Below are 144,179 nucleotides of genomic sequence, written 5' to 3'. Positions count from 1 at the left end.
TTGCCTCCACGAGATGGTCCCTGGAGCGGTGGGACGGCAGCGCTGCAGGGGCCAAGCACCAGGCTCAAGGCCACTTTTATCATCAGTCCCCCCTGGGCAAAACACAGCAACGCAGCAAAGGCTGAAAGCAGCCATTACTCTGCCAAGTAATTGCCACACAGCTATAAATTCAGTCTAACACACTCCGATCAAATCCATTGTTATCTCAACCCCCTCCTCAAGCCCCATGTTTGGGGGACGGTGGTGCAGTGACCCCAGCTACCAGCAAAGCACCCACTCGGCTGCTTGCTCACTCCCAACCCCTGCAGCAGGGCTGGGGAGAAGATAGGAAGAGCAAAAGCAAGAAAACTTGTGAGTCGAGGTGTAGACAGTTTAAAAAGTAAAGAAAAGAGAGAAAACCCCCCAAGCAATTCAAAGGCAATCCCTCACCAGCTCCCACAAGCAGATGGATGCCAAGTCTCTGAGCAGTGGCCACCTTGGAAGACAAAACCGCCGAAGCTGAAGCCAAAGCCCTGCCTCTTCTTCCTCTACCTTAGCGTTTGCAGCTGAGTATGATGTTATATGGCATAGAATATCTTTGTCCAGTTCGGGCCAGCTGTCCTGGCTCTGTCCCCTCCCAGCTTCTTGCCTGCCCCCGGTGTAGTTGCTGTGGGCAGAGGGAAAAAGAAAACCTTGAGGCTGTGCAAGCAGAAAGGCAAAACACCTGTGTGTTATCAACACCGCTTTAGACACAAATCCAAAGCACAGCACCACAGGGGCTCCTGTGAAGAAAGCTAACTCCATCCCAGCCAGACCCAGTACAGATAAATATATATACACCTATAAATGCATACAATACGTAGATATATGCACATATATATGTATACACAAAACATGCATGTGGTACACAGCGAGCGCTGGAGGCAGAGGTGGCACAGAAGAGGCAGCTTCCCTCTGCAACATGAGCAAAAGAGCCAAGCTTGCTGTCAGGCCTCATGCTTGCTGCTGGAGGTGGCAGTTCCCCCAGGTATAGCAGGGTTGCAGCCTGCAAGCAGCAGCCTGGTGGGCCCCAAGTTCATCCTCAGCTCTTGCACACACCAGTGAGCACGCTGGTGGCTGATAGCAATGCCTGGCTGTAACTAGTTCAGTTAGTCAATACTCAATTAATTCAAGCTTTCCCGTGTCAGATAGAGGAAAGAGTAATAGCATGTTAATTAAATTTAAAAGCCATGTCCCTAAAAGGCAATCAAGTAAGCTCAAAAGGCACAGGGAGTGCAGGGATAAGAGCTGAAAATCTACACCAGTTTTCAACTGATTTAATTTTTTTCCCTTTGGTTTAAGGTGTCAGACAGACAGTACTCTGCTGAGAATCATGATGAGATCAAGATCATAATTTTTTTCTTCTGTGATCTCAGACAAGTCACTCTTACCAGTAAAATTAATATGATACTATGCTACCTGGCAAGTAGCTGCAGGATTACATCCACATTCTCAGTGTGCGTACCAAGGTGCAGTGCAATGAGTCCCAGCATCACCTGTGGGAAACGCTTTGGGAAGGTCTGTGGAGCAGGCATCAAAATAATCCTGCAAAGGACATTGAGAAGTCTTAGGTTTCACTCTAGGGGCACAGCTAATGGGGCTTCTTAATACATCTTCTGCATTCCCATCTTAAAAAAATCAATACCCTTAAGCTCAGTAATTATAGCAAGACATTTATCAAGAGAACCAAAATCCACAGGACTGCTTTTTCCACAAATTGCAGGAGGAGAAGATTTCATGGCCCTTCCCAGAGCAGAAGTGTGTGGCTGTTAGTGAGCTTAGGGTCACAGAGATTCCCCTCTGAGCTTCCCAATAAATTGCACAAAACCCAGCTCTTCTGCAGCTGCAGGTGGGGAGGATCAAGGGGGCAAGATTACTATAGTTCTGGGGATTAAAAAAAAAAAGAGAGAAGGTGCCACTACCAGGTGTCTCTCTACAATAACAAATTTCAAAAGGCAGTGATAAAACTTGGTGCTCAAAGCAGTGACAGTAACACTTTCTTCTGAAAAGATTATTAGCTAACGGTGGACAGTTTTACAGAGTTTAACCAAACATTATCTTCAGTAGAGATGGTGGTAGAATTTGCAACTGCACAGCCACAGGAAGCCAATTCCCATCCCTTAACAGTCAGAGGCTATGGCTTACACAAATACTTCCAGAGAGAGCAGGAAGCCGTAGGTAGGATTTGTCCAGGTTTTTAGTATGTATGCAAGAGCCTGTATAATTGTACAGTTTTGACTTGACAATTTAAACACTTTTAAAAGACAATTTAAAGACTATTTCAATAAATTCACTTTTTTTCTGGTATCTGGGGCCACGTCTACATCTGCAAGTAGCGTAACCTCTGCAGAGCAAAGCAGTTAGTGCTGAGGACCGGGCGGCCACACCATACATCCTTCAGCTGGTTGTTACTTCAGACGAGCTTTAGTCTGGTCCCGGTGACTGGTGGTATGTTTGTAGCTAGAGTGCATTAGGGGCACTCCTGGAGCACACCTTCAAGTTTAATTTCACCCAAAAGGAATCTGGTTCACATGCTCATAGCCTGCCCTACTACGCAAACCGAAGCACAGCAGGTGAGGATTATCAAGAGATTCTCTCCATAAACACAATCTTGATCCTAAATAAAAAACCCACACACCCTCCTCCCCCCCCCCATCTGAGTTACCAATATTTACAGTTGTGTTAGTTTGCTTGACTATTTCCTGGAGGAAAAATAAGATACAAGAATGTATTACTTCAGTTGAAATAACTGACATTCTTTGATAAACACAGACTTTGCTGTTGTCAGTAGGACACATGCAAGCCAAAGAGCACTTGATTCAGCAGACAAAACATTGGGAATAAATATTATGAGTGACTATATCACAAAGTTACTGCATTCCTTTTGCAGAAGCTAACATTATATGGAACCATATATAGCACCAGTGCTAGCTCACACCCATAAACCCCAGTAGGATACATCCAACTGCCTATACACTTTTAGGCTGCAGGCTGGAAGGAAAGTACAATACATTTTCAGCTTAGCTCATTGAGAATTTAAATTATTCTATTGTTTTAGGCCTTTCAGTAGTATTAACCTGTATTTCAGATAGTAGTGGAATCGGAAAGTTACAAACTACCAGCAGCATTCTTACTAGAGAAAGCAAGAAAGAAAGGAAGAAGGAAAGAAAGAGAAGGACAGCCAATCATATATTTTCCAAAGCAAACCGTGGTTTCAGGGGAGGTTTGCAGTCTTTATTAGACCAGAAAAGTTCATTTAACTTGATAAGTTACTGAAGTTTTTAGGTTGCAGAACACTATCTTATGATCAATGCCGTCAAATTTTTCCCCTAGAATTAGTATTAACTAAGTTTTAAACATAGTTCCTGGAAATGAAGGCCTGATTTATCCAGTGTTCTTGTAACTAGAATTAAAGACTTAGTCCCTCCTCACAAATTCTCAGTGTACAGCTTCTAAGACGCTGCTTCATCCTCACTTGAAAGACAGGTAAACTGTTCCCCCTAGTGGTGTGCCTGAGCCATTGACTTCTGACAAAACACGCTAAAAAGATTCTTGGGCTTGTGATACCAGGATTTTAAATGTTAGTTTGAAGAGCTGTTAAAACGACACAGTAGTTTTTAAATTACTGTAAAGGTTGACACCACAGTCCTTTCTTCAAGGGCAAGCATATCACCTGTTTGATGAATCTGCCATCACATTAGACTGTGGCTTTCGCATTTAGAAAGTCACCTCTTTCTCCAGCTACATCCAGAAGCAGGATTTACTTGGTAGGCTGTTCAAGCCGGACCACATCCCCTCATTTTGCTGGTGCATGGACAAAGTTGCAGCTGGGTTCTCTTGCACCGCAGAGCTGAAAGGGAAACAACCTAGCACCAGCGACGTGACTCTGCAGGCAAATTTAGGGCACAGCCTGAGCACTTGGCAGTCACATTAGAAGAATGGTGAGCTTGCACCCCAGAAGACACGACTTCCAGGACGGCAAAAAGCGTTGCCTTATGAAGCTTCACCCATTGCCCTGTGCCCCATGGAGAGGCTAGGCTGAGAAAGAGTCTGTCGGAGCTCCACTAACACAGTCACATTCACCAAGGGATTCTGCAGTGACTAATCCTCCAGTCATCCTCGGTAATGACAGAGACACTAATCAAGCTGACCTTCGGGCTCAGTTAGCCCCGCTCTCTACTCAGGCCTCCTCTGCCTGGGAGGACTGCTAGTGAGGGAGCACCAGCCCTCTGGCCTGAAGGTCTCCTGCCGTCACAAACAATGCAAGGCACCAGTTAAAGCTCTTTGAAGATGATACACCTAAGTGCAGGGATTTAGAGCTGGCAACGCGGGATCCAAGCAGAAGTTGAGTTACTGTCCCTTTCTTCGTCTCTGAAGTTAAAATGTAAGCTGTGCGATGCAGGTTTTTGTTTGCTACATTTCAAAGTCCTGAAACTACCTCGCACCTTGATGCAGAAACTAACGTACACTTGATTACGCTCGGTTCTTCCAAAGGAGCAGTGCAAGGAAAGCCTGCATTCACACAAGAATGAAAAGCTTGTCTCTTTCAAGAGGGAAATACACTCAGTCTATCTGGCTTTTAGTATTTCCAAAGAATCACACAGAAGTCTCACAGTCAGAAATCTACATTGTGAGGGCAGATGTGTCATGCCACCTTCTTCAGTTTGCTAGTTCACAATAAAACTGAGTTTCAAAACTGAGAATGTTTTGGTGCAAGAATTCTTATACGTTCCTCCTCCTCAAGCCTGCACATCAGCAATTGTGCTTCTGCTGCCTTGCTTGGAGCACCACGTGGTGCCAGCTGACAGTGCTGACCAGCTCAGCTTTAAGGACACATTCACGTGAGAGTGTGCAGCATTATTTTAATTTTCCAGCACTCTCCGGGAAAGCTATATAAGTGGTAGGTATATATCCATTTCAGGCTCACTAAGGCACAGTGCAGATTAATGGTTTACATGTGAGGGAATCCCAGATGACATCTGTAGCAATTACTTAAGGTATCATTAGGGGTTTGGAGCCTCACTTTTAAAATATAGTAAAGGAATGCTAGACTGCTCTTCTGTTATCTTCTCCCAGCTCCATCATTTTGCTGCAGTAAAGAAGGGATGTCCAGGTATGCTAGTGCTGTGTCTCTCCTAATTCCCACTATATCAGACTTTCACTACAATATGAGGGTACCTAGCAGGGAGCTTAGACTTACTGTACAGGGAACTCGGATCAGGGAAGCTGACAGTTTTCCCCGGGATGAAAGTGTCACCAAGGCAGCAAGATTTTGCTGGACAAAGAAGTCCAATTTGGCTTTTAACTTAGAAATCAAAAAATTCATTCACAGATAACATGGCACAAAAGGTTTACCTTCCATTTGAGCATTTCTGGGAAAAAACCCAGAAGCATAGAAACCCAGCTAATAAATGCAGTATTGTTAGTCTGCATCCCTTAGCAAGCACAATGGATGCACTGTATTTGCCAGGTTACAGAAAAGGGTGCGGAGCAATATTATTTGTCCTTCAAACCTTGAGAGCTCTGGCATTCACTGTGCAGAGGGAGCGGAGAGATTCCAGACATACCATCATCGAGTGCCTCAACTGGAAACTCCTGCAAAAGATGCATTATTCAGCTGTATTCAGATGAATCACTACCTAAGGCTCCAAAACAATGTTAAGATTAAATTAACATTTCAGTCAAAGGGATTAATAAAAATAACACAGATCAAGAGATTTTTCCATTAAACATCCCTTTAAAAAAAAATGGGCTGAAAATCAGACCCAGGACTTACCATATGCTACTTGATACAGATCAAGTAGTTGCCATATATTCCTGTTGAGTTATGTTTCAAAAGAGCTGCAGTTGGGCCAGAAGCACACACTGCTATTTCATGGGTTAGCTAGATATTAACTAGTCCTTATGTCTGTACAGCTGATAATAACTCAGAAATGTTAATATTCTTTTTACAGGAGAACACCTTCTTGTGCAATGCTAAGATGAGTCATTGCAACAGCTCCAAATCCCACCAGTAACAAAAGAAAAAAAAAAAAAAAGATGCAGTAATTTTCCCACAAGCTGAACAAGTGTAAGAAACAACTGCTGGGCAGCATCTCACACTGATGGGATCCATCAGGAGATCCAGGACTGAGGACTTCCTTCTCCGTTCAGGCTATGGGAACTTCTTCCAAAGTTATGGAAGAACAACTATCCAGTAAACAGATGAAGGAGAGAATCTTATAGGAAATAGGCTGCTATGGCTCTGACTCCCTTACCAGAGAAAAAAAAATGCACTAATAATGGGAATGTGATTATTCCACAGTTTGTCAATTAACTTCTCACTCAGCTCACTTTTACACAGCTACAGGCTTCTCACTAATGTACAAAGATGCTCTTCATTCATCTGTCAGAAAGGAAGGGAATGATCAGTGAATCAGGGAGGGCAAGGGTTTATTATGCTCACTACTCCAGAGCCCTCCCTGCAGCGTTTTCCCCATGTCAAGAAATGAGCTGGGAACCAAATGGATACCCTTGCAGTTATGTACAAATTCACAAATCCTTCTCCAGAATTCTGAATTTTGTTGCCCAAAAGCAATTCTATTCCCAGTGCAGCTTCTCTCCCCTAGAGCAGCTATTAAGGCTTAAGATCCTGTCAATTTGTGCTGAATACTTGGCAGAATAACTCTTTAGAGGGCTGTGCCTGTTTGTAGCGATCTTCAAAAGCAGCACTAAGGACTGGAAAAAAAGTGGTATTTTAACATCATGGGATGCCTGGTAACTCTTAGAAAACCAGAAGGATTGCTGAATTAGCATTTCTTACCTTTTAGTTTAGAAATTAATTCTATGACTTTTCTACAGATAAGCATTGGCCAGCTGTGACTGTTTTTTCAATCTGGCATGTCAGCTAATCTTGATAATAGAAATGAAAGCAATATTTAGACAGAAAATATCCTGAGGAGACAGAAAACCAATTTGTAAAATTACAAGTACAGAAAACATGTGATGTAGAAGTAACCATTTAACCATAGACATAAAATGTGACCAAAAAGGACTTAGAGATGGTCATTAAGTCCCTCTTGCTGAAACAAGGACAGGGGTACTGTTCCTTGGCGTGCACAAACATTTGAGAAAGACAGAGTTTTGCTTTGAATCAAAGGCATGTCTTGTAAGAAATTTTGAAAGTTCTTTGCTAGGACAGTTTACCATGCTGACTCCCTCTGGCCTTCCATTCAGCTCCTTCCCATGACAAGGAGAAAACTGAAGTGAAACTAGAGATTTCTTTGTCTTTATCAAGGTGTAAGCTGGAGGCCATACAGACGTACGTACAGACTGACTCCAGTGTAAGACCACGGCACAGAGCTCAGGAGGGTTTTGAGAACAGAGTACCTACAATTTACAGTTTGGGGGCAGTTAGAAACAGATCAGCTGGTAGGTCATTTTGAGCACAGGAAGTCTTAATGGCAGATTAGAAGAGTTTTAAGTTGTTCTGGTTTCAGCTGGGATAGAGTTAATTATCTTCCTAGTAGCTGGTAGAGTGCTATGTTTTTGAGTTAGGTATGAGAAGAATGTTGATAACACACTGATGTTTTCAGTTGTTGCTCAGTAGTGTTTAGACTATAGTCAAGGATTTTTCAGCTTCCCATGCTCAGCCAGCAAGAAAGCTGGAGGGGCACAAGAAGCTGGCACAGGACACAGCCAGGGCAGCTGACCCAAACTGGCCAACAGGGTGTTCCATACCATGTGATGCCACATCCCGTATATAAACTGGGGGGGGAGTGGGGATCGCCGCTTGGGGAGTAACTGGGCGTCGATTGGTGGGTGGTGAGCAATTGCATTGTGCATCACTTGTACATTCTAATCCTTTTATTATTACTATTGTCATGTTATTAGTATTATCATTATTAGTTTCCTCTTTTCTGTTCTATTAAACTGTTCTTATCTCAACCCATGCATTTTACTTCTTTTCCCGATTTTCTCCCCTATCCCACTGGGTGTGTGGAGGGGACTGAGTGAACGGCTGTGTGGTGCTTAGTTGCTGACTGGGGTTAAACCACGACATAAGTATTTATAGATAGATAAGACAAATGCTCTCCTGTGCTGCAGGAAGACATTGCTTTACTGAGAAATATAATGTGAAGCAACAGCTTCCAAAAAGCCCTCATCCTGGGCAGCATTTTCCAGTTGGTCATTTGGAACATCTAGGACTACTTGGAAAAAGCAAAAAGAAAATCCCTACGTTCTCAATTGAGTTCTTGCTGCCAAAGCTGTCACAGTTGCTTCCTCTGGCATTTCCTTAGTAACAGCTCCATGTGGAGATACTAGGATGCAAAAGACATAACCATCAGCAATGAGTATGACCTGCTCCCTTGTAGCATCAGAGGCAGACATCATTTCAAGAGAGTCACCAAGCAATGCCACAACCCCCTCGTCCTGAAGCAGACCACACTTCTACACAACCACCCTGTTTCTTTGTCAACATTAAGTCTCATTTTAATCAGAATTTCTTCTAGAGATATCTGTAGTGGTGCCTAGGAGGAAGATTATTAATAAGTTACACACATCTTGATATGCACATATGGATACCTGCACATGAGGGAGGTAGCATGCTAATAGCTGTCTTGGTCTGAAGCATCAACCAAGAAGAGCTGAGAGCTCTAAGAAATATATTTAAGCCCAGAGCATCCTAACTGACACCTCCCAGAGTGCCTAGTAGGTATTTTAATAAGATAACTGGTTATAGTTGGCTGCATTAGAAACAAAGACTTCATATGCCTGACTTGGACCTCTACTGACGGCAGCCTTCCTTATAGCTTTGCAGAACTCACCCACTGGTGGGGAAATCACCTGTCCTGATTTCCATTCCTGTTTTTGCCTTTCAGACCCTAGGTCTTACCTTGTAGCTCAAATCTTCAATCCAAGCCCAAGCAACAAGGAACTCCTCTGCCCACCCAGACGTGGACCAAGAGAAGGTGTGGTCAGTATTTGGCCTCTCAGGAGAAGTGCCCTTGCTGTGTTCTAACCTAGGGAGACATCAAGAGGGAAGCGAATCTCATTTTCACTCCTGTTGGAGCCAAGCAATCCTTTCAAGGTTGAACTGCATATAGTTTATTCACTTTTCAGAATTCTTAGCTTTTGCAAGTCTTGTGAGTCCTGAAACAGCTACTTACATCCCGCTCTGAGGGTGGCATAAGGACTTTCACCTACCTAGATGAGTATCCCACACCAGTGTTGCAAATTGTGGGCTTTCTGCACATGAGAGAAGAGGTATTATAGATAATCCACTAAAATCTCTGAAGATCTGAGTTTGATTTTTTCCTCTGCTATGGAATATTAGGCTCTGGTTTAGAAGACAATTTAGATTCGTTGTCAGGTGGTCTTTTAAGCCTAAACCAAACACCCTTAAACACAATATTTATGTACAAAAAAAAAAGCCTCACAATAGTTTCTGTCACAGCCTGATTTTCTTTGACTAGCTGAACTCTTATGTTGTTCCATTTGAAAACTGAACAGGATTATCTCACTGAAACAAATTTTGAACCAGCTAACCATAAAGCATAATGCTCTCTGTTCAACCAAGTTTCTTTATACTATTCTTCGTGGTTAGTTCGAACTTAACACATGTGCAACTTCATGCTATTTCACTCTTAGGCCCCCCAATAATGGACAAAGGATACTTGTTCTTAGAAATAGTTAAACTGGGTCATCTGGGTGATCATCTGGGTGTGATCAGCTTTGTAGGATGGACAAGGAAGTTCTTGTTTGGCTTTTCTTCTGTGGCTTTAGTTAGTTTTCTGTGGGCTTTATCTCTGGTCTGGCTTTGTTCATCTTTTTGAACTTCATTTAATTCTCTCCACTTGTGTGTCACCATATTGCTGGTGTTTAAGCAGTTGTAATCTTGAAATGCTGCTCCTACCTCAATGCTGAAATGCTGCTCCTGTAGTTTCTCTATTCTTAAGCAATTATAGTTCCTTTAGTCTCTCAATTATCAACTTAATCTGATTGTAAAATTCTTGTTTTATAGTGTTTGAAGGACTGAGTCACTTGTGTTAATGAAAGACACATCACATTAGCTGTCTTTATGCTTGCACACACCAGGCTGAGAACTTACAGAGATTTTACCTGCAGCTTTACTGAAAGCTATAAACTAAGGACAACTTATGACTTAAACATATCCATGAAACTTCAGGTTTCACAACCTCTTTTCAATGATCAATTAGGGATAGAATTAATTTAAAATGTAAGTGGCCTCTAGCCTGAGGTTTAAAAGACATGTGAGGTATAGACACGAGTGTATTTCACAAAGACAGAACTCAGGATTAAGCTTTGATCTACACTATCAAAGCAGTAACTTACAGATTTGTAAAACTGGACACTTTGAGAAAAGCAAGGATTTTCATGCCAATTCTAAGCCTGGTGGCTGCACTTCACACAATTCTTTACTTCAGAAGACCTTTAACTCCTTCAGCCAGCTCTACTGCTCTGCAAAAGGACATCCCCTTTTACTTCTCACTGAAGAATATCCTCTTTCCCCTTGTTTTTGAAGGAAGCCCACACTGGCATTAAAGCTTATTTCTAAGCTTTGTGGACAGCCCTGAATGCACAAACTGTTCTCAAAAGTAGCTGTGAAAATCTGGAAGGATGTTTTGCTGAAAGACCACTGGTCATTTATTTGACCTCTTGCTTATGCTGGAGGCTTCACAGCATTCTAGATAATGGACATCTAAATGGGTAAATAAATATAGAATATCAAAATAAGTACATAAGTTTACAGCCTGCTAAGATCTGTATCCTCTCTATATCAGACTTCTTCTAGAAAAGTGCCTGAAAAACACCCACAGTGTAATACTTCCCCAAAAGCTTGAGTTAATAACTACATATCAACAGGCATATCTGGCAGTAAACCTGATTATGTCCCAGTCAAGCAGAACATACCCAAGCCACACCTTAAAATAAGAGCAGCAGATCAAACATTTACACAATACAAGACTGGAATGTTATTGTGTTCAGGGCAGACATGAAATAGCCTCTTGCTTTGTTCCTGCATTGCATCCCCTACTTCTAATGAAGACAGATATTCCTAGCACACACATTTGTGGTCATCTGTGGGGTGAGGCTGTCATCGGACTACTTTGCTTGTAAAAAATTCCCTACCCTGATAACTCAGTGCAGCCTTGCAATGAGCTGCAGAAGGGGCTTCTGACCAGCATGTGAAGGAAAAAGCTGTTTCCATGTCCCATGGAAGACTTGGGGCTAACTAGAGGCCCGCAGCTAAAGAAAGAGGTTTCCCTCTTATCTGTACTGGCAGTAGCAGAGTGAACATTTCCACCATTTGGAGCCAAGAAGAGAAGAAAATAAAACAGGTAAGAAAAATGGGCTATGCGTACAGCATGGGGGGGAGGGGGTGTGAGGGTGAAATAAAGCAAAGAGAAGACTGTATATGCGTATCATAATTCCTCAGAATTTCACACATATCTGTGCTGGTTCTGGTTCCTTGGCTCTTACTCCAGTAGATTAGTCAAAACCATTGAAATACTTTAAAGAAAATGTTGTGGTGCCTCCCTTCTGCATACATACTGTGTGTGCACAAACAGTGACACCGTATGACGGTCACTTCCAGGGGGAGGGAGAAAGAAACTGCTGCAAAATATTCTTCAAGAGGTTCCTGCCTCCAGCATACATTCAAGAAAGTGGCTCTTAAACTCTTGTCAATTCTTTTGACAGTCATAGAATCATAGAATCAGTCTCAGCAGACTCACCTTTTCTGTGGTCCACACATATCAGATTCATTAAGATAGCTTGCAAAGAAAGGGGAAAGGAGAAGAGTTTTGCCAGTCTCAGTAAAAAGTCACACTGATACCAGCTGACATCCAGCTTTTCCAGCACATTATGGTTAGTATCATGCCAACAAGACTTAGGACAATTCCAGCTTTTAAAAGATAATTCACTAGAAGGTGCTGCAAGAGCATTAGTGCCCAGAGTTGTGGAAGGAGATCTGCAGCAGCACTGGGAGCCTTGCTCACAGTGACAAATCCACACAGCATGTTTGAACTCAGACACTCCTTAATGCCATAAATTGGATTTACCAAAACACTTCCTGTCCAAGAGGGAAGAGGCTTGACAGGAACACATTGAGAACCAAGAAAAAGCCACCACCTAACACCAGCTGCCATTCTCCCTGTGGGGTCGTAATGGTTCTTGCTCTTCCCCTGGGCTTTAGACAGTAATGTACCTCCCAGGTTTTCCAGTCTGCTTCCTGTGCCAGCATTTGGGTGAGAACAGATCAGTAAATTGCAGAAGCAGAGCTCTTTTTGTCCTATGTAAGGCTGCAAGGCAATTAAAATAAGATGTATACTGCTTCTATGTTCAGGATTACAGTATCCAAAAGCCTTTTTTTTTTTTTGCTAGAGGAAAAGAAAGATACACAGTTTTAGTATTCTCAAAGGAAAAATAATTTTAGTAAAGGAAAAAAAAGAAGCAAGCAGCAGGGACTTTAGAAACTTATAGGGCTTATAGAGTTGAACCCATATTATTCACTTCCAAATGAGCTGAGTTCTTTCAAGCAGTCTTCCAACACCATGAATGTCCTCTTCCACTGCCAGACTTTCAAGACCCACTCCAAGTCACTCGACATATTGCTGCTTAGATAGAACCAAGCACAGGAACAGATGAAACTAAGGATTTCAGGCTTTTACAGTATTAGAAGCTTTTTGTTCAGGAGGATCTTTGAACAATGTACATTCCAACATCTTAACCTTGGATTTAAAGCTAAAAAGATTGGGGGCACGTACTGAAAGAGCTCTGCTGGTACGGTGCGCGTAGAGAATCCCAGGTTATTTTCCTTGTGAATGGAATAAAAGAAAGTTTTGCTGTCTTTTTGGCAGCTTTCCAGGAATCCTCTGGCAAGATCATAGTGGTCCCACATCATACTATGAAAGGAATCCAAATCCTCATTGTCCTCGGTGAAAGCCCTGCAGAGGATGGTCTCTAAGGAGCTCAGTTCAGAATTGGCAAGCCTGCAAGAGCATGTGTCAGCTTGCACAGCATAGACACAGATCAAGGTCTCAGTCACACGGGTGCATCTCTAATTGACCAGTAATAATGTCAGCGAATTACAGTTCATGTCCCATATGCAGCAGACTGAGTGGCTGGTGGTTTCTGTAACATTGCAAGTTTTCCAACAAAGTCAGCCAGGAACTCTCCAGTACCCTGCCAATGCAGCCCCTTCTGGCAGCAGAATTAAAGGCATAAGAACTTTTCCTTGGCAGTAAAGTTAGTAATTCCAAGCTTTCACTTAAAAGGCTCAACTTACTGAACTGAGTATTATTGCCTTATCCGAGTCATGCTTTGAAACACAGTTCCTTTCACATGGTTTGTGAGATGGCATGGGAAGTTTCTGCTCTTGACTACAGCAATCAGTTTCATCTAACGTGGTTTGCAACAGAAGAAAGGATAAGTCCAGTTTGTGATGGAGATCAGATTTCTCTCATTAACAAATAGAGTATTCCAGACCATTTAGGAGTCTTTATTCAGGAGAGGTCAGCAAGTCTTATATAGAGCACTATCTGTTTAATAACCAAGAGATGGATATTATTGAATGTATATATATTCATGAATGTAACCCAGTTTCCATTCTCAATTATCCATAGACAAATTACTGTTTATATTTAATCAGTCCCTAAATAGAATGGGTAACTAATATAAGCTGGTCACAAGAATAATGGTTGAACAGCTATTTTCTGATATTGATTAAAGACATTAAGAAATGGGAGGCACAGCTATTTTTTATTTCCTTGAACTGCCTCCTCTTCCTCATCCCAGTGATGGCGCCTGTTGTCTTTGCTTTCTGGTTCTTCTTCATTAGCACAAGGATGCAATGTTTGGGTTAAATATATTTATTGATGAAAGTCAAAAGTAAAAAACATTTACAGTTAGTTTTATTTTGTGTTGTGGAATTCAGGAGTTGCCCAGTAAAGAAACACACCTCAGGCAGTTAACTTTAAGCCTAAACCCGTCCAAGTTATTATTCACAAGTGATCATTAATGTGACTTCTAGTTTCTAGTGGAGAAACAAGTTTTGTAAAAAAAGCCCAAAACAACACAAACCAAACCAGAATCAATCTCAGAGGTGAAAGAGTTTAGGAAAAGCTTAACACAAACATTACAGCAATAGCCAGTTCCTCCTCTGCATTCCCCACATGACTGATGATAATGCATTAAACATGCCAGCAAGCATTTACCTTGTTCTCTATTGAATCAAGAGCAAAGGTCCTGTTTTATAATAGAAGATCTATGTATACCTGTGCTGCCTAGACTCTCAACTCTCCCCTTTTAAAGAGGAATCAGGTCCCTGATCCAGTTCACAGCACCACAGCAAACAGTTGGGCCAATATACAGGAGGGTGGGGAGGACAATACTTTAATCCAGTTTTACTATGGGACACTTCATTCTGTGAAAATGTGGCCTTACTTGTAGGTAATGCTAATGTCTGTTTAGCAAGGTGAAGGTGCTTTTATTACCTGATTCAGAAAGTGAAGGTGCACAATCTATTTTCAACATGTAGCTCCAAGTTCAGAGTAACTTCAGAGTTTTAATGAGGAAAGCCTCCTTTTGTACAAATGGGGAGAGCCTGTATGAAGATTTACCCACAAAGGATCCTATCTTTAATGCTGCCTTGTAGCCCTGCAGTACCTTGACCAACATTGACCCTGGAGATTCAGTGCTGACCCAGGTGGTGTTGAGACATTAGCCTTGTCAATGCTGGAAATGTTTCAAGCCTAGTTAGTGCTTTGACATACCTGAGACACGTGCACCCTGGCTCTTTCGGATCAGCGAGTTTGCAGACCTCAGATATTTTCTGACACTTTCCTGTAGTGTTTGCCAGCAACTCTTCATAAAGATCCTCTTCATAAGTGCCATAAGCTACACTTTCCTTTTTCTAGGACTGTCCATCTTCAGACAACTTGCACACACATTCAGCCATGGCATGTCCTACTATAACTTGGCAAGAGCTTCCACAAGTTTCTGCTATGGATTTTTCATATTTTTTCTCCTGAAGTACCAGATGAGCTGTATAAATTATTCACTTCTAAGTCATTACCTTGCACCCATGTTTGTTACTATAAGATTGTAAAGCAACCTTAGCCATAAAGTGCCTTAAATACTGTGAGCCGGTGCCCAAAAGAAAATGCTCCTTTTTTTATCTAGTGAAACAAGAATTGAGAGAGCATTGGCTTTGAGAGTGCAGGTTGGTTCTACTTAACAACAAACTAATGAAAAGACTTGAAGGAGCATTATGACTTCCCTTTGCAGTACCTTTTCAGTGTTATACCCTCCTCTTCCTCAAACACAAAGGGCTCTTTTCTTGTGTATTACATTTCATGGGCAAATTTAAAACAAAATTGGTTTCATTCACATTCTCATAACCATGCACTCATAATCAAGAATATGCTTGTATCCAGGTGGTCTGACCAGGATTCACTGCGGTGACACAGAGAACAAAGGAACATACCTGTCATGCCCTCACCATATTTCCTGGGTTAGAAGTCAGATTAAAGGGAATGGGGCATGAGAACAGCAGTAATGCATTTACTTGCACACCCGTTACTTGCACCATCTAAGAGCACTTCGGTTTGAATTCATGTTTTATGAAAGCCTGTTGAACATGCCTCAATTAAGCTTTGAATCTAGGAAATATGGTTAGGGAGACCTTCTAGCTAGCTTACTTTAGTTAACAACTGTTGGCATCTTGATTCCTCCATCCTTGCGGCCAGTGAAAGTCACAAGCCAGAAAGAGCAAGTATTTGGCCGTCAAAAGTAAGATGTTAGACCTTAGAGGAAGATGTTTGGGACCTTCAAGAGACACTTTCCAAGGCTATTTAAAGCTATGTCTGCAAACATCAGCTTATTTAGATCATTTATCAAGTCAGGCTGGGAACATGAGAGAATGTGTATCCCGCCTAAGAGTATTTTGAGAGTCGACTCCTCAGTCATTTTCTCATGACAGTTAGCTCTAAAGGTTTAATGCAATCAAATGTTCTAGTCCAGGTAACCCTTCTAAGAATTAATCTCCTCTTATTACAATGACCTTTATTTCAGAAGAATCCAAATTTCATTCCTATATACAGAGGAGGTGTTTATAATACAACAGTATACAGAAAACCAGTTTCCTCAAAATATAGGAAAGGATACATTCAAGTAGAGAGTATTATTGCTATTAGAAATGTCCTTCATAACTGAGAAATGAGATGCAACACCCGAAAAGTCACCAAATGTGAGTGGTGAGGTGGTTCAGCTTGTCATGGTTTAACCCCAGCCAGCAGCTAAGCACCACACAGCTGCTCACTCACTTTGCCCCCAACCAGTGAGATGGTGGAGGGAATTGGGAAAAAAAAGTAAAACTTGTGGGTTGAGATAAGAACAATTTAATAGAAGAGAAAGGAAGAAACTAATGATGATAATGATAATAATAACAATAATAAAAATAATAAAAGGATTGGAATATACAAAACAAGTGATGCACAATGCACTTGCTCACCACTCGCTGACCGATGCCCAGTTAGTTCCTGAGCAGCGATCCCCCCCGGCCAACTCCCCCAGTTTTATACTGGGCATGACATCACATGGTATGGAATACCCCGTTGGCCAGTTTGGGTCAGCTGCCCTGGCTGTGTCCCCTCCCAAATTCTTGTGCCCCTCCAGCCTTCTTGCTGGCTGGGCATGGGAAGCTGAAAAATCCTTGATTTTAGAATAAACATTACTTAGCAACAACTGAAAACATCAGTGTGTTATCAACATTCTTCTCATACTGAACCCAAAACATAACACTAAACCAGCTACTAGAAAGAAAATTAACTCTATCCTGGGCAAAAACCAGGACACAGCCAGAAGCAGAATAGCAGAAAACAGGTTTTATGGATGAGATGAAAACATCTAGTCAGCTGACCCAGAAATAAGGACAGACAGATTTAGTATTTTAAAGGGAATGTCACAGAAGGGCTTCAGGTGCTCACTTGAATAGCTAAATGTGTCAGCATCAGATTCCTACTGATACAAGGAAATTATAAGACTCTTCAAGGTGAAGTTTAAGGCTGAAGGTCCAGGTCACTAACTTTTAAATCCATATTGAAAATCAGAACTGGGTATAAATCAGGATTATAAACCTCATACTAAAGAGGGACTATCAGAAAGATATCAAAGATGGTTAACACCTTAAGTATAGAATCAAAGTAGCTCAGATGCTAGCCTCAGTGTTAAACTACTCTTTTCCAAAACCTACTACTTGCAGTACTTGGCAGGTGAGGAAAAAAACCCCAAACCGTAACAATCAGGAATCATTGTGGGATGCCATAGGCAGCACAGGGAAGGGACTACAGGTTTTGTGGCTAACAGCAGTTAATACCCAGAGCCCTGCAACTAATCTGGCATCAGCAGTATAAGTTCCTGAGAAGCTGTGAGAGAAGACAGAATGAAGTGGAGCTCAAGTTTGTCCAGCAGTATTCCATTTATAGTGTGGCTTAAGTTTTCAAATAAACAAACTGAAAGTGCCTGTGCCTTTTGGAAAGTTTACTAGAGCAAGGAAGAATGTAATCTTATGAGAAAAATAATGGAAAAATATGGTGCTCGGACACCTTGATGGGTAAGATTTTTTTCTAGTCACTCAAGTTTTAGGGCAAGCATAAAAGAGGACTGCAGCTGTATGTTGGAAAAGTCCAAGTACACAAAAGAAAGGCAAGATCCAGTAATAAGAACAAGACAGCCGTACTCCTAGAAGAAGCCAAAACAAAGTGCTAGAGACTGTTTTAATAAGAACAAGAGAAACTGTTGATGATCAGCTAGAAGTGCGAAGACTTGGGCAGGCCATGTCACAGTTTGGGTACAGCAATTTTATTTATCCTTCTACTTGGAGTTAGTTTACTAGCTGTTGTTATTCAAGCTGTTTACCTAACTCTTGGTTTGCTCACTGGCCCAAAGAAAGCTAAGTTGATGTGTTAACTGCTGGTCTCAGTAAACTTCAATGGAGGATGCACAGGTTTCCTCACTCCCTAGGATGTTCCTATCATTGTTGGCCCAGTCTTCCTTCTAGGATTCGTCTTGCCCTCTGGTGACTGCCAACACGTCCCCAGGCAGAACCCTGCCTAGATATCCCCAAAACACCCATATACTGTATTAATAGCCAATATCAATGCCAGTTATTCCAGCATCTGCATCTCCCACCAGTCACTTGATACATTTTGTGATTAGTCACTCATATTCCTTTACTCAATCTGTATTTTAACTAGCAGCAAACGTAACACTGAGCTGTGGTTAATTAAGCCCAGCAAAGGAAATCACATCAGTAACTGAAATCACAATCACTGGGTTTATATCTGTGTGGGTACACTACATCCATGCATAGACAGAGTGTATTCATTCTGCGGTCAGTTGTCCATGAGGCGCTGTGGTTCCTTAATTGCCTCACACACACAGACAGCGTGCGCTCACACTCCAAATGTTACCAGCATCATTAGTTCCTTTCACACTTCATTTCTCCATGCCAGGCATTCAGAGATTTTGCAATCTGCATATCCTCCTTTTAAGACATCACAGACCTCTTCGGCAGAGCTTTGAGGGACTAACGAGCAAGATGTCTCTAGTTTATTAATTAGCCGCTTATCAGCTGTACTCCACAGTTCCCTAGTAGTTCAGCTGCTGGGCTACAGTAATTAGACAACCCACTTTTCAGTCTTTTATAGCATTGCCTTAGACAGAAAGTTTCACTGTTCCTGAAACTATGGTACTTTCTGGCAATTTTAGACATCTCCTGAATGACTAATAAGGAAATCCTGCTTTCTGTATTATTCATTGCAGCATTACAGCTCCCCATTCTAGGTTTTGTCTCATGCACTCCGCCATCAGTATGTGCCATCACCAGCACCCTAACGTCCAGATGTTATCTGAAAGCTTCTTTATTTGCATCATTCAGACAAACAGTCAAAAAGCATGAATTCACACTCTCTCTGATTCAGAGTGCAAGTAAAGTGGGTAGTGTTACTTTTCATGCTGCAATCCTTCTCAAACAGGAACAAAATCAAGCCAACAAACATATGCTGTCTCTGCTTCATGCAATGAAAGGCTTGCTTGTATGTCTGAACTCCTGATTTTTATTAGCTACCAATAGCTCGTGTACTCACAGATTTCATTAGTTAAGTATCTGACATGCAGAAACTTATAGAATATGAAAACCGGCCTTTTTTTCACCTTGCCAGACAACCATAATTAATATTGTGCAGTGCGTACAACTAGAAGAAGAAAAAAAATCTCTTAAATCAGGCTTAATTAGATACAATACTTTCTAAAATACTTCCTTGAAATACCAGTGTCCGTGAGCAATTGCTCTCCAGATCCCATAGTGATTCTACTGCTTGCTATCTTGTCTATACATTTATACTGTGGAGCTAATCACTCAGGCCAAGCTGTGGCTCCTTTTATCTCTACACAACCAAGCACACAGACTTAAGAGAAAATGCTGTTTCTACGCAGAGCCAACACAACTTCACCTTGACATTTGAAAGCAGTAAACCAGTGCTCTTCCTTTTCCAAAAAGCAATGAGAAGCAATGCCAGTATCTGACAGACTGTTACATGCTGTATGTGTTGTGCATACACTGGTGAGTAAGTCCACCCCAGAATGTGCCTGCAGTATATAGATGTATAGACACAGCTGACCACATCTCCGGCCCCTGCTGCGTGTCTCCAAACATGCCCCCAAAGCTGTAGGTCAGGAGGGGCCTGGGATGTGCACTCACAGGGGCCCATGGTATTGTCTGGATGACTGAGGTACCCATGACTAAGGTCCATCACAGAGAACACTTAACCCTGTAGACAGCCACGGTCTGTACCAGCCACTGTATCCCAGATAAAATGTGGGCTAAGCCTGTAAAGACAGGGTGACTTCTTTTTTTCTGAAACAAATGCTAACAGTAAGGCACTGCAGAACTATATGATGTTTGTATTATATCCCTCCCAGTAGAGAAGAACAAAAAAATCTACTTATCTATCACTATAAGAGAAGTTGAACTGTTTGTTCAAAGGGAGTTGAAACGCTTCATCATCATCTTGGTTTTCTGACATGCAAGATGCAGAACTGCCCAGACAAACAAAGGCAAACAGCATGTCTGGTAGCTGGTCCAGACTTACGACCTCACCAGCAGCCAACCCTCAGACCTCACAGCCTCTCCAGTCACTGGCTTTGACCAGCTGGTTCCCTCAAGTAGCCAAATCTCAGATGCTCTGGTCTCTCCAGTATCTTAGATTTATGGCCACTCCATCACTTGGCTCCCACCCCTCTTAGCCTATTTGTCAGCTAGCCTGTCCTGATATTTGCTAGTAATTACACACTGACATGCGTACCCACATAAGATGCACTCCAGTCTCTCCAATTGCTGGCACCCTGAGCCCACAGCCCCTGTCATCTGTGGTCCAACTCCAGCTGCTGGCAGGTAGACCTCCACGCATATATATGCACACAGAGAAAGCCCTGCACCCAGGAAAAGTTAGAAATTTAGTTCAATGGGAAGACTGGACAGACTGCACTAATCATGCTCAGGGCATGGTCAGCTGTGACCAGCTCGTTCACATGTAACCAGCCTCTTTTATCCCCTTATTCCTCTCTTTTCCCACTCTTTTTCTTCCCCAAACCACCTTGATCCCCCTTTCCCCACCTTTGGTTCTTTCCCTAAACATCCCATAAAAAGCCTTTGTACAATGCCCGTACAATCCCAAGATGCTCTTTCCTTCATCCCATATGAAGTCCCATACCTCCAAGCTGTATCCACCCTCAGTCTGCAAGGTGCTCTAGAAAGCCTCTCCTGTTTGGAGAGCTGGACTGGTGGCTCGTTCCTCTGACTGGGTTGTTGGGGTTCCCCCCAGCTGCCGCTGTGCCTCTGGGCTCCATGGTGTGTGCTGAGGTGAGCCTTTAATCAGCTAACCCAACAGAGATCATTCATCAGCTTTATGTATCTCATGATGCAGCTGCTAGTACCTGAGTTCCAGTACTTCACTCCTGTACTTTCAAAGATGTTTATGCTTAATGCATGTGTAAATGTTTTCTTTAAAAAATGGTTTATAGAGCTTATGAGTATTTCAGACTGCTGAAGAACTTTAAAAATGTAAACACGAGTTTTATGTTGGGATCTGTGCAGTTTATGCATTTGATTAGACAACTGTGAGCATGAAGTTTGGATTCTTTTCATTGGGAGCATAAGAGGGGAAATGAAGAGGGAGCATCAGCTCCCCACAGGAAGAGCTTCCACAATTCAGTGAGGTAAGGTTTTACAGGCATTTAGGTCAGAAATAACACCAGAGAGTGCCAAATATCTGTTCAGAGTATATGAATTAAACGGCTCCACAAGAAATCAGTGACTTCACTTGTCTTCTTAATTTGGTAGAGTGATGGCTATCTGTGAGATTATTCTGCTTTTTTGTTTTCTGGTGGTGTTTTTGAGCATGAGGAAAAGAAGGCTGCACAGACTTCTCTTAAAAATTCCCTTAAACAAGATGCCTACGGAGAGTTTCCTTCACCATATTATACTTCCTATCACCTACAGTAAAGACTAGCTCCTTTAAGTTCTTCAGCTCACACTCAAGATGCTAGACAGTGTTTTCAGGTTGACAGGTAACAAATGAGATAGACACAAAGCTTTAGGGAATATTAAGCAAATGCTGTGAGAAGTCTTATTACACAGTGAAGACAAACCAGATAGTGAGGCAGGCTGAACCTCAGATCCGATCAATGTATTGAAGCTGGCCTAAAGCCACGCAGGCTTCAAGAACGTGTGCATAGATAAACTTGAGTCCTCCCACAGGAAAATTATTTTGCATGCCTGCTGGCACACACTTTTTGCCCAACAGCTGTCTGTCTCGCAAGCCAGGTGAGTTTTCAGATCATGTAAACATTCACTTGCAAGTACTCTACATAGACATACACACTGTTACATAGAATAACCGCCCTGTAAATCTCAGAACCCAAGCTGCAGGTGTTCAAAGCTTGTGTGTCTTACTCCACACCCCACTATTCAGGGGCAGAACCAACAGTCCTCACAGTCCAAGTGCTGATGCTTAAGTGACAAATTTTCTGACCAGATTTTCAGATTTTTTCCTTCTCAAGGAGGACTCACTGGGAAGCTCCTCAAGTGCTACATGTTCCAAACTCTACCCTAGCATTTGCAAAACAAAAATTGATGCATAATTTCTAAGCATGGCTCATCACTTCATTATTTAATATAGTGGTGGTCATTTTTCTCTGTATCATTCTAACCACACTGATATAATTCAGTGAACAGAAATCAATTTATTTTTCAGCATCACCTATTTGTAGTTCTGTTTAGCCATGGCTGTGAATCTTGCACTTCTAATACTAGATCTCTTATATTCCTTGTCACTGTCCTCTGCTTCTTCTGGGGTCTCCTTTTGCTCAAATGCTTTTCTGAATGGCAGAATAAAATCTGCTTGTCCAGGGGACAGATTAGGAAATGTGGCATCAATATACTCTTGAAAAGCTTGTCTTGTTGCTTGTATTTCAGTTTCCAGGCTGTCCTTCCAATCTGTCATCTTTTCCAGTTTTTGTGTGAGAGTCTTTACCTGTTCTTCTGCTGCTTTCAGTGTAGCCAGCACTTTTTCCAGCTCATCAAGATGGATGGTCTCTGCTTCTTTGAGCTGTTTTTCAGTCTCAATCTGATTCTCTTTTTGTGTGATACTCAGGGCAATATTAAACTCATGACATTTTTCTGTGTTTAATTGCTCTATACTCTTACGATATAGTTCCTCAGCTAACATATTTTCTTCTTTGAGTTGCTCTAAGTGCTTTCTATTTAAAAAAGAAAAAGAAGAAAAGATTTGTAGGGAACACCTGCTATTAAAGATTATTTATAAAACAATTTAAGTTTATTCAGGTTGTTGTAAAACCTCTCTTATTCAACTACAAATATACAAGAAATCAGCACTTGATGATTTCACCTCTGAAACAAAATAGGGTAAAAGAAGGCCACTGATGACGCAGAGAAAGGCAGCTGCAGAAGATTCTATTTCTGCATGTGTCACATCCAGTGATAATTTAATGATGCTTTCTTCCAAATGAAAAATATAAAGGATTACTACTTCACTCTTCATTCAGGTCTCTTTTTGAGCTAGCACTTAAGTACACACTGATTTTCAAATAGACTTTTGAACAATTCTGCCCCAAAGTAAAAATGCTGTCTTGAAGTGAAATCTAAGAATGATTTCTGGACTACAGATTCATCTTTAATTTTGTTTAAGTGGTACGGAGAACATCTTCGTGCTAGCAAGTCAGTATTAAAACATATAATTTATACTAGGTAGTCAAAACATTATGGGTGCTATTCACCAGAGTTGGCTCAGGGACAAGTAAAGAATGGTGCATCAGGCATCCATTAAGGTTATTGAACAGAGTACTTCAATGCAGAGAAAACGATTTCTGGCCTTTGTTATTGTTCCCTCTACTTTGCTGGAGATATTTTCGCAGAACTCTGCTAACATGAGAAGTCAAAGAGACCAGATAAGTTTATGCGGAATGTGGTTTATCTTTGTCAGAAAGGGCATTTTTCAATAGTAAAAATGAAGGTATTAAATAATGGATCACAAACTTAAGTGTGAGACTGTTCAGGGAAAAAAAAAGCATCTTACAAAGGAACACACCTGAACTGATCTTTTCATTGCCAGTGTATAGTGTTATTTTGTTGTTTGTGCTTTCAAAAAATGAAATGTATTCTACTCTTAAGAGAGAGGGGGGTGTTATTATTTTGACATCAAAGCCATTTTATTCACAACACTTAATCTCTAAGGGTAAAATCTCCTGCGCCCTGCAGATCTCCATATGAACACATATTTTTCAGTTTTGCATAGATGAAAGGCACAATAGGCCCCTGAAATGTTTATTTCTGATGACTCTAAATCAGCCATAAAAAGCAAAACTTTTTGACCCTTGGCTGGCTTTGTGATACTTGCTTTTAGGAACAAAGTATGTTTTATTTCTACATGGGGCATCAGGGAGAGAGAATAAGCCTGCAACTCTTGCTGGTCATTTGACATTTCCACATACGTTTTTTTCTAAAGGGTCTATTGGTCTTTTCCTAGAAGACCTGCTGCATCTGAGCAACACTGATGCAATCACAGTCATTTTCTTTAGCAGAGCATGTTTGCTAGCCAAGTCAGGGGAAACACTAAGAGCACCTGTGCTGCCTGGCTGCTTCCTTCAGGGCCGCCTCCCTCTCCTGCTTCCTGGCTTTGGCCACCGCCTCCATCTTCTCCCGGGCACACTCCATGAGGGTGCACTGAATTCTGTGAGCCATGCGCTGCTCTGCAGCTTCAGCCTCTCTCTTCTGCTCATCTTCCATGTACTGCTGCATCTCTGCCTTCACCTTCCTCACCTCTTCCTTAAGCAAAGTTAAAAGTAGATGTAAGTAGTGACAACAACTTACTGTTCATTTGTCTTTAAACAATCCCTGGCAAAGCCCAGCAGAACAGATTTCAGGAAAATATTATGGGACAATTACAGTGACTTCCTGTAGCATCATTCCACATCATCCATGTTTTCTACATAAGGTGCAAAAAGTTTCCTCATGTATTTTGTTTACAAGCTCACATGGCCACTGACATGGTTTTAGAGTGAGATGGAGAAGAAGCCTGGTCCTTGGTATGCTTGTCAGCAAGATATTGCTCAGGCTGATAAATAAAGGTATGACAACACTAATCTTAGGTGGTCTGGATGGACATAGATACATCTGGAATCTCAGACAAATAAATATATACCAATCTACATCTGTTGCCATCATAGGCCATGCCAAACTCATGCCAACCCTGACCATCCAGGAAAGGAATCCAACCCACTTAACTCATTGCTCAGTGATCTACACCACTTTGCCACCATTCACAGTTCTTTCCAAGATCCCCTGAGAAGCACATCCTCTGTGGAAGTGGCAAGGCATTCTTGGGAAAGCTCTGGCTGCTTAGATGTTGGTGGGGTTTCTCATACAGGATGAGCAGAGTTACATGAGGTTTGCCATAAATCTTTTGCACACCCAACTATAAGCTCTGTATTCTGTGTATTGTTGTGGATACCGGTGGTTTGTCTATTGCTGTCATGAGGAGTGACAAATAATGGACCTGCCTACAAACAGCCTAACTAAAGCCATTTGACCATTAGTGGTAGTGGAACAGCCACATCAGCACCACTGCAAAAAGCTATTCCTGAGGCTACCAGCTGAAAGCAGTTGTCTTTGGCCTATCCTACACGTAAAAACACTTCAGTCACTCATTCACGTCTTATTGGCTGCCACTATCTGTTTGCTTAGACAGATGCTGAGTAAATTTTCTGCTACCACCTCTCCAAGTGGGCTGCTAGTGAGCAATTAGCTCACTGTTAAGACACCTCTTAAAATTAACTGCAAGAAACACAAACCACCAAATCTAAAGCATCTTGCAATTACTTTAGTAATATCTGCCTCTTTTTTTGTTTGAACTGTAGAATTCTGTATCTACTCCCTAGTCCTTAGTCACTGGAGCCAATGTTATCAGGACAAATGGTACATGTTCAAATCCTGAGCACTCAGGTCTACGAAGATACATAATAGGCTTACGGCAAGTAATTGAACAGTTAAACACGAGGAACTGAGCTTCTACCAGCTATTGTCAGCAGATGCTATCACAGCAAAAGACAGAGCTCCCTTGGAAAACAGCTCCATAAAATGGAATGAACTCAGTCAGAACTGTAAACCTCCCTGCTTTTCCTCTTGAGATGCCAAGGCCATTGCTTTGACTGCCTGCAGTATAAACAGATAGCTATTTAGAAACTTGTATAAAATAAAATTCCAAAGCAAAACACTCTGTGCACCCTTCATCCGCCAGTGGTAGGCTGCAAGACTAAGGATGACAGGTGTTAGACGGACTGCAGAGTGCCTGACTGAAGAGTGCTCAGATGCTATAGGGGTAAAAAGCCCTGTGAAGCGGTGCAGAAAGCCTCAGATCCAGAAGGCAGTTGCCTTCCTTTCCCTCTGTATATCTCTGATTCTTTTCTCAGCTATCCAAACAGCCATATAAAGCATGTGCTAAGCACATATAGAAATTCAAAGCTACAGTTGGTGTGCTTCATTTAGGAATATACATATGCTGGCTGTTTTCCTTCTCCTCCACACCACTTAGGGTCCAGATTCAGTAAATCAGTTAAATACCTTTCTAGCTTCAATGGACATGAAACGTCAGGACAGATTTAAAGTTACGCCTGTATTTAACTGCCCTTAAGAAATTAACCTAATCTGTTTCAGTGGCTGGCTGAATCAAGGCCTGACAAGGAATTTTCAACGAAGTCCACAAACTTCATTTGATCAAAAAAAAAAAAAAAAAAGTGAAACGTGCTGAAAGTGAATTTAAAATCCAGCTAGCTCAAGCTCACATCTCATTTAGCACAATAACAAAGCCAGTCATCATTCAGCCAAGTGCTTCTCCTGGCACTAGAGTTCAAATCTCAGAAGAATGAAGGTCCTGGTTATGGCAAGCATTAACCCCCCCGCCACCCCCCCCCCCCTTTTTTTTTTTTTTTTTTTTTTCTAGTAGAATGACATTCTTGGTTGTCAAACACATGGTTCAGTCATGCTGACTATTTCCACAGGAATGAAACCAAACTGGTTCATACCCTTAATTCCTTTCCGAGTTTTTGCTTAAGGTCTTGTACAAACGCACTGTGGTTAGCGGCTGCCTCTTTGAGAGCTTTATCCACTGCATCTTCCTTACGCATTTCAGCCTTTAAAACAAGTTATTATTTAAGTACAGCTGCTCACCTTCTATTAACATCCTATTAACATGAAGCAGAGGTTACATAAGCAATTGTACTGTATTTTCTATTTAAGAAATCAGAGCAAGTTAAATTTAAAACCAGATGGCAAAATACATTTTGGACCATTTGGCAATTTTATTGCAGTGATTCCTGTTAAAACATGGCCACACAATAGCATTGAGCCACCATGGTCGTAACCACTATACATATACGTAACATAAAGGGCAGTTTCAGAATCTTATATAGCACTATGGGGAACAGCTTTAACAACCGATAATTTCTGTGTGTTTTAGAGGCCATTTTCAGACCAGATGTAAAATTTGTTATTAATTCAAAGTATGTTTTGTTGTGATCAGAAACTGGAGAAATAGGTGCACACAGAAGTCTGTGAACAAAGAAGGAGATGAAATTAATGACAGCTCTACAGCAGTGACCTCAAAGTTATTTATTGACTGTCTTTATGCTATAGCAATTATTCCAAAGAATAATCATAATTTAAGTGACAGGAGTGTAATTTAATTTACCTGAGCCCAAAGTTCAGCTTTCATTTTTTCAATGCGCTCTTGTATCTCTGCCTCCTTCTTTTCATGTTGTTCTTGTTGAATGTCTGCCCCAATCTCTGCACAGTCAACACAAGCAGATCATGCACAGCAAACATCCAAAGTGCAGGAACCTGTGCCTCTCTCCCAACCCCTTTGCTTGGCTCCACAGCTGAATTAAAAATCAAAAACATGCACCCTCATTGCATATAAGAAAACACACTTACTATTGCTTGTGCAGTTCCATAAATGTAATAGGAAGGTACTGAACCCAACTCTCACCTCCTAGGCAAGGCTGCACAACAGGAGAGCATAACGGGTGTCCCTCCTGACTCCTTGTCCTGACGGCCGTCCACCGAGCCCAAGTAATAGGTCAGTCCTCAGCTTTCTTGGGAATGATTCACCCGTTTCTGTCTGCGACCAAACCTCGCGGCAGCCCAGGGGATGGCTTTGCTCCTTTTAGATGCTACGGGTGAGATGGTGCCCTCTTTGGCTCTCTGTGCCCTCAGAGTTCTCCAAGGTTTTCAGTGAGGTCTCTTGCCCTGAGATGCCCTCAGATTCCTTCATGCCACTCTTGAGGCACAAATTGAATATTCTCAGGGGGATATGGCGGAGTATTTCAGGTGTTTGGAACAGAGCATGCACATACAAAGCAATCCCTCTGTCTCTAGGGCTGCTGTGCCCGTCCAGGGCCCAAGCAGCCCCCGTGCTGCTGGAGGACAGCTAATCCCTTCTAGAAAGGGGAAGCGAAGCAGCATGGAGGTGAGCCACGCTGCTTCATAGGGACTAGGCCAGCAACGCTCCCTTTAGCGTCGTAGATAGGGTCCAAGTAAGATGTTAGGATCACCATCCCCTCCTGTGGACGTGCTGTGAAAGCAAACAGGTAGCCTTGCTACCTCATTTGAAAGGCTGGTCTTCAGCACCAAGGATTGCCCAGAAGAGAAGCCACTGCAGAGGGAGGTGGATAAAGATGCCTTTCTGAAACCAAAACTGCCCCCCCCCAGCCATGGGATTTCAGCTCCTCCCCCTCTGCCTTTCCTACTCAATGCCAAGCCTGCGCATTGCTTTGGATCCCATTCTCTGTGCTTGACAGGGCCAGAGTCACATTTTCCTGGGTTATTATAAAGGAAAATGAAAAAGGAATAGAGCCACAGGAGATCTGGCTTTCACACAGCCACAGGAGGATTAAGTCTCCCTCTCTCACTCCAGTCTTCTGCCCCACTCCACATGGGTGGGCAGAGTCCTCTCATGGAGCTACCACAGAGTACATGGAAAACAGTAGCAGGAAAGGACAAAGGGGACAACTGATTTAAATCAGCAAAATAGAAGTCCAACAGTGGACAGAAGTCCAACAATCTTAGCAACAAGCACGTTGTGTTCTGACCACACAGCTTTTCCCCAGTCCATTATATTAAGCAGTAAAGAAAAATAATTTTAAAAGAGGCTGTCTCTGGCCTTCTGGACATGTTTTACACTGTGTGTGTTTACACAGGGCTGAAGCCTCATGTTCCAAGACATGCACTGCACTCACCCTGCTGCTGGGACTCTCAGTACACTGATCATCTCTCGATACTGTTTAAAATAGAAGCCAAGCACACTCCTCTTCACAACCCACATCACTTAAAATGCAAAACACGATTTCTACAAAACTTTACACTGTTGATCAGAAACCTCTATGACAATTAGGCGTAACATATAAAGATACTTCAGATTCTTGTTGGATCCTCAAACATATGAATACTACCATACGCTTTCCTTCATCATTGAGGTTATGATTGTGGCAAGCCAGAAAAAAAACAATCCTCATGAGGCTCTGCAGAGCCTCAATCTAAGGTCAGCAGCCAGAATCAGGTAGAAGGTAGGATTCAGGATAAAACATCCCAGCTGTGTCCTGTTGAAGGATGAGGGGATGATCTTTGCAAATGTTAAGTCAAGCACAGTTCTTCCCAAACTACTTGAGCCTTAGAAAACATTTGCTAACAGTCTTACAGCCAGTTCTCTTTTGCACTTCATTATGCCCGAATCTGAATGCCTTCATGCACCCACAGGACAGCTGACCCTGTCCCCCCTCTGAATATACTGGATTTATTAATATTCAGAAGGTAAGCACAGTTCTTTCTTACCAAAATGTGAATGCCTTCATGACTGTCAAGAACAGATGGATACAACAGCTCTTGGAGCTTTCCTAAATCTCAGATTGCAAGGAAAGGATTTCAGAAACAAACTTACCCAGTATATCACGATGAGTGTAATACCGCGTTCTGAAAGGCTTATACTCCCGAATCCGATCATAAGTAGCGTTGGAAGGTGGTGGTGGTATTATTTTTGAACACACAGCACAACAAACAAAGGAGTCCAGATCGGGACTTCTAATCATTGTGGTATTCTAATATTTTTCTGTAATACAGTTACTAAAATGTCAGAACTCTATTCCTGATAGATCTCCCACTTGCAGGCAAAACACTGTTGCTACAGAAAACATGCAAGCCAGTGAAGAGAGAAAAATCATCGACCATTACTTTTTACCAAGTTAGCTGAAACGTTTGCCTTCAGATTAGGATTCCCACATGCTGACAACTCAGTAACATGCTGTAGGCAGATGATGAGGGAGGGCTGTATGAGGTGACCCCTTCCTGCCTTAATACAGCTCCCTGCATAGCAACTGTTACTGGGCAGGGCTGGCTTTGCTCACAAAGAACTAACTTTCCCTCCGTAATAGTTAAGCAGAGTCACAGCAGGCTTTGGCTTTTTAAATGCATTTTTGTTGTTGTTGAATGTCAACAATTCCTATTCAAACCATGTAGTCTAAGGAGATTTTAGGAGCAGTACAATAGGTACTGTTTCAGATATCTGAATCATAGCCTTTTGCTGCTGTTCTTGGTAAAGATGAGAAAGCCAGCACAGACAGTAAGGAATTGGCAAAAACCTGAAAGACTGTCTGCCTGGGAAATCATTTTGACTCACAGTTCCTGTCAAGCCAGCTACCACCCATTGTAGATAAATATTACTGTATTGAAGATGAAATTGAGAAAAGTGGAACAAAAGAAATTGTATTGGTGCTGGTTGCTTATCCTCCAGATGCGTAAGGGGAGCCGTGCTTTCAGAGTTAAGCAAACAAATTTTGTTACCAATGTAGTTTTGCTTGGGTGGGGTTTTTTCCCTTTAATCCCTATACACACATAGTTTTTATAATATAAATCGGGTACCTAAAACAGCAAATGCCAGTATTGATACTACAACACCCATAATTTACTACATTCTTCTCTGTACTTGCACTGCTTTATCTCCTTTTATATATAATTTTAGTAGCATTAAAAGAGTTATCTGTACAGCAGCTGCCACAAATAAATATGGAGAACCTCCTTAATAACAAGGACGAGTCTCAATAATCACTCTTCCTTCACCCTGGGCAGTTCTAAATTAACCTGGTTAACAGGACTTGACTCCAGCCAACAGGTAAGAGGCCCCATCCCAGACAGCTTTTCTATGAAGGGCCACTGGCACGCGGATTGCCTAGGCCCTGCCCCAGTCAGTCCCACACCTTTCTCTTTCACCCCCACCCCCTGCTTCCTTTCCCCCAGTAACTTCCAGATTCATATTCACTTCACAAAATGTAATTCAGAATTCTGAGAACCCAAATCCTGCATTATTCCAAAATACATGAAAATGAGAGACTGGGCTTTCCCACTTTGAATCACCTGCAGGTATAAGGATCAAAGTGTGTATTTTAAAAGCCTGCAGAAAAACAGGTTAAAATCCTTACTGTAGCACTGATTTTGGAATAATTTAGTTAAATTCACGCAAACATAAGAGACTTGTACATTTTCATAAACGGGAGAGAGCTAAAATCCTGTGTGACCCTTTTTAAAAGAACAGGTTAATTCTAAAGATCCATCACATCAGATCAAAGAAAACATATTCTACAGGATATGCACAGCATGTGATAGTTCTGAATATTTGATCAGTTTACCTGGAAATGCCTTCACCAATCAAAAGGCAAGTGGTTTCCTCAGCTGCCAGCTTTTGGATTTGCCCAGGACCTTGCCACTGTGAGGCAACTAGGCTCACAGAGGGGAATGCCCTTTTAAAGGCTGTAAAAATGCTGTTTTTTAAATGGCTTTATCAAAGGTAGAGCTCACTTCCCTTCTCAGGAAGCAGGTAGCCAAACCAAGGTCCAGCTGAATTTAGGATACAGGTAACTATAAAACACAAACAGGAAGAAAATCACAGGTTCAAAGTGAAGGATTTAGAGAGAGATACAGAGAAATCCCACAGAGCAGCTGCTGTCGCTCAAGGCAGTCAGTCACCTTTTTCATAACAAAATCCTTTGATAACAAAACCTAAAGCAATTCCCAGAGTGGCAAAGCAGATGTCCCTGCATGTTCTTTCTTCTTTGGCCTGACAGAAGCCACCTTGGCCAGCAGAGGCTAACAGAGAGGTCTCTCAACTTCTTTGGAGCCCTTGATGGGGCTGTAAATATGAGGAGCTGAATGCAAAAATGCAACCAGAATGTTAATAAGGGTCTGTGGTGGAAAAAGGGCCCGGCCTGGTATGTGCCCTCCCACCATGTGTTCTGGAGTTTGGTTAATGAGATACCGTCTAGGAAATGTCAGGCACACCAAAGTAGCTAGAGAAGCTTACAGGAAAAGACACCAGTGCTGGAACAGGAAAGCACCCACCTGTACAGTTTGCTCAAGGTAAAGGCTCACAGATGACCAACCACCACATGTGCTAAAGGAACGCCACAATGCCCGCCTGCCCTCCAGCCACACTCACAGCAGCACCAACCAGCATACTGCCGAGGGGCCACCTCCAACTCACATACGGGGTTGTTCGGCAATACTGGGCTTGTTCAGGTGGATACGTTCTTTTCTCTGTGCCTGTAAGAGCCTGTTGATTAGAGACTTTCCATTCCTTATTTTGAGTTCAGTAACCTATAATAAATTAATGCTATATAAGGTACTTTGCAATATAGAGAAATTTAATTTTTGAATGCAGCTTAAATAAACTAGTCCTGCTGACCAGTCAAGAACACCTCACAAGCTCTGGCTAACCTGGAGTTACATGTATCGATTGGCAAGCTGATACTGGTCTGTTCACTGATCTGCTGTCTGATGCCAAACAGGAAAGGTAATGGCTGAGTTCTTCCTACCCTTCTCTTGGCACTCGTTTCACTTTTTCTCCTGTATCTAGCTACTGATTTATTATTTTTGTTTGAAAGGAAGAGTATATTAACATCCAAGGATTATTTTGGCCAATATTTTACAAATTCCTTTATTAAATAGAACCCTTCAATGACTGCTTTATCAGATCTTTCTTGCCCTATTTTACTTGCACCACGGTTAATTATCAACTTCCAACAGATCAACTTCTTCTTTTCACACACAATATATTATGCTTTCTATTTAAAAACTAAAAAACAAATCCCTGTTTCACTTAATCAAAGCAAACAGAGAAGTGAGCTGAACTATCATGTAAATTTTTAAGGCATTTACCAGTCTTGACGGCACGTCTGAGGTAATTTATCTTCTGTGGTGATCGTAACAATCATACTGTGGTGATCGTAACAATTCTAAAAATCACTTTTATGTTTGCATGTATCTTAATTGCAATTTATTTGTACAGGCACAGCATTTTATAAAGGAACTTAAATTGGATTAAGTAGCAAGAGAGACATTTATCCGTTATTTCAATGGACAGAGAAAAAAATAGTAGTTGCCTTGAAAAGTTCTGTGACTGATTTGCTCATTTCCTTCCTTAAGTCCTCAGTCCCACTTAGAAGTCTTCCTCCTCATATATCTGGACCCCTCGCTGTCAACTGCTTCATAGAGGTCCTTTTTATTCTCTGCTGTTGCATGCAAATAACCAAGGTAGGCCACACAGAGGGTAATGGCTATGAGTCCAAATGCCATCACAGGTTTGTTCTGACCGGAAAAAAAAAAAAAAATTAGTATGTGTTTTTAGTCAAAACATTTTTAATTCAGCACAAACATTACATTCTTCTATCTTAGCTTAGAGAGTGAACAGTAAACTATTGTGACATCTGCAAAAATCATCACTGCCTTCTTGCAGACTGATCCAAATGACTTTGACAAGCAGCAAGAAGGGAGACTCGATTTTCTGATAAGAAAAGGAATTCCTTTTTTTTCCCCAAAGTTGTCTTTGAAAAAGACAACTCTTTCTGGAGACAGAACACTGCGCTGCCTGGTTGTCTGTGTTTTGCTGGTCGCAAATGCTGCTTGAGCATGCATGAACAGGCCAAAACCAATTACTAAAGGCAACAGCTACAAACTTCTAACAGAATTCATCTGGATATACTACTGGGTCAATGCACTCTGCTCCTGCCAAGCAACCTTGACTATATTCCTCTAAACCAGATCATGTATTATCACCACAAAATCTACTTTTATTATATGCACAAAATTTCATCCAGTCTTGCTGGGCTCTGCAAGTGTAAACAAAACCTAAGTATCATCAACTTAATGATAAAAGCAAGAAAAAGGAAAAACCAAACTACTGAAAAGCTACCAAAAATCCCCTCCCTTCATATAAAAAAGCTTGCATTTTATGATTTGTTCCCTTTTAAATATGAAAGAGGACTCTTATTACTTAACCTGTCAAAGAACATGGGTAATATGCCTGTAAATAGTCTTTCTGAAAGCAACCTGGCTAGGTACAAAAGAATCAGACAACATGACAGTGAAATAAAAGCTGGAATAAACAACATAACGTTCTGAGCTCTTAACAATCAGTGTGGAAAAAAAGTAAAAATATTTTTAGTTACATTACTGAGTGGTTTGCATAACAAGAGACGGTTATATAACACACACAGAATTGTGATGATTATTTTAAAGCAACCGTGTCTCTCCAAGCATAGTTAGTTTCTCTCAGAATGAGCCTCTTACAGGTTTAATAAAAAGCTCTGGGTTCACAGCTCGGAAGAGCATAGTTGTTTGAACATTCCTCAGTCCTGGTTTTCTCTCTTTGAGTGTTTCTTGTTCATTTGGAGGTCTGGTGGAAGACATTTTAATTGATGTTGAATACTTCCTAAAACCAGAATGACAGATAAATGCATTTTTACAAAAATCTGAAAGAACTACATTCACTGAACATAAGTTCACACTCAGCTTGTCTTCTAGCATAAATTTTGTGTATATATTAGCGATTGCCTTTGGTGTTACCTAACATTCCCAGCTTAAGCACACTGATTTTCAATCTTGTCCATTTTGTGCATCCTAAAATTAACTTTTGGAGATGCAGATCTTCATATAGCAAATATAAGTCTCATGATAACAGGCTTGGGGTTTTTTTATGCACCTTTGGCTAATGCTTTAGCTACCTGTCGACTGAGTAGCAGGCTGCAGACCACAGGCTAAAAAGACAATGCCAGGGAACTTTTTTTTTTAAAACCTTACATGTGACGGGACGGCCCACAACCCATTATAGTGCACTCTATCCACCCACCCCAGCAGCCCTAGGATGCAGGTCTCACTTTTACACACAAGGGGCAGATCACCTGCAAGATGCCACGTGAGCAAAGGTGAACAAAACATGCCCTTGGTTAACCCCGTTTACTGAGAGGCAGAGACACGGTGCTAAGGACACCCCGCTCCGTAGTTTACACTTTAGTGGAGCGCAGCCGGGGACTCGGGGATAGGATTCACAAACTCAACCCAGGAATCGCCCCGGGCCGCCTCCCGCTAGGCCCCACGCACAGCAGGGAGGCCAGGGCAGAGCGGAGGTCGGCTCAAGGCCACCACACGGGCACGAGGGGCTGCCAGGCAGCGGTGGCGCTCCGACAGTCCATACGCGAGGCGCAGCCGCCCAGCGGCTCAGCCTGACTCCCCCGTACCGTCCCCCGAGCAGCACAAACCCCGAAGGCAGCGAGGGAAAAGGGCAGAAACCTCCCTCAGGGCGGTGAGGGGGCTCCTGACGCCGCTACCGGCTTTAAATCAAGGACAAAGGGGGCAGTTTCCCAGAGGAAAAGCTCGGCGGGGACGAGCAGAGCAACGCCTAGCCAGGCCAGGCCGCCGCGCTCCAACGGCGCCTCAGGAGGCGGAGGGTGACGGTTGACGGTTAACGGTTAAGGCCTCGCGGCCAGCGCCCCGCGCGCCCCCTCCCCGCCCCCCCGCGCCGCTAACTCACCCCTCGCCTCAGCACGGGGCCGCCCCTCGGCGGTGGGGGGGGGGGGGGGGGGAACAACACACAAGGCGAGTCTGCGCCTGCGCGGTTGCGCCCCCTCCGGGAGAGGCGGGAGAGCGGCCGGGCCCCGCCCCGCCCCGCCCGTCCCCTGAGGCGGCTGGCGGCCGGAGGGTCGTGTCTTGCTGTCCGGGCACAGCCCCAACTGATAAGCAGGAGGTGGGGGAAGAAGGTGGCTCGGTCGGAAGAGGAGCACTTCAACGCTCCTCACCGCCCGGGCCGCCCCAACGCCCCGCGGCCCCGGAGCAGGCGTTGGCTGGCGGCTGTTGGCCCCCGGTAACGGCCGGTCCCTGGTCGTCTCCTGTAAGGTCCCCGAGAGCTGTACGTGATTTGCCCGGTTGGTGCAGATCTTGGTACTCGGGCAATTAGATTTTAAATGTGGGAAATGGGAAAAGAGAAGCGGTGAGATTCCCCTGTCTGTTGATCCCAAGTGCCGGGATTGGGAAGGGATGTTTCACGTGGAGATGAATCTCTGGAAGTGCAGTTGTTAGAGCAGGAAAATGACACTGCGATTTAAGCATCCAGTTTCTGGTGTTTAGATCTGAACTCAAGATTTCAGGTGTGTGGAAGCTCCTGGTTACATAAATGCCGCTTTGCAGTGGTTTTCTGTTTTATATTATTTGTAAACAGTAAAATTTAATAAAATTACCCAGAGTCCAGAGGAAACAAAGTCCATGTGATCGCATCTGCCTGCTTGTGCCTCCCTTTCTGTCTCTACTGATTTCAATGCCATGGGGCAGTTTCAGCCACGTTGGAAAGAAGGGTAGAAATTTAAAATTTTGGAAAAAACAATACCTGGGTGGTAGGGAGAGACACGGATTAGTGCTTCCCCTAGGTAACAGGCGGGCAGAACTGAGATGTGATGGATAATATTACAGAGGATTAGCTGCAGCCAGCTGGTGGATTAATACATACGTTGTTCTGGGCTGGCCAACCCCAGCTCACACTTTTCTGCATCTGGAGGGTGTGTGAGAGGACTTTGAGTGTGGAGTGTCTGGTTATTGCAGCCATGGAGGCAGAGGGGGACAAACATAAATGTAGAGGTATCCAGGCTCTCAGAACTACTCGCTCCATGTTTTCTTTTGCAGTAATCAAACTGCATTATGTTTTTTGAAAGATGGCTGAGTAATAGGATATCGGAGGTTAACTTGTCCTTTCTAAACCCAGATGGAGTATCTACAGAATTTTTTTTGCTGTGTGTAAATATCATGAGGTGAGAAAAATAGTAGGGAAATAAGTTTTGGTGTCAAGAGAGGATTGAGCGGTATGTCTGGGTTTTGTGTCAACATTTAATTCACAACATACCATCTGCTAATCTGGTAGCTATTGTTTTGGCAGCATATGCCACACAGCTGATTTTGTTTGGAAACCATTGAGTAGAAAGTCATGTCTGAGTGAAGGTTGCTGCTGTTGTTTGTTTTCATGTTTGTGTAATTGAAAGAAGCCGATGCAAGTTTTTTGCATGAGCCTTAGTTTTTGGGAAGGTTGCTTGGTTTTCTAGACGGAAGGGGCAGTTTTTACAGTACTGTAGGAGACATTCTGCATACAGCTCATAAGTAATTGACACACTTGTTGTGGTTTAACCCCAGCCAGCAACTAAGCACCACGCAGCTGCTCACTCACTCCCCCCCATCCAGTGGGATGGGGGAGAAAATTGGGAAAAGAAGTAAAACTCATGGGTTGAGATAAGAACGGTTTAATAGAACAGAAAAGAAGAAACTAATAATGATAATGATAACACTAATAAAATGACAACAGTAGTAATAAAAAGATTGGAATGTACGAATGATGCGCAGTGCAATTGCTCACCACCCGCCGATCAACACCCCGCCAGTCCCCGAGCGGTGATTCCCTGCCCCCCTCCCCCCACTTCCCAGTTCCTAAACTAGATGGGACGTCCCATGGTATGGAATACACCGTTGGCCAGTTTGGGTCAGCTGCCCTGGTTGTGTCCTGTGCCAACTTCTTGTGCCCTGGCTGGGCATGAGAAGCTGAAAAATCCTTGACTATAGTCTAAACACTACTGAGCAACAACTGAAAACATCAGTTATCAACATTCTTCGCATATTGAACTCAAAACATAGCACTGTACCAGCTACTAGGAAGACAGTTAACTCTATCCCAGCTGAAACCAGGACACACTGTATATGGGAATGCAAAACATTTACATCACCACCCTGAGAAATGCAGTCGCTTATCAGCAGGTGCACCTCTTCCCAGCAGCTACTGTCATTAACTGACCCCATCCATGCCAATAAAACTTCTGACCCAAAGTCAGCCAGGGTCATGACAGTATTTTTCCAGGTCCTGGTAGAATGGGTTTATGCCACAACACATTTGCCTGATAATGGTGGCAAGGATTGTTAGATTGCTGCTAGTTCTCTAGCACCTCCCATCCTCCTTACAAAGGACAGGTAAGTCCCAGACATCATTGATGGGGGAAGAAATCATACACCGTACAAAGAGCACCATCGGCTGGAGAGAAAATATTCTCCATGTGAAGAGCTGTGGGATAAGGCTTTATGCGTAGAAAGAGAAGCAGAGAGGGACGTAGAAACGGGGTTGGGTTTTGGTGTGAATGCTGGTACTCAGCATACATCGAGCAGGTGCTGACTAACCAGATTAACTCTGCAGTGAAGAAAAGCTTGGACTGCTTACTGTTTCTAGTTTTGCTTTATGACTGTGGGAAAGTGTCTTATTTTATCTCTGATGCGAATATTATGTTGCTATCATCTGACGCAATAGGATGTTGAAATGCTCAATCCATCAAGGCTTAGAAAGTTGTTTGGCATCTTTTCATAGAAGAGACTCTATAAAGGGTAGAATTGTAAACATCTGTGGTATTTTTGAGCCACCCATCCTGTTAATATCTGAGTATCTCTCCTGAAAAGTAACCATGCAAAAACCCCTTCCTTTTCCAAACGTGAGGCTGTTACTGAGATTTATTTTCTTTTTAAATAAATTCCTTTGGGATTCCACATTCAGTATTGTGCTGTATGCCGTGGCCATTCAGAACTTAATAGCAGTTTCTGCTTTTCTTGAGACTCGCATCCCCTTATTGTTTGAGCTGTGGAAGAGCCTCTGCAGGGAACCGAGCAAATCTGATCCTGTGTCCCGCAGATGTCATTAGCATGCGATTGCCAGCCTAATGCAGTCCAGGGAGCAGCAGCATGCCTCTGTGTCTTTGCTGATTCACCTCACAGCTCCTGCTTATTTCAAGTACCTCACAAGAACAGAGCTTCACATTGTCTTCAAAATAAAGATAGGATGCCTCAAGCTACTGATAAGCTTATCCCTACTTTAGAGACACAGCTACAGGGCTGTTGTGGACAGAAAAAATTCTTTTTGTATCAACATTGAGACTTCAGCACTGTTATGACTTGTAGTGAGAGGGGCAACTTCCATCACGTGTTTGTTAGGGTTTTCATATGTGAATGTGTAGTGTGTATTTCCATTCCTGTTTTGCGGGATTTTTTACAATGTTTTATACACTGTGAGTTTCACAATCTTTTAATTAGAGTTGGCAGTTGGGACTTTCTTGGTCCTGAACAAGTCTGGGGGAGAAGGGAGAGCAAAAATTAGGAATTACAAGTACTTTCTCCATCTTACTCACAGCTAATGGTGAGGGGAACCATTATTGCACTGAGGCATGTGAAACTATTGCCATATTAAGGACATAAATGCAGAAGAAGAAACAAACGCATTCCAGCTAGACAGAGGTGGCATGGAGCGGTTTCTGTGTGGTTGTTGCTCAGCTCGTGTCAGTCTCAAGAGCCCTTCTGGTTGCTTTTCAGCTGCTATCGCTCGTTTGTGTCATTCCCATTGAAAGAAAGCAGAGTTTTTGGACAGCAACATGCAGTGGCTGGGAGCCTACCACTGACAATCCCAAACAGTTTTAAGGCAATATGCATTTTAAAAACTAAAATCTGCTAGAGTGAATCTTCTGTGTTTCATAACATTATGTGTATGTCTCCTATAACACTTGTTAGCCAGCTGTGTTTCTGAGAGACAAACAAATCGCCCAGCTGTGCTTTCCAGCAAAGATTAAAGCAATTGTTATTCTTCAAGTTGATCAAGCTTATAAATCTTTTAAACTGAATTCAGTATGAAAGGGAAAAGGCACTTTGTTCGGTTCTACTTTCATTAATGAGTGGGCAAATTGTTTCTGACTGGGAACAGAATAGAATTAAAACCAAAAACACCCCCTCTGGAAAGAAAAAGCCTAGTTTCTACTAAAAAGGAAGAGCAGAGAAACATGCGCAGCACTGAATTTGCTCACTACAACAATACACAGCCAGATACCTTAGAGTGGGGTTTAAAGACAAACTTGAGCTAATCTAAGACTGCACCTCTAAAAAGGAGGGGGCAAGGGAAGGCCTTTTGTCATTTGTGGTTGCTGTGGCCTTCCATGCAAGAGGACTCAGAGTTGCTCAGCCTTGGAGTACACCAATTTTACTCCTTGCTCCAGCTGAAAACTAACATTGCCAGAAAAGAAAAAAGAACAAGGTTTATTTTTCAACTGGATGGGTGAGGCAGTCTGATGTAAGTAGGGCAATGCAGTTGGGAAGGCAGTTGGAAGTGGGGGCATGGACCAGGGCTAACCTCTGCCCGCAACACCGGGGTTCCCAATCAGCTTAAGCTGTGATAAGTTAAAATTGTTCAGCAGGTGCCCTCTCTGGTCTAGGCACCCTTCAGATCTCAGGCAGGGAACACAGCTCTTAGGAAGACTCTGGAAGGTAGAAATTTCACAGCTTTAACAGACTGAACTCTGTAGTAAGGGCCTCTGACACTCTGTTATCTGGAGCTCTTCAGATTTTCTGCACCTTACAGTTGTCTGTTAATATATATATACCACCACGTTACGAAATACAGTAGAGAGTGGCAGTGTCTACGTTTATATACTAGATATGATGGGGATATAACTGTGGGTGTCATAAAGATGCTTAAACAGCTCTGACATCTAAGAGATGGGACTGTAACCACGCAGTTCCAATTAATAAAAAATGGGCTGTTGGGACTTTTTTCTTCTCCATCTCTATAGGACAGCTACAATTGCTCAGATGCCTTTAATGCCATAATAATGTTTAGATTTAAGGTTAAATTTTAGCTTTCTCAATACTACAGGTAACCACGATATTCCTACAGTGATTTTGGCCTTTGAATTACTGATGTGAACTGAACCTTATTCAGCTGGCTGTGGCTTTTGTCAGGCATTCAGCAGCAGTACCAGGAGGAAGGCGCTTGCCTAGCAGGCAGCTGGGAGGCTCTGCGTTACCTGCAGTCCAGCTCCGAGTTCTGGCACTTTCAGTCACCCTCTGGAGGCATCAGCTTCTCTGGGGACAGTACCGAGGCCCTGATTCAGGCACATGTGTTAGGCTATGAGATACCCTCCTATCTGTAAAACTACTGAACATTCACATAGAATTACCAGATAAAAGCCACAGTAAGTTTAAGCTAAATAAATTATACTGTGAATAAATTATACCATGAAGAATTCATTTAAGAGGCAAGGACTTCAGTCTTTCTGCTTTTTTTTGTAATGTTACTCAGCACTATAGTCACATCCCAGGTCAAAATGACTGCCAAAGCATTGATGCTTGATAAGATGCATAAGGCAGGACATGAACACTTCTTCCATTGCTTAGTTATTAAAAATAAAGTTATGGGCTTTCTGGTGGGGAGTCGTTCAGCTGCCTAGTCCAATATAGGAATTGGTTAGCATGTACAGTAACCAAAATACGTTTTAATAACAAAAACCAGGCTTCAGTTACTTGTAAAACCACTGTAATTTAAAACTTTATAGAAAGACCTGTCTGAACATTTGTGTAATGTATTGTTAGCAGTAACGTGTGCCTAAAAGAATATTTGTTTTTAGCGGACAATTTACTTGCCCAAGAAAACCTGAAATACAAATCTGATGTAAAATGTCAAAGAACAAACAGGGTGGGGGTTAAGGCTCTTAGGTCAGTTATATGATTTCAGAACGTTACCATAATTCCATACAGCTGTTTCAAGTTTTTCACATGGACAAAGTTCTTCTGAAAAAAATGTAGAAGCCATACTATGAAGGGATGCTAAGAGTCAAGAAGTATTTCATGAAGGCCTTTCTTGCTATTTTGATGTTGCAGTAAAGTTAATATCGAAGAGAGCATAACTTGGATGAAACAAAAGTTAGTAATGAAGCAGCACCTGAAATGGGGAGCTAGCCGGATCCTCCAGGTCATTCCTATAGGAATGGCATATGAAAGGCAGGCTCTTTGCGGTGAGTCTTCTGCACGTGTTCATGCACGATTGACGTGGTCGAGTGACTTCTTGGCTTGCAAGTGCACAGGCTACACGTGTCTCATAGAGGGTCACTGATCATTGCCCACTGCTTTGGACGCCCCAGCATGCGTGTCTTCAGGTTGCGCCGTCACTAATGTGAAAGCACAAAGCATGCAGTGTTAGAGCTGATGCCGATGAGCGCTCAAAAGATACAGATAAAGCCTGCGACTTTAAACAAATGCCACAGTTTCCTCATATCTTTCTGATGATACAAGGCACATTATGGTTCTGGGTTGAACTGTGTGCCAGGAGAGATGATCAGGTTTCACTCGTTTGGTTTATATTAGCTAGGAGACGAGCAGTTTCCATTTTCAAGGCTTAAAGCAGTAACTCCCTTTCTTGGAAATGAATTGTTGATTGTTAATGCCACTAGAAAGCTGAGCTCCAGCTGTAATCATTTACTGAGACACAGGTAAGTTAGAGTTTCTTGTTATAAAATATAGTTTTACGAAATAAGAAGTTGTTTTTCTAATGTCAAACAGGCTTGATAATAGCCTTGTGAAAGTGTCCCATCAGCCAGCATAAACCACAGATACAATCTTCTTTTCATTGCACTTTGCAGTACTTTATAACTGCTAAGGAGGTGCAAACTGTAATGTGGCCATTGATGATCACTTGTTCAAGTGGAAACCTTTTGACTTCGTCAGTTCATTTTTTTTTACGAGTTGACTAAAGCATTACAACAGTAGCCAGAATGGAGCAGGAATACTTACTAATGTTGAAGATCATTTGCTGCAGAGGGAATTTTTGTTTACATGAGGAGAGCATGGGAGACATGGCTTATCTGTTTTGGCAAGAAGGTGGTGAGAAATGCAGTAACAGTTGTGTAGGTAGAATACAGACATCATGACTTAAAAAAAAAAAAAAAAAAAAGAAATTAAGTCATTTTGGCTACTTCTGAGTTTAATTTTTCTTAATTACACAGTTTACCAAAGTAACAAAGAGAACAGTGAACTGTGTCTGCCTTCTCTCAAAACCCATTCATTGCTCCAGAGGAGAGACCACAGCAATTAGCAGCTGGCAAAGCATCACACTCAGCAGCTGCTGGGTTATTAAGTGGTGTTTGTGGTTTCTCTAAATACAAAACAAGATGGGATTTTGCCACCACTGGCTATAAGAAAGAATGCCAAGCGTGCTTAAGGTTACAAAGCCTACTGAAGATGTAGTTTAGAACTGATATTTTCAGAGAAGCGAATGTTTGGCAGCCAAGATCCTGAAGCCCAAAAAGGAAGATTTGTCCCAAGCCACTGCAGAAGCCTATGCCAAAGTCAGGTGTAAAAGCCAAACCATCCAGCTCTGGTCTAGTGCTAAATTATAGATGAGCTCTCTCCCATCTAGTTTTTTCTTTTCCTTACCATAGTCCTTACTGTTGGCTAATAAATACGTAGGCTGATGTTTTTACACACCACTTGCATATTTTAAGCACTATTTAATTGTGGAATTCTACTTTTAATATCACAGTACCCAGAAGTTTATCTCCCAAAGTACCAAAGGGCTTATTTCTTGCTCCGAGGAGTTAGAAGTTAATAATAGACAAGAAACAGTGAGAGGTTAGACTCAGTAAGCTAAGGAAGATGAAAGCAAGGGACGGGGCTATGAGAAACTATGGCTGTTTTTTTAGCTCTGCCTCTGATGTGCTGAGCGATGCTCGATAAACCTTTCCCAGGCTCATGTCCTTTCTGTTATTTCTCAGCGTTCCATCTCCATTTCCCATAATACTGTGTCTTCTTCATGTAATTTGCCTGCTCTCTGAGCTGCCTGCCCTCTTTGTGCCCCTAACACTTTGGATGTTTTCCCCACTTCCTCTCTACTTAGTCAGTTTGTTCTTGCATTTTCTTACTTTTTTTCCCATTTTCCTCTGCACAAAGATACCTTCTCTGCTTTTAAAGTAATAAAATAGCAGAGCCGATTGAAATCTAGGTGAAATAATTCTCTGAGCACTATGCTTTCCAGTGGATGCATTGAGTAACCAATGCATATTAGCCAACCTTCGGTAGACCTCACTGAATGACAGAAATGGTATTTGGTGAATATATTCAACAACAATAGCATTATTCAAACACTTTACTCCATAAATTACATTCAGCACACTCAGAAGTTAATGGTGCATTCAGGTTGCTCTGTTTACTCCACAGAGCACGTGTGCAGGCTTAAGGGGGAAAACCAAGTTGCCGATACAACCTGATCTAGTTGAAGGGGGGGAGGTTGGACTAGATGACCTTTAAAGGTCCCTTCCAAACCAAACTATTCTATGAGTCTATGATACGTCTGAGGGAAACAGGGGATGTGGAGGCTCTTCTGGTCTGTTGTGTCTCTAGTGAGCAGGACAAAGTGTGTGTGTGCTGTTGTTGTTGGGTGTTTCCGTCACATCTAGGGAATAAATGGTGTATGTGAGGAGGAAGAGAGATTACCTGCTCCATTTCTTGACTGGTAGTAGAAGAAGCCCAGGCACTTGTTTTCATGCTCATCCCTAGTACTTCAGCTAGAAATGAGTACAACAAATCAACGTATCTCTAATCTGGCTTTTGTCCAAGTTGGGGTGTGCATGTGTGTATGTGTATGGAGCAGGGGGTTGAAGTAAATCTAACTTCAAATCCCTGCTCTTCACTTCTTGGTCAATTCAACATTTTCTTAAGAGCTTGGAGCAAATAATCTTCCTTTTACTGTTTAAGACTCTCTAGTGTCTTCTTTGTAATTTCTAATAGTGGCTAAGTCTTTTTGTGGTCTTTATGTCCACAGTACCAAATAGATCCTCCTTTGACCCGTTTGTTACTTTTTTAAACCTTTAAGTCATTTCATTCTTAGCCTCAGCGTTGGACATTTCCTTGATGCAAACTGATGTCATCAACATTTTCCACAATCTACTCAATTTATTTAGCCAGCTTCCCTTCTTGACTCCCTTTGATTCATCCTGCACAAAATGAACCTCCTCTGAATGCTAAGGTTGAAATCTCTCTTTGGCTACAAGGGTTTGGATCACATTTTTTCCCTCTCTTGTCCTTACATTAGTCAGAATATAATTTTGCTAAAGCGTCTTACCCTGACACTACTCTTGGCATCTCCTTCCACGTGTACTGCCACTTCTAGAAGTGTTACAAAACCTCATACAACTGTCATCTTTTTCCTACTGCTCAACTGTGTGCTTACTTGAAGATTTCTCTTTTTTTGTTGTCTGAATCCTCACCTTGCCCTGAATTTCATACAGTCCATATAATGTCTTTGTCTTCTCTAGCCTCAGGTAACTTACCCTCTCATCGGTCTGTGCTTGTGCTGTCCCATGAAGTCAATTTCCTCTTGTTCATCTGTTGAGTAACTCCTTATCTTTGAAGTCCATTTTATTTTTTCCATTCTGTATGTTCTTTGCAATGCTTCAGTGAATTAATTGTATTTTCAAAGGATACGAAAGCATCAGTTAACATCCACAATCTTCTATAGCAACAGCAGTGCATAAAGCAAACATAACCTTTTAACGGCACATTTGCAGCTCCTTTGAACAGGGGAGCTGTGCTGGTTAGAACCCAAACAATACCAGAAAACAGGGTCTGTGGCCCTTTAGGCTTGTGGCTGAAGGTTGACCTATACAACCATTTCTCAACATCAAGTGAAGGCTGCAAGTGGAAAAATATAACCAAAACTCTGTAGACTTCTGGCTGCAGAAGCACCGCTAGCCACAAGACCTGCCCTGCAGTTCTTTAATAAATTTCAGTTTCTCACCAACAGAGCACATAGACCAGGAACCATCTTCATTTCTGTAAAATCCCTGCTGCCTCACTACCAGACATACAGGTACAAGAATGCATTGCTGTCTTTCAAACTAGATTTGTAGGAATTTCATCCATCCTATCTTCTGTCTGGCTGGAATTTGCCCATTGCTCAGGATCTGCTAGAGATTTTAGTCAACTCCTTGATCCCCATTTTCTTTGGGCAGGTCTTTCTTTTCCCCTTCACATCCTTCTTCTCAATGTGGGATTGGCAAAAGAAGGTATAAAGTTGTTATTTTCTAATTGTTCTTGCTGCTCGGGTAAGGAAGTAGCAGCTCAGCTTTGGGAAAAGAGAACTCAAGGTAAATTTTTCAATCTGTAATTAGGTATCTCCATGGCCTGATTTCTACCAGTGATGGTTCCCACTGATTTTTGTGCCTTGCTGGTGACCCAGCATATCTTTCCTTTCTGTCCTGACTTGTTCAGCTGGAGGCTCAGAACCACTGTAACTCCAGTCATGGATTGATAGGTGACATTAGGCTTTTTTACATTGGAAAGGGATGGTGCAGTTCTTACAGCCATTAGCAAAAGCCCACTCACAGCCATAGTCATTTGCCATGGAATAACAAAATTCAGTCTTCCCTTCTATAGTGCTTGTGCTCATCTTAAAATCCTAGGAAAGGCCTTTTGAGGTTTTCCTTCAGATCTCCTCCAGAGGACAGCTCATCCACAAGATGTGTTCATACATGTTAATATTCACGCTCGCTCATGTGAATGTTTTGTTTCCTTGCCCGTGCTTTATTACACAGTAGTGTCTTCATGCTTTGCTATTCAGTTCCTTTGAGACTAATGTATTGACTGTGTCTTACTTATCTAGAAAGGATTAAAGCCCTAGTGCTGATGCGTTGAAGAGCTTGATTTAAACTTCTGCTTGAGCTCTAATTGCAGACATGGAGGACAGAAATAGCTCTTTAATGACAAAGTTACCACCCTGCCAAACATATTTAAAAGCATATAAGCATGTCTGGTAGGATATAAGCCAACTGAGATTCCTGTTACTCTTTTTTACCTGCAGCATAAAGGAGTAGCTTGGTAAACATTCTTCGTGAGAACATCTTTTTTTCAACATCCTTCCCGGTATAAATCAGCAATTTATTAATTTCTGCAGCTGTCCCTCAGCTCCTCAGGTAAGTCACCAGCTCTAATGGTAGCAATGTAGGAATACCCAAATAGGCAAATAACCTTGTTTTCCAGCAGAGGTCTGGCCATAGGCAGAGGTCATGATGGGCTGCAGAATCAAGGGACAGCAAAAGAAGTGCTGAGCTTTCCATCAGTGTTGAGCTTTGTGATGCTGTGGCCTGGTTACTACTCGTACTCAGACTTGCCAGTTGATGAACTTGCTCATACATCACCACTAACTGCAGCTGCGGCAGCAGGGTTGGTTTGCACGCTTGCATGTGCCACTGCTGCCACAAAGGGGTACATTTTTTCTCCTGCTAGGCAGAGCTTGCAGGAGCAGTAGATGGGATGAGGACATTAGAAGATAGAACACACAGATCTGTAAACTTCTCAGATTTCCCACCTCATGTCTCCCAGCCATTCCATGTCCTGGGAATATATCTGCTTTTTGGTCTTACAAAACAAAGCAGCTTGGTATCCTCCAAGATCCGTGCAAACCTCAGAGGTGGGGCCAGATGGGAAGGTGACTGTGTGCTCTTGGTGGTTATCTCAGGTCTTCTTTTGACACTGAGGAGAGTCTGGCCGCCCATGGCTTCTTAGGCAGCTCCTCCAAAAGAAGTGTTCCAGGGTTAGGACAGGGGAAGACTTGTGCAGAAAATAAATTATAAAATAAAAACATTTTTGGAGTAAAGTTTAGTGCATTTCTTACACAACAAACAAAATCCAATTAAACAGGACAGAATTTAAACTATTGCACAAGTTTACTGAGAAGTTAGACCACAGACAAAAAGAAAACAATTTGCATTTTGGTAGTCAACTTATTATGTATGGGACACATGGCTCCTATACATAAATTTGAAAGTGAAATCTGATTTGACTGTGCTTAGTATTTGCATAACTGACAGGGCTAAGTTGAGTGTACCTCAGTGGCAGAGTGCTAGCCCGAACTTGCCAGAGAAAGATCTACCCGACGCTCAGCAGACCCTCAGGAAGAACAGCCACATTTACTTGCAGAGGACAGCTTAACAGAATGATTAGGCTTCAGCCTAACTGACAAAATCTATTTTAACAGCAAATAAATTTTGTGTAATAGCTTCAGAAGGTACAAATTACCAGAACCAAGTTTGTTGTTGTTGTTTTCCTTTTTAAATGCTTAATAACCAGTAGCTGAAGCAATTTAAAATTATATTTCACCTTGAATGAATGTCTCATTTTTTTCACCCAAGAGGAAGATTCTCTCTGATCTTGTGTTTCTTTGATACAGTATTTCCTTCTTTCCTTCAGGAGAAAAATGAGCTGGGGATTCCTACGTGATCTGCTGAGTGGAGTGAATAAATATTCAATAGGAATTGGAAGAATTTGGGTAGCAGTTGTGTTCATATTCCGCTTACTGGTTTATATTGTGGCCGCAGAAAACATCTGGAAATATGAACATGATGAATTTGAATGCAATATCAAGCAGCCTGGTTGTGAAAATGTCTGCTTCGACCATTTTTTCCCTGTCTCCCACACCAGTCTTTGGGCTTTGCAATTAATCGTGGTCTCCACCCCTTCACTCTTGGTTGTTTTTCATGTTGCTTACCGAGAGAAGAGAGAGAAACACCACAACCAGAAACTTTATAAAAGTCCAGGAGAGATAGACGGTGGATTGCTATGCACTTACCTTATCAGCCTTATTTTAAAAATGGGATTAGAAATAGTTTTTCTTGTTCTGTTTTATAAATTGTACAATGGATTCAAAGTACCACGTCTCGTGAAATGTGACATAAGACCATGTCCCAATACCGTAGACTGCTTTATTTCCAAACCCACAGAGAAGATGATTTTCCTCTATTTTCTGGTGGCAACTTCATGCCTATGCATTGTATTAAATCTAAGTGAATTGAGTTATCTCATTTTCAAATACTCCATGAAATGTTATCTAAAGAGGTACATCAAGAAATGTCAAGGCTCAAAAAGTGATTGCCACAAATCAGGAATCATCGGTCACAACAACCAGCAGCTGCACGACAGTTCCACAACAGCTGTCCATCCTTGCCTCTGCGTATACAAGACAAACGTGAAAAAAGTTCCCTGTTGACTTAAAAGAAGGCTACAGACCACCGTCCCGTTACACAAGCTGTATTTGATGAATTGCTTTTCCAATCAGTGCTTTACAGAACTGAAAGGATAGTTATGTAGGAAATACTTTTTCTCTATTAGTTTCCCCCTTACTTGAGTGGATAAATTCAGTTGCATTATGTATGTCATACGTAGAATCATCTAGATCTTTTCAGGTTGCAACGAGGTGTAGAAGTCTGAAAATTCCATGAAGTTTTAATATAAACACAGACACGATAAATCATGCTGAAACAATTGCTCAAACAGTTGTGTTTTGAATATTACACAGAGTTGCTTTGGTACAAGCAAAAAAAGAGGCTTTTTATATGCAGAGTTGGAAGAACCTGGGATTGATTAAGACACAGAGTGGTAAGGGGATGTACAGCATCTGTCAGGTGGGTGGATCTGGTAACTGTTGAAATAGCGATTGGGAAGCGCTGGCATACAGTGGCTGCTGGCGTCTTGAAGTGAGCTGGACGGTCACAAGCCCATTCCACTGGCCTACTGTAAAACATCTCAAAAAAAGAAAAAGAAAAAAAGAGGTAGACATACCTAGTTTGGCCCATGGTGGTAAAGACAGACCTGGTTATTTAGCTATTTGTGGAGCACCTCCTTCTGGAGGTATCTGAGCCCTTTACAGTTTTTAGGGTATTTATCATCAGAAGACATCCTGTAAGAAAAGGTACTTGGCTCAGACTTGTGCAGGCAGCACGTACCAGAGCACAGAGTTAACTCCTGGTCGGCACCAAGCAGGTCCTGAGTCATTAGACTTTTCTTCTGCTCTGTGGCTGTGGCATTTAAGGGAAAAGATCATTCCCAGTTCCCTAGGATCTGAGAGAAACATAGACCGCACAATATGGCAATTGTAGTCCTAGTATTCAGTAGCCTGGAATCCGGTCCCTTTAGTAAGGCTGAGAATACTGCTGCTCCTTCAGTAGGTTTCTCTGCCATAGAAGAACATGTAAAATCTAGAAATACAAAAAGCCTCTCACAGAAACAAAGATCACCTATTCCCTTCCCCCAAATTTCAGAAGTATTACTTAAACACCACACACCTCTGCTCTTCGTTATGTGTGTTGCTTGGGCTAACAGGAAAGGGACAGAAATTAGTCAAGACATGTCTTCTGTTGAACCTAGCCTTCTGAGACAACAGAAATTAGAGCCTGAAAAGACTTACTTCAGGGTAGTGTTCTCTTTCCATTGCTGGGATGAAGGAACTTGGGACATGTATCAGTACTGAGCCTGATCAAAATACACCCTTTAAGGAAAAACACGACCTGCAATAAGTGGAGCTGCCTGAATGCTGAACCAATTTTTTTGTTCATGCCAGGATAAAGAGAAAACAGTAGCAAAAGCACATAAACTATTACTGCTGCCTGAATGTTCAACCAATGTTATTGCTTGTGCTAGGATAAAGAAGAGGAAACAGTAGCAAAAGCACGTCAAGTATTTTTTCACTCCAAACCCCCCCAGCTTTGGTTACAAAGCATTACTTTAGAAATACTGGGGTAGCAGTTACAGAATTAACTTTTAAGAACTAATGAATAAACTACGTGCCTCTGGCCATGATTTTCAAGCTTCTTCGCCAAAATAAGCTTGCCTTGATAAAAGGTGAAAATACACTTGCTGCTGCTGAACTTCGCAGCACAGCAGTCCCTCAGATACTAGCTTGCCAGCTTGTGGCCGGTTAAAGTTTTACATCTGGATTGATGCTGAATCTGTGTGTGTATCGAGACAACATGCTTTACACAATTCAGAACATTTTCTAGTAAATCTCTACAAACGCAGAATGCGGCTCATGACAGGAATGCAGTTAGAAACTCTTTTGCAGCTACTGAACGAAACCCACCAAGGAACGCATGAAGCAAAACCATTGCCCATCAGCCCCGTGTAACCGTGTCTGCCACAGTCTCAGTAAATGAGAACAAACCCCCGAGTTATCTTGGCCCTTTCGTACCTTAATGCATCATTTTTTAAGACAAGGCTGTCGTGGATGGAGTGATGCACTTCACTTGTAACAAAGAAGTAGCAATATGTTTATTGATATAGAACAGCCTTTTAACCCAGTTTGATAGTAAATGCGACAGTGGTTTAACAAGATTCAATGGCAGGGTTCACTTGAGTATTTACTGCATAGAGGACATGTCAGGGAGACCCTCCCGTTGAGTCAGGGGGTTCAGAAAGGAGCCCCTTGCGTTCTAAACTCCTTCTCAGAGGGGAGTCTAGGTGCAGCTGGATCCACTCCTAGTCCCAGACTTGGTCAATGGTTTATGTCTAAAGGATTATGTATATGCAATCAATCCTTTACCTCACCTAGCTAAGATTTCAAAGTTTAGCATGCCATTAATCACTTACTGAGAATCTGTTACGGCAAGGAATCTCTCAGCCTCGAGGAGTAACCTTGGGAGGCATCCCTGCTCAAGGGGAGATCCTGCCATGCAGGAGAGCTCAACAGGCCCCGGGCTGTCCACTATTTATGGAGTAAGATAATTGACTCGTATTTACATACCGACTACGGGTATTAGTTTCTTCCAAATTTGGCTTGAGTCGGACATCGACCAGCACTGTGGTTAGGTGGGCACATTGTTCAAATTAGCCCTTGGCTGTTGTGTTGTTGTCTTGTCTTCCCCGAACTCACTCCGAGCCAGACGCAGCCGTCGCGACCAGACACATCCACTCCGATCGCCACTGGTGGTTATTGCTTGAGCAGGGTTATGGGAAATACAGGTCCGGTTGGGGGTGGGGGGGGGGGAGGTGGGGGGGGCAGGGAGCACACGGCCACAAAGGGCAACACTATCAAAATAAAAAAATGCTTTCAAAATGACTGTTTTTTAATTACTGAGGACAGATTTTAAGACAGCACATTAATGAAAAAGTTGGGTTTTTTTAAAAGCAAGGTTTATTTGTGAGAAAATGAAGAGAAGCAAACACAGTTTAGCCAACACAGATTTCTGATTAGATTTGTGCATTAGCTGCTCTCTAATAAAAAAGTATACTAAGTCAGGGCTTGACGGGTTTTAGAGCACCCCCTAAAGCTCTATGGCTGGTCAGAGCTTCTCGCTCAGACCAAAAATTTGCCTGTGAAATAAGAACTTTAATTCTTTGGAATGTATATTCAAGGTTTTATTTCTATCTTCAACAGCCACAAAATGATAAATAAATTCTAAAATCAACAGGTTTCAAGTCTCAAAGAATACTTCAGTTTTGACAAAGCCAGTACCTTACATGAGAAATATTCTGAAAAATTATTATGGACCAACTCTGTGTAACCCCAACTCACTCGTAGCAAACCGCCAAGTGGCTTTTACATCACATGCTGCAAAATTAGTGTTTGACAGAACCACTAATGAAAAGGAAATGAGCATCACACGAGGCAGCTCCATCAGATTTTACTTAACCTGAGAGAACAGAAACAAAGTCACCTCCTTTCTGAACCCTTGCTCTTGGCCAGCATTTGGTCTTTTACCGGCTCCTTTCCTTCCACAGCCCCTTCCCTGCCTTTATACTCCTTTGTCCTCCAGTTTGTTTCACACATCCACCCATCCCTGAAGTAATTTGCTCTTACATTTTTGCTTCAAATGAGTTCGTAGGCTTGGTCCCTAAACTAAAGGTTTAAGGGCTTTTTTGTGTATTCAACTTCCAAGTCACTCAAACCGGCAGAATTGAAAGAATTTCAAGTGCTACGTTTTTTCTTTTAAAAGTGTAAAAGTACAGTCTCCTCAAGCACACAGCAATTGGTACCTCATTCACATTTCAGAACATCTCTGCAAACATTAAAAGATCCAAGTCTTACACAGATCCTCATTTTCTTTAAAACCCAAGTAACCTCCTTGCCTTGTGACAGATGAGGATCGAAAAAAGTCACAGGAAAAAACATCTCCCTCTCTGCTGATAGTTTCTTCCCTCTACTCCCATCTCCAGTCCCCTGGCCCTCTTTCCCACCCCTTCAATAGGCTCATCTTCTCCACACCAAGGCTCCAGCCAGGGGTGAGCAGAGCACGAGCAGGAGCTCCTCTAGCCCAGGGCGCCTAAACCTCAGGGCAGGGTGTCCCCGCCTGTGCAGGTGGGAGCCCCAGCCGACTAATTCTTTGGCACAGAAACTAATTGCAAGAATACAGCCAACTACTTTTCCTCGCCCGGACCACGGACTGTTTTCAGCATTACTTTCACAAGCATCGCTCCCTCACCATCCAACAGCCACAGGCAGGACATCCCAGCAGAACGCTCTAGGACCAACAGTGCCCTCCATCCTGCTGAGAACTGCCACCCCAAAACACGTGAGGACAAACCCACTGCTCTTATTTACACTGAATTAGGGCTCAGACAATGTAAGATTTCTTTATAAACAGTTAACTACAAGAGAGGCTGACTGCCAGTTTAAAGGTGTCTTTCAATCACAAAACAGTCCGTACTCTGCGTCCAGACTCCTCGATTTGGTTGCTTCCCCATCAGCAACAACTGCCGTTTTAGTCAGCGCGTTCCTGATGGCGACTAAAAGAAAGCATCCTTGCTCAAATGCACCACGCTTGACGGGGGACGTGTCTGGAAGACAGGAGACACAGAGGAGGAGGAAGAACAAAGAGAGAGGGGAGAAGACGGAGCAGGACCGGGCGGCGGGGCAGGGCCCAGCAGCACCCATGGGTGCTGGGGCACCCCGTGGGCAGAGGTGGTGCTGGTAGAGCTGGGCTTAGCCACCCTGGAGCCCCATCCTGCCCGGCAGCCCCAAGGGCAGGGATACAGCTCCGGGCTCCGGAGGAGCTGTCAGTTCAGCTATAGCAGGAGGCTTTATACATCGCTTAAGGTAAAACATCTAATCGCAAATACCAGATTTATTTCCTCAGGAACTTTTGTAGGTGGCTTTACCAAACCACAGTGCCCCCTGCAGTCCATGACATCTTAAATCAGACCCTGCTTTCAGTCCCCTGCTTTAAGTTTAAAATACTTTTTTTTGAAAAGGAAAAAAAATACCATACTAGCTTACCTGTTGGACAGGCTGTCAGTACCCACCTAGAAGAGAGTGTGCCCAGGAGGGCACTGACTATATTGGTACAGCACTCACTCTAATTGGATTAATTGAGGTAAGAATGAGACAATATTAAAAATTTCATTCTCAGAAATTCGGACCCTACATTCAGATCCAAACCAGAAATTACTTCCTAGATATTTATGACATTGGAATTTTTTTTCCTTTTTTTTTTTTTCCTCTTTTAATTAGCATTCTAGTATAGCACTGTGTAGCTAAATAGTTGTATGCTATTCTCAGTCTAAAAACTGCAAATGATAACAGTATCTATAATCAGGAATGTCAATGTTGAAACTATTTAACTTGCACAACACAAAATTCTTCTAAAAATTAACAGTTGTGAGGTCTGTCAACAGTGACTGCAGTGGTTAGGTACATCTGAAAACAAGAGACTTCAGGCAAGCTTTGTGGATCCTCTCCAGAGGAGGTTCTCTGCCCTCTTCTCCCCTGCAGGAGATCTCTACGATCACTGCGGCTGGCATCCAACAGCAACTCCATCCAGGGAGGCCACACGGCCTCTGGTAGGTAGAACGTGGCGTCATGCATAATCAATGCAACGATTGTAATGATTTCTCCTAGACTTAAAACGCAAGGATTTGTTTTGGTTTTATCATTCTCAGACCACAACTTTGATTTACTAACTTGGCAGAATTATCAGTTCAGTCACTCGGGAGGGATCGAAAGCAAGAGGAGTGAACGGGCTCTGTTCAAATGGAAGCATGGGCTTTCTGAGAAGGTATGCAATTTAGCACCAGATAGCAAACCAAGGGCTATGCCCAAGTTGAAATGCTGTTGCCTTTCCGCTTTTTCATACATAATCCTCACTCGCACAAGTCACTTCATTTGGTTGTAGGAACGTGCCCTCTGCATTGATATTCAAGTAAACTGTCAAAGATTCCAGGTGAATAGCTTAAGAGCAATCAAGTGTAGCATTTAATGCAAAGCTTTACATGGCAAGACAAGTTTATAGGGAAAAAAAAAAAAAAAAATCAAGCCAATCTCTCCCAAGATAAAGACTATTTTATATTACTGAAGGTAGGTCACATCCAGTAATGAGAATAATCCAAGAAAAATTTTTGGTACCACACAATCCAGCTGGCTTGTCCCATCCGAGTTAAGCATAATCACGCATGAAAACCAACACTGAAGATTCCTGGGTACTGACAGCTCCCACCAACGCATTCACGCTTTTGGTTACTCAACAAACTGGATACCTGTCGTTTTGGTTAGCAGCATACAGAGGAATTGCTCCAATCCCGGACACTACAAGCGGCACCGCTTCTGAGGCTCGTTCCAGTGTGGAAAAGAGAGAGGTGGTGAGAGTGCTGCCAGGTACAGTCAGCGAGAGGCAGAAGAGCGCGGATGGAGCCTGTGCCATCAACAGAGCACAACCACCGAGTTTATCTGCAAGATCACAATCTCACTTCCCTTTCAGAAAGTGCCTTGTTTATTCAGTTTTTAATGGTATGGCATAAGGACTCATGTATTTTATAGATAGATACCAAATTGGTATTATCAAAATAAACCATCTGTTTTATAAACCCACTATTTACAAAAACGGTTTCTGAAGTTTTTTTGTTTTGTTTTTTTTAACAAAAATTAAACTATACACCAATCTAAGTTACAGAAACAAAAATAACCTTTATAAGATCACATGTATAAAACAAGAAATGAAATGTGATTTTATTTAAGGCAATACTGGGCTACTTCACAAATCACCACCTCAAATATATACACTGCTCCACACTACTAATTTTCTATCACATTCACAACGGATTCTTTAATACCAAATATTGTTTTAAATCTCCAATGTAGCAAACTATTTTTATTCACATTTCCATTTTTATTATGGAATCATAAATGCTTTGTATCCAATTAAAAGCAATGAAAAATGTAGCTATAAGAAAACTATTATATTTATGAGTTAACTACATATGAATATCATCCATAGATACTGGATGTTAAAATCTACAAAAATGAGAGTGTGTCAGTACGTTTAACCTATGAAATGTGATCTTATCCAGCTCCTCTCCTGTAAATAAATGCTTTATGCAAAATAAACTGGATATGGCAGACTTAACTAGTTTTAGTTCAAAAGTTCTTAATTTAAAATGATTAAAGGACAGTTTTAAAAACTTGCTCACTTAGTTACAAATTAAAATTCCGAATATAAATGTGTCATTTAATAGTTTAGACTTACAGACTGCTGGTGGCAGCAAATGATTTACAATAATAAATATATACAAAAAAAAAATGTATCTACAAATAAAGAGTACTGTTATACATGAGCAGTGACCTGGTGAAAGATACCAATCACAGACAACTCACAAAGATTTAGTTCATGGAAAGGACAATCTTGATAGAAAGTTGAGGTTTTGATCAAGTATTTACAAAACTGAAGCAATTACTCTGTTCTTCAAGTCCCATAGGGATAAAAACAAATAAGACATTTACATGACTCATGTCATGTTTTTTGCTAGATTAAATCACTTCAAAATAAAAGAGCTCCACAGTTACTAGCATGCTTGATGGCTTCCTATTCAAAATAAATTTTATTACAGGTCACGGTTAAACACATTACGTTTTCAGTATTTTGACTCCCCTTCCTCGGTACCCATAACAACTACTTTTGCAGCTGTAACCTCTGGATTATCCTCCCAACGTCCTTTGAGCTTTCTCAAACTGACGATAGGTTTCATTTCCTGAAGTTGCTTCAACACACGCTCAGTGCAGTCTTTAAAAGTCTTGTCTAAAACTATCTTTACGTTATCACCACATGGAAGCCGTGATGGGTTGGCAAACGGTACAAGGGTTTCGGTTTCAGAACATGACCAAATGACATTATTACTTGCTACAGAGGTCTTCTCGTTGGATTTTCTTGAGTTCGAATGGGATCCTTTTTTGGTTCCGCTGCTGTGGTAGTCTCTTTCGGTGTTTTTCTTTTGCTTCACAGCAGACTCTTCAAGGAACTTGAGGAATGACACTTCAAAACCCATCGGCTTAAACGAGCTCCAGTCGAAAGCTGCAGGTTGCTCTTCAGCCGTTTGAATGGCAACGGCAGTCTCTTCCTCCCTGTGCATGCTACTCACGTCAGCAGGCAGTACTTCCTCAGTTTTTTCGGCTCTCCTCCTCTTATTCTGAGATACGTTTTTTTCTTTGTTTGCTCTTTTTAAATTGTTTGATTTTTGCTTTTCTGACGGGCAGGAGCTGGTCTCCTGCAAGTCACTATTTACACTGGAAGAGATTTTTGCTTGATTTTCAGCACTTGAACAATCCTCGTTAATCAGTTTAGTAATGAATAGTTCTGTCAGTTCGTCCACTTCATCCTTCTCACCTTTTTCAGTTTCCTTTTGCGGTAACGTAGATGTGCTTGAATCATTATTGCTCACTATCAAACTCAGTTCAGGCTCTTTCACATCACTTTTTTTATCAGTCTCCTCTTGCTCAGAAGAGGCTTCTTTTACTTGTGAGACAGAGTGCTTTTTAGATACAATAAGAAGATTTCTGTGTTGGGAAGTAAATGCTTTGGACAGCTTGTGACATTTGTAATGCCTTATTATGTTACTTTCGCTTGTAACTACGGAAGAACATCCCTTTATCATACATGGATACTGAGTTATGAACCTACTTGTACATTCTGATAAGGCATCATTTCTAGCCTTTATTGAAAATACGTGCTTGCCGCGTTTCAGTGAATAAGCTTTATTTTCTTGAACTTGCATTCCTTTTGAATTTTTGGTTTCCAAGTTCACATTTTTCTTTCGTTTTGTTTTCACCGACAGCCTGTTACCTTCTTTTCCCGATCGGTTTTTTAGTCCTCTCTGTTTGGACTTTAATGGTTTCTCCTGATTTGCTTTGCTTGAAATGTTTTCCTGACCTGGTGTCAATCTCCTGGGTCTTATTAGATGATCTTTATGCTTATCATTATGTTTGTTAAAAATATGCCTCAACAGGTTAGACCTAGTAGCATAAATACGGTCACAGCCTTCACAGTCACACTTGAATACGCCGTCATCTTCTACTTTGTTTGGCCTTATCTTTATACCGTGATCTGCCTCAAGATGTACAATGTAGTTAAGATATGCCGTAAACGAAGACTTACATTGAGACTGATCGCAAGAAAACCTTCCTGCCTCTGGAGCTGATTTCATGTTTCCAATTTGCTCTGGGGTCATGTCATGAAGCTTCATATAATGTTGTATCAAGCTGGTAACTTCCTGGAAAATGCGAGAGCAGTCACTCACCTCACACCTGAACTCTCTGACGGCAGGTTTGGTTTCCACCTCATCGCGTTCCTCTTTGCCAGGCTCGTTCTCCTCCTCCACTTCAGCAGAGAAGGCAGGGAGGTCCGATTTGTGCACAGCTTGGTAATGAAGGATTAGGTTTTGTTGTATCGTAAAAGCTGCGAAGCAACCCTGATGGACGCACCGGTATGGTCTATAAGGGCTGTATCTAGTGGGAAACTCCAGAGATTTCGTTACGGGCTTCCTACGTTTTCTCTCCTCTTTTTCCTTCCTGTACCTCCTAACCTTGCGTACTTTGGGTTGAGCCTGTGTACTACCGAAAGAAGCTGCAGTATGCTGCTCCGGTGGAACAGAAACCACTTGGGGAGGTTTTTCCAGTCTTTCGGGAGTATTATTTTCTGGCAGAAGTTTTTCCAAGACTTTTACAGGCTCTACAACTTCCTTTATCTGACCTTCTTTGACCAATGGAGCTGCAGTTTTGTTTTCTACTATTAGTGTCTGCAAAGTTTTTATTTCAACAGGTCGCGGGGCTGTGTTTACAGTTTCATTTTGAGATCTTCTGCCATAAGGCCTTTTAATTTTTAATTTTACCATCTCCTCTGTTGTAAAATGATGTACAAGCTGACAGTGTGCTCTGAGATTAGAGTTTCTTGTGAATGTTTTTGGACAGGTAGCTACAACACATTTGAATGGGGCATACTTCAGTTGATGTTTCTTAATTTCTAGTATCATTTCCGCAGAGTACTGATGAACCTTGCCATAGTGTTTAAATAATGCGTCCTTTGTCATAGCACTATAATTGCAGCCTGGATCCTGACATACAAAAGGCTTATTAACTTTATCACTAAACTGAATGTTACTTGCCTCTGAAGATATCTGGATGAGGGGTTTATTTTCAGTTGATACAACAGGAACTGCTGGTGCTAGCGTATCTGCTGGAGGGCACTGGGAAACAGTCTCAGACACCTGAATGGGTGAATCATTTTCTAGTTTCAGTTTTTGCAACCCCTCCAAAATTTCCAATATTTGAGTATCATCCTTTTGAGACGTCTCAGACGGAGCAGAGCTACTCTTTGCAGCAGTGACATTCCCCACGTGCACGGCAAACTGTGCGGGAGTGGGTAGTTTTACACTCTGTGCAGAATTTCCCGAAGAAGCCTGTGCATTATTTACTTGTGAGTTCTGTCCTGAAGCAGCAACAGTATCCTGAATTTCAGTTTTCACCTCAAGTATCTGTGAATTCATAGCAGTTTTAATTATTTCCAGAGTTTTTTCAAAGTTCTGCATAACATTGTCTTCTGAAATCTGTTCCTCCGAATTTGCTTGCACACAGGAATTTACAGCCATCATTTGGGAATCCCCATTTTCAGTTTTTACTGTTAAAGAGGGTAGCATTGTATGAGCCTCGAGATTTGTTTTGAAGTTCTCTTTGATACTGGTCATGAATAACTGATTGTCAACATTATTGAGTTTCTGCGTGAGATTTTCCACCACCGCTTGAGAGCCACAATTTGCCAGCAAGTTGGACTGAAACCTTTCTCCCTGTATTTGCACATTTCCTTCGGTGCTTTTGGTGAGAAGTCCCATCGTTGTTGTATTATTTACTGCTACTTTCTGTGATGTATTGGGCACAAGCAAGGGTGTAGTTGCTTTTCTCTTCCTCTTTGAAGCACTGGTTCCCTTCTTATTCAAGTTGCTTGATCCTGAATTCTGGGGACTACTTATAACTGAAACTCGTGAACTGTTCCCTGCAAAGTTTTGCGTTGCTGCAACAGTATTAGAAAACGAGCTAGGACATAAGCCATTTTCAATAGTCTTTAGCATTAAGTCTTCTGTTGCAAAAACAGGCAAACTCTTGCATTCGTTTATTGGAGGAATTTTGGCATTGAGGGTCCTGTTTTGGTCTGTTAGCAGGGTACTGGGGTTACAGACTGTCTGCAGCAGAGGGGACGTGGTTGAGTTGGGGAGAACAGCTGCATTTATCTGAGTCGTACCAGTGACGCAACTTGTTGTAACTACGTGTGGAAGTACTTCTGTGTTATCAAAGGTACTCGGGATGCCTGCAGTTTCCAAGGCTTGTTTTATAATTTGATTTCCTTCCTCATTCCCACCGGTATTAAAGTTAGTCACATTGGCCCGTGGAAACATAGTCTGCAGTAAGGCTGTGGAACGATTTTCAGCTGCTAGTAACTGGAGGAATGATGGATCTTTAAAACATGTCTCTGGACTGAAGGCAGACTCCTGGGGTTGCTGCAAGTTTAATGAATTTGAGGAAAGAATCATACTGGCAAGCAAAGACTGTCCGTTAGCCTGCAGAGCTTCTGGAGAAATTTCTGATCCTTCAAGAGGCTTACAGTAAGACCTCTTAGACAAGTGACCACCAAGTGATCTAGGATTAGTGAAAACTCTGAAACACCTGCTACAGATAAATTTGCCATCCCTAATTATTGCTGGCCACTTTGCCCGCTTGTTATGTTTTGGCTTCCTTTCTTTCCCATTCGGGCCCCGGCCACGATCTTTTTTCACCTTTTCTGAAGCTGGATGTTGAGAACTAGTTTCACTGAAGTTATTTTCATTACTCAATCGTGAGGGAAATATTTGATCAACAGTCTCCTCTTTTGGGAAAGCAGAACTAGTGTTTCCTTCTAGTTGTGATGAAAAGTTATCTGTGTTATTTTCCAGTTGTGAGAAGACTGAATTTGGAGGATTCTCTGCTGATGAAGGAAAGAGAGACATTGGACCATTTTCTGCAGGCAAAGGAAGAAAAGGATCTGAACCACCATCAATATTCAGAGGCATAACTGTTTTTGCCAGATCATCCAACTGCGAAGGTAAGGTTGCACCAGACAAATTTTCTATTTGTGAACATAAAACACTCTCAGGCTCACTTTTAATACGAGTAGACAAACTTGGATTTATGACACTTTCAACTATAGGCAACATAGGACTGGCCAAATTTTCTAGGTGGGTTGGAAAAAGCGTACTTGGGACATGTTGCACTTGACTGGAACAGGTAGGATTCAAATTAGGTTTGTTCTGTGCGGTAAAAGCAGCACCACTGGGATTGCCCACTTGCGACGGCATAAGATATACAATCTTCCCATCGTTCGGCACATTTTGCAGATTGCTGGATTTTCGTGGTTTCTTATTTTTACGCTGCATTTTAAAAGCAGCATATTGATCAGGGTGTGCTGCCTTCATATGTTTGCCAATGCTCTGTGATGAGTTGTACGTTCGAGTACAACCCTCAACCTGACAATTAAATTTCTGAGTTGGGGCTGCTGGTGACACAGCTGGAACTAAAGAGCTATTTATGTTAGGCTGCGAAGGAATAAATGTAATACTTTCTAAAGTTTTTAAAGGCAGGTTATATAGATTAGCTGCAGCCTTAATACTGTCTTCAATTTCAAGTTTCGAAATGGGTACACTGTTTCGATATCCTGCCTGATTCTGCATGCTGAATGGATTAACAATGTTCACTTGTCTTTCTAAGCTTTTTGATTCAAGGGCTTCTGGTTTTAGTGTGTCTGAGGTCACAGAAATATTTTGAACATTCTGAGTTTGACTGAGAGAGTCTTCTTCCTTTCTCTCTTGGAAAACTGGAAGACAAGAGTCAACCGATGAGCACAACTGTTGGGCTCCAGGTTTAGTGGTATCTACTTTACTGGCAGTAGCAGCCAATTTACCTCTTTTTACAAAGTTATCTCGGATCTTCTGGTTAACAGCGGGCACCTTAATGCTGCTTGCTGGAATTGCCACTTCTGTCTTCACTGAACCTGTAGGAGACTGCTCCGAACCAGCATTAGGCAAGGAATCGCTTTGCCGCAGTATACTCGCTGATGTGTTTACACTTTCATTCCCTACTGGTTCTGCTTTGATTTGATTCCAGACAACATTTTCTCCTTCAGTAAAACTACTTCGGTTGTCAGCCAGAGGAGATGTCAATTCCTCTTTAACAGCAACTCCATCGGTATTTTCATTAGCTTTAGAAGGTTGACTAAGATCAGGCTGATTAGTCTGGCTTTCAGGCTGTTGCGCTTTTTCAGGCTGCTTGTTGTGATCCTCAACATGCTTTTCCAGTTCGTTCTGGGAACGGTATACCTTTCCGCAGCCTGTGACTTTGCAGGTATAGGTATTATAGTGTTGTGCTTCGTGATCATAGAGTAAATACGCTTCAGAAAACACTCTACCACATTTAGGAAACATACACTTGGCTCTGAAGACTTGATGCTCTTTCCTATGTGTCAGCAGCTCAGCATAACTGTTAAAACCAGCCTTACATTTCATCTGTATGCAGATATAAGGCTTGCTGCCACAGTGCATTTGTAGATGATCATTCAGGTGAGTAACACTTACGAAATGTCGTCTACAGTACTGGCAAATCACTTTTTTGCTTTGCATTTCAAGAAAACGCTTAGCTTCTTCATTATCTTTATGCCCCTTCGCATGTGCTATTAGATTTTTAAAATATTTAAAGCCTTTTTTACAAAATGTTACAGGGCAGGTGAATTCATTAACAGGGAGTGGCTTTTGAACTGGCACTATCTCTGGTATGTAAGGTTTATCTTTGTCATCGTTCTCATCATCTGAGCCATCATTATCATTAAACACAATGAAGTCTGTTGAATAGAGACTGTTCTTCTTAATGGGTCGCTGCTCCTGTTTGGATACAGAATCAGTTTTCTGATTCTCGTTGGCAGTTGCTATTTTAGGAGGTCTTCCCAGTCTTCTCAGTGGTTTCATAGCAGCCAATCTCTCTTTGCTGGATTTTTTAACATGCAAAGTTACATGGGGAACAAAGTTTTCTTTAGAATTAAAATTTTGGGCACAAATAGGGCAACTGTAAATTCCATCTTTATAATGTTTTTGTGCATGCCTAACTATTCTATGACCTAGGAATTCTTTGTCACATAACACGCAATACTGCATATAAGCTTGCCAGTTCCTAAATCTAGCTGATATGAACCCCCGCTCTCTGAGTTTTTTAATTTCTCTCTTTTTCTGCTTTTCATCTCTGATACCCTTAAGAAGGCTTGTAGCCTCATCAAAAGTGCCAGCAAGCCCATTCACAGAAGTTTCTTTAGTCTCTTCTTGGCAATCCTCAACCTTTTCATAAACTTCACTATCGTTTAGTTCATCTATTGATGACACGATGGATGCCTCCTCTCCCATAAGTGCCAGACACTGACGCTTGAGAGTTTTCCAGTCCCAGAATTCTGGATCAAAAGGCCACTGAGTTTTCAGTACAAGTAAGAGCTCACAGCGCAAAGAATTTGGTATTGGAAGATTCTCTTCATCATACTTCTGGTCAGGCTGATTATATAGCATTTCAACAGCATAATATGCATCCACAGTGGGTTCGAGAAGAAATTCACTCAGCTGACAAGCACGTTTAACTTCCAAATCATCTGGAAGCAAGCAGGAGATAGTCTTGCAAATAGATATCTTGACATCTGTATTTTCACTGGATTCCAAGCGCAATGCTTTCACACACAGTTCAATGCAGGTTGCAAGTCCAGCACCATCGATCTGTAAAGCAAGACTAATTTTAGTAAGCCAACTTATCATAACCCTTTCTATATTTGTAAATAAGAGGTATCACTATTCAACCTTAAGTGTCAGAAAAAAATGCACCTGGAGTTTGTAACAATACTTTTTCCTTTAAGAAACATAATGGTTTGTCTTTAGATGCTATTCCTTAAGTTGCATAATTTGTCTTCATGCTACTAAAAAACCATGAAAGTTTACAAACAACTAAAACACAAATTAATTGTATGTTCTGTCTAGTTTGAGGACTTTAGGACTGTATTTTACAGGTGTTCATTTTATATTAGAGCCATATTGTTTCTTTTCCATGAAAGATAGCCTGCCAGTCATGTCACAGTTATTTGAGAGGAGCTTCTATGGAGCATTAACTTAACACTGGGTAGAACTCAAATGGTAAAAAGTGCTACAGTTAAAGTAAGGGAAGCACGTTATCTTCAAAAAGACCTATAATTTGAAAATCACTTAAGGCATAAAGATTTATTTTTATTTTTAAAGATTATGACACTTCAAAGTCAACTGCCCTCAACTGAACACGTGGCTTCACTCCAACTGAAAGGAGTAAGTATAGTTAAATGTTCCATCATTTAAGTGTTCCAAAGGTCATGTGGTCTTTTCTCATTCATACCCTCAGGCAACGTAAATTACATTTATGTCCACTTTACAGTCCCTTTATGCTGCCAAGGAAGCACAGAGAGGCTGTGGTATACATGAAAATAAAGGCCAGCGAATTTATGAATGCACAAGTCTACTGCCCACATGGTCTCCAATTTCTGCCATCAGTAAAATGATCCACAGCTCACTAGAGAAAAACCAGTGTGGCATGGAGCAGACAGAGTTCTTAATATCATAAGACTCTCTGAAAGTTATATTCCTCCCCTTCTCTAACTCCAATTTAGTTCAGATCTTTGGAAAAAATAATCTTTAAGATCAGAAGCTCATGATTAGCCATACCAGAACACTGCAAAAGGAAAAAAGGAATTTTTATTCTTACAATTAATATACCGAGTTACAGAAATCTCCCAATTAAAAGCTTTTTTTTTTTTTTTTAAGAGCTCAATTTAGCTACAAATAGTGCAGCCACTAAAGAGAGGAAACTAGGAAAATTAGATGATGACAAGGTTAGCTGAGAAAGATTAACAGAGTTTTTAACACAACATTGTATCTAAGTCCATAAAAGGCAAGTATTTCATTTATCAAAACAAACTGCATTCTTAAATGGCAATTCAAAAGGGGTTTTTTTGTGGGTGTTGGTCTTTTTTTTCTTTAAAACTTTCTGTAATTTTCTTATATATTAATATTCAGCCTTTATTTCCTCTCCTCATAAGCTTTTCCTCTCCATTTTCTGTAATATTTGAAATACAGAAAATAATTAAGAGAATGTTAGGACCTGCTAACAAAATACCCCATTTAGAGGACACAGACAATAGTAGAGGCTATAACCTCACCTACAGTTTTTCCTTCATGTCAGTTGTGGCATCCAGCTCTTCTGTTTATCCCTCAATTATTTTTTTCCAAAAGAACAAAGAACTTTAATGATTCAAAATGAAACAACTTACAGTTTACCTGCAGAAGGAAGTTGCTATGGCCTTTCCTAAAACCAATTAGAATCGCCGCAAAGCTGTTGCTACACAAAGAGACAGGATGCCTAAGCAGCTTTCATAAATTTTCCTGATTACAGTTCCATTAAAAGTGCCAAAAATATTCTTTCAGGAGTATCCTTACCTCTGAATTAATTACTTTAATCAGGAAGAAAATGTGATAAACAGTCTTAGTTAACACAGAAAGTTGACGACATCTCTCTAGATACACTTGAATAGAAGGCTCTACCCTTTGCTGCAGTTTACTCCAGAAAAGAGTCAGTTCCCTAGAACAAGAGAATAATATTTCAGGGCCAGCAACACAACCACTAATCTGATCACAAGAAATGCAAGGTTGAGAACAGTTTCTCTTTTGTCTTTGGGAAAGGCAAAAAAGATCCAAATTTATTCACACCTTATCTTACAGAGAAAAGCTTTTTATTAATATACCCACACTATTAGTATCTAATTTTCAAGTTTATTACAATGACTCAATTCCAGAAGGACAGATCAGAATAAAGCCAGTACTACCACAATTCATGCCACATACTTTACAGAGTCATGATGTGGTCTTGAAAAAAGTCTTGCTAAGTAGTTTACTCTTCACTCCACAGACTGGAATTTTACACTTCTGAATTCTTAGTAATTACTAACAGCTACAGGAGGATGGCTTTTCTCTGTGGTAGATACATTTCTCTTCAGCTGCTCTGCTTTAAGAGATGAATCTAACTGTGATTTAGTGAGAAATTAGCCCCCAAAGCAAAATAGTACTACTGTATCTAGCTTAACTCACTAGTTAATTCCTCCTTAGGTGCAAATAGCCAAGAGTATTTAGTACCTTGTGGAATGGTGTAACCCCCAAAACTTTAGCAGAATCTTTTTAAGCAAAATCCTGCATTAGCAGATGTTCTCCTGCTGCTGCACATAAAAAGGAGGTACACAAACAAAGCAAATTCTTCAGGAATTGTACAGGTTTGGAAATAAAACCCAACTGTTAGCAGCTGGAAATTCAGAGCCTACCAGCTCAAGTATCTGCCAACAAAGACCAGTTATTTGTTCCCACATTAATGAAAGCAAGACCCAAACAATAATTATCTTAATCTAGCTTATTATTTTGGTTAGAGTAGTAAAGAGCTCCTTCTTTTCTAGAAGTTTGTTAGAGAAACAAATACTGTGTTGTGAAATAAGGACAGATGGGAACAGTACTTATGCATTAAATGTTGACATAATGCTGACTAGCTGCCTGCAGATATTAAATTCCTTATTTCTACAGTGTAAGATTGTTGTCAAGAAAAATTATTAACCAGCTACTGGTATTGTAAATGCCTCATCATACATGCAGCCTTCAAATACCCATAGCGGAAACTAATCTTGTCAAATACTTTCTTTTTTTTTTCCTTTTCTTTTTTTAGCTTTCCAAGAGCCTTATCTCCTTCCCCTTTAGCTCATAGATTTTTATCAGCTAAAGAAAAGTTAACTTATGGCTTATGTACCAGCTCTATCTTCCCAAAACTAATTTTTGTTCCACTAGACATAAAACAATATTCAAACTCACCAGGCACAGTACATCTCTCCTTGCTGCAGCTGGCGAGATAAAAATGCTGCACATAGAATTAGAGCACTTTTTTCATCTCCATCAGATTCTAGGTTACAGATCATTTCTAGAGCATCTTTGCAATCCACTTCTGCAATCTAGAAGGGAGGAAAGAAAGCAAGACCACGCCTAAGAAAGTGGTTTCATTTTCACAGTCATCTGATCCTCTGCAAAAAGACAGTGATTTAGAACTTAGTGAATATTTAACTCTATCAGATAGAGATAAGCTTGAAAGCAAATCAGTGCATTTCTAGATAGAGTGTCAAAACTGATTATGCCACCAGAAAAACTGTTTTATTAAAGTGAATATAAACTTGTTTCTCAGACTAAGACTTGTGTAACTACTGTCCCAGTCACCTAAAAATTTTAATGCACATTAATTATTCATATATATTACATACATATGATAATTGTAATAAGCAGAGTTATAACTTTAAATTGCAGCCTAACACAATAACATTATTACCTGAAACTCTAACCCAGTTTACTAGTTAGTGATGTTACTACTGCTTTAATACAATAGCTGAGAAACTAATGAATTGGAAGTTTAACGTGAAAGTTCCAGCATTTTAAAAAAAATCAAAGATAAAAAGAAAAGGGAAGCTGTACAGTAATAAGCAGGTCAACTGAATGCTTTTCTAGAAGAACATTACAGTCTCTGCAAAGTAAGTAACTTGTTCAAGCAACAATGGAAGAACTTAGTTTTGTAGCAAAACAACAGAAAAACCACAGTCACCCGGTAGTACTAGACAGTTGTATCAGTCCTTAATCAGCACACTTGTTATAACTACTGTCTATTTTGATTCTCAGCAGACTGGTTTGATTACATCAGTTAGGACATCTGACAGGACATGCTGGTATTTATTCTTTGACACTGGCAGCTGAAGAATAACTTGACCATTGCAACAGCACTGCTAGAAGGCTCTCTTGAAAAATCACAAGATCACCCAAAGCAAGAAATGGAAGCACCCACCCAAACACCCAGCTAGTTTGGTAGTTTGGGTAAGGTGGCAGCCACAGCTCGGTTGAGCACCATGGTATTCAGCTATTGGTCCAGCAATCAACCTACAATTTTGAAGAGTACAGCAACTCATTTTTTCCTCTAAATTGACATTTTGTAAATACACTAATAACCCTTCATTGAACATCATTTGAGGTTTAATAACCTCAAATTCATCTTCTAAAGAAAACTGCATTTCTCAAGACCTCAGAAAGGATGGATTAACATAACTGTAATACCAATTTAGACTGAAGGTCTGCTTTGCACAGCACCCTATCTCAGACAGGGACCATCAGTTAAAAGCTTAGGGAAGAATATGGGAAACTGAACTTACAATAAAGGGAATTTTTTTCTGAAATGTTTTTCCAGTCTCTCCGAATTCCTAAGGGACCCAGCTTCCAGCAAAGGTCTGTACAGGTCCAGCCATCAAATCTGTCAGTCTAGCATTTCACATACTGCAGATTTGCATTCTTCACATTACTGAAGCAAACTACTAGACTAATAATCCAAGCTGAGAATGAGCTCAAATGCTACTCTTCTGCCTATTCTGAATGGATATCAAAATTTCCATACCACTAAGGAATGAGTTGTACTTCTTTACAGTTTACCTTTTTTTCCCATTTTCTTACTGTTTTCACACTACAAAACGACTATCCTTCTCAGTTCAGAAATCCATCTTGACATGTTAATCGCATAACTGCCTTCTCTTAGTAATACATGAACTTTCCAGAATGGTTAGTAATACTGCAAACCATGCTGCAGCTGAAGCTGCAAAGCTAAGCAACCCAAGCAATCCAAGGTTTGGAAATATCTGAATTAGGTCCTCTGTGATAACCCAGTTTGAAGTTATCTGTAAGTTATGGCATCCTAAGAAACAAGGCTACCCCATTCCTTTTGTCCACGGGATTCACAGTTCATTCATTGACTGAGCCCATTCTGCTTTGGCGAGGCTGAGTAATGAAGGAAGCATGTTTGCGGGATCACAAATTCCAAGTTCTGTTGAAAGTCTTCAGCAAACAAAGAGGAGATTGCACAGCCTTGTCACAGCTCCTCTTGAGCCTGTTCTGGAAGGGCCTACAGCAGCCAGAGCTGGGAGGGCAAGACTGATCTGATCCTACTGAGCATCGGAAGAACATGCCCAGTCAGAAGTTGTCACCTTAGAATTTAGTCTATATCTAGGGTAGGAAACTTTTCCAACTCTGATCACTGCATAGTTTTCATCCCTTTAAGATCAATTTCAACATGCTTAATACTTATTATTAACATAAAAAGATGACAGGGACAAAAAGCACAGAGATGCAGACAGTCAAGAAAACCAACAATTGCAGTTAGGTTTCCTTTAAGAAGGGAAAAAGCTCAGATAAAACTTTGGGGTGGGGTGAGAAATGAAGATGTCACCTGAAAGAATGCAGAAGACCAAAGCTGTCATCTCCTCTTTGACTTTTGTATTTAAATAAGAAGGATTTCATATTTCAAACCAGATCAAATATCTGATTTCACCTTCAATTTCACCCGGGAATTTGGGTCAAAAAAAGGTTACATTTATTCTCTGAACTGAAAGTAGCATCTAAAGGGCCCCATCTTAGGTACCACCCAAAAAGTTATAGTTAAAATAGTAAGAGTGGGAAAACCATTATCTTCACCTTACTAACAAGATCTGAGGCAGAGCTTTAATATACTTCAAACAAAATCAAAGTTGTGGCAGAGCCAGAAAATGCCTATTAGTGACCTAATATTACACTTCCACAAGTGATTTAATCAAGTCATTACTAGTCAGTTTAAAAGTGACTTAAGTGAAAAAACAGAATACCAAAAATATTTTAGATCATATTTTAAAGGAAAAACCTCCTCTACAGAAAGACAGCCTATGATTAGTGACTTTATTATCATTAAAGAAATAAGTCTAAAAAAAAGTTATTCGTTTTTTACTTACTTCTTCCATTAGCTTTTCATTTGGTGATCCTGAACAAAGACAGACCAGGTAGGTTTGCTTGAAATTGCCTTTTGCACTGATTTCTGGATGGTCAGAGCACAGTTTTGCCAGGGCAGTAGCTTGCGTTAATTGCTTTGTTTTCATTAGGTGCTTAATACGCATATCCAGCAGGACAGGGCCTTCAAACACTAAAAATTCATTCACTTCAAAGAAAAACAAGCCAAAATATTACATACGCATTTCACAGCAGGTTGCAGAGTTAACAGATGGCATTTATTCATTTATGGTTAACCCCTAAAATTTATACAAATCAAAAAAAGGTACAAAAGGTATGAAGCAAAGATGAGGAAAAGCATCTTTGAAAACTGTACTTATTTATTACAAGTATTCCCTGCTACAGACCTTTAATCTACTTGCACGTTTTAAGTCATTCTAATTTCTTGGCAAAATAGCTGCACACAGAACAGATTTAGAAAGCATATAAATATTAAAATATTTAGATACCATTTGATTATAGTTCTACAGAAAGACAAACAACACAAAGCCACTACTCTCACATCCTTCTTTACACATTTGTGCTACGCCTTTGCTAATAGTTGCCTTTTAAAGACAAAAGGCCTTTTAGACCTTGCTATTAAAGGATAAATGTGACAAGCATCAAAGTATCCAAAGTCCTTTTTATTGGTGTTAAATATTTCATACTATGCCTCTACAAAATGCAGTCAAACTCCTTTAGAAGTTTTTCAGCCAAATAAGTTTCTGACAAAAAGAGACCTATATTGTATGCATTTGACTGTGTATAGTTTAAAACTCAAAGACACAGGAATGGCTGTATTTTATTCAACTATATTTTGTAGCTATGCTGCTACCAGAGTTTAAACTCTACTGTCTATGTTAACAACTCAACTCTAGGTGCTTCAGTGGAAGACATAAGAATCCTACAAAAAAGAGGAGCACAGGTTAATGTTCTTGCCCTTACACATACAGCTCATGTCTCATCCAGATCTTCAAGATCAAAATTGCTTCAGCTTTGAAGCATGAGGTTTAGTACTACCTCCAAAATATTTAAAGTCACAGTTATTAAAACTAGATAGACACAGAGACAACCAATTTTATTTAATCCTTTTGACATCAACCCCTCCCTGTGACAACTGTTTCCACAAGCTAGTTACACACTGCATGAAAAATCTTTCTGGTTTTCAATTATCCACATCTTAATTTCATGACAGATTCCCTCATCTTTTAAAAACAACAGAATTTTCTTCTATTTTTTTGTTTCCATTCTTTAAGGAAAACCAGGAGATTCATATTCTCTCAGTGTTAGTGTAAAATCTTGATCTTTTCTAAATGAGATTTTTTTCCACCCTTTTGAGTATTTTCATCACCCCTTCCTGAAACCTCTGGGCACTTGCAGTGCTCACTTTCTGACACATCTTGATAGAAACATTCACTATATTCCTCTTAATTTACTCGCCTTGGATTTTACTTGGATCATGTTGCCCACTCACCTAATTTATATTTTCTTGACTTTCAAAGTCCTGTTTGGTCTTGATGAAATAAATAATTTCAGCATCTGCAAAATTAATTACCTCTCTAGTAATTGGAGCATTAGTATACTGAACATGAGGTTTACTGGAAGAAAAAAAGATCAACTCATTTTATTCTTTGCTTCCTCACATCCTAGTTAGTTTTTGATTCATGACTGTCTTTCGTTTTATCCCATGATTTCTCCTTCTTCTAGCTACTTATACAGGGTATTACTAAAAGCCCATCTTGCAACTGAAATTAGGTCAACCATTTTCTTTTTTACCATTTCAGTGCACAGAATTTTAGGGCAGAAAATATTGCCTTTTGCAGAAATCAAGCCTGTTAGACCCCATCATTATCTTTCATGCATTTTCAGATTTATGGTTGAATTGTCATTTCAACCAACTTCTTAGTTATTTGTTCAGGATCCTTGTGCACTATTACAAATGATCAGCTATGGCTCACTGATGTGTAAGAATATTCAGTCAAATACAAGTTCTTTCTTCCTCTCTCCATGTTGATGAAAATATTACCAGATTTTTATTCATGTAGGAACAAAGGAAAACTAGACTGTGCTAACAGGCAACTGGTAGATGGTAACCATTTTCATGTTTATCAGCAGACATCTGCCTTTTAAGCAGCAGAATAAATGTTTCTTTAAATGTCATTACCAATGCCTCATAAAAAATGCTCATACTCTTGTCAACCCACAAAGGACCCAGTGATTAATTACATTCAGTAGTTTTAGCCTTGCCCTTCCTCCTACCAGGTACCCATAATCCTTTCACCCACAGCGTTTATTCGCAGCTAGTCTTCCTGGAATAACATTGGAACATTTTACCTTATTTCTGTAACAAGATACAGGAAGACCTTAGACTTTATGCTATATTGGTAACCCAAGACGTTTCACTCTGATTTGTTATTAAATTACTGAATTTAATATTTTAGAGACTCTGTTCTATCTGCTAGTCCTCAGTAATCCTCTTCCTTTAGTGTTTACTGCTTCAGCCAGCCTACCTTGCATAAGCATCAGAACATTTTCTATTATCTTCTCAACAAGACACAGGAAGACCTCTGGGTTAAAGCTACATATTAGCTCTTAAGCCTTTATTCTAATCCAAGTGATTATAATCATTACAGTTAACATTTGAAAGCTCATTCAAAACACAAGTTTTAATTACATTTATTTCATAACTGAACTATGTACAACATTTTAAGGCAAAAAACAGTGCTGAGGTTGCAGGAGCAAGTCTATGGTGGGGAAGTCTTAAGATTTTTTTTTTTCCCAACGTTTTATAAATATATTTTATAGTGCAATGTCCATTTCAAAAGTTATTGTAGACAAATTGTTAGTTTACCATAACAAATGTAACTTCACAAAAATGCTTTGAGGCACAAGTGCTTTTTCAGCACAAGTCAGTTAACCTCTATGAGCACAAAATTTGAAGAATTTAATGAGAATGATCTAGTTTATCAATTGCATGATTCTTGAAAAAATTATTAAATATCGGGTTTGTACAATGTTTCACCATTTATTAAAATTCACAATCTTATGCTTGTGCAAGGCACGTGCAGAATTCATATAAATATGTTACCTCAAACCTGAACCTCAAACCACTTAGGCACACTTTGACTTTCAGTCTTTTGTACACTAAGCAATAAGGCCAAACAGATTAGCCATACAACTTCAAGAAACACAAATTCTGGTTGTCATGAATTCAAATCAGCTTCAATTCAAGATTAAAATCAGGCCTCATCTCAAATTAAGCTACCTGGTAGTTCAGGAGGCCAGTAAGACAAAAGATTCACTATCATGTGAAGAGTTAAGACTATCTTACTAAGGTTTCCTTCCCTAACCAATTAATGAAGCAGAGAAACATGGAAAACTCCTCTCTCCAAGTACAACTGCTTCTTGTTCATCATATGCCATCTCAAGACAAAAAGCAGTCATGCAGCTGAAACCTGAAGTAGTAGCAGGTCCAGTCAAGATGCAAATGCAATGCAACGTCTGATAGCAACATGAAAACAGCTAACAAGTGCTAAAGCAGGTGGGCCATTTACTTTCAGACTAGTCAATGATCAAAGCTAATACTGCCACCTTGAATTTAATAATGTGGATAAGATATTTTATTTTCACCTGCCTAGGCATATCTTTCCAGATTTGTTTCTGCTTTGGTACTGAGACTAGTTTTTCCCACTATTTGAGGTCAATGGCATCTGGCTGAATGGTGCTCCACAGCAAAGAATGTTACCAATATGCTCATAAGGGATCTCTGAAATTTTATTTGGGAAGATTGGTACTTTACTATCCTCATGACCCAATGAGATCATATAACTTTGGATGATCTCTCAAGTCTAAAAAGTCCATGATGCTACACAGACAAAACTCAAAATTTGACAGGCATTCTTTAAAGGCACAGGAGACAGGTTTAGGTAGAAAAAGAAGAAAATTCACATGAACAAACAAGTAGTTTACAGCTCCTGAGCACACTTCTAAGAGATAATACTGTTGAGAAACCAAAATTTGAATCAAGAAGTTGCAGGCCTAGTCACATAATTGTTGTGGGACAGAAGCAAGAAGCAACAAGATATGTGGAACCGGGGAAAGGATCTCTCTTTTTTGGCAACGAACTCTCTGAGGGAGGGGAAAATTGCCTGGGAATTCTTCAAATGAATATAGATTGATCCATGGCACAATACAAAACAAATTCAGGAAACTCAAAAGGAGTTTCTCTCAGAAGATCTCTCAGATGGCAGCCATGAGTAGTGCTATCAACTCCAGATGTCCACTTAGGGGGCCCACAAATGACATCCAAAGACCCTGCTGACAATTCAGTTTCTGCAAACAAATTCTCTTTGGAGTCACTAGTCAAGAATAAGAAAGAAATATATTCCTCAGCTCATTAGGAATCCAAATTCCCATTTCCAGGCTAGTCCTCCATACAAAACAGACTAGCATTTGGGGAACAAGCACAGCCCTGAATGACAACGCTCATGTTCCACTTGCAGGAGGAGAGGGATAAATTTTCTTCAAAAACAACTCAAGTAGGGTATCGGCATTACAATAGTTACAATTACAAGAGGAGAGTTTCTTATTTGGTGACGCCTGTTGCACAGAATCTGGTAACTTAAGCCAGGTTTCCCAACATTCATGGTCAGAGATGGGCTACAAATCCAGGGCAATGCCAATGTTTGTTACCCAAGCAGGCGACAAATCAAGTGGCTGGAGAATATTTCTGGTCTGAGAAGATTTTGTGTGCACACAAACACAAATCTGTATCTACAGTATGCATTAGTTCCTGCAATACAGTTCCAGGCAGACTTTACTATTTTACATCATAGTACTGTGTGAACATCTTGCAGTAATACCCATCAGCAAACAAATCAGTAACAGGCGTGCTGTTCTTGTCAGTGCTTCAAACAAACGGGTATCCATCTTCTACTTTTTTGAGCTCCTTAGTGCATGAATCCTTACAGACACACATTCATCAGAAAACTGAGCTGTACTCAAGGCAGTCAGGAGTAAGGCAATTATTTAATGACACGGCACTCAGAACGGTCTCCCTAACATTTTTGGAAGTGAGTACTTGCTGCTCATATTTAGGTGGAACCCATGCAACAGTCCATTCATAAAACTAGGAGAGCAAGAGAACAGTCCAGTTCAGAGAAGCCTGCATTTGCTTGACTGTAATGAGAACAAACCAGCTGTGCTGTGTGGTCAGAGAAAATGAACTTGTCTCTCACACTATGTCCTGAGTTTGTACAATTTGAAAATAGAGGAATTCAAAAGGATCCGTCTCCGAGATGAAACAGACGCCTAGTTGTGCTTCCTACAGGAGACCCAAAGAGGCAAACTGACCTTCAGGTGTCAACAACAGAGGCCTTCAAGAAGGGATAATCAATGACCTAGAATTCAGCAGATATCCAGTTATGTCAAAGATTCTGAATAGGTCCTAATTATTCTGAATAGGTCACAATTGAAACTACCAAGACTGAATAAAATAAACATGAAGAAATGACTGAAACAAATACAGGCAACAAAAGCTTAAGAGGGTGATATTAGGAAAAACACCCCCAGTTTCAACTAGTTGTTTCATTTCCAAGAGATAAATGTTTACACTAACCATTACTCAAAGACCAAGATGACCAAATCTGCCAAATTATAACATCCAGTGTAACAAGCTGACTACTTAAATACTTGGGAACTTCTGAAATAGCAAATGGTAAAGGCAACACGAAGAACAAAACCAAAATCCTGTAAGTGAAGTTTACAAATATTCCGAAGACTGTTATACTGGAGTTAAGGTTGAAGACTGCTGAGAGAAAGTTGTCCACTGACAGAGGGTAAGTGGTAGCCAGTGGAAGTGCTGGATTACAGACAAGAAAGGCAGCTCTCTGGGCAATGGAGTTTTGGTATTACTAAAATACTGTTCAAATTATGAGAATATCCTTCAAATTAGCAAGAAGATGACACAAAACAATACAGTATTACAGAGGATGACGACAGCTAGAAAACAGCTTGTCAACTGAGTAACAAAAATATGGATACGTATCAGTGGCAAGATTGTCATACTACAAGTAATAACTGTAACAGCAGTCAGTCAGTCAAGTCCAAGGCAGGAGCATCCTTGAGTAAACAGCATTCAGGAGCAAAAGGAATCCCGAAATGTCCATAAAGAACTTCACAGGAAAACACTAATAAAACAAATAGTCATCAAAACCAGATTCATGAGGGGGTTCTTAAAAAACCTCAAATATAAGGCAAGTAAAATATTAATTAAACCTCTCTCTTAGAAGTACCTTACTGTTAAGAGGACTACAAGGTGGTTGATATGAAGCTAGTAAAAGAGTACTCTGGGGGACTCTGAGAACTGCATACCAATCCAAAATTTGTATTAGAAGCATAATAAATTATTAAAAGAAGTGGCAAAATGCAAATCTTGTGGAAGAGTAAGCATGGCTCTTGTAAAAAAAAATAATAAATCACTTTATACATTTACTGGACTTATCTGAGGGATTTGTGATAATATAAATAAAGGAGATCCAATTAATTTTCTAAAGGCATTAAAAGAAGTCCCTCAAAACCCCCAAAGATACCAACCTATTTTAGTAGTAAAAAGAAGATACTTATACGGATAAATTATCACTTAAAAGAAAAGAGGAAAAAAGAAAAAGAAAACAAACTCTCAGTGGGCTCCCTGAGGATCTGTACCAGGACCTCTGCTGTCCAGCATTTTTATAAATATTTGGAAAAGGGGGCTAGAGAACAAGGTGACAAAACATGCTGATAAAAGCAGGGTAGTAAAAACATACCAACAGTAAAAGACTAAAGAGGACAGGACTTCATAACATGGCGTTACAGACAAAATTAAAATGTTGATTAAAACCCCAAAGTGATTTTCATGGGGAAAAATGCAATCCTAACTACATACAGAAAAAATAGGCTGGGTGTTAGGGGGAAAATGCTAACACTGAAATAGGTACTACTCCTCAAGAAAGAAACCAGGACTAAACCACACAGTTTTAAGAAAACAGTGGTTCAATGCTCAGTCAAGAAGCAAGTCTAATGTTAGGAAATATTATGAAAGGAATGCGGAATGAGGCAGAAAATCAGTACATCTACGTGTTGACTGCTGAATAAACCTTTGGTCCCCCGTATGAGGAATGGGACAGTAAAGCTAGAAGATAGTATGGAATAGGCACTACAGAAGAGAGAAGTTGGGATATGACAGGAGTCTAACGAATCATGTCTTATGATGCATTCATTAAAAGACCAGAGAATAGTTTACTTTTTAATAAATAGAGAATATCACATGAAATAAGCAGGCATCAGGCTAAAAGGAGGCAGACTTTACTTGAGAGGAACTACTTTACTTGATGTGAGAACTGTGTAACTCTGCTATAGACACTTAGATGTGATGGTTCATACAAATTTTAAAATCAATTAGGCAAAGAATCAAAAATCAGCTAAGACTTATTAACAAAAGTATAGCACTTCTGAACTGCAAATCATTAACAATGGAAATAATACATCACGAAAATATCATTGTAAGCCTCTGCTGATCATATACTCTTCCCCATGGAACTGCTGTTAGCCATTCTCAAAACTCTGGTCTACATGAATCTTCAGTAATGGCCCTCTTTGAATTTCATAACTGAGTAAATGCCATTCTCATTAAAAAAAAAAAAAAGTTTTTTATTTTTTGTTTTATGTCAAATAATCTTTGTATATCAGTACTGAACCTACCCTACCGTAAAATAGCCTGTATGTAATCTCCATTCATGCAGTTTATGAAGAAAATGGCAAGAGATCTCCAGGTATGATTGCCTTTTATGCAAAATACCAACATTAAATTCTTTGTATATTCTTAGGAACATACTGTCTTAATAATTCAGACAATGCTACAAGTGTATTTATTTATATAGATTATAAATTATCACATAAACCATATTCAACAGAAGACTTCCATATAAGATAATAATATTTCAAAGTATTACAAAAATGAGGCATATTTTATCTCAATCATCATTTTAAATTTTACCTTTATCTGGATCCAACTGTTCCTGGGAAAGAATACCACACAACACTGGGTTCTTCCACACTCCCTTCTCTTGTGTAAGTGTAGTTAAAATGTGCAGTTCTCGGCTGCCATTTTCCATCAAGTTTTTATGAGCCACCTGAAGAATATATTTTACAAAACAAAGTATTGTTAAAAAGAGCTATTCAGAATGTCTTTTATACTCCTTTATACCTTATGTAAAAAAAAATCCCCCCTTACCAGATAAAGAGTTAAATGCATAGCAAAACAATCTTAATATTCAGCCTATAGAGGCTTTACTTCTGCCTCTGTTGTCCAAGATTTAGGCTGAGAAACCAAAATGACCGAGTGCCCCAAACTTGCCTTGAGATTTATTAAAAGGGCTACTTCTTAAATTTCTGAAACTATATTTTGAAATCGGCCTCCCCTTTAAAAATGGATGAGCAAATTCTCTGGTCCACGTATTGGTCTGGCACCAGCTGCCTAAACTCTTAGACTTTTCAGACTCTTCAGCAACTTAATTTTTTTGCACTGGAGACACTGAAAAAAATATTTTTGTAAAGATGAAAGATTTAAAGTGTAAGACCTCACTGCATGGTTCTATGCAAATATGATGAAGGCAGGATGGAGTTTTAAAATCAATTAAAATAGTTTCTACTGCATTTAGATACTAGTATAAACTCTGGAAGCAGATGTATGCTTGGGAGCAAACTAAGTACCTGCGAAAATCTGCGGCTTAAATAGCAATGCACAAACAGCACTGGTCCTTAAAAAAAAAGAAAGGACTCACCTCTCTCTATTTTTTTTTTACTTTTCCACCTGCTCTGAAGGCTGTGGAACCTCCCGGCACCAAACAGAATTGATTTATATCAGGCAGTTGCTAGTCAAAATGCTACTCTAAAAATCAGCCTTGCAACTTCCTATGTTATTTAGGCCGAGAATCCTGAGGTAACTGTATCTGGTCTTTTTCACTATTCTTTCCTTCTCTATAACCCCCACTTTTTTTTTTTTTTTTTTTAAACTGTAGGCAGGACCTCCCACTACATATTTCTGATAAATACTGAGGAGCAGAACTTGTTTCAACATCCTTCTTTAAAGCAGAGCTCTAATCCTTAACCAGGTAGTGCCCCATGGGAGATCTAACAATCCTGCAGTATCAACAGATCTTTCATTCATAGGAAGTCTCAAATATACAGCCATAAATAGTAAAGAATGACTTATATGATATTATTTCATTTCTAACACTGTTAATAGACAAATACCTTTTAAAACATGAGCTTTCTTTCAAGTATCTGAAAATACTTTTTTTTCTCCACAGCTGCTACATGAACAAATGACAAGAACATGCTACATGCTCCACAGCTGCTACATGAACAAGACAAATTATATGACTGACAGCAATTACTGCACAGAATCTCCAGCTGAAGGCCTTGATCTTTATTAGCCACCAGGAAACAAGTCTTCAGACATGCTACATACTTAATATCCCTAGGTTTCCAAACCATTCTTAAAAGCTATTAAGTCTTCATTTCATGAATCAGACTCACCTGTACAAAAGCCTGAAATTCTTCCCATTTATTTTCAGGTAAATCAAGAGGCAGACACAGTAGCAGTTCAATACAGCTTCTGGAAGTCAAATGGGAATATTATTCGAGGCGATTTTTGAGGGGCTTTTAAAATGTACAATCAACAATTCTTTATTCTATATCCAAATAGTTATTTGTTTGAAATGCCAAAGTCACAAAACAGTTTGCTTTCTTTGAACATATAAAGAAAAGGTGGTCATAGACACTCTCGCAAAAACTGTTAAAGCAAACTCTCTAAAAGAACACCAATTTTAAAAAAAACACATTGGATTTATCATTCAAGCCCAACCCTCTAACAGCCTGTGTAAACTGATGCACTTTCAGACTGCATGCAGATCAATAGTAGCTAAGCGTTTCAAGCCAGGGATGTTGGTTTGGCCTAGATCAGGAGTCCTTCTCAAGACCGCCCCATTTCCAACAACCAAAGATGTTCTCTCTCCCATACAGCATTCACCATGAGGAAGGAAGGTGCTTCCCAACCTATTTAGAATTTCTATAGACCGTGAACTGGATTGGGAAACCATTTACGCAGTGAAAAGCTAATACCATACAGGTTGGTTTTAGTAACAGAAAAATATACTCACAGTGCTAAACGTTCAAGCACAAAGGCTACATTTTCACACTCAGAGGTAAGATAAGGTCGTGCTTTAACATAACTTCGGATAGCCACTGTATACACCTCTAACAGGGGCAGAGGGTCTTCTGATGTTTTCCACTTTTCTGCATATTCCAGCAAAGTCTGTTTAGGAGAAGGAAAAAACCACCCCCAAATTCAGGAACAAATGTAAGTTTTTAGTTCTATATTCCTCACTAGTAGACTATCCTTCTGAATGATTACATCTATGTCCTTAATATGAATTACATGTTCTCAAAGCATGCCTTTTTTCCTTAAGATTTATTGTTACATTAACAACTGGAACTTAAACTCCACACACAATCATTCTCTGATCATACAAAAATGTTATGACTGACACCTCCCCCCTACTATATCACCCTATGATTAATTTTAAATTCATATTTTCCAAATATAGAAGCCGGAAGAGCATATCTGGGAACATCTTACTTTACTTTTTTTCAGAAATTCATAATTAAGGGACTGAAAACTCATTTTTTTTAGACATTCACCTCTACAGTTCAGCTTCTAAAGCAAATAAATTTGAAAGTACTAGCTTTTATTTTAACTTCACTACTTTCAGGAACAGCTTTACATTTCCTTTCTTTTGCCACCTTGCCAATACAGGTATCTTCAGGCTACCACTTTTCACATGGTCCTGAAAAGAATATGAACTACGCATTTTAGAGACACTGTTTATACACCAAAAACTCAATCAAAAAGTTGTTTTCCTACTTGCCACATAAATACCTACAAACAGTGATTTCAAAATAAAACTCAGAGTGATGGAATAACCACCACCACCCAAAGTACAAAAGGCTTCTGTTCATTTCAGTCAGGGCCAGGAGACTCGGACTCAGACACACATAAAGGTGGAGTAGACAGTAAGGTTCTGTGCTGGTTTTGGTTGGGGTAGAGTTAATCTTCATAGAAGCTAGCATGGGGCTTTGTTTTGGATTTGTGCTGGAAATAGTGTTGGTAATGGCGAGATGTTTTGGTTCCTGCTGAGCAGGGCTTACCCAGAGCCAAGGGCTGTTCTGCTCCTCACCCCACCCCACCAGCGAGGAGCTGGGGGGGCACAAGGAGTTGGAGGGGACACAGCTGGGACAGCCGACCCCAACTGACCCAGGGATATCCCAGACCATAGGACGTCATGCTCGGCACATAAAGCTGGGGAAGAAGAAGGAAGGGGGGACATTCAGAGTCACGGTGTTTGTCTTCCCAAGTCCCCGTTCGGCGTGCTGGAGCCCTGCTGTCCTGGAGATGGCTGAACACCTGCCTGCCCATGGGAAGTGGGGAATGGATTCCTTGGTTTGCTTTGCTTGTGTGCGTGGGTTTTGCTTTACCTATTAAACTGTCTTTATCTCATCCCGTGAGTTTTCTCACTTCTACCCTTCAGATTCTCTCCCCCATCCCACTGTGAGGGAGGTGAGTGAGAGGCTGCGTGGGGCTGAGTTGCCATCTGGGGTTAAACCATGACAGGTTCGCATGTCAACATCCAAACCATGTCACCATTGGATCTCTGCTGTCAAGCCTGGGGTAGCTTACAGGATTGCAAACTAATTCCTGCACTACGGCAGGTTGCAGCCTGTCATATTAAGATCATCAATTTTGCTGTTTGCTTCTTGGGGGGCATAACAGACAGAAAGCTCAGAGTAACAGATAGCAATTTTGGTTGTCCGACACCCTGCTCAAAGCAGGGCCATTAGAGTAAGTTCTTTGGAGTAACATCCAAGGGAGCTGCGAGTACCCTGAGGGACAGAGACTCGACAGCCTCTGTGGGCAACCTGTTTCTGAGTCCTGACTACCATTTATTGGGATGTCCCCCCACCAGTACCTAGATGCAGTCCCATGGGTTCTGTGGGATTAATAAAGATATTAATCTCCTTCAACCTGCTGGCCACACTCTCGCTAGTACAGCTGAGGGTGTAGCTGGTGCTCTGCCGCAAGGGCACGCTGCTGGCTGTTCAGGAGGACGGCTGGGTTGGTGTCCGTAGAGCTGCTGCCCAGGTACCCTCTATTGGTGCACGGGGCTACTCTCTCCCACACTCAGGGCTTTGTGTTCACCTTAGCTGAACTACATGTCAGCCCATTCCCCCGGGATGTTGAGGTCCCTTCTCAGACATCTCCCTGACCTCCCGTGTATCGACTGCTCCCACCAATTCGGCATCATCTGCAAATGTGCTGAGGATACACTCTGTCCCCTCATCCAGTTCACTAATAAAGAAGTTAGAGAGTATCTGCTCCAGTGTCAAGCTTTGGTAGGATGCCACAAGTAGCCTGCTGCCATCTGGACTTTGTACTACTAAGCACAAATCTTTGAGACCCACAGCTCAGCCATCTCATTATATTGTCTGGATAAGTGGACTATTTCACGATTTATAAGGACACTATGGGAGACGAAGTCCAAGGTCTGGCTGATGTCAGGCAGAAAACCATCTGCTGCTATTCCCTCATCTGCAGAACGAGCTATTTCATCACAGAAGGAAATCAGGTTTGTCAGCGTGAAAGCTTTTTATATAGCTCATACTGTCAAGGCCATTTAGCAAAAGACACGGTTCCCCTTTTTATTAATGTCAGCTGTAATTAAAACAATTTTAACAATATTGGTTCAATTCTGACAAGGTTTGCTCCAGTAAGGAAAATCAGAGCCCCCCGGACAATAAAGCTGTTCTGCTACAGAATCCCCCTGTAGCATACATACCTATGTATGTAGAATACATACCTGAACAAAAACCAGAATAAAGTGGTTCTCAACTCATCTTAACAAGCAAACACTAAAATTTTGTTTAATTTTTAATATGCAAAGGTAATGATTTTAATGAACTTGCTATGTCTGGGATATAACGCAAATCAAACGATAAAATCGGACTTTGAGCAAGTTGTCTCTGGCTTTATGTATTAGAGTAAGAAAACTGAACATTAATTCTTCAGGAAAGGCAAGTCAGTCACATTAAAGGACAAAACAAAACTAGGTTTAATCCTGTCTTCAAGTCTACTAAGTTCAACATAAGTTAAATTCAGCATTGCCCTGGCTATGTTAGATATATGTACTGAGTTAGCTAGTGGCACTATTAAGAACATACTTAAAATTCTTGTATTTGGCGGTGTCCAAAATATACACTCTCAGTAAAAAAAAAAGTCAACTATATTAAACTGAATCAGAAGACCATTTAATGTGGTTATTCACAGTCACAATACCACCGCCAGGTTATAGCACAGACAAAACATGGACCAAAGGTATCCCAGTTAAGGATGTAACAGGTAAGAAATATGCAGTTTTTGGCAAACTATTGCATTAAAACCTATTTTGTTTTAAAGGAGTTCTCAATACACAGTCACCTTAAAAGAAGTTACATACTGTACCTTCCTGCTGCAGTAGCAGATGTTTCTGCAGCATCTAGTGCTCCCTACTGGAACCTTGAGCTCAACTGGAATATTGTCTGTTTTACTGTAATACCCAATATGATGCTCTCCTAACAGCAGCAAAAAAGCATCACAGATCACAGCAGAGAAATCAAGAAAGAGTAGAATACAGCAGAAGCATGAAAGAAGCAACACAGGAGGACTGGATAAACAAGCTAACAATGTTAGCAGACATCTATTTTGGTACCATTTGGCAATTTTGATCAATGCACTAGAATAATCAGAACAAAGGAGTCTGCTTCAAAGAATCTTGCAAGAAACTCCAGTAAAAAGTCTCCCTCTGACCAAATACTCACATAACCAGATTTACTATGATTTCAGTTATTGATCTGTCATAGAGGATATGTTTAAGGATGCTAGCAGTAAAACAGCAAAGCCGAAGAAAAAACAGCCTAAAAACCCCAAGTGGTAGCTAACTTACCAGACCAAGGCAGTAACAGGTTGCATGAACCACCATTCAGTTTTATCCCACTGATTGTCCAAACTTGGTAGAGCTGGCCTGGCCATCATAAATCTGCCAAATAGCTTCTGCCAGTAAGGTAAGCTTATATTTAGGAAGTTGATATATCAAGTCATGAATCCTTTTTAATACTAGAATCACTAGGTTTACCTGTTAAAGACGTGATGTAAATCTCATTTTGAATGTGGCCCATCTACCTTTACTAGCATCCTCTTCCGAAGAGCACTGCAAGTAACAAGGTTAATGCAAGCTTTGGCAAGTGGAGGACATTTCAAAGTTAGCTAACAAGCCAGGACAACACTTCGAGACTTTCAGGATATGTTAAGTTGAGCAGAACGGGGAAGAAGAAAGGGATGAGGAAGGAGACTTAAGCGGGGAGATGTAACTAAGCAATTGGTCTTCTGAGAAGCATCACTGAAGAATTATCAAGAGGATTCTCACCAACTGTTGCAAAGACAGCAAAACCTAGAATCTAAAGAAGAAACTAAAGGCCTCAATTTAGACACACTAATTCATAAAGCAAGGCATGACAGGTGACCATCAAGACCTGCAACAACCAGATCAGAAGATCTCAAGTTTCATGCGGCAGGAAAGAGAGACCTTAAAGGTAGTCAGCATGCTATAAAACCTCCAGCTAGGCAGTATCACCATCCAATCTGCATAAGGGATGGCACAGGCCCATCATCACAGAACCCAGCTGGAATTCTCCCAGACAATTAGGAACTTTACAGAAATACTATGTAGTCATTAACACCAGAAAATTGGACTGGTGAAGAACTACAAAAGCACTTGCAGAACGTATGAAAGCGCAACCAACACTACTCCAATCCACGTCCAGATTAATAAGGACAAATTGGAGCAAGTAAAATTTAATTTTGAAAATATGAGGTTCAGTAGTAGTTAACCAAAACCAAAATAAAAGTAGATATAATCAACACATCGGCAAATTCTCAGAATCCACCACTTAACAAAAAATACTTGGTAAGTTGGTGAACTGTTACTACCACTACTGTCCTTTAAAAAGCAGCATGTACAGATGCAAACACACTGTATAAAGCAAGCAGGGAAGTTTGTGCTATAACACAGTGGCACTAATTTCAGCATTAAATAGTGCTATTTTTATCTTGTATATATAGATCAGCCACTTCCAAGCCATTACATGAACTATATTAAGCACTTACGCCCACCACGCCCTTCAAAAGTATTCATCAGTATGACAGGTTTCCTTGTCTGGATGTCCCCAGACTACACAGCACTGCCACTGTACAAAGAAAATCAAATTCATTCTGCTTTGCTTAATGAATCATTGTTGTGCTCTGCTTACAACCATAAAAAGAAAGAATTTTACCCCCAGCTCTGGGCCTCATTAAGTTATTTATCTCCCTAGTCAGGACATGCTTGTTAATCAAGCCAAGTACTGTATTCAGAGCACAGCAGCAAAGTTTTGTTCCTCTGTGAGACTGAAACAGCATTTTATTTCAGCAGCAGCTTACACAGTCAAGAATGCTCCAAAAAATGGAATAATCTCAATTTGTACAATAAAAATCAGTATGTATTATATCTGTGATTTAAACTGTAGAAAATATTTAGCCATGAGTAATATTCAGACAAGACATTTTATCCTTTTCCATCTTTACCAGAACCCTTACATGAATGTTGCAGTAGCAATACAGCCACTGGAGGATGCTTTTTTACTTTCAAAAGTTATACTGAGCAATCTTCTTTGCTAAAACTTGCCCTACAATACCAAAGCTGTGTTAAAATACGTTTCATACTAAAATAAAGCATTATTTACTATTAACCAGAGTTTCACATGTACAGTCCACATCTACATGCTTCTTCAGCTCTTAAAATCAGATTCTCACCCCTGTAGGTATCTGGATAAGGGCAAGCTTACTTAAATACGTTCAAACATGCCTGGGACTGCCACTTCCATTCCCTGCTCAGCCCAAGGGACTAAACTAAAACCAGTAGTCACACAGGTAAGCAGCACCTCTCAAACCACTCCAGTAACTAGCAAAACCTCTATTTCAGTGACCTCCCTCAAGCACATCCACACAGGAGAAAAGTCCAAGCAACGAGCTTGATAAAATCAAGTTATCTGGAGATAAGCCTTTAGGAGCTGCACACAGAGTGGCTGCAAGAACACCTTCCACGACAACAACGTCTGCAGCGGCAGAGGTAGCTAAGTGATGACTGAGCTCCAATGCAAATAGCCAAGTTCAGGAGTGATAGCACTTCTCTGCCACTTCATGTTCATGTGGAGCACACTCCACAAAGTCAGGGCTCCCCTTTGGTTGGCAGAACCCCACTACCCACTCCTCCAGTACCTGCCAATAACTGACTGATCCAAAAGAGCAGCTGCTTTCACAGGAACCATCAAAGGGGCTGATTCAAGAAAACAGGGCAAGCTGGTAAAGGATGGCTATAATTCTGTTGGCACCAACAGAAATTTCAAAAGAAAGTGAATGCTACAGTCAAGAAAGGGCATAACAAGAAAATCGGTGAAGGTCTCCCATATCAACTATCCACATGATTGAAGCACCTTTTCCCTGGCTTAAGATTCTCCCCCGTGAAGAAGGCAGTAATGCTCTAATGACCAGAACCATTCACAGCTTGTATCATTAGATACATTATGAGCAAATGAAAATGAATTGGGGATCCTGAGTTTGGTATCATTACATAGAGGAAGATGCAGAGAGATGCTGTATGCCCTAATGAGCCTGACACCATAACTACTTCAGTCAAATCAGGTTCCACTGACTACTCTGGACTGGTTTAGAGTTGGCTGCTTGGGATTAAAGGGACTGCAGGGAAGAAGACATATACCACAACTTGATCCAGAACAAAGACATCCTAAAGACAAGATCAGGAGAAAAGAAGCTGACGTTGCTTACTAAACTCTGCTAAATGCCTCAGAATGTCAACAACCCCCAAGTATGGACTGCAGCATGGTAGATTAGGTCTATCATGGTAACGTGGTTTAATATGCTATGTCAGGAATAATGTGTAGCCATAATGGGTCTGTAGGAAGATTGTGAGGGATCATTCAGAACAAGAAACATTTTGAACTGGAGACTACCTGAAAACTGAAGGCAGTTAGCCACGAGACTCATACACAAAGAGCACTTACATCAAACAGGTATTCAATAACAGTTTGCACATATACAGTGTCACCAGGCAGCATGCTGCAACTCTGAGTGTGTGGTCAAGGATTCCACCCCTGGGTAGAAAGCCCATCTACGTGAGGCTTGTTAGTGGAAAATGCAAGAACTGAACGTCAACAAAGACTGCCAGTAGTGACAATGGAAGATGTAGCAGTCTGAGCAAAGGAATTAAGGTATTGCAGCAATGACTCTGGAACACTTCGTCTTGACAAATCTCAGAAAAACCAGAGTCGGAGAAGTCTCCTTCACATACCCAAATACTGAACTGGATGGGGCAGAGGCATAACCTCTAGCAACACTTCAAGGATAAAGAAGTTTCTCTGTCTTAAATAAATATATATGTAATTTACATATGTGCAAATACATACACAGGCTATCATATTATGATAAATCTCCTTTCAGTTACATTATTCTTGCTGTGGTACTAGGATAATTTTGTTGTTCTCAAACCAAACTTTTTTTTTGTCACCTGAAAAAACAAATTGGACAAATAAGCTACATAACCAAAGGGAGTATAAGTAAATTTAAGAAATTAACATAGTTTCAGAGATGGCAGCTTTAAGGTGTGTTATCTGTAAAGTATTTCTGTAACAACTCAAGAAGACTTACTTGAGTCTTATGGTTCCTCTGTAAGAAAACTACTCCTTTTCTAAATTCCAAAGTATCAATTACTCTGAAAAACCAAAGACAACCACATGAGCTAACATACATGGTGAACATTTTTGGCTAGCATTCCATGTGAGTAAAGTTCAAAACCCAGCTTCATGGCATCTGAAAATTTTATATAGCAAAATGTATACTCTATGGTGTGTTCCAGCAGTACTGGAATAAGACAAACCAAACAGGGAATAATTTATATAATTTGAAAAGGCATGTACTTTTTTGGTGGATGAAGGAGACAATTTGAGGTATTTTTTGGTGGTGGGGATAATAAGAATAAAGCATTTATAATAGTATAAGAGAATTTACAAGTTATAACCTCTCTCATGGTCTCCTATCAAATTTGTTATGTTCTGGAGTCATGCTACTTAGTATGCACGGGAATTATTGCCAAACTGTTAAATGAATGCAAACAAAACATCATGCTTCGTATTAGAGTAGCTACACAAATGCTCCTCCTTTCTCAGATAAGACTGTTGTGTTTCCCTGCAGCGTGGCAGAAAGTAAGGTAATCTAAATCCCAACAAAAAAAGAGAGGCAAGTCTTCACATTCACTGTGTGTAAACCCACAGACACCAACCACAGAATATGATGGTTAACACCTATAGTCTTAAAAAAACACAAACCCATCGAAACAACACATTATCTAAATAGCTAAGCTAAATAATATTACATAATTATAAAAATAATTATCAAGCAAGGTGTGCTACCATAGGGTGTTCAGTGACACATTTTAAGTTATGACGCTGTCTTTATTCCAGTCCACACATAGTTAAATACTGAGTGTAGCAGTGAAGCACCTAAGCCAAGCTCACAGCCTTTCACTTCAAACTGCCTGGAATCAACACTCATCTGTAATTTTTAAATAAAAAACACTGACATTTTTCCACCTGTCAATGTGACCAGGAAGTAGTTCAGAACAGGAATTGATCTTCCAGGTTTAATAGGTGCTAGCACCACAAAAGCTAAAGGAGTTTAGATTATTTACATCACACTGGCAGCAACTGCAAGAACATAATGTAGACATTAGTTTAACATGTGACTATTTAGTATTTAATCTGTGACATCATAACACTTCACACTTGAACAAAAAATTTTGGTAGACTGTCAAAATCAAAAGCCATCCAGATTTTTGGTATCCTGATAAATTTCCAACTTAATGTAAAATCTATTATTACAGCACTTTTATAATAAAACTTGTTTTGATTTCAGAATTAGCAGGTTGTGAAAATATTCATCTTGTGACTGCTTGTATTTTCTTGAAGAACTAGACTTGAAATAGAGGCTTATGATTACACAAACCACAGAATATCTCAGAAAGAGGTATTTATCAAGACACTGGTATCAGTTAGTAGAACAGAGCTAATTTTGTGCTGAAGAGAACATCAACATCCTCCTGTATATGCATGTGCACAAAAATATATGCAAAACCAGGTCCCGATATGCTGATCCAGGCCAGAAAATTAATCCGGGAGCCTGATCCATGGGCCTACAGCCCACGGAAGTCTTGGCTTTCATTTAAAAGAAAACCATTTCTAGCTCTTGGATTTTCTTTTCTGATGTTAGCTGATATAATGATAGATACTTGACTCTCCAAATGGCATACAACATGCCCTTCCCCACAAAACACCAGTTCTCATCAAGATCCTTGAGGCAGTACTGTGAATTCAGTGACTTCATTGCCCCTCTCTTGTTAGGAGGTGTCATCATGATTTCAAAACAGAAAACCTGAGAAGTAGCTGGAAGCAGCAGCACAGTATATAGATAATTTAAATCAGTAATTCTAGCTTCTTGCATAGGCAAACATCACAGTCTTTATTGCTTACAGTTTCCAGCACTCTGGGGAAAAAGAAAAACCCCAAACCAAGACCATGGCCAGCTCCCACAACAGACCAAGATAGATATGGTAGACATGACCCCAACTCACTGCCCTGCCTTTCTGTCTCATCCAGTTTAAGGGTATGGCAACACCTTCATTTTTTTATTGTTCCACATGTAACCCCACGGTGGAAACAACAGCTTTGCACAGATTTACACAAACTGAGAAGGAACAACTTTTTTTTAATTTCTCTCTGCAGTGCAAGGTTTTTAATATGCTTTAAAGAACAAGGTCTGAAAGTAAAGTTAACAAGGATTTTTATGCAGTGCTTCCAATAAGGAAAATAGCTTATACCACTCCTATGGGTTGCAGTAGCCCAAAATACTGAATTACACCTTCATTGATAAAAAAGAAGTCTAAATCAAACTCCCATAAGGAGTGTAGTGTTTTCTTTCCTTTTTTTCAGCATTACTGACAGTTTAAAGAAGTTGTGATTCTGTGCTTACTAGTAAGTTCACTTGTACTCTGCACAGCCATTTCCCTAACGTTTGTTCTTTATCATCTTTTAACTAACATTTATGGAGTAAGGGTTATTAGGACCTTGAGAAAAATCCATGACCAGAGCTAATCCTTAATCAGCAAGAAACAAGTTTTAATTCCTATCAACTCCCCAAACATGTTCAGTGTGTAGACTCAAGTGCTTGTGCCAGCACAAAGCAAAGAAAGCAGAATTATTTCTTTCCAGGAGAATGTTGTCTTGAGAGCCTTAAACTACTGCATTCAATCAGTAGGACAACATGAGCAGATTTATTTGATTTCTTCTTTGAACAATGCTAATAACAAGCAATGACTTTCATAACTGCATTGCAGAACATGTACCCTGCTTCTATGTTCCCTAATTTTATCTCCTATATGCTAATACTTGTAAAACATGCAACTCAGATCCACTTTGCTTAATGTACTTTTTGAAATGAGCAACTGGAATTTCCTCTAGAACAGTATGAAAATTAAGAACTGGCCACAGATGTGTCATATACATTCAATCCATGATTTATGAATTGAACATGACTACTAATTAAACTACCAAGAACTTCACCAGTCATAAAGCTAAAATTCTCCTCTTTGCTGTCTTAGAAGTTTTCTAAGTTAATTTTCTAATTCACTTCACTATTCTTTGGCAACCTCAGTATGTTGCTAACCAGCTCAGCTGAAGACAAGTGTCAGTAGCTTGTTCTCTTGCAGAAACGGCACCCTATCTGGAGCAACTCACTTGGGCATCATTTGCAAAGCAGCGAGACTAGACACAAGCCCCAAAGTTACTCTCCTTGCACTAGACAGGGTCCTTCTCTGGTTCTGTTTAGTCTGTACCTGCTTTAATTCTCAATTTTCAATTCAATTTTGTATGAATATTGTTACATTCAAACAGTTCTGATAAATTTTCACTGTTCTTGATTTAGTGAGATTTCTTTCTATATTTGGATGTCTAAAATTTGTCTGTTTAAGACTTCGAGTTTACTAGACTGCTATGGGAAAAATCTCAAATAATTATTCTTGCCAAAGAGTTAGTTCAAAAATATTAACTGCCAAAATATTCATTTTCCTTTTCTAAAAAGTACATGAAAAGATGTTTCTTGTCAAAATCCTATGTAACTTTTCACACTGAGAAAAGCAGACAATTCTCTTAATTTAGCTTGGAATGCCAGAGATACACACATCTCAGAAATAAGTAAATGGTCAGTCAGTATCCTGAAAGACAGGGATTTTTTTTATTTGAAGGAATAAATCACCTTATTGTGGCAATACTGTTATCTGACTATAAGACAAGGAGAGCGAGAGATGCAAATTGAAATGATTTAAATAGATGTTCTTTGGAAACGGCTGTCTTCTACATTAGATCTTGTAATAAACTCAGATCCGCTGCCAGACATTGCCTTTTAAAAACACGCAACAAAAGTGAAAGGGAGTAGAATTTGTAGCACCTTGTACTGTTACCACCACTCAAGTGCTATTCATCACCCATGTAGTTTTCTTCTTCCATACAAACTGGGGAACTACAAGGCTGTATGTTATTTATTTCCTTCAGGTCATGAAATACATTGCCTGTTGTCAGCTAGTGAACAGCACAAAAAGAGAGTGCTAACTTTAATACTCTGACCTTTAAAAGCTCCATATTACTATCTGCTTGCAATTATTTCAACTCTCACTTCCTCAAATTTCTTGTGTAATAAATACTTCAGATGAGCAAGAACTACCTTTCAAACATACATAACTGTATTTTAAGAATGTAATGCACAATAATAATCTAAGATACCTCCTGCTGGTCAATGTCCAAGTTACTAAAGCTAGCAATGATGAGCCAGGGGAACTAGGGAAAGCCAGAATCTGCAGCTGTAAGGATATGAAAATGCTTATCGTGCTTACTGAGAGAGTCTTCCTATGCTGACTGCTGCTGAATGGGAAGAACACTGACAGTGCAGCCATACTGACCTGTGAAGAAAACAGATGATGCTTCCCAATTTTCTATTACCAACACAATCCTCTCTTCTGTATTACAAAATTGAAATGTAGTCCTGAAAGTAAGCTATAAGACTCTTACCAAAACGTCAACTGAAATTAAAATGGAAATGTCGGTTACTGTATCCCAATATCCAGCACCCTACGCATTTCCTCATTGTTGAACTGCCATCTTTCTGCTTTTGATACTTCAAAAGTAACTTTACTGAAGCTCAGACAAGTGAGATTTACTGTATTTCTTGTAAAAAATATTTTTTCCCCTTCATGAATCTGTATTTCATTTTGTTGCCTTTTTCGTTTATCTCCATACCTTGCAGCTAATCACTAACTGAACATAAGGATTTAAGTCTCACTAGTAGGCCTACACCAATTCTCCCTGCCGTGTTCCTTCTCCAACAAAGGAGTTTTCTACTATACAGTTACAAAAATAGCCCAATTAGTAAGATCAAAGATCCCCCCCCAATACCAATTCCAAGTGTTTGAAATCTTAAGTCAGTCTTCACTTCCAAAACTAAAACGTATCTGCTTCTCCTTGAAAAAGTATTTTCCATTCATATGTTTCACATTGTTGACCTTTTAGGTATGGTAGGCAGGAGTTGCAACTAATTGCTTATGTTTAACTATTACTCAAAAGAAAACTGAACAGCATTGAAACTACTGTTAACTTTCCTTTCCCAGGGGACTTAAGAGCACCATGAAATATTTGTTAAACCAGTAAAGTTCTTGCAGTATCCATGTTTCTGCAAAAGATATTGTTCATCAGTACTGGAACATACACACAGACACAACTATGCTCAAACTTGAAAAGTCTCCACCAGTTATATCTACACAGTAAATATGCTCACTGCAAGCTCTTGCATTCGGGACCAGTGTCTTAAAGGAGAAATACTGAGGCATCTCAGATGCGCAGCACTCCAAGACAGAACCATGCAAGGCAGCTGTGCACAAGCACAGTTCTTCTAGACACATCCACACTAAAGGTGTGCACACATCCTCATAGTAAGGTCACCAAAATATTTTGAGATCTCAGTATAATTTTGGCAGGTAGGCCATCCAATATAAAAGCTTCAAAAACCATTTAATGAATATACAGGTCGATACAGTTGCTTTGAGATATCTGAGACAAACACATTTCTTTAGAAAAATGAATCCATTGGTGCTTTTTAATACTGATAGATTCACTACTGACTTATCTACAGGAGATACCTATAAACAAAAAGTATTTCACAGATCAGTGGGTTAGACTATTTCAAACTGCGATATGAAAATAAAGCTATTACACATAAACCAATTCCTCAGATCAGGGATAGAACAATATGGTGAGGAAAAAAATGCCTTTATCAAAAGAGTCAAAAAACACTGAATGTCCACTGTATAAGACACTGCTTTCCAGGAAGAAAGATAACAGGATGAAATGCTCTCTATTCTTTTTAGGATAGGCAAGAAGGAATTTCTCAACTTGCATGCAGAGGTGACAAGCCCCTAAAACAGCAACAGAGCATGGGTACTGGAGAGTAATCAAGTGCTACAAATTGTAAGACAGCTTAGCTCATGGCAAAGCCCCTGAATTCAAAGAGATGAAACATGGGGAACATGATGACTTGATCTGTAACTGCAATCAAATAGCTAGGTATAGAGTCGTGATGTTGATGATGTCTTCTGACTTAATAACAGGGGAATAAAAAGGGTTGGGTTTTTTTCTGGGAAACATAGCTAATGTGCCGATTCTTGGGCTGGAGCTAGGCATTCATCTCATTCAAATGAAGTTCATTTTTGAGGGCTGTGTTTTCCAAAGTAAGACTCTGTAAGCCTGAAGCATCATCTCACTGGCTGCTACAACCATTGAAGAACTGAGCATGTCATGAAAATGGCATTGCTCAAATTCCTGGAAAGCTGGTAACAGTCTACTTTGTAAACTATCATAAATTGTACCTTCAAACTGAGCCAGATTTCTGGTCTCGACTCTTCTGTGCAACTCCAGCCCTGTGCCAGTATCATTACAGAATCAAATGAAAAGTCAGTCATGGAACTGAACTGGTAAAATAAAACCAAACCTGTAAGTGAACAGATCTCTCCCTTCAAACTGGAGCATTAGTCCTGGTTTGCAATGCTGAAACCATCCCTGCCTCAAGAACCCACTGTAAATGAGAAGATGACTAGGATGACAGTATGCACGACTGATGAACAAAAGAAGATGCACTGGGCAGTCATGTCCTCAAAGGCCCACAGCATCTAAAAAGGATTTGGTTCAAGAAGCATTTCCAGACCATCTGAACTTGATTAGGTGAATGCAGCAACGTTGCCTGTGATGCCTGACTTCTGTACCATGAGGAGAATGGACTGACTGGTTAAGAATAGCCTTATAACATGTTTTGTTTTTAATGAAGTAGTTGGGATACTATTAGATATCCTATTTTAGACATCTCTAGAGTCAAGAGGCTTTGGTACCAATGTATCAGTACCAGATGATCTCTTTGTGAAGTCCCACTGCCAAGTTGCATTCTAAAGCGACACCAAAACAATCTTTACAGGTGACGAAACGCCATTATTCTCAGCCTCGACGATCTACAGCTCCTACAGCTGAAGACCACCTTCTTTTTGTGATCCGCTTTCTCTCCTTCTTGTTGTTCAGCATTTTACCAGAAGATGGGACAAGCCTTTCATCACATAAAAAGCAGGAGTCTTTTGATAACTGCTGCAACTTTTTTTTAAAAAAGGTTGTTAGGTTAAGGTTCCCATGAAAGGCACTTTAACTGGAGGAGGCTAAAGGCAGCTAAGGAGTAGTTGGGATGCAACCAGCATTTATGTCCACATTGTATGGGAAGAGAATACCCAACTAAGATGTCAATCGAATAGAATATTCAAGTAAAAACTTGAATAGTTCTTGAACTAGTTCTGCATGTTAAAAAAAACCTTACTAATACAATGTCTAATTTAAACCAGGTCTACCTCAGATTTCCCATGAGACTTCACTATTTAAGACACAAATACCATGACAGAGGATTTTTAAAGCATTTAGAAGAGTAAGCTAAATGTTTACATAGAGTATGAACCCCATCATACCGCCTTCCCACTTTAAAAAGCAAGGGGGGGGTGTGGTGGTGCAGGGACAGCAAGAGTATCTATTCCTTTCTCTGTGGTATAACAACCCTCTGATCAAAGCATTTCTGCCTATCACCATAATCATAATCTATCTTTATTTCCCTTTCACCTTTGCCTCCAACAAAGAACCTCAAATATAAATGACCTGTTTTCATTTTGTTGTTTTTTTTTTTTTTTAGTTGGGATGCTCTACAGGTAAACTGATTTTTAGACTAGAACAGAACTTACATAGAAAAGCATGGATATTTCAAACCTGTCCATTACAAGCATCAGACAGAACAGCACCATCTGAAATACTGCTGCCCTCACAGATACAACAAAATAAAGAATCAGGTCATATCAATGTAAGTCAACAAAATCAGTTTCTATTTATTTAGACCTGTGCACAGAGAGGTGATTTTAGGACAAGCCAACACAGCACTGTAATTCTAATTAATTTCCAAAGCAGTTTAATTAGGCAAATTAAAACTGGTACCAGTTAACTAATTTAGTATTTGTTTACCAAGGCTTAGCACTGTTACCTTGATTTTGCAGGTAGACAAGTGCTGCGAGAGTATTAGCTCTTACATGTTTGTTATCATAATACAACACAATCCAGAACTGAACAGCAAAACTTTAGCAGGTACAGAACACGAGATGGCATTTACAAAACTAAGGATGACAATCAAATCTGATTATCTTCTTTAGTGTACAAGTACTATTTAAATTATGGTTATGATCAAATAACATCAATCCCAATTTTTACTCAATTTTAGGTTTTAAAACCATTCAAGATTTTAAGTTGTTGATGTGTTATTTTTACTTTGAATGTGCTTTCTGAATTGTTTCACAATAAAGTTGTTACGCAAAGTATAGCTCTAGAAAGCCAAGATGCCTTTGGCTGAAGAGTCAGCTGATATTGCTTTAATTCTAGTGGAGATATTGACTTGTGCCCAGAAGAGAGGACTGAAGCCAGACTCTTAATTCCATCATTTACTACAAGATTGTATTTAAGCAATTGTTTTCATTCTCAATTTCTGCAGGCACGATGCAGAGCTATCCAATTTTTTTTCCTATTACTACTCCTCCACTGATAGGCTGCAGTTCCAATCTTCTTCACTGTTTTTTCCCTTTCCTTCAAACAGAAAACTCCAGCTGCTTTTACACTTTACACCCCCATCCTAACACCATTGGCTTCTCTATTCTGCAGTTGAAAGCAAACAAAAGTCAAGTCAAGATTAGTGAGTACTGAATTAGTGAGTCCAAGAAATACTCACAAAGTCAAGACTGATTGATTCAGAGATGAAGTTCAAAACCAAAATTTGAGTTTGCAATTAAGTGCTGGTCCACAAAAAGCTCACAATGACTACAGCGCTTCAGTGTAATGTACTGCATAAGAAGCAGATCCACACAGCAGAAAAGCTGGTGCTGAGAACCCAAGTCTCCAGTGTATCCACCACAGGAGATCTTATTTCAAACTAGCTTTCAGGTGGTTCCATTAACTGGATACCTATTAGTGGCTAAAAAAGACTGCCTGCAACTGCTTCTGAAGCACAGCTTGTGGTTTAGTTTCACCCAAAATACATTGAATTTCCACACTGCAAAGGTGCTCCACAATGTAAAACAAAGTGTGGTAAGCAGGGATGATCAGAAGATCACTTTCAAACTGAACTTCTTGTCTGACCCAGAGTGGCAATGTATAGGCACCCACTATTTTGGTTCACACGTATCTTCTCTGGTTATGTTACATTACCTGAAAACTGTTCTTTCAACCACTCTCTTGTTCGTCTGCTGAAGAGAGATACTGAGAACAATAAAAGTAGTTTTGTTATAGTGTACGAGCATGTATGTTTTTATACTCATCTCTATTACAGTGTTTCTCCTTCCATGGGAAAAAAGCCCACGTTCTGTTCTATACTCAGAGTGAAGTACCACCTACATGATGGCACTGATTTTTATTACTGATATCTTCAGTACCTAGATACATAGGTATGCACTCTCTGGTACAGATAACCATCACTTATTAAGAATTAACGTGTTTAGGTGTTACCTAAACAAACAAAAAAAAACACTAGCTCAAATATTTTCTAGTACTAGTTTCCTGAACAGTGTTAAAGGTAATCTGCAAAACAGTGTTGCAAATTCTACCCATGTACAAGCCCCCTCTTTTTTTTAAATAAACAACCTCCTCTCACCATCCTCTTCATTTTTTTTATTCAGTCTGAGTTTTCAGAACAACCATGTAAATCTGAAATGTTGTCCATCAAACCACAACACAAAGAATAAACTGAATTATAACTGCACAGTTTTCTTGTGGCAAAACTGCAAAAATATAAAGATACAAATCTAGGTTTTATGCTCCAGCCTCACCAGAAAGGGAAAAGGAGATGCACAGAAACAGCAAGAAAACAAGTCTTATACGTTTATCTTGCTTAGTAACTCATGCATATATTCATACTGAAGGAAAGCTATCCTCCTGAAGATTTTCAGAGACAGCATTAAGTTCAGAGAAATACACACACACACAGAGAAAAGGTAACTGTTAAAGAACTGATAGTAACTTCTAATGAATTTTTATTTAATAGAAAGAATTAGGATACATTTGAAATCTAGTAAAGGTGATCAACAAAATGCCTGCAATGAATGAGGCATTTTCTCAGTATGTTCAATCCCTACACATTTGTACATCTATACAGTAGTTTACGTAGTGCATATATATACTATATATAATAGTTTATTATCCAAAATAAGTTTCTTGAATTTCATTCCATGAAAATTACAAAACACAAAAGTTGAGGAAAGATAGAAAGTTAACAAAAATTATCATTAGCTACTTTTTGACTCTTGCCTAAAGAGTCTCCTCAAACAAGCACATCTACTTAGGTCTCTTTCATGGATTTTTTTTTTTTTTTTTTTTTTAAATAAATCTCACAGCAGCTTTAGTTACATGAATATGTAATGACTAAACAGATTTCAATGCTTCTGAAAATGCAAGAGTGCATTGATTATTTGAACTCCCCCCGTCCTTTCCCTACATTTATTTACACCACCTAAGGTGTTAATGACCTTGATGGTTCTTTACAACTTGACTGTAGCTCAGACTCTCATGGCTGCACATCTCTGCTAAAGAGAGTTAAGACTAATTGCAGGAAGAATCCGTGTAATGATGATCAACAACATAAAGAAACTCACTCTTAAGATTAACTTTTTGAAGATTTTTTTAAATTATTGTTACAATTCCATTTGTAAGGACATTAGCACTCTGAGTCTTCAGCACACAAGCATAAAAAGTTAACCATGCCTCTGATCCAACTATTTCTACTTCACTAGGCAGATAACAACAACAAAAATATCCAGGTTTGTCTTCTAATGCATGTTAACTTTGAATAGCAGGGAAGTAACCACTGCCCCAATTTACACATACAAAACCAAGACAGATTTAAGTACGCTGTCAAAAAAATACATTTAGCTTTCTAAAGCAGAGTCTACATTGGAGGAAGGTTTGAAAAAAACCACCTCAGTAGATACAGAGGTAGAAATAGAAGATAAGCTTGCGGGGCTCTGCTACACCCCTCAAGAGTAGTAATTGTGTCATCTACCATTACCAAGAAAATATCACAAAACAAACAGCAAGGAAAAAAGACAACTGAGTCTGGAAAGTTAACTACCAAACACAGAACCTTCTGTTAACTGATAGAGAGATGTTTCTCTCCCCAAATGTTAAGTCAAAAGGCACAAGCAATTTGTATGTTTTTCACCTGGCCATGCTGAACATACTGCATGAACTCAGACTGCTAATTATTAAATTGAAAGGGACAAAACAAAAGAGAAATTACCTTGGTGCTCTTCTTCCCATTATTCTTCAGTCACTATTTTGCTTAAAATTCAAAACCCAGCTAGTTTTAGACAAAGAACTAGAAAAACCCAGAAAATGAATGGACAGTCTCTGCTTACACCCATAAACTGTTTTAAAACAAGTAAATTATTTAAAATACCAGGAAATAACTTCATTAAGCCTCATGCTTTGTCATATACAGTAGTAGAAATTATCCTTCTTTAGGCTTGCCTTTAATCTTCAACATTTTGCATTCAATATGCTCCTTCTGATCTTGACAGTAGTACCTGGTTTCTCTCTTGCATCCTTACATAAGAAGTGAACTTGTCATAGTCCTAGGCTACACTTCTCTCTATTCAGGTTTTTATTCAGGTCTCAATTTAATGTTGTCATTCCAACCTTCATATTTTAGTCTGTTTAGTTAAAAACAATATTCAGCAGTTGGCTATTAAACAGGCATTTCAGGAATGTGGTGGGATGTTCATTACAGTAAACTTTTATCCACTGCCAGGAAATCCGATTTACCTATTCTTTTAATTATCAGACTGGCATATGGGCAGATTAAGAATAGGAAGATAGCCAGAAATAACTGTGTCTAATATGAAAACATGCGCATTTCCTGCCATATAGGTGACTTGAACCCGTGCTCTCAGTTAAGTGAAATGAGACATTACAAATATTTCTGTAGTTCATCTGCATTACATTTTTGTATTAGCTGTCTTTATCAGCTGCACTTCTCCCACTGATACTTCAAACGTTTTAAATTCTGATGAGAACTTAACTGATAAGCTTCTTCCTCAGTAGAAAGGTTACTTAATTGCCATTTTAAGCTTGTCTATTCAGCACAGTCAAATTGGCATCCCAAAGGATGCCTCCATCTGATCTACACTTCCTGTGAAAGAACAAGGCCAGGTCTACCCAATTCACACAGATCCTAATAACCAACTGTGGTCTTATACCACAGTCAAGGTCCTGCCACCATGTCCACGTGTGAGGAAGGAGAGGAGCCGAGCTTATACTTTCTCCTGAACATATGAGCAACCTTGAGCAGAACTCGGAGCTTCTGCCATCACACCGATGTGGTTCATGAAGTCTGGCTGGGTATCCAAGAGCAGGGTTCAATTGCCATGCCCGTTTCAACTAGAACGTTATACAAATTCCGGGTCTGTAGAATTGGATATTTAAGTTTTATCATCTTCACTATTACGGATTCGTAATCAGACGTTACTTTTTATCCCAGCTATTCTCTTCATAAGAGCTACTCACCAACGATTAAAGTAAAAATGAAGTTCAGATTATGTCTTTTGTGATTCTGAACATTTAATCTCTTCTTGTCCTCATCCTTGTGTTCATTCTGTTACAAAACAGTGTATTATCACAAGCTCCTGAGACAAGTAGGAATCACAAGACAAGACTGAGGAACTCCTTACTCATAATTTGATTTAATGTCTGATCACCGAATATACTTTACTGATTCATCAAAACAATATTCAGTGTATTAGACACATAAATATCAGACAGGACTTATCTATTCACCAGAATAAATTCTCTCCATCATTTTGAGTAACAGAAGACAGAATGAGTTCTACCAAATTCTGTTCTTTATGATATACAGGAGACTGAGAAAGGAACAACCATTTTTGCTATCAGCTCAAATTAAAACTCGTAAGATAACTGCTATATTCAACCCAAAAGACAACAAAGAATTACAAAACAAAGACTGGTCTTTATCATAAAGAAATCCTAAAGAGTTCTACTCCATGCAGTTGAGCTTCTCAAAGCAACAAATGCATCTGTCCAGCAGTTAGGAGAGAATGAACACTAGGAGTCAGTATCTGAAGCCAGATGGAGTGCTGGCAGAAGTTGTCCATGTTACAGGAGTCCCTATAAGGACAAAGAATTGTGTGACTAGGTCAGAATAATTAACAAAATAATCAAGTGAGAACTACATTAGCTAGCACAGGATTTTCCTGATTCTCTGATGAAAGATTAGTTTACTTTAGCTTCATACAGGGAATGATGAAGCCAGAAATATTACATACCAGAAGACTGCGTAACAGTTTCAGAAGAGAAGATGGAGAAGAAATTTCATCAAACTATTCTTACCAAAAACTACAGGCACACGCTTTTGCAAGTTTAGTCCAATTTCCTATTGGATCAGACCTCTTCTCAGAAAATATTTTTATAAAGCTCCATTGCCTTTCTGATGTTACATACACCTTCTTGCTGGATGTCTTTGTTCTGCCAAGTACTAGGTGTTATTAGATTAACTCTTCCCAAATGAAAGCAGTGCAGTTTACCCTCAGAGATGAAAGATCCCAGAAATAATACCATGGAGTTGTCTTTAATGCATATTTGGAAAGACAAATAGAAAAAAAAATATTCCACACCTCAGAAAACCACCTGCAGGATTCTTAAATGCAAGACATTAAGTTCTTAACATATGCAAAAGCACAGACCTAATAAAATGGGGAATACTGTTGCAAAAAATAGTTTCAAGTCATACTGCTTACCTGTTATTTAAATTTAAATTTGCAAGTTGTTGTACATCGTTTTAAAGAAGCTGATGGCCTAAGAATGTCATGTTAATTTCCCTCATGAAAACTAAATAATTATACACACTGTACTGTAACTACTCAAGGATTTATATGGAGGCCTCTAAAAGCAATGCTAAGAAAAAAATTTTGATAGATATAAATCAATGCCTGGAGCACTATTTCTTGAAGTTATGCTCCATACATACATGAATTTGAAATAGTTTCTTTGGCTTGTGTGTCAGTTTAGGTAATAGATCACAACGAAGAAACAATGTGTTGATGTCTCCTAACGGTTTCAGTTTGATGCTTAATTTAGGGAAGTCTTATGTAGAAACCACCTACAATATACAGTATGTCTGCATAAAGCCTAGAGTAAAACAATATTATGACATTTAAATGGCAGAGTAAATGGAAAAGGCCAGATAAAATTCCCTGATTCTAAGTCACAATGGAAGCAAAGATTCCCCAGAAGAGCACCTTTTTTTTTTTTTTTTTTGCTGCCTTCCCTCAAGATCTGTGGTTTATGAGGTATTCATTCTCTAACAAAATAATAAATTAAAAAAATTGAGAGAGATAGAAAATGGACTGAACATTCAAACAGATATGTAACTTCCTTATCAAGAAACTGAGACACACAACGTAGATATTTTGATAAAATGAGATGCCTTACTGAACATTAACAAATATATATATTCCTTGTACAGTCCTGCACAATAAGGAAGATGTTTTCCATAGTCAGTATTTCATGGGTTTTTTTAAACAGTTAATCTTCAATTATCATAGTTTTAGAAAGAAACTTAGATATTATTGACATACATTATTCAAAACTGGGGAATCAGGTTTGGATTTGTGGGAAAAGGTAAAAGCAGGAGTGTATGTACAGGAGTGCCAGTACAGAAAGTACCCAATATGTTTAGTTACGCTAGCATAGATGTGCAGCTATTGTTTATAACCAACTACTATGGTAAATTGAAATCTACAGTAAGGTATTCAGACTTTTTTTTTTAAAATGGCTGAAGTACTGTGTAAAACAGAATGCCTCTCAGTCTTTGAATGGGCAATAAGAACCAAGGATATTACAGAGGAAAACTAACTGTAACTACGCTTCACACCCTGTAAGTGTTAACTTTTGGCTACCAGTATTTATTAGAGAAATGGTAGTTTGCCGATAGGAGGGGTTTTCTTAACTTCAGTAAAAGCATCAAGTAACTTTAACCCAGGAAAAATTATGCATGAGGGTAACTATGAAACCAGGTATCTATTCGCTGAACAGAAAGCTTTTATTCTTACCCACAGTAACTAAAATCAAGCATTCTGCTTAATATCATATGCAGCACCTTACAGAGGTGAGCTTTTGTCAAGATTCTGAAGTTTTATTAATTTTAATCCCTCCATCTACATTTTGTCATCTTCTTAACTACCTTAATTTGTTATGCTTTGGAGAACTATTACTCTTCTCTGGACTATTTGTAATCAGAAGGATAAATAGTGTGTTTTACAGGAAAAGTACTTAAATCCTAAGTCTTGCATGGTTTGTGACCTTCTTACCAAATTCTTAAAAGATTGTTACCTTCCCTGCAAGGAAGCACTTCAAAACCACATAGATTCTGAGGATATAGTAACAAAGCAAAAAGGAAAGGGGGGGGGGGGGGGGGAGAATCAAGCAAAAAATTAAAAACAAGGACTGCAAAAACTCTGGTCACAAAAATAAAAACAGCAGAAAGACTGAAAATAGCCTTGAAAATCTAAGAGGTGCTTCCAACAGAAAAGGAATATGCTACTTTCCATGTCTACATGGGATAAGATAAATCACAGTAGTCTTAAATTGCAACAAGAGATTAGAGTTCAAGTTAAAACTGCAAGAGAGGGAAAAAAAAGTTTGAAGGCAAAGATAACTGAGCTACAAGGTATTATCCAGGGATTTTTTTTGAATATTTCCTACTGGAAACTCTGAGAACAGGTTAAACAAGCATTTGTAACTATGTCTTACCAATAATTAATCCTGCTTTGGAATCATGGTCTAGCTGACTAAGTTTGAAACAGCAAAAATTTTATTAATAAAAACTTATAGTACAGAGCTCAGAAGTTCTAATGAAGACCAGCTCCAGTCTGGCATGATGCTGAGGCTTGATGCCACTACTGAGGACAAGGACTAAAACAATTAGGCATTGGTTAGACTTACTCTAAACAGTGAGGTTGTTTTTTTCTAAACACATACACATTAATACATCTAGATATGGAGACATACCATTTTATTTGAAAGCAAGACAATTTCTCTGACTCCCCAAAGTTTAACTTAAAAAATCAGGGGGTGACATTTCCACATACCACCCCCCACCACCCTCCCCGGTCAGTAATGATGATAATGACTATTTTAAGTGGCAGGTCTTATAGCAACGAAGGAGCACAAAAATGCCTGAGGTAGCTCAAAGTTTGCACGAGATGACACAGTGATGACAGTTGTTATTCTCCACGCACTTGGGAATCTGTGTGGCATACTATAGTTTAGTGGATTCCTTGTGATTTCTGGCAGCTGTACATCTCTCCCTGAATAGCAGATCATCTGGAGGTCACAGGTACAAAAGCAAAATGGAAAAGTATTTGAGATTATGATGGAAATCTTACACTCTTGGTAACGCATGTAGAAAAAAAACTAGCAACTGTGAGACCAGGAAGAAACACAGTGTGGCAGAGGCAAATGTGCAAAGACATCAAAACAGAAGCTTTTAAGGGTTAGCTCAGTGTAGAAATCACTCACTGGACACAAAAGAAAACACTTTTTACTTAAAGAAGTTGTAGAATTTGTGCATACTCAAAAGAAGAGACAGAGACCTAGTTACACAGGAAATCATTAAACTGAAAGATGAAAAAATAGCAACCTTACCAACATTCACATTCCAGCAGTTTGTGACTATATTTATGTAAAGATCACTATTAGCTGTTGAGCCAAATAAAATCAAGGGTGGACGTCTACCTACACACTCAATGAAGAGTTCAATAAATGTTGCCTGGAGTTAAGAGACCAGGTGTGATATTAAGAAAAAGAGGAAATGTCTTCTAGCTGATGGTATTTTTCACTGTCAGTGATACTATTCTTACGGTCACATCAGGAGGAAGTACATCACAACTGCAGGTGCTTGATGAAATAGCAAACAAGCCCTTCAAAGACTGTGGAGGTCTTTATATACAGAATGACTCTTGGCAAGGGATCATACCCTAACTCCTACAGGAAAAAATAAAGAAGCCTACTGAAACACTTCTTTGTCACTGGATTAAGACAGACTAGGTTTGGATAAATCCAGAAGTTGCAGCTAAAAGGTTTAAGAAAGGCTTTCTTTAAAAATTCTATGGACAGAAATGAAGATTATTTCTGTCATATCAAGTCTGAAGAGGAAGCTGAGAATACAGAGACTAAAGGGGAGGAAGATGATGACAGTGGAGAGGGTGACAGCATCAGAAAGTTGTGAAGTCTGCGAGGTGTAAAAACTGAAAGCCAACTGTAGTAAGGTATACAAGAAAATAAGACTAACCTCCAATAGAAACAAATCATTAGTGAAAGCTTTATAACTTTATTATGTATAAAAAAAGCTTTTTAGGTAGACCTATGCATGTTTGATTTTAGGAGGGACATCTTACATTCAGATTAGTACAGTATATATTCCCCAGCATTACCAAGATCTACTCTAGCATGTCAGCACACAGAACAACAACAACAAAAGGGTAGGAACTTAAGGTCCTAATAGTTCACTAGAACCTCAACACACATAAAAATCAGTTTAAAACAGTAGGAACTCTATGCAGTCATATCAGTTAAAAACAAGCTTTTTACAAAGAAGTTTCGGGGTTTAAGTAGGTAAAAGCCTTTGTGCCCCTCAATTTTTCTGTCAGCATTACACTTTTGCTACTAGTGTTAAGAAGATCCTAGGTTACTACTGAGTAAATGTCTACACTAGACGGACGTTAATGTGTCTACTAATGGCTAAGCACACTTGTTAACATGTTTTAACACAGGATTTTTCTCGTAACAGGCAGACATGACAAGACAACCAACAGATGAGACAAAAAGTACAGGCAAAGTTATTGAGGAAGGACCACACAACAACCCAAATGTTTTCTTACGTTTTTGATATAGGTCACTATATGTTGACAACTAGTACCTTAGTACAACAAACCTCACCACCTTACAGTTTTGGAGAATTTGTACCATAAACTACAGCAGGAGAGAAGAGGGGAAAAAAAACCCCAACTCCAAAACCCACAAACCAAACCCAGAAGCAGATTCAGAAAAGAGATGGAAAGTCAAAAATAACAATGGAGGGAAGACTAATAAGCTTCAAGATGAAACATGTCAACCATAGAAAAAAAGTCAGGATAAGCAGAGGTACCACAAAGATTTCACAGCTAACTAGCAACAAAAGAAAATTTGTTACCAACCTGCAGTCTGATATTTACGAAATTGAAGGTTACATTGGGTAATGGCCAACTGGAAAGGAACACAGCCTATAGTGAAGAGCTCTGATATATCCATCAGCATCATCTTCACCTAGCTCTCAGGGAAAAACCACAAACATTTTGATCTTCTCTAACTGAATACAATCAACAGACTACCTTTAAGAACAAAGTTTGAAAAGAATCTAATCAGCCACCACATGGTGACAAGAACAGTAATCTTTCTTTGGACTATTCTGAATTCTTGCAAAATTCACACTTTCAATTTTTAGTCACTACAGCTGAAGATACTTGTTTTGTCTGCCCCAGTCTGCACACATATTGTTTGTGACAACATAACTGTTTGTCACAGATTTGCTAATTACCAAATTGCAACAGAAGAGTATGAATCACAATTAAAAAGTCATTTTACATATATCCATACGGATGTGAATTTCACTTGATAACAATTAAAAATAATGCTACTGCATGCTGACAACAGAGAACACAACTACATTCACACAGATATGGTACAGGATTAAGGTCCAGTCTATAATCCCCTTAAAATTTAAGAATAATTGAATCATTTCAGAGTGCCATCAGCAGCAAAACACAAAAATATTTACAGCTAATGAAATGCTGTATATAAAATACATCGAACTAAACTTTATTCTTACAAGAGAAGAAAACAGTTCTATAATATTTTCTGTCAAGGTACAAGGGGTCTTGTTTTTTCTGTGTTTGTAACAGTCGTTCTACGCTGTTGGGTTATAAACATTGAAACAGTTCAAACTGAGATTTTTCAAAACCAGATATGGCATTTGGCTGTATAACTCCTGCTTCATTTAATGAGAGTACTTAAATCCCTTATTTGCCTTTGAACCTAAGGATGTTTCAACGCTCTACTGCACATTCTTAAGCATATTTTCATACAGAAGGAAGCTAATTTCTTGAACATTATGCTACCTACTTTATAAACAAAAAAAATAAAATTAAAAAGTGAATTTATGGCAACAAGCTATGTAGTTGCTGGGCTCCAGAGTCACTACCTGGCAAAATAAAATAAGGACACAAGACTTTGCAAGTTCTGTGTAGTTATTTCATGCCTAGAAACTAGGCATGAAAAAAAAAAAAACAGGAGAAATCATACTGAGATAAACACTAAAATATTTCTTCAGCACTGCACTTCCAGACTTAAGATACAAATAAGACTCTAAGTTTTGTATATATGACCAGTCAAATTATTCTTTCATGCACATATATTCAAAGACTTTATTCTAGAAATCATGGCAGATGCCTTTAAACTGTTATTTAAAAGAGATTTCTGAGATGGCTTTTACTATTACATGAATTTTCTATAACCTCTGTCATGCAGTGCAAGCTAAGTAGCTAAGCCTACTATCTGAATTGTGAATACTATTTTGTGTTAGCCCCAATAAAGGATTAAAACTGTAAAAGAGGCTGAATAAGTATTTTGGCACCATGAGCACAGGTGAACAGATTTAAAAATCTCTGTTGAACTAGTATAAAAAATGTCTGCCCAACACCACCACTATTTAATACATTAAGCATCTGTTTAGACCTTGGTTTGAAATTTGAAAAGCAGGATCTTTCAATATTGAATGGCATGTCTCAACTCCCAGTGTTACACATTAGTCTTCAGCCTGCAAAAAGAGATGCAGCCTTCCTATAAATCTCGGTGTGGACAAGAAAGTAACTCATTTCAAAACAGCATGGATTTTTATCTAAGTCAGTTTCTACACAACTGTTTTGTTCAGTGAGACTTATTTTTAAAAGGTGTACGTTTAAAGGAATTAGTAAGCTTGGGCCTTACAATGGACTTCTGCAACAGCCATTAAAATAGTAAGAATATTAATTTTTGTTAAACTTTAGATCAATGAAGCCACTCACTAAGCACATGCAACCATAATTTCAGTGATAAATCAGCTTTAGACACCAGTAATCTACTCTGTACACGTCAAGGATGGTGCCTTCATTCCCACCTACCCAACTACTTCGGTTCAATGAACAGCTCATTCACAAGTTAGAAGTCGAGCTGGAGCCAGGAAAGCCGGATTTCCACCCCCCAGCGTATGAATTTAAGAAAGCAGGCACAGAGATTAAATAGACTGAGAACACAGTGATCTGAACCAACATAAACCAATCTCATTTCTGTGCATCTACACAGACATTCTACTCAAATACCATAAGATAAAATCTGACCAGAGAAAAAGAACCTGAAATACAGCTCCTGTACATATATGAAATAAAATACGAGAAAGGAGTATGCTTAAAATATTTAGTCGCGCATCTCCCTGGTTAGCAAAAAGTAGAGCCCAGTTTAATCCAGAAGTGACAGACATGTAAATTAGCATGCTACAATGGCTACCACCAAGAATTAGCTCTTTAAGAAAGCAGATAGAAAATCACAAATAAAAGACAATTCAAACCGACCATGTGAATTCACTCTTTGTGGTTCCACCTTTTACCAATTTGCCTGCATTCCATGAATGGGCAACAGTAATGTGTAAACAAGCATCATCACTTTTATCAGATAGACTATTAAACACATAGTAAGCCACAGAAGTAGGGGTTTCTATGAATTTCTGTGGCCTAAAATATTTAAGAACTTGTTTTATACGTTGTGTCGCACCGGATGCGAGCTGAGAAAGGACATCCAAGAGAAATCAGGGCAACGTATGGACACATACGTGACTAAAATGGAGCAGTTCAACTGTAGAGCTAGCACCACGAAGTTTGTTTGGAAAGGCACACTCAGCAGGGTCACCAGTTCAGAGGAGACACCTGCAAACCCCTCTGCTTCAGGACCAGCCCAAGCCCTCGGGAAGCAGGCCTTTTCCCCGACGGCAGCCAAAGCCAGAATAATTCCACACAATGGTGGGTCGAACAGTGCCAGCTCAGGAGCCCTCTCCCGAGGTGGGACTGCGCTCCCTTGACAGGGCGAGAGAGCAGCATCGCAGACCCACAGACCTGCCACCATCACTTCGTTTAGTCCACCACCGCTCCACCGCCTTCCCTTTCCCCAGGATGGCAAGAACTCCGCTATCCCTCCAGGGGACGAGATAGGGAAGGGAGAGGGGCAGGGGCGGGGGGGACCGGGGCACGGAGCAGGAGCCCCGCGGAGAGGGGACCCGGGACGGACTTTCAGCTCCTCGGCGGAGAAGCGGAGCCCCCGTCTCCCGGACCGCCGCCTCCCTCCCTTCGCCCCGCGTTTCGCCTCCAGGGGAGGAGGGGTGCCGGAGGGAAGGGGACGGGGAAGGGGGGTGGGGGGGGGACGGGGGCCCTCGGTCCGCCACCGCCAGGAACAAAGGGCCCTTCGATAAGCCGAGCCGCAGAGCACAACAAAGGGGCCTAGAGACCGCGAGAACCGGGGCGGCCGCCGGGGAGGGGGGGGAGGAGAGGCGGGGGAAGGGGATTACAGGCCCGGCCGGAGCGGCTCCCGGCGCAGGGAAGGGGGGGGGGGGGGGGGGGGGCGGGCCGCCTCATCTCAGCCCACAATGAGCGGCGGCAGCGGCGGCGTCAATCGCCCCGCGGCGCCCGGCCCGGAGCACTAACTCCCGGCGTCGTTCCCCCACCCCCCCCCCCCCGCCCCCCCAGCCCGGGCCAACCGCCCCACCGGGCCGTTGGCTCCGGCTCCCCCCGGCGCCCCGGCGGGGGCGGCGCTGCTGCCGCCCGCCCCCCCGCGCTCCCTCTCACCCGAGCACACACGCAGACACACTCGCGCACACACACACACACACACACTCACTCACTCCTCACACAGCCCGCGGGGGAGGGGAGAGCGCGGGCGGGGGCAGGGAAGGGAAGGGAAGAGGCGGCCTGACCTGGCAGAGCTGCTTGCAGTACTCGGTAGCCGCTTGCACCGCCGGCTCGGGGCTCTCCCGCAGCCCCGTCTCTAGCTCCACCAGCCGCTCCCGTAGGCGCCGCAGCTCCAGGAGGTCGCCACCTAGGCTACCGCTCTCCTGCTCGGCCTCCTCGTCCGCCATCTTCGCACCCCGCTCCGTCGCGTACGCAGCCCCCCCCCCCCCCACCCCCCCCTCCCTTCCCTGCCTCGGCCTCCCGGCCCCCCCCCGCTCCGTTTCCAGGTCACGTGATTACACAATGCCACGTTCCGGGGAGGGGTCACGTGCCGGAGAAAGACGGGGGGGGGGGGGAGGAGGAGGAGGAGGAGGGAGGGGGGAGCGCGCGCGCGCGCTCCCGCCCGCGCGCTCTCTCTCTCTCTCTCCCCGTCCCCCGCGGCGCACGACCCGGCTGGGGAGGGGCGAGAGCGGGAAGGGGGCGCGCCTCCGCGCGTCACGTGACGCGACGCCACGCGCCCGCCGGCCGCGCAGGCCACATGACGGCCCTCCCCGCCCTCCCGCCGACGGGTTTTTGGCGGCAAAAGGCAGCAAATGGCGGTGGCCTGGGCGTGAGGGGGAGGCCCTGCCTCCGGGGCCGCCGCGGAAGAAGGGTCCTCGCCGGGGCGGCCCTCGAGCTCCGGAGGCGGGGACGGTTTACGCGTGGCCTGGTTGTGCCGGGGCTGCGTCCCTCTGGCTGGCCGTCCTTGCGTGGAGCGAGGCTGGGCCTCTCCCCAGGGGCCTGAATTGGTTATTTCCTTCCCCCTCCAGCCTGAGAGCGCCGGGGGGGCACCAAACGCTGCTGGGTCAGTCACGGTCAACGCCACTGGAATTTTGTGGCACGTCATTCCCTCTTCCTTCTTACTCTGCAGGAAGTAACGGGGTGCGTTAGCCTCAAGGGTGCCGCTGAGTTGTCTTCTTCGTACCTGGGTCATCCTACTTGGAGATGAGAAGTATGGCTTTGCTCTTCAAATGAAGGAATGGAGGTTCTGGAGAGCTTTGTTGGCTATGCGGTCCTGGTGCTGGGCTGAGCTCTCTCTCGCACACTGGTGATGTCCTCAGAACAGTAGAAAGCTCCAGCGATGGGCATTGACCTCCCCGGCATCTGTCTGAGAAGCTGAAGAGATTCTCACCTGTCGCAAGTATTGGAAATACTGGAGATTGACCTGAGGCATTGAATCTGACAAAGGGGAAAACATGGACCTGATGGGCACTGAATTGGCATGGATATGTGTTTTGCAGTCTTCTAGGCTGTATAGGTTGGCAGATGTTGACAGCTTCACACCCTTTGCGTTGCCAGTGTTCATCAAGGAAGCAAGGAGGAAATGTGTTACTGCAGGAAGAGCGCTGTCTGTTGGGACTGGATCGTTTCTCTTAGCCAGCAGTGAGAGAAGATGCACCGTGTTAGGCTGGGCATTTCACATCATCTGGAAAATTAGGAACACTGTGGTATTTTGCACTAACTTAGATAGGGTGTAACACTTTTTTGGCTGGAAGAGACTGTAGCTGCAGACTCCTCAGTATGTCAGTCAGTCTTGCTCAGACCCAGGTTTAATACAATATCCTACACCCACTAACTTATCTTGTATGATCATTGGACTGATTTGATGATTATGTTCCTTTTTTTTTTTTTTTTTTTTTGTCACAATGGAGAAGTGGTGCTACCTACTTCTTGCATACAGTTGAAACCTGAGGTGTATGGTGGAATGAATGCTACATCGGAGCTGGAAAGAAAAGAGGTTCCTCTGAGATTGCAGATTCCTTAGTCTGCAAGTGTAGACATTCACAGTGATAGTACTGAATACACAACGTTTTGGAGACAGGGCTGGGAATCTGGTCCAAAAATGACTGTGTTTCAGGTCATAGCAGTAAACCCAAAGTGGTACGTTTGTAGTTTCACATACAAGTAGCCAAGTAAATACCTTATTTGCCATTGCAAGCCTGAAACTTTTTGAGTTTCTGATTTTTACCGTACATGAAACCCATTCCGTTCCAAGCAGAAGAGAAAACTTTCGGCTTTCCCATTTAAGGCTTAATGCAGTACCAGCAAAATCTGACTGGTTTGCATGTATTCCTCGCCACCAAACTGCCTGTAACACCAGTACTAATGAGTGATGCAAATACTAGGAACAACTGCAAAAAGACCTATTTATTCTTTCTCAGTCACTTAATTTATCTGTAGGAGCTAAAATAGCTTCTCCTCTGGATAACTCTTCCAGTCCTATATTGTGCTATTTGTAATTATTTTCACTTAAGGGTAAACCACAATAGCCAAATTCATATTCATAGTCTGTCCTTGTTTTAGCTTGCTGTCTTGTTTCCTCCTTGCCTGGAGGGTTTTCTGAATTGAGCCCAGGCCAAGAAGGAAAGAGAAATGTGGAGCATAAGTTTCTTGCTCATGCAAAAGAGTAGCACTCGGGGATGGTAGGGTGAGGGTTGCCTGTTTTGTTGTTGTCAGGATCAAGTGGAAAGGAGCCTGTCCACGACACCTACCCTGAAGAGGACTTGCACTTAGGCCTCTGGGGGCTTTGTGCAAGGAAGGATTCCTGTCTTTAATCACGGTTCACAGGCATTTAATTGCTAAGCTTATACCTAAGAGACCAAAGAAGGAATTAGTAAGTAGAAGGAACGACCACAAACAGCGATGAATAAGGCAGCTCTTTTTTTCTTGTTTGACAACAGTGAAAATATGATGACAGTTACTGAGGCAAGCGTGGCAGTGGCCTGAGGAAAAAAATGGTGGGCACAACCAGGTACAAACCTGTGGTACTCGTCCTGTCTTTGAGTCCTGACAGAAACTACACTGCAGTAGATAGAGCTCATGGAAGAGAGGAGCTGGTGCTTGACAGTGACAGAAGAGAAAGAGATTGCAGAGAGAAGACATTCTTTTCAGATACCTGTTTTCTCCATGCACTTGTGGGGCAGACTATGCAACAGTGAAAGAGTGTGAATATAAGAGAGAGGATGCTTACTGTTGCAGGGGAAATACAGTCAAGGAAGGCATTTGCTGTACTGGAAAATATAGAGGAGAAAGAAGCAGAGGAGAAAGATGCATGTATGGGGAAGGACAATGAATCCCATGTGGGAAAAAAACCCAAACCAACCCAACCAAAACAATCCAAGGAATAAAAAGAGGGTGGAGACTGTGAGAAAGAACAGAAAAAGAATGGAAGACTGGAAGGGGAAGGACTGAAGTTTTACACCAATACAAAGATGGAATTTCTTGTTAAGAGAAATTGACAGGCTTATTACTAGGGTGTGTCAGAAATAAAGATTTAAGATAAGGGCTTGTGGCAGTAAAGATTCCTCATCATCAAAAATTCCTTTGGGATTCAGATACACTCTTCCCCACTCTCTTGACACTTAGTTGACTGACTCAGTATTTTCACAGTGTGGCGTTTTCCTAGCTCCACACTTTGATTCTCACGTCTCGCATAAACGTGTCATTAAGAGGAGGCATATCCCGTGGCTCTTCAGATACTCTGGTTGTTTGTTTGGGGATGCTGGGCCTGGCTAGAGTTGCATAAGAGAAAAAGGACTCTTCGTGATCTAAGGTCACCTGCATGTGGGTTATTTACCTATCAGTGGTTTGAAATAGCTTGTAAAAAAAGAAACCAGTTATGTGATGTCCCTCTATTGGTTTTAAGATGCTGGAAGAGGATAATCAGGCACATAGCAACAGGAGTACAAGAGGTTAGGACAATGGACAGCAAGGAGAAAGAGGTGGAATAGCGATGAGAGTGTTGCTTAGACTTATGTAGCCGATTGTTGGAAGGACAAGTATTAACTCTTCCAGGGAGATTGTTGTGTTAGCAAGAAACAACTGTGATGTTCGTATATCATTGGAGCTCAGACAACAAAACTAGATCCTTTAGGGGTAAGAGAAGATATGACGATAGAAATTAGGACAGGAACACACAAATATTAAAACACTCATGCTGTTTGGGAGGCAAAGGGGATGGATGGAGGACTAGAATTTGCAGTGTGAGATTTTAAAGAAAGAAACAGAGATAAGAAAGATAAAGTAGAACTTGTAAGAGTTAGTATTGGGAAAATGTGGTAAAGAGCTTCTGTTAGCATGAAGATGTACTAGAGATGTTTGGGTTCAAGTCTGGAGAGAATTAGGTTTTGCAAGATTATTAGGAAAAATACCACTTGGAGCAAAATAGGTTGATAAGTAAGTTCTTGATTTCAAAGGTTGAACTTCAAGAAATTAAGGGAATGAGTTAGTGATGACAACTGCGTCTAGGTGGTCGAAGAATCTGGAATTCATATCTCAAACAACAGGGACAGTCAGTCCCAGCTGCATAAATAGCCACTTCAAAAGGGTTATTGGGGACAATCAAAAGCTTGAAAGGAATAGAACAAAATGATTGCTTGAAAAATATTAAGAAGGGTAGGAATAAAGTGAGAATTGTCAGAAGCCCAGCTGAGCTTCCTTACAAAGGAAATTGAAGCAGGGGCTAATGAGAAAGAAGATATGAAAACAAATGTTTCAACATTTGAGATGAAAGCAAAAAACCTATCGCATACCCATCTGAAACATCAGAAGATCTTTATTCAGCCAGAAATTTCCATTAATGATGTAGGTACAAAAATATGAGCTGTAATAATGAAATGTGCTGATGTCAGAAAATAGTGAGACACTTTCAATATGAGAGGGATCAAGACTGGATGACCTTGAAAACCTAAATAACGGAATGGATTAATTTTAATAACACAGTGTGCAAGGAGACCGATAGCTGTACTTTCTGCTGGGGTGGGAACCTCATTAGTTGGAAGTGACAGTAGGTAGGAAGTGCTCATTGTATTAGTTGACGATGACCAAATCAGATATGATCCAGCTGCAAAAAAAGTTACTGAAATCACATGACATGACAGGTCAGGTATTTCCATTAGATATTGCAGATAAAAACGTTGGTCTTGTCACATCTGAAGCAATTTGTGCAATTCTGGTCGCTATTATTCAGAAGATATTAGATCGGGCTGCAGGAGGTACAGAGGAGGACTCGAAGGATGATCAGTAAAATGGAGAATTTGTTTTATGAGAGGAAAATAAAAATTGTTCATTTAGCTTAGTGAAACAAATGGTGAAGAGAAGTGTGATTTCAGTCTAGAAACACTAAAAGTAAACATCAGGACAAAAGCTTTTCAAGCTAAAGGGTGGTACTGTGTGAAGAAAAATTGGTGTTAACTGCTTGCTGAATATGTCAAAACAGACATAGCTATCACATTAGACAATAAATAGTGCTATTTCTAAGGCACGTATGTGTTCCTCCACAACATTGCAAAAGAACCTTTATGAAAACAGTAAAATGGTAGATTTGTGTAAGGGGATCTGATCATGAAAATTGATTGCAAATGAAATATGAATTCCAAAAGGGGGAAGAAAATTAATCCCATGTAGTCACATTATTCTTAATGATACTGCTGGCTTCTGTCAAGGCTGGGGCCATTTTCACCCATATTCAAAATCACTGATGTAGGGCTATATATTGCTCGGTAATCAAAGTGGTCTAAATTTCCCACAGCAAGAAAAAAACCAACTGTGCAGAGTGTGGTCTGGAGGTCTTCTGCATGAGCTGGGAGGAGGAGAGGAAAAAGTTTTTGCAACATTCACTTTAAGGTTGCATGAAGAATCTTTCTATTCCAGAGGGAGCAAATTAATGATGAGGGAGGACAGCACATTTGCAAATACAGCCTGGGTCATGACTTGAGCTGTTTTCTCAAAAGGGAATCTTACAAAATAGTTTCAGAGCTGTCTTAAAAGCAGGGGAGTGGTTGTGTTCTCATTTTACATAATATAACACAAACCACAATACTATTACCTGTAATTAATGGTGCCTTTCTACCTTTCCAATTGTCTTTTCTTTTTATTGTTTTCTTTTGTTCTCTTCCCAGTGCACACTGCCTTAATACTCAATAGTTTTATTCTTGTTGAGATGGATATGGGATGGATATGTTTTCCCATCATTGCATTCTTGTCTTCATTTCTTTCCCCATTTGATAAGATAGGTGTTTAAATTAGGCTTCCACAGAAACACTTTTTTTGTTTTTAATTTTGTATCTAAGAACTGGTTCTTTTTCATGAGCACAGAAAAAAAGGGATTGGGCATCAAGAGAGGGCAGTTGTTGTGAACAACTCAGGGAGGGTGGGGAGAGAGTTTTATTTAAATTAACAACTGCAAATATCCCGCTAGGAGGTAAAGGAAGAATTTGCTGGTAGGTGTGACGTCAATTAAAAGAAGATTTTGTTTTTCATATTGATCTGCATTCTGCATTCCTGACTCTGTGATTTAGCTGGTTTATAATCAGTTTATTACCTAGTAGTGGCGCACAGCTCTTCGCTGTGATAAAGGATAAAAATGCTTCTTGAGAATATGTTTTACAGCAACCTGTTTATTTTTAAAAAGAGTATATAATTGAATTTTTCAGCAAATTAATACTGAAAACCTTTAGTGTAATACAGATCCCAGTGTCAATAGAAGGAAAAAAAGGTACAGCCTGCAAAGGGCAGGAGGGGCAGGTAGAGGGTTGGATTTTAAGCATGGGTAGTATAAATGCTCTAATTCCTTAGCATTCTCTGACTGATGATGAACTACACGTACTGCCTGTTACAGCAATATTGATTGCAATCAGATGATAAAATCATTGCACAGAGAAAGAAACCACTGCAGTGAAAATGAAAAGATGGAAATGTAATGAATTCTTGATTAAAAAAATGATTTCTTGGAATAAAACGAAAAACTCATTCTTACAGCTGAGAGTTAGTCATGGGAATAACAAAATCCTGAAAAAATATAACCATTTTAAAATAAAATTCATTTAAAATTATGTATTTATCTTCAACAGCCATCCCACACTTTTCATCAACATTCCTTATGCTGCAAATTTTCCTCACACACAGCTTTAGCTTTACTTACAATTAATCCACTGGTATTATAGTGATGGAGATTCTTGCTGGAATGCATTAACTTCCTCCGTTAAATCCCCCCTGAGGCAAACCACTTGAAAAATATTTCCTTTGTCTAGGACACACAGTTTAGTAGCTCTCTTCTTACAGTGAGATAGCAGTTCTTTTTGCAGTGATTTAGGTATACTATTCAAATACAAAAACTGCATTAAATTATGTTACATTAAAAGATCTGAGACATGCATTCCATTACTTAGGCACCATTGTGTAAGGGAAAAACGTAGGTCTGATCCTGTAGTCGTTCAAGCCCATGCTTACAGAAACATTGAATCGTTGCGATGTGGAGTTGCAATGATGTAGAGTTGTTAGGAATTGAGTATCTTTTGGCTTACACAGACCAAACAGGCCTTTCAAACTCACTGATGACCATGTACACCTTATTTTTATTAGTCATACAAACAAATTTGCTATGCGCTATTTCAAAAGAAGTAGGATCAGGACTTCTGGAGGGAAGATTTCACAGCCTCTGAAATAGCCTGTTTCAATGCTTTGCAATCCTAACTGAATGGATTCATAATACCCAACTTAAATCTCTGCTGCAAATTCATCTGATCTTTGTCCTTCCTCTAGTTGTCACGGTGGAACAATGGCCGCAAATCTTTTATGGCAGCTTTCTACATTTTGGAACGCTGCTATAACGTTCCACCTTGATCATTTCTCAATTTACGGCTCTATTTCTAAGTTGTGTAAACTCCGTTCCTTTAGCTTTCCTCACAGTTGATGTTTCCTAAACTCTCCTTGCTGTCATACTTCCCCCGCAATGGATTGCCATTATCTTTCTTGGGAGTACAGTGACCAATGCCAAACCCAGTGCTACACTTGCTGGGACTTTGCCAGAGCTGAGTTAAGTGGAATAATTACTCTTTGTGTCATCTATTACATTGTTGACTCTTTAGTTTGTGATCTCCCACATTGTTTTCTGCCTACACAGTCATTTCCTGTTCTATACTTAACTTTCTTCGTTCGTTAGATTTCTCTTTCCAAAGCGTTACCTGGTTTGTATTTTGTCTGGTTGATTTTAGGCTGCTTCTTGAATTTTTGAGGCCCGTTTTTAGTGCTATATCCATCCTTCGAAGCACTTTGCCACTTTCCCCAACCTGATGTCACTGCGGAACTGTGGCAGAACACCCATGTGCCATCGCCCAGGCTGTTAATGGAAGCAGGGAGTAAAACTGGCCTCAGGACAAAATCCTGTGGCTCTCCTCTGGATTACCTCTGGAACGCACTGTCATGGCTTACTTAGGAAAATGCTGTGTGGGACAGTGTCAAAAGCTTGTCATTGTCAAGATGCATCATATCTGCTATTTGCACTTATTTGCAAGAGCAATTATCCTGTCAGAGAAGGAGATTAGCATCAATTGATAGGATTCTTTTCATGACAAACCCGTTTCGACTGTTTTTTTAATAATTATCATCATCTTCCAGGTATTTACAAATCCTTCATTTAATAATTTGTTCTGTTTCAAGGGATAAAAGTTAGGCTGAAGTGCTCTATCCTCTCTTTTTAAAAATAAGTATTGCATTTATACTTTTATAGGGTTTGAACCTTCCTTGCTTGCTGTTATTTCTTGATCAGTGATAAAAACATTACTTCAGCTATTTCTCTGAACATTCATGGTGAAGTCATCACAGCCCACTAATTTAAACACCTCTAACTTTTTTTTCCCCAGTATCATGGGATCAAGGGCTGGGCTCTCTGAGCTTCTACTTGACGATCCCGATACATTCTGCAATGTGTGTGCTTAGTGTCAAAAAAATTGTTGTAATCAGCAAAGCATGTGTGCTTGTGTACACCCCTGCTCAGCCAACATGTAAGTGCATGATTAAATGCTTCTGAAATCACTGGGACTTGCTACATCACTGAAGTTAATGAGACTTCACACCAGTGGTTGCTCTGCAAACAACCGCAGACTGCTCAGTCGGGGACCTGGCGTGATCCCCTGCCCTAAATTGTATTTGAATGTCTACTTGCTGTTGGAAATTCTCTCTCTCTCTGCGCACCAGGATAGAAGGAGACCATGTTGGTGGGGAAGGAGAGCAGAAGTGAGCGTAGTCACCGCCGGGGATGAGTGGGTTGCCTGCCAAGGTGTTAAACTAGGGTGTGTGCCAGCCTACCCTCAAGCACCGAGTCTCGTCTTTGGCCTTGGGCAGATTGTTCGGGTGAGCTCCACGCCGAGCAGGGAAGCACGTGCAGAGGTGCCTAAGCTGTGGTGGTCCCAGGTACAGGAGCAATACAGTTGCACTGGGATATCTCTGTGGCTCTGGTGACAAGCCTTGCTTCTCAGCTGACCTTAGTAATTCAGATGTGGCAGCACGCTGCTGTGTCTCTACTTCTTTTGGGACGGAGCTGGTATGTTCCTATGGGGCCATACCACTCGGGTGGATGTCCTGGTGCCATTCGGTGCCTGTGGAATGCCTTCTAGATCCTGTGTCGATACCCTCCTTGGCCTTTTTTAACCTGCTTTCAGAACCTCAGTATCCGTAGTGATGCTCTGAGGAAAGCTGTAGTGGTTGAAATAGGGAATAGATAGAGTAAATTTAGGCAGGCTGCTAAAAAGTGAGGTTTTGGTCTTTGGGGGCTTGCTGTGAGCTTTATCTGGCCAAATGTAAGAATTTGCACTGCAGCTGTAGATGCCTACGTCTGAGCTAGTTGTCTAGGTTCCCCTTATAACCAAGGAGAGTGGTCAGTTTACCTTGTCCTGAGATAGTTGTCAAAAATAGGTCTAAAAGTGCCTTTTTTCTCTTTTGATTCTGAGGGAATCTAGATAGTCAGCTCAGGTGTCTATATGGCATTGCAGTTGCCTGCGTTTGATCAGACAAATCTCAGGCTTGTTCAAGTGAATTTTGCAGAATGTGTGTAGCCATACCCTCAAAGATATATACCAAATATGGTGAATAATGAAAGTATCAGTTCTTATCCATGCCTGCTTTTTTTCTTATTTCTCTTCCCCACTCTTTCCTCTGCATTCAATTTTATTTTGTTAGACTTTAATTTGCTGGACTGATGAATCACTTTCTCTGTGGTTAGTGCTTGGTTTATTCGTCATTTGTAGATGGTACTGATTGCAACTTTGTATGTAGGTTTTGGCTGAGTGGGAGGGGAAGCATGTGCATAGGATTTAAACTTCGTGGAAACATTTTCTAGACCACCACCCCAATATCTTGTGACCCAGCAGTGGTTTGCAGACAGCAGGATGAGTAAGTCTAACATAAATTGAAGGTAGGCACAGAGGACTCTTCTGTAGACCCCAGGAAACAGAACCCATCGCTCAACACATTCCCTGTCCTGCCTGTTTGCACAGAGCAATTCTGTAAGTTGTGCTTTGAAGACTGCTGGTCACATGTCATAGTCCTAATTCATGATTTGTTTAATATAGCTTTTTAAAGCCCACTACTATGGGTATCAGGGCTGAAGAAGTTCCCAAGGACATTGCTTCCTCTGATTCACTGCAACATTGGTGGAAGAGCTGAAGCAGACAGCCAGGAAACTGTTAAAACACAAAGGCATTGGCACTGAGCTTTACTTTTCCCCGTCGGAGTGAGCTGATTTCACACACACGACCCTTTAAACCAATAAATCAATGGCAAACTCGTGACCTTATTTGCTGTAATGAATCAGTTGTGTTGCCATGTTCTGCAGCATATCAAACAGCAGCAAATCTGGTTTCACTGGCCAGTGCACTCTTTTTACTGCCTGCTTTTGTGCTGCAGTGAAGCTCTGTTTAAAATAAAAAATGTATGTTTCAGCTTGATAAGGCATATCAAATATTAACATTTGTTACCTAGTCATACTTCACCTGGCAGTATTTGGTACTAGCCAGTAGAAGTAGCAAAGTAGTGCTATCTCTGAATTTCCTGTCTAACATTTAGATATGGCATTTTAAATGTTTAGAAAAATACCAAAACAGCTATAGAGGATATTCCCAGGAAAAAATACAGTCAGTTAGTGAATGGTGGCATTGAAGTGTTTTTATTAGCTTGCTTGCTAAAACCTCTGGCTGCCTTCTTAGAGTAGTGTATAGTGCACTCCTGAAAAAAACATTAAGATCCCACAGTTGGAGCTGGGGGTTTGCTTGCAGGACCTTGTGTGGCACCTACCAGCACAGTTTTTCACCAGTACGTGAGTATCTGCCTGTAACAAAGACTCTAAAACCTGAAGGACCTCAATGCGTATTTCTGTGAAATCAAAACAAGTACTGTTAAATGCATTTTGTGTTATTCTGTGGGCTTCTCTATGCCTAACATGCTCTAGGTCTCTGTGAAGTTATCCCTACCTGGGAATAGCTCTAGGAAGGTGATTATGTTTCTGAAAGTCTGCTTACTGTCATCACAGCAGCTGCACTTGCAGCACCATCCTTTAAAAGGATGCAGTGTGTTCCCTTCTTAGTATCAAGCAAGCAGAGTGTTGGTCTGTAATAGTTACACCGTTTAGGAGCCCTCGTCATAGATAAAACTAGTTTGAATAAGAGGGTAGCCTTTGCTTCAGAGAAGTTTCAAGCTAAACACCAAATAAGACAAGAGATGGCAAATGAGCACAGACAAAGGGAAAGAATCTAGGAGGCAATTAACAGATAAGATAAATTCTCATCTTCCTCCCCTTCCTAAACTCCTGGAAGGGCTGTAGGAAGTTACAGAGAACTTGGGTAACAGCATGGACCTCAGGTTGTCTAAGTGTAAAAAAAAAAAAAAAAAGCATGATTGTATCTATTCCTGGCATGTTAGCCATAAAATGAAAAATGCTTTGGATTCATCTGGTCAGGTGCGGTATCTTAATAAATGGATATGACTATCTAAGCCAGTTTTCTTGACCTGTCTATAACCAGTGGAGAGAAACAAGCAATTGTAGGACATCACCCATTTCATTCTAAGGAGAGTGCTAAAACAGATTAGATGAACTGCACCCTGAAAATGCCAGTGTCTTCCCATTGACTGCGGACGTAGCCAGAGCAACCAGCTTGGACATTGGCCATCTGTACCGCAGATGTCTAAAGTTGGGGGAATTGAATCCCACTGTGGTATCTTTTCTCCTTATGTGCACTCATGCAAGGGTAAAATATCAATAACCTGTACTTCTTGACATCTTATTATTGAAATGCACACAGAAGTTTGCACGAACAAAATAATTCCCGAGTGCTGAATCAGGGAGCGATCCCCTGAAGCATTTCCCACTGTCTTTCTCTTGTCTGGAAAGAGGACACATGCACCATGTAGACCATTTGAACTAGGAGATTTTATTTAGTCCTTTCTCAGCTCTTTCATTTTATAATCTAAGCCTAGCTTAAGAAATAACCTGGACCACAAAATAATGTAAAATAGCATCTCTTAAATTTTTACTGGTTTTCGGACCGCCTCCCTGCCCTCTCCCTCCCCCTAAATTTACAGCTTAGACCTTTACAGTCTACTTGGATAGACATTTAGCTTAAATTTGAGACGTAACTATGATTCATTGCTGGCCCTCTGAGGACATCCGTGTAATGTTGCTGGCAGCGAACGGCTACTGCTCTGCCTCTTGAGAGTGGCTATATTTCAACGATGTGGGAAATCAACTCTCAATATCCAGCTTTCAAAGCACTCTAAGATCTATGTTGAAGTGTTATGTAAATGTAAGCCCTTTTTATTTCTGAAAGACAACTGTATGGAGGTGGGCATCACTGGCCTGCTTTACTTTCTAATATGGCATTAATTATAATGCACTAGCCCATTTTCCATGCGCTGAGTCACACTGATAACGAAATAACCACATATAATTCCCTTCATTCGTTGCTCTGAAAGTCTCTGGCAAACGTGAAACATATGCTACGCACAGTTCCTCCGGAGGGGCAGGTGGCTGTGTGAAGGGATCGCTTAGATGCGTGATCAGAAGAGATCCCTGTGAGTGTGGGAACTGGCCTGCTGCGCTCCGCAGACCTAGAACCTCGTCCGGAAATTTTGGTGGAGCCCAGAACGTCAGTTTGAGATCTGATGTCTTCAGAAAAATGCCCAGGTGGGTGAAACAGGAGGCGTTTGGGGGAATGACTTTGCTCCTCTAAACCTGGTACGAGGCGGTGAGCTCTCCAGGGCAGGGGACCATCTCTGCTTGGCCTCGGTGTGGGTTTCGTAGGTGCTGCTGCAATACGGATCATAAGTATGGTGAATTTTTTATTCAGCTGAATGACCTGGGAGACGGGTTTCTCTGTGCAGTGACAGTGGAGAAGGGTAACAGCAGCCTGGTAACGAGCCTCTTGGCAATGTGGTAGAAATAAGCTGTTTTCTTCAGAATCCCCTTTCCAGCTACGTTTCTATGTCAGTACATTTTTTTATTATCAGCACTGTAGGCTACTTCTTGCTTGCTGCAATTTGATCGGAATTTGATGAACTTAAGCACTTTTTCTGCTTTCATTTATAAAAAGCAAGAAATACAGTTCTATGAAATGTAAAAGCAATTCATAATAGAAATCTCTACTAATAGAAGAGGTGATACAGTGAGCATATGAGAGCCTTCAGATTTGGGGCTAGAGAAAGATAATAGCTAATTGTCTGACCAATTATTTCTGTATTAGATAATGAGAGTTGCTGAAATTGCTAGTTGTATAAATGAGACATCCTGCATTATTGATCAGGCTTCTTTGTTTTAGCTGCACTGGAAGTATGCATTTCACTTTTACGTGGCTATTTATCAGATCTAAACCTGACATGCAATGATCTATTCACATGGTAAATTTTTTATTTTTTTTTTTCATGAAAAAAGCTAAACACTGAAATATGTTTAAAGTAAGGCTGCTTTGTCTATCTCTCATGGGCTACCCTTATGGTGCAGGAACATATTCGTTGACATAATCAGTTTGATCGGTAGTCTATCTAGTCTAGTGTTTTACCTCGGTCGGATAATAAGCACTTAATGTTTCAGGGGTCTAACAAACCTGGTTACTTCAACTGAGCAATATTATATGTAACAGGAATAGTCCTTCCTGACCTTGTGAGATGCTTTAGTCATTATATGAAGTGTAGTTACTTTTAGTAATTAAAAGTAGAGAAAAAGAATATTGAAATACAATCTCTAAAGCCCTTGAGGTCAAACCTACACATGAATGACATTTTGTTTGCTGTTCCACAATTCTGTGACTGTTGTAATATTATCTATTCTGATTTTGCTCAAAGGAATTGGATTTCAAATAAACCCATTCCAAAAAGAAGCATGAAACCAGAGCTAAACAGAAGGCATCATCCTGTTAGTACCATAAGTTGCCTAATAACATGCCATGATTAAACATTTTGACCTTGGCAAGTTACAGTAAAAAAGGGGAAAAAGTATATGTATTCCTTATAATCTTACTATTTTTCTTCAGAGGCACAATTTTTACTTAGCTTTCCTGAAATAATGATTATTTCACGTATTTCTGAAGTGCCATTGTCTGTAATATTAATTCCTTTAAAACCCCCCCAAAAGATATGTATTAGTGAACCCTCTTTACACCATGGTTTTAGAATAGGAGAGGCTTTGCAGTCAATTATTTATGTGCAATAAGTACTGAAAGCCTTATTATCTCAGAATAATCAATGTTTGGCTGAAGCTTGAGAACACTAATAGCTAATCTTAAAAGTCCTGATTCAGTGTCATTTGAAATAATGGCAGAATTCCCATTGATTTTAAGTGAAGGAGGATGAGGCCAAAAAGTACTGCTTTGAGATATAATTTTAGATAATCAGTTGAAAACATCTGTAAAAGAACAGAAAACTTGACATTCACTCCCCGCATAATACAGTATGAAGTATTTCGGCAGGCAGGAGCTCTTGACTTCAAAATGGTATATATCTGTATTTTCTGTTGCCTTGGGGAGCCTTGTTTAAGTGTATATCTACTGAGCTGGTGTTACCGTCTCTGGGAGTAGACAGATGGCAACTGGAAAAGTTATGAGCAAACTGGGGATGAGTAAGGGCACTCAGTGAAGTATTGAAATACCTGCATATCTTTTTGTTTAACGCTCAAGTTACTTCTTTTTTTCCTTGAATCCCCAGCAAATTTTTCTCTCCAGGATATGCTCTCATTCTTACGGGGCCTTTCATTGTTATCTCTCTTCAGCAACTCTGAAAATTTGCCTGTGTCAGTGCAGAGCGGCTTGTGGTATGTGGGGAGCCTCTCTCCTCCTGGGACTCCTGGAAGATAAGGCGAGAAATAAAGGAAGTGACACCCAAAATACAAGAGATAGTACCAGTGCTTCGGGACGCCGTCTGGTGCAGGGTCTGGTGCAGGCTCAGACTTGTGGGTCTTGGGTCAGCTTGTAGGGCAGGGCTGGACAAAGAAGCCAAGGAGGTATTCAAAGATTGCAAGGAAGAAAGAAAGAGGAGTTTCTGGCATTTGGTGAGCCATTCCATTCTCAGATGGGGGGCTGCTGTTTTCTGAGTTTGCATGAATGATGAAGGGTAGATTTTGGCTACATCTGGAGGAAGGTCTGAAATGTGATTTAATTATTATTAAAAAAAAAAAAAACATCCTCCAGAACTCAACCTGCTTGTCCATCCAAGTCAAAAAGGCTATCAGAACTTCATTTTAAAGGTTGTTTCTTCTCCTTTGCTTATCTACAAAGAATAGGAAAACCAGGAAAGAAGGCAAGAATAGTTCTGATGAATGCAGCAGTAATTAAAAAAAAAAAAAAAAGAAATTAGGTGTGCTCTGTACTATCTTTTCTGCAGGGGTAAGGTATAGCAAACCTTGTATTGCCCTTATTAAAAGTAAGTAGATTCTGTTTAATAGTGCTAATCTGTGACCACACTTGGGGGGGAGGATGTCTGTTTATTGATTGAGTGGAGTTATTTTTTAATAGAAGAGTTTAGTTTCTGAAGAAAGGCAGTGCTGGGGGATGCCCAGCACGGTCAGTGTTGAGTGGCAAACTAGAAAAGCTTTCCTCTAGCGAGGAAGAGGCAGCATCAGGAAGCAGCCTGCAGATAAGCAGATATCACTAAGTAGGGAAGTAGGACAGATACCCTGAGACAGCATCTGGCGGAGCAAGGGAAGAGACGTGAACTCTCCTCTCCGCAGAAAGCCAGAGAAGGAGCTGGAGGGACCCAGCTCCTAGAAAAGAGCCAAAAGTTCTGAAACTCCATAATATTTAGGTGCTGAGCTCACACTGATTTCAGTCTTAACAAGTGCTATATTTAGTTTCACTTCTGTTCCTTAATACAGTCCCAGTCCAATTTAGGAACAGAGTGGCCTCAAAGAAACGAAAATTTCAGCAGTTTGTTGCCTTTTTCCACCTCAGAATGGCTTTTTCTGCTCCTGCAAATAGGAAACAAAATACTGATCTTGGCAAAGCATATTCGATGGTCCGGTTTGGCATACGTATTTACCTATCTTTTCATCCATATACTTATATAGACCATGAAATCATAGTATCAGAGTGTAGCAACAACCTGTGACAGTATTGCTAAGTGATTTAAGAATACCCTGTTTAATAAACTAGAGGGGTTTTTTCCCCCTCTTAAAACAGTGAGCTACATTCTCTCATTTCTCATTCACTCACACATTAAGACAGATTTGACCAAGTATTTTTAGTTGGAGATTTGGAGCGGCTAAAGTAAGAAATCCTCTTAATAAAAATAGGAGCTTTTTTTAAACTATCTTTTATACCAGTGTAATTCCATTGACTTCACAAGATTTATTCCTAATACATTCTGATAGGAAAAGAGTACCAGGTTGTGGGCACTTTTATTTTTCTTTTTTGCTGTGGGGGTAACGTTGTCACTGCGCTCAAGTCCTTCCAAAGACAGAACTATTTTGTATAGTGTTTCCTTTTTACTAATTGATGACATGCTACAGTACCTAGGTAAATAAGTACTAAATATTAATAAACAATACAATCATTACTTATTTTCCTGATGATGAAGATAGTTTTCTGGGTTTTGTGAAGCATCACAACTCATCCTGGGTTTCCTGTAGGACTGCAAGCTGGGGTAAGTATGAAATGGGCAGGACAGAGCCAAGTCAGAGGCACTCTATAAACTTCAGCAATTTTCATCAATTTTGCTTTGAATGACAAGAAATATTAAGCTTCTGTCTTCCAGGGGAATATTTCTCAGTAAACTATGTTTACCAGTAGCTTTCAAATTTAACCTTATGCTTTTGTTATTAAATGAAGCAAGATTGTAGGGAGAGAGACTTTATTTTATTTATCTTTTATTAGGCCAGCTCATATTGTTGGATAAAAAACAGACAAGCTTCCAGGTGCAGAAATCCGTCTTCAGTTTTGAAACAGAAGCCAATTTCAAGCCAGATGTAGGCTAGAGACAATTGTTTTGAGTTTAACTTTGTTATAGTGATCAGTTGAACAAATAGAAGAGAAAAAGGTGTCCGACACCTTGAAGCAGATGAGGATGTTAGTGAAGCCAGATGTGATAAGGTTGCGACAAATGTGTCTGAAATAGCTAACAGAGGCTGGGGGTGCTGCTGTTATTAAAAAGAGAGTCAAGGTAAGGGACAAGGAAAGTGAATGGTAGAAATCTAGACAGGTGCGATTCACCATATCCAACTGTACAATAACTGTTTTGGAAGAGACTGATTGAATCGTGAATCAAAGCCTCATTTTCATAGGAACACAAGAAGCTATAGGGGTCTCTTTCAATATTGCAGTGAGTGACAAAAAGTAGGTGCTTACAAAGTAATTTTGAGCCTTTGGATGTTAAGGAGTTTCTTAAAGCTGTAAAATATTGGTAAATCTCTAAGGGTAGGACAGTGAGCAGTCCAAGCTAGTTACCCTGGGCTCTCAGTGGTGAAAAATAGGCACACTGAAAGAGTGGCTTAGTCTTGTATTGAGCCAGATGTTTAGGGCTAAGTGAGCTTCGGACATCTGAAGTGAATCTCCCTCAAGTTTCTAGGACTTAAGAACACAATAGGGTTGCAGGAATGGCCTTGAGCACCAACCCAGGACTCTCTGCATTGCCAGGCGCTGCTCCCAGTAGGCGTTTGGATGTGTGCCTCCCCTTTGGGAAGGCGAAGGGAAGAGCTGGGTGGATGCAAGCCTTGCTGTGCCACTTGGCCTCGGTGCCAGAAGGCAGAGCGGGACCTGTCTTATTTAACCAGCATCGACACAGACTCTGTCACTTGAACTCAAGGACTTACAAGTCCCTGAGCCTTAAAAATCTGCACCCTGGTGCCGTTTTCCGAAGTGCCTCCACTGCATTAGCTTTACTCTAAAAACAAGATGAGATCTTGCCAGAAATCTTGTCTTTATAAAGGTAATCCTTCTGTATTTATCCATGCATTCATTCTCTGGGTATTAAATTCAAATAGAGATTATTCTTTTAAATGTTTGCGTAGATCACTGCTGCTCTTTATTTTGTTATTCTTTGCTAAAACAATGCCATTGCTGTAGAAGTGTTTTATGTTTGTTTTTTAAAAAAAATTATTCTCCACTTTAATAAAAAATATTAGGAAACCTTAGTAACCCTTCCTTTTTAAAAATGAGATGCTGTTCACTGAAAACTGCAGCAAATGACTGGATGCTCGATATTTGAGTTCCCCAGGAAACTCATGCAGCACAGAGTTTGTGCTCGCAAGCTGACCTTTCTTTCATTATATAAGAAAAAAAATAATCTTTTTGAAAGTCAAGTTGAAGATAAGATCAGCACGGTGGGCTGGTAATTACATAAAGTAATGTTCAGTCATTAGATAAAATGTACAGTTGATCCTATGGCTTAGATGTGGGCGAGGAATATAATCTAGCTTTACTGGTATAAAAGAAAGATGCAACTTTTTCATACATCAGTTTCGGGAACGTACATCCAAGCATCAAGGACAGCTCACCTTCAAACACCATTCTGCAGTTTCTCAGCTGTCTGATTTATTCTTGTTGAACAAGGAAGGTAATATATTTTTTAATTTTTGTTACTGTTAAAGAGGAACAATTACTTTTTTTTTTTTTACAGTCTCTTTCCCTTCTCTCCAAAAGTTTTCTTCTTCCATTCTGTCAAAGTTTTTACTTTGAAAATTAATTTAAAGGTTGCTTTGGGACTAAAACGTCAGTGCTTGGGGTTAAACTAGCTTTGTAAGTAAGAGAAAATGAGGTTCTAGAATTGTATTGCAGCTAAATGTTGATATTTTGTGATTTGTGATCGGGTCTGGTAATTCTTCGTCATTAACTTTGTGTTTTTCTCCTCGTCAGCAGTGTTGCTGTCAAATGTCAAGCGTTACACAACCTGTGGTACCGACACATCTTTTAGAGTCTTTAAATTACCGGTAATGATTAAATATGTTAAGGGAAGGGGGAAAAAAGAATATTAGTGAAGATTTCTCAGTCTTCGGTGGTTTGCTAGCAGGTTACTGTGTACATGACACTGGGCTGCAAGTGAAGAGCTGGCAGCTGTAGTTCGTTGTTGCTGTGACACAGCTGTACCTCATGGCCAAGCATCCCAGAAAGAAATGAACACAATGTGCAAAGTGTTTAACTGCTGTTGGGTATGATAGCACCGCTGTCACTCTATGGAAAAGTATAGAAGGATGTCCCAAGTTTATGCTGAAAACATTAGGGTTTTTTGTACAATCAGTACAAAGGATGCCCGTTGAACAGAGCTTGCTGGCACGTCTGTGCCAGGACATGGACCCACAGAGTTAGAGGAGGGATTCTGATCCAGTGGAGCTTCACGTGAATGTAAAAGCATCCACAGAGTCCCACGCGTACCTGAACAGAAGACCTGTTTGCAAATACAGATGATTGCCTGTCTTTGTGAGGGTAATGGGTAACATGATAACTTATTTACAGAAAAAGACAAGATATTGTAAATAATGAGATGAGACTTTAACTGCTGGGGAAGATTTAAAATTACTATCTTTCCAAAGAGCTGCTGAAATTCATGCATTATATAATGTTCCAATAGCTTAAGAAAGATAATAATTAATAGATTAAAGTAAAGGCTTCCTTTGATTTGGTGGTGAGATGAAGTGAGTTGTGTAGACACTAACTGAGTTAGCAGCATGGGCACAGTCAGAAAACCAAGTAAGACCATCAGGCAAAATGGTTGTTGCATTGGAAGAGTAGAGAAGATCACATCTGGGTTTTATTGACAGGTATCTTCAGGGTTTTTGTATGAGCCTGACAGTCTGACTCAATAGAGGAAGTGCAAAACTACAATTTCAATTCCCGTTTTGGCTAACGTAGTTTAAACAACTTCCCTCTGGGATTGCCTCAAAGCCTTATAACGTACCAAATCATAGCATTATATGTTCTTAGAAAAATTAGGACGGAGAATGCCACTGTGCCTTCAGCAAGAGCATGAAATCACAGAATAATCAGTCAAGGGTTGTGGTGTTATTCCTGTGGCTGGCATCTTATTGGAGCTGGTGGAGCATCCAGGCTATCAGAAGGCTCAGGATGATGTGGAAACAGGTCATTTGGAAAAGGCTGTCTGTCTTCTCTTGCTGGTGCCTGGGACCCTCCAGCCAGCTCCTCACACTCTGGGGAATGTCCCCTTGGATGGAGCAGGGCTTGATGTTAAAGTGTGGGATTGTGTCCCAGTGCAGGTAAGTCTGCCACCAGTCACACCCCCTCTATGGGGCTGGGAAGAGCGTATGCAGTAAACAACCTTAAAAAAAGCCTTGTTTCCTGGAGAGAGGGATCCGGCCAATTTATTCAGCGTGACGCCATAGATGTGGCTGAGCTCAGTTCAGTTCCCAAAACATTTGGCAGGACCATAGGAGGCTGTGGATCTAAACGGTGTGAAGGACCACCTTTGTCCTGCGGACACAGGTTACTCTTGTCGAGGGAACAGGGTGCAGAGAGCTGGCAGCTGCTTCTCAGAAACCCGAGAGCCATGCTCAAAGCTTCCGTGGGGCTGCCGTGTTAACGGCAGCCCCCCCTTTCCTTTGCCACCCGTTGACTAACACCAGAAGAGTATTTCTTGTACTTGGATAGGGTTTTTTTGGTAAAAGCCCAAGCAGAGATGTGTAATTACAGGTTGCATTCAGCCTGCATGCATACATACATACATACATATACACTGTTATTTTAACACACCCTCTATTTATACATACCCTCTTTTTATACATATTAAAGATCACCCCGTTCATAACCTCGCTTAATACTATGATAAATGCCTCAGTTCTCCCCTAGGATCTCTTGTTTAACACTGTGCAGTTAACAACAAAACTGGTTTTGGGCTGGCAAAAAAAGAACTATATAAATATCATCTGTCTCCTCCCGGCCTGCGGTTATACGAGGACCGACAAAATGGTTAAAGATTACATATACAGTGAGGGTCACATTTTATTATGCGGCTCTAGCATTGTTTATATTGACACGAATCAGATGAACACATTTCACACATTGAACTGGCTTTTTGATACCTCTTCCAAATGCTTCTTTCCAGTGCTTCCACAATTGCTACCAATGGTTTTTCTTCCTGTTCATTACTGGCTCTTTTTAACTCCTTTATCCTCTGTTTTCTGCCAGCATGAACTGACTCACTGTGCGGGTGGGAGGGAGGAGGCGAAGTTACTTGTACCCAGCGCCCAACCCTTGCCACCTGTTAATTGCAACTTCATTAGCCTCTTAGCCATTCAGTTTAGCTGGGCTTCAGATCAGTCTCTTGCCTCTCGTTTTTGCTCTCTTAATTAGAAAGAGGCTTCAGATCAGTCTCTTACCTCTAGTTTTTGCTCTCTTAATTAGAAAGAGGCTTGTTTCCACCTTGTGCCTTCATTCATTGCACCAGAGAGCACTGCACATCTTGCTCATAAACTTTGTTTCTTTCCACTTTGCTAACCCCAGTCAGGCAAGGGCCACGTTCTTGTCATCCTGCCTTTGGTCTCAGCCTCATCTGCCCGGGCATGATCTTTTTCTGTTTGCCGCGAGAATGGAGCTCTCTGATTTTGTCTCCTGGTTTCAAAGCTGCCTTGTAGGGCCTGTGCTCCGCTGCCATCTGAACTGCTACCTTTGATGACTGCGTTGTACGTGTGTTTAATCAATGAACCAAGACCTGCTGACCTGTGCGTCGCAGCCTCACGTCCCCCTATGTCTCTGGGAATTTGTGCAGTGATGGAGCATCTCTCTGCTAATCAATACCCTCTTTGCACGCATCCCAGTGCTCCGGGTTCATTCTCAGGTAATGATACCAGGCAAGTGGCTTCACTCCTTGGACCACCTCAGGTTTGCCTTTCCCTCCAGTTGTGAGCAGGCGTTACTTGAACATTTGCATCTTTGTAGCAGTCCTTGCAGGGATTCTGCTGGATAGGTGCAAAATCTCCAAAGAAATAAGTTTCCATTATGTGAAAGCTATCTTTGTTTAATTATACTTCATTTTCTACCATCTTTCCTGGTTAGGGTTGGCAGTGCCTTCTCTGATCAGTACAGCATGCTTAAATAACCTCTGCACCAAAACTAAAGATCAATTTCTTTGTTGCTGGCATTATCGTCCTTCTCACTGCCACCTCATTTTTAGAAATATTTGGGGCCACAATTTGATCTTTCCCTGGAGAATATTTATCACGGAGTAGCAGCATCGAGCGGTGTATTCGGTGTATTTGGAGGAAGAGAAGCTTTTAAGTATTTTAGGATTGAATGCTTTTTTTTTTCAGTATCTAAAGCGTACATATCAGTGTTGTCAGCCTGGAGGCTTATCCCCCACATCAGTCATTAGCACATCATGCTCTTGTGTGACAGTTTCAGTCTTTTAAAGTCAAGGGATCGGGTGGTCTGCGCAGGCACGGAAGAAACTGTTCAAAATATCCAGTTGCACGAGTCTGGGGATGCCGTCAGCGCTGCAGTTCAGACACAGCCCAAACAAGCTGTCAGTTAGCTCCAGACACAGCCTGGGGAGGGGGGGTGACTGCAGAGGTGGAGAGATCTGCACCATCAGCTAATGTTTCTGGGAAGGCAGGGAAATAGCTTGGTGATTAGGAGCAGGGGGCTTGGGATGCTGCCTGGGCTGCTCGGCTGAAGCCAGTCAGGAGCAACTGGGGCCAGGGAACCAGGCGCTGCTGCCCAGCCACAGCCAAACACCCTCTCTTCAGGGGGAAGGTGAGCGGTGCTCAGCCCAGAATCCCTCACAGGGTAATCGGAAACGTGCTCTGTGTCTCAGCAATAAAAAGAACTTGAGGCTCAGTCCTTCCCCAGCCAGGCTGGCTGGGTACAGGAGCGCTGCTGTCTCTGTCACCTGCACAGGCTGCCCCGGGTGGGCGATTTCATACTTCAGCATCCTTTATACATCCTTTTCTCCATGGGCTCAATTGCTTCACCATGGGATATGGCATTCCTGTTCATTTCTAAAGGAAGGGCTCAGGCCTATGCTTTAGAAGAAAATAATTTTTAAGGGGGAAAATCTGTTTTCTGAGTGAGAGACTGGGCAAAATGGTCTGTGATTGGGCACAGTGAAATTGTCAGTACAATACAGGGGCTTAGCGCTTGAGAAGGAAGGTTATAAACTTCAAGCCTAAAATGCTACATTTTAATACTGGCAAGAGAAGAAGTGAGGTTCAGTATTTTGTTTTATGTGTTCATAGCTCAGGTGAATCCAATATTTTTAAAAGTAGCATTAGTTGACCAGATATTTATAACATGAAGATCTGAAAACACATGTGACATCTTGAGCCTAACTTGGGTCCTGCCTGACTTTCCAGTGAGGGAGATCCTCCCAGGCCACGGCACAGGCACATAGCACTTCTCTGGCTCAAAAGAAACACCAATTTCTTATGAACAGTTTATGACCAGTTTTTTTGTCTCTGACCAGGCCTGTACAAAGTGCTTCAGAATAATTTTAAAGGTCCTATGGTAGTTACCAAAAAGCATCCTGCCGATCTGCGTGTAGCCCTTATTTAGCACATCTCATGTTTGGATGTGGAGAGAACTGAGGTTTCATGTCCTGTCCTCCCAGCCCCTGTGAAATCTTATTGCAAATGATGGTGAAAAAAAGTTAATTGATTTTAAAAAATCAGCCAGAGTACTTGTTATGGTATTCATATAGTTACAACTTACATATTCTGCATCTTTAATATTGTAGTTCCACCAGTTATTCATATCAGAGATATGCATTACCGTGTGGTATAGATTTGATCTGGATCAAATATAGCCACACAACTGCATTTCTGTTGAATTACCCAGAGAACAAGCGATATGCTATTTACGGCCACTTCATCTCATGTGCCAGCTGTAGAAGGACAGATGTGCAGTGCCGCATGCAGCCTTCTTGCACAAAACTAATCTATTGAAAAGATTTTTAAAAGTTCAAGCTGACCAGGATGTGTTTATACCAAACCATCTTTCTGCTACTCAGAACCCAAAAGCCAAGTTGCTGCGTCAGTAAAACGAAGCCTAAAAGAAATCTCAGTCCAGAAGGCTGCAGGGATGCTGACCTCCCTGGGACTCCCCTGAGCCCGGGTGATGCAGGTGGCCCTGGGGCTCTTTCGAGCCCTCCTGAGCTCGCTCTCAGCACCCTGAGCATCTCCTTGAGCACTGGAGCACAGCATGTAGTGCCCCTCTCATTACATAGATCAGAGGAGCTTCCTCCCACTGAGGGACAGGACTGTGAAAATCTGTTTGTGGGGACTTTGGCACTAAAGAAGTCATAGAATCCTAGAATCCTAGAACCCTTTAGGTTGGAAAAGACCTTTAAGATCATTGAGACCAACTGTTAACCTGGCACTGCCAAGTCCACCACTAAAGTGTGTCCCTAAGCGCCACATCTACACGTCTTTTACATACCTCCAGGGGTGGTGACTCCACCGCTTCCCTGGGCAGCCTGTTCCGATGCTTGACAACCCTTTCGGTAAAGAATTTTTTCCTAATATCCAAGCTAAACCTCCCCTGGCGCAACTTCAGGCCATTTCAGTGTGTGGACAAATACTCTGACTCCTGGTTCAGGAAATTATGTCCTGATGTGAAATCATTTTCCTTTAAATTAGTCTTTCCATGTCCCAGATTCTGCAGATTCTTTTGTCTTCTCCTTAAGCATTTGCTGGCTTTATCCAGTCTAACATAAATATTAGACAGTTATGACATTTGAAGTTTATGTGCTGTGGCTTATATTAATATTCAGAAAAAAAAATTGTTAAGGCCAGAAAGAAAGGCACATTTTTGTTATTGTGATGAATTCAATTTTCTGAGCCTATAAAATGCACATCAGTACACTGCATTTTCAGTTTCCAATCCCGGCTCTAAATTGTCTCTGTTACTTGCACTGAATGCTGTATCAGTGTGTAGCCTAGATACCGGTATTGTACCCCGTGCAAGACAGTCCTTTAAAAATGTGTATATTTGTATTTCCAGACAGATCATGGATTCCTACGGGAAGTATGCAGCTGTCACTTTGACCATTTTGTCTGTATTTCTGCATCTTCTTCATGCTTTCCCAGATGGAGAGTTTCTCATGCAGGGTAAGCTGCTTTCAGCGTTCAGAAATAGGTCAATTATTCGTAAAGAGTATTAATTAAACTTTCACATGTTTTATAAATGTGGTCATAAATCTTACCATTCCGTTGCATTTATTGACACTGAGATATGGATGTATAATAAATCAAGATAATTTTGCTATGAGTATACTTCCTATTTCTTCTCTAAACTTCATTTCTCCAGGTCAAGAGTCTCCCAGATGACCACGACCTCATGTTGACGTGGGTGATCTTAACCTCGAAACATTATAGAATAGAAATGTTTTGGTTTCTTGTACTCTTGAGATCTAAATGGCAACGTTAGCGCCAGGAACAGCAGAACCATAGCTTCTCCTCATAATACGCAGAATATTTTTCCCCTGTAGATCCCAGAATATGGGATGTTGGTGGCGTAGCATTCTGCAAAAGAGTATCAGGAAGCTTTTAGGGGTGTTTTGGAGGTTGCGGGTTTTTTTATTCAGCCTTGAATTGAATATAGAAAAATGTGAGCTACAAAAATCTCGGGATCACTGGGCATTTTTAAAACTCTTCATAAGAGAGTCTTGCCTGAAAACAGGCAATGTCTAAGAAGCACTACAAATCCTGCTGGTGCTATTTAACTATTTATAGCTAGTAGGAAGTTTTCTAGGGACTGCTAGTGCAGTAGACATACAAAAACCCCTTCACAACTGTCAAAAAAATTGAAAAGAAAACCAGAAAAGATGCAATAATGCTTGTGCCTTACTGAGAAAGTCACAGTCTAGTTTTACAGCCGGGGCGTGTTGCAGAGTTGAAGGACCCTAAAGAGGGGAGCTTTTGTGTCCGTGCTTTTCTGTTCTGCAGATGTCAAGCAGCAGAATGCGGCCAGTGCTTCCTCTTACCTCCTGCCCTTTCCCTTCCTTTTTGAAAATGAAAATGCAGCTGGAGGCCAAGTAAAAGTCTTTTCCTTATATTTTTATGGCAGGTTGTCCGGAGTGCAAGCTAGGGGAGAACAGATTCTTTTCCAAGCCAGGAGCGCCCATTTACCAGTGCACTGGGTGCTGTTTCTCCCGGGCCTATCCCACTCCGATGAGGTCCAAGAAGACCATGCTCGTTCCAAAGAATATTACATCAGAAGCAACGTGCTGCGTAGCAAAGGCTTTCACCAAGGTGAGGGTGTGAATGAGACCTGTTTAAGCTTCTTTTGGGATGCAATGTTTAGCTGAAGCAGTGAATAGAAAAGAACATATTTTTGCTGGAGGACATTGGAGAACAATTTGAGGGAAGCATTCTTGGCATTTATATCCTTTGTGCTTGGGTTCTTTCTTTTTTCTAAAGAGGAAATTAAAGTGTCAACCAGTACCGAGTCTGATATTCAGTTGGGATGTGGAAATTGGTGCAGTGCCACTGACTTCAGTGAAAATGCTTTGACTCCTGGCATCTGCCGTTCTCCTGGTGGACTTGTTGTCCCCTCATTTGCAACTCTTCTGAATGTGCACCCTCCCCTTAAATGCTATGTAGTGGGTATTTGATTTTAGTAAGTCATTTTTCTTGCTTCTTTCCTGCATAGGCAGGAGTTCTCTGGGAAGGTGGCTGGTCAATACTATCAATTACATGTATGGGAATGAGGCACCAAAACCATCTGTGCTCATTAGATTAACTGAGGCTGTGTTTTAATAGTATAACCAGGAGGGAACTGTAAATGTGTGCAACTACTTTGAGCATTTAACACTCTCATCTGGAACGTTGTTTTAAAGAGAGATTCTGCTAAAGCTGATTATTTTGGGAGTGATTCAGCTCCAGGTGAAGAAACCTTAAATTTGACGTAATAAATGGTGAGCTAGTTGAAACAGGCTAAGGTGTCTATCCTATGGTGACCTGAATCAGGCTCATTAAGTGTGTCGACTAGAGGCTCAGTTCAGTTACCCACTCACAAATGTGGTGCCATTTGAGATACCCTAGGGTACTGAAGCCATCTGTGTATGGCTGGCAGACACAGGACCCATAAAAGACCTTTCAGAGTTGCAGCTGGAGGCTTGGTGAGATCCCCTCTGATGTCTCAGATGGCAATTGACAGCTCCGTGTGCGCAGCTGAACGGAGCACTGGGCCTCCACGGGCTCTGATAAGAGCCCAGATACCTGACTTACCTATAGACACCTACAGCTGAACCCATCCTGGCTCTTCATCTGAGTAGAGCATAGGTCTTTTTCTAGACCACCAACACTATACTTGCCCTGAGGCAGCAACCAGAATTTGGTTGAGATTAAAAATAAAGATGACTCATTGTGTTTGTGGTCTCCATTTTTACGATCCCCATGTGAAATATTTTAAGGACACTTCCTGATTTTTCATAGATTGGTTACTTAACACTTTTTGAAAATCAGACACTTTAGAGAAGTGCCAAATTAAGGACACCAAACCATGTCACTATTTATGTCACTATTGAAAACTTTGTCTTTATGGCTCTGAAAACCACTGATGGTGCAGATTTACAAGCTGGCCTTCGGAGGCTGTTCTAGTACACGAACCTCAAAAAGCCTATGAACCTTCTGGTTAAGAAAAAGGCCTCAGACATCTTTTTACTTGAGAATGCTATTTTTACTGTGTAGCTAATCCTAATTGTTTGTTATATGTGTGTGTTTTCTTTTTTTAAGATTACCCTTAAGGACAATGTGAAGATAGAGAACCATACAGATTGTCACTGCAGCACCTGCTACTATCATAAATCCTAAAGCCCGTCCCTTTGTTAATGATCAAGGACAACGGTGAATGGATTATTTGTTTTTCAGCTTTTATAGCACTGCTGTGTAAAATCTTATGTTTTCTGGTCAAGACACTGGGTAGACCTTTGAGTAAGATGGACGGCTGTTTTATTTCCTCTTTGCTTCTTCATGCATTTAAGTAAGTTTAATTATTTCCATTAGGGATAAAATACAGCACTTGCATGACAACCGAATGCTTGATCTATTTTTAAAATTAACTGTCAGTTAAATCATCACTGTTTCTTGAGGAAAAATGATGATTTAATAGCTTAAAACAAAAAAAGAGATTCTGCTGTGGTTAATTTCTAGATTTCTTTTTTCTATGGGAGAGGGAGGGAAGGAGGAAGGGAGGGATGGGAAAGTGCACGGAAAAAGAAGCAATAATTTCCCCTTATTCATTTAGTGATCAGATTTTTTTCAAGACTCAACATTTTGTTTCTTCTGTTTCTCTTCTGTTTTTTTTCTTTACCTTGTGGACAGAAACTATAACAGTGTATCATCTATGCATGGTGCTCTGTCTTTCTGTGCCATCTTTTGTTTTTCTTTGAACTTAATCTCCTCCCATATAGATAGGTAAATGGATGCAGAGTCAGACGTTATAAAGAATTGTACAGTTTCATGTAGCAACGGTGAAAGAGAGGAGTGGTACAACAGTATTAGCTGTTTAAGGAATGCCTGAGCAGCATGGTATAGGGCTTTAGAAATTCCCAAATGCAATGTCCTGGACCCAGATATACAAATGAGAGAGGCAGGGAATATGTTAAATGAGAAGAAGACCACAGAATACGTACTCAAAATACATGACCTTAATATCATATACTGGGATTTTAGAGATAGTACTTGTTCAGTTGCAGTGGGTTGGCTCAGGGTCTCTGGAGGAACTGCTTGCAGGTCTGGAGCCTGCCCATGGGAACTGAAGTGAATGAATTCCCCTGGTCTTCATCCTAATTTCTGGGGTGAGAACATCAGCCTTGCTATGATTGCTGGCTGCAAGGGTTTAAATGTACTGACTCAAAAAGCCTCAGGTATATTGGTGGGGGATTTCCCCGCAGCAGATGCTGTGAGGGTAGCAGCAAGAGCTTCTAATGGGGACAGGGAAAGCTGGCTGGGGTGAGGCTGTGAGGGTGGCTGGATGTCTGCACCAGTGCCAAATGACTGAAGTAGTTTAGACCGGTCTCCAGGGCTAAGCTGTGATGGGGCTCTTGAGCAGCCCAAGGACGGCAGGATCTAAGGATGGTTTAAATCCGCTATTCATCCACCCTTCTGTCTCCTGGAGCGCACATTCAGTGCTATTTTCTAAGAATACAATCATGGCGCTTTGTGGAGAAGAAAAGACTTCTCATAGATAGGGGAGATGAGGTTCTTAGAGAAGCATTATTCAGCATACGTCCAGCAAACCTTATTAGCCGGATCTCCATGCCTTAACCCCCTGATTCAGTCTCTCCCCGCTGGGAACCACTGGTCTGGTCCAGTCCTATGTCTTAGTGCAGAAGCAGCTGCACCGTGCCATTCCTGGGAGATGTTTTGCCTCACTTGCTCTTGAAAAAACCTCCAGTGGTTATTCCAGAATCTGCCAAGGAGACTGATCTTGTTGCTTCACTATTCTTACTGTGCTGGAGAACTTCAACCTTCTGGAAAGTTTTCCCTTAATGTTTTATCTGTGTCTCATTTGCTTTGACATTACTTTTTGTCAAAGGGGAGGTAGTCCAGTAAGGTGGGCTTTAGGATGAGTTTAATAACATCACTAGCACAGGTTTTCACAGTGAGAAGTCTGATTTCTTATTCTGGATCATCACTCAAGATATTACAGGAATACATGTCAGCAGCTGCTACAGCTGACTCACAATTCCAAGTTGTTGTACAGTTTTATTAAGCTTGATTGATGCGGGTGCTTTTGCAGGAGAGCCAGGTCCTGCCTGGGATTTCTGGGCAACGAGGGAGGAGTGATTTGGAGCTGCAAGATGATTACCTTTGGGAATGGTATTGCATTTTCTCATAACTTTGACAGGACTGAAAGGGAGAGCAGGGAAACACATTCTCTGAAGTTCACCTGCAGGGGAGATGTGCCTTTTCACCTTGCCAAACTTCTTGGACGACCTCTTTCTTACTCAAGTGAGCTCCTCTGGCAGTATCAAGTACTTACTTATCTAGCTATGCCTGTGCTGCCCGCAATAGCAGGTTGGTGATATGATAAACTTCTGTTTGCTTCTTCTGAATCAACTTCCATATTTTGCATTGTAAAACCACAGAAATATTGAAAAGCAGTAACCAAATGAGAGTGAAACCCGTGCTTTAAAGACGACGTGAGATGTTGTAGCCCTCTGTCGTTCTGGGATGCCTAGTCTATTTTTCAGCGGCTTTTCCCTCTTGCTTGTACAAAGCCATGAACTTCTCAACTCATGGATCCCTCTCCTCCCTAAGGCACCGAGAGCTGGCCAAGTGTGTATTGCGAGGGTATGTGGAATGCGGGAGCATCCGCCTCGTTAAGTCATCTGGCTCCAACTCCTCAGTTTAGAAGAAATAACACATAACAAGGAAAGTGATAAAATAAACACGCGGGTACACAAACCTAACAGCAGGCGGTAAGGGAGACAATAAGAAACACCAGACCTCTTGGGCCGCTGATGGATGGGCCATTAGCGATGGTCCTCGGGCAGCGCTCAGCTCGCTAACCGAGGGGGGCTGCCCGCGGTGCGGGGGTGTTTGGGGGAGGCAGGGGGGACTGTGCGAAACTCCTTACGGAAGGGGCTTGTGGGGGTGTGCGGAACTTGTTATGGGGTGTTTAGAGGAAGGGCCAAAGGTGGGGAAGGAGGGTGGTGGGGATCAGGGTGGGCTGGGGAGGAGAAAGCGTGGGAAAACAGAGGAGAGGGGTGGGAAGGGGCCGGTGGCTTGTGCAAGCTGCCGGTCCGGACGCTTCTCTGACCCAGCCTCTGCTTGGTCACTCCAGTCTGCCCTATCTTCTTCTTAAATCAATTTTTTTCCCCTCTGTAATCTCACTTTGCATCCCATGTGTGAGTGCTGCAAGCGCTAGCAACTGGAGAAGGGACCCACAGGTCTTGGTGCCAGCAACTAGAGAGACCGATATTTAAGAGAGTCACGGGTGGTCCCAACTGGAGGGACCGTGGGCCATAAGGCTTGTAGGTCTAGGTGTCAGCAACTGGAGGGACTAGCGTGTGTGTTTATGTGGGAGAGGCCTAAATAGCAGCACCCATAAATACCGAAGTGTGTTTATTCCCCCCCCCCCCCCCCCCCCCCCCCCCGGTCCTTAATTTAATCCTCTGCGCATGTATACGTGTAATTGTACAGCAAATTTTAAGATGGATTAATCGGTGAGCAGGAGGAAGCCTGCATCTGGAAGGACTTGAGGTCTGAGCCCGTGCTGGGTTAGAGGACCCGGGGTCTGGGCACGGGTGGTCTGAGCAGCTGTGCTAATATTCAAGGAATCCACGATTGTGGGGACGCTTGTGAGACAAGTGTGCAGCACACGCATCTGCTTGCTAGCAAACTTCAAGTCGGACTGGCTGGAGAGTAGAAGGAGACCTGCTTACTGGGTAAGGGAGCCTGAGCACGGGTATTAGCGGGCTTTACAGGCTGGGCGGGTACTCGAGGATCTGTGGATGTATGTGACTGTGCTTGTGAATCTAGAAAGTGAGGGCACATCTGTTTTCATAGAGGACTTTGATCCTGATCAGCCAGAACAGGACTGGGTCTACTTATATTTAAGTGAAGGCTGTTGGTTTTTATGTGAGCGTGGCTAAAGGCAGTGGTCTGTCAGGTAGTCTGTGTGTCCGGCTGCCTTGGTGCCCTCTGTGCGTACGTGTGTGTGTGTGTGTGCCTGAGACAGATGCTCAGCTTTGCTGCTGGCCAAACCTGCACACGGGGACAGGAGCCGTGTCCATCAGGCTGGGATGGAGAGACCTCCTGAGTCCCTGCATTCCCCCGACTGGGCTGCAGCAGTCAGCAAGGAGGGATCCCTGGGTCCTGGAGTCCACGGGGTTCAGCAGCCAACGTTTACATCCTTAACATGTATTATCCAAATATATTTTTTGACATTATAGCTGTTCGAATCAGGTCAGAATTTAATTGTTTATGCTTGAAAGTGAGTATAAAACCCAGGCCACAGTCAGAAGAGTAGCGGTGGTGGGTCAACGAGGTCGTACACAGTCAGGACTAGGAAAAACAATGCTACATGTCATTAGGAAGCTAATACAGCTTACTATAATAGAGAATAAATGGGGCATAAATGGGAATATATGCTGGAAGACAATCTAGATTTATATCTGTAGGGATTAAATACCAGATTTCCAGTAGGAATGGAAAACAGCAAAAAAAGTACAATATAGTTTCCTTACATTAGAAAATGGCTGAGATAGAGGCTAGATCAGTCATATACATTCGAGAGGACATGGAGAGACAATGTCACAAAATCAGAAGAGAGACTAATCTCTTGTTTACACAGATAGCCAACATGCACCTTCTATATTTTAGGAACAGGCTATTTGTGCATGGAGATAAAATGAAGTCCTTGTCAGTGCGTAGTAATAAATCAGTCAGGCTGATACTGCGGATTAAAAGTGCTGAAGATCAAGTAGGCTGAAGATAAAAATGATATGTTTTTACTGTCACGGTGACCTATATAAACCTACATCACCATAGTCCTAATAACAAATTCATTCTGTGAGCAGAGGGACTAGTGAAGCTTGATTTCCTGATGATCTGTGCCCTGCCTCACCCAAGATCTGTTTTGCCTCTCCCTCCTCCCTGGGCAGCCCCATCGGGTGCCCTCCCGAGCTGCTGCAGAGCCATCAGCCAGAGCCAGGGCTGTGCCCCTGCTTGTCTGTCCGGCATGTTTTCTTAGGGCTGCTCCTGACTTCTTTTCAATCAGACCCCAATTTTTATATTTTGCCATTAGCAGGTCTTGATTTTCACAAAACTGGTAAGACCTTCCAATGGCTGAGTTCATTACCCATCACCCAAAAATCCTCAAGACCGACCAAAGGGTTAAACAGTTGCTGAGGAACGGCTGTCAGACAGCTGTGTGGACAGACAGACAGCATGAGTGCCTCACTGTTTTGAGGTGCCAGGCTAAAAATCCTTCCGATGATTCATAGGTATTGTGATTTCCAGTCCACAGCTGGTGAGTGCGGGAAGGGTGCCTCCTCGGCAGAAAGATAAAGCTCTCGAGCTGTAGAGATTTTAATGAACTGAAATTTCAGATCAGGCTTCTCACTCCTAGCAAGCCTGAGAAGCTCCAAGTGAGCAGCAGCCTTCCTTTTCTCTCCCTATCACCCTGCCTAAACAATAATTTTAAAGAGTGGTGAGGGAGAAAGAGGGTTATCCCAGGGCTTGTGTCGGATAAGTACAGGCTATGTGTCTCCCCTTTACAGCTGGGCAAAAGCTCCTTACTAACTTGGAAACCACCTAAATATATTCATATATAGTAGGAGCCTCTTGCAGTGGAGGGAAGGGCATTTGGCTGTGTCAAAGCAGATTGCCATGGAAAAAGAGAGATTTGAAGATGATGTCAGGAAACATGTAAACACGTTTGATGATGGAATAAAGCTAACAGTTAATCACTTCATTAGTCTCTGGAGGATTTCCCCATTTAAGGGGTTTCCCTGTTGCTCTGCAGTTTCCCACGTCTCTGGCATATGTTAACCCAGCACTTGGCCCGTGGTCAGGTTGGAATAAGATGCCATCTCATTATATGCACACATGCAAGCAGTAAATCTAACAGTTACTGTCCTGCCAAACCATTCTGGGTGTTGAGGTATGACAGAAACCAGTATTCTTTTGGCTGAGGGAAACAAGAAAGCCAGCAAATTTGCTTTGGGAGAGGATTTCAGCTCAGTGTAATTTCTTGGGAATTTGTTTTTTATTTATTTGATAATTTGTTTTTAAAATCATCTGTCTCTCTCCATGATTTGGATGGTCTAAAAGCATAAGAAATGCCTTTCTGGTCAAAGCAATCATCCTTCTAACCCAAGTACTCTGTTTTTGACTCTGGCAAGATCAGATGCTGTTTATGGGAGCACATGAGTCTGGCCACTTCTTGCAGTCCGTTCCCCTTGTGCCACTCCCAGTATCCACATTTGTTTACTGGCGTGTGTTAGAGGGTACTTCTCTGCCTTGTTCTTTTTGTATCTACCCATGCACTTCTTTTCTATGAATTTATCTAGTCTGGTTTGAACCTGCTGATACTATCTGCCTCCATAACCTCTTGTCACAACAAGTTACAGAAGTATAAAAATTACTTTAATCTGTTTTATAATAATTTCCTAGATACTGCTTTCATTAATTTGTAATA

At 40.9% G+C, this 144,179-nt stretch overlaps 5 protein-coding genes across 7 annotated transcripts; 2 read left to right on the top strand and 3 right to left on the bottom strand.

Annotated features, from left to right (window-relative positions):
• Nucleotides 1-22,198: 22,198 nt before the first annotated feature.
• Nucleotides 22,199-32,508, bottom strand: C15H6orf163 (chromosome 15 C6orf163 homolog). Its single transcript, XM_049818098.1, has 5 exons — nucleotides 29,592-32,508; nucleotides 27,348-27,442; nucleotides 26,683-26,790; nucleotides 24,225-24,427; nucleotides 22,199-22,842 (listed from the first exon to the last, which is right to left on the bottom strand). Exons 1-5 carry the CDS (start codon nucleotides 29,737-29,739, stop codon nucleotides 22,344-22,346), a joined length of 1,053 nt encoding a protein of 350 aa, XP_049674055.1. The 5' UTR covers nucleotides 29,740-32,508; the 3' UTR covers nucleotides 22,199-22,343.
• Nucleotides 32,509-32,607: 99 nt separating this feature from the next.
• SMIM8 (small integral membrane protein 8) lies at nucleotides 32,608-35,583 on the bottom strand. Its single transcript, XM_049818097.1, has 3 exons — nucleotides 35,508-35,583; nucleotides 34,268-34,409; nucleotides 32,608-33,286 (listed from the first exon to the last, which is right to left on the bottom strand). The coding sequence occupies exons 2-3, from the start codon at nucleotides 34,385-34,387 to the stop codon at nucleotides 33,128-33,130; spliced, it is 279 nt and encodes a 92-aa protein (XP_049674054.1). The 5' UTR covers nucleotides 34,388-34,409; nucleotides 35,508-35,583; the 3' UTR covers nucleotides 32,608-33,127.
• A 12,473-nt stretch (nucleotides 35,584-48,056) lies between these two features.
• Nucleotides 48,057-55,363, top strand: GJB7 (gap junction protein beta 7). Of its 2 annotated transcripts, XM_049817791.1 has the most exons (2): nucleotides 48,057-48,750; nucleotides 55,227-55,363. In XM_049817791.1, exons 1-2 carry the CDS (start codon nucleotides 48,057-48,059, stop codon nucleotides 55,361-55,363), a joined length of 831 nt encoding a protein of 276 aa, XP_049673748.1. The 2 variants fall into 2 exon arrangements, with proteins under 2 accessions (XP_049673748.1, XP_049673749.1); XM_049817792.1 differs by lacking the exon at nucleotides 55,227-55,363 and having other exon boundaries at nucleotides 48,057-48,845.
• On the bottom strand, nucleotides 54,891-110,003 carry ZNF292 (zinc finger protein 292). 2 transcript variants are annotated; one of them, XM_049817789.1, is made up of 8 exons: nucleotides 109,821-110,003; nucleotides 80,020-80,174; nucleotides 79,397-79,475; nucleotides 77,853-77,988; nucleotides 69,784-69,986; nucleotides 66,812-66,948; nucleotides 65,402-65,543; nucleotides 54,891-63,661 (listed from the first exon to the last, which is right to left on the bottom strand). In XM_049817789.1, exons 1-8 carry the CDS (start codon nucleotides 109,980-109,982, stop codon nucleotides 56,474-56,476), a joined length of 8,202 nt encoding a protein of 2,733 aa, XP_049673746.1. In that variant the 5' UTR covers nucleotides 109,983-110,003; the 3' UTR covers nucleotides 54,891-56,473. The 2 variants fall into 2 exon arrangements, with proteins under 2 accessions (XP_049673746.1, XP_049673747.1); XM_049817790.1 differs by lacking the exons at nucleotides 65,402-65,543; nucleotides 77,853-77,988; nucleotides 79,397-79,475; nucleotides 80,020-80,174; nucleotides 109,821-110,003 and having other exon boundaries at nucleotides 69,784-69,894.
• A 25,024-nt stretch (nucleotides 110,004-135,027) lies between these two features.
• Nucleotides 135,028-138,091, top strand: CGA (glycoprotein hormones, alpha polypeptide). Its single transcript, XM_049818008.1, has 3 exons — nucleotides 135,028-135,136; nucleotides 136,095-136,279; nucleotides 137,765-138,091. Exons 1-3 carry the CDS (start codon nucleotides 135,037-135,039, stop codon nucleotides 137,840-137,842), a joined length of 363 nt encoding a protein of 120 aa, XP_049673965.1. The 5' UTR covers nucleotides 135,028-135,036; the 3' UTR covers nucleotides 137,843-138,091.
• Nucleotides 138,092-144,179: the final 6,088 nt, after the last annotated feature.

This window comes from Accipiter gentilis, chromosome 15 (assembly GCF_929443795.1).
Source record: "Accipiter gentilis chromosome 15, bAccGen1.1, whole genome shotgun sequence".
In the NCBI taxonomy this organism is placed as follows: Eukaryota; Metazoa; Chordata; class Aves; order Accipitriformes; family Accipitridae; genus Astur; species Astur gentilis.
This window is presented reverse-complemented; position numbering and strand designations above follow the sequence as displayed.

Coding starts and splice junctions, on each gene's coding strand:
- C15H6orf163 (XM_049818098.1), bottom strand. CDS start 29,739: ATGATTAGAAGTCCCGATCTGGACTCCTTTGTTTGTTGTGCTGTGTGT. Junction 27,443..29,591: donor CACTCATCGTGATATACTGG/GTAAGTTTGTTT, acceptor TTGACTGTGCAG/AGATTGGGGCAGACATTCAA. Junction 24,428..26,682: donor AACTCGGAAAGGAATTAAGG/GTATGAACCAGT, acceptor ACTTTGCTTAAG/GAAGAGGTGAGGAAGGTGAA.
- SMIM8 (XM_049818097.1), bottom strand. CDS start 34,387: ATGTCTTCCACCAGACCTCCAAATGAACAAGAAACACTCAAAGAGAGA. Junction 33,287..34,267: donor CAGAGCTTTTTATTAAACCT/GTAAGAGGCTCA, acceptor TTTTCCGGTCAG/AACAAACCTGTGATGGCATT.
- GJB7 (XM_049817791.1), top strand. CDS start 48,057: ATGAGCTGGGGATTCCTACGTGATCTGCTGAGTGGAGTGAATAAATAT. Junction 48,751..55,226: donor CCACAAATCAGGAATCATCG/GTCACAACAACC, acceptor TGCCAGGTACAG/TCAGCGAGAGGCAGAAGAGC.
- ZNF292 (XM_049817789.1), bottom strand. CDS start 109,982: ATGGCGGACGAGGAGGCCGAGCAGGAGAGCGGTAGCCTAGGTGGCGAC. Junction 66,949..69,783: donor ATGAAAAGCTAATGGAAGAA/GTAAGTAAAAAA, acceptor CCTCCCTTCTAG/ATTGCAGAAGTGGATTGCAA. Junction 63,662..65,401: donor TTAAAGTAATTAATTCAGAG/GTAAGGATACTC, acceptor CTTGCTTTACAG/ATCGATGGTGCTGGACTTGC.
- CGA (XM_049818008.1), top strand. CDS start 135,037: ATGGATTCCTACGGGAAGTATGCAGCTGTCACTTTGACCATTTTGTCT. Junction 135,137..136,094: donor TGGAGAGTTTCTCATGCAGG/GTAAGCTGCTTT, acceptor TTTTTATGGCAG/GTTGTCCGGAGTGCAAGCTA. Junction 136,280..137,764: donor TAGCAAAGGCTTTCACCAAG/GTGAGGGTGTGA, acceptor TCTTTTTTTAAG/ATTACCCTTAAGGACAATGT.